Genomic DNA, 129,331 nt, shown 5'->3' on the forward strand with positions numbered 1-129,331 from the left:
AGCATATATTAATTATATGCATGATGAAGAAATATGCGGCTGGTGAAAAAAACACCCATTTAAAGCAGTAAGGAATCATGTTGTCCAGACAAAAAAAAAGGATTTTACTTAGACGCTAAGTTAGTGGTCCTATATAATAATACAAGCATTCATTCAAACCAAAATACTAACTTTACTTGAACCACAAGCAAATGCACCTACATTAAGCATACATATATAGGAATTAATAGGATTAAAAAAGGGAAGAAAGCATGGACCGACCGCAAAGATAGCAAGGTAGAATTGTTAAGCGGAGTTTGGCAAAGCTTTCAATTACAGATTATGCAATCCTGTTTATGGATCCTAGTAGCTGCTACGTGCTTCATCTTTAATTCAGCTTACCCAACTGTCACCAATATTGACAATGACTGCTTTATAAGCCCCAAGGTGACTACTGTTTTCAATTGATAATGGGAATGTGGGTCCATGAATGATATTGGACTGTCGTTCACACAATGCTAGATTAGTGTATTTAACGTAATGGATGTGAGGGAATAAAAGGACAAAGGCAACCGTAGAATGGAGATGTAGTAATGTAGAAACTTGAAACTGACTCGACTCAAATTAGTATTCTATCCCCCAGTATTTACCATCTCTATCGAACACGGCAAGCCATCGGACCACAGGGATTTAACTTGCCTACAAGCAGAGAAAAATAGAAAGATCAATTTATCTTAATTTTTAACATATCAGAAAACATCTGAACTCGAAGTGTTTTTAGAAAAACAAAAGAGAAGAACGGTTAAAGGCAAAGACAGGGTGTGTTCCCTGTGTTTGCACTCTAATATGTAAGTTAAAAAGAATAAGATTAAAAAAAAGTAAGTAAGAAAGAACGGAAGTTGAATTGAACTTGTCTTAATGGTGTCTGGGCTTTCACATTTATAAATAAACTGTAAGGGACTATCAGGGGACAAAGAACAGTGCCAAGTTAATGTGGCACTGAACATATCAAATAGACCTAATATGTCAGGTTAACACAAAAGACAGAAATACTCGTGATTGTTTGTTGAAAACTTCTAAGAGAGAAAAAAGCATTATATCATTTTGACCATTAAATGCCACTAACACTTTCCTTGCCTGATATCCTAACCTTTCAATTTAATGGTCTGAAAATGCCAACCGCTTTAGCCTCATGTCTAGGGCTAAGAAGTGGTTAGTGAAGTTTTGGACTTAAAATTTACATATGCCCCGTCCCTTTATTTCACTAAGCTAAAGCAATGTCCAAGATGCTTGGAAAATTGAAACAAGTTATTGTTTTAAACTTTATTAATCCACTAGATAATTAAGATTCTAACAAGGAAGCCTCTGCTTTTTTTGTGGTCCTTTTTGGTGGTCCAAAAAAAATTGAGCATTATGGCAGATATGGACCCAATAGCATCTTAACACTTCCAACCAAAACAAGAACTTATCCAACTTTTTGGTATAATCCAACGGGGGCTCTAGAATTCTGGAGACGAGGACATCGCAGCTCTAAGGCTCCTCTGGCTTCATCTAAGGGACCAATACGCCCTTCTAAGACCCGTTATAGCCTTATACGAGTGCCACAACATGCACTAATTGGTTGAAGAACATAAGCATGCAGTAACTTTTGAGTCATGGATTGTAAAATCTTCAGTAGTGAGTAAAAGCCAAGGAGAGAAGTTCAATGTGATGGACTTCGTGAGAAATAGAAACTACATAGGACATCATTGAGGCACGACCATTTTGAAAATGATGCATGTAAGAAAACCCTGCCAGAGAATTTAACCTTGGGCTTAGACGGTAGTCACAGCTCCATTTATCACACCCTTAATAATTCCTCAAAATCTGTGGATAATATAGCCAGAAGCTGGTGGCTTTAACCTTTAACCTTTGAGGCAGGATGGAAAGGATACAAACACCATGAGAGTGTGGCACTTATGTAGAACTGCAACTTGAAATTCAAGCATATTGGATAAACTTCAAGCAAATTTCCCACTCGGCCATGCGATGTAATTAGAAACTGGAAAGCAGAAAGATCTCTGTGGGCATTTCTCTTTTCCAATTCCTTAAGTGCCCTTTCTGCCTTCTCAAGCAAGCCAGCATCAACATAAACTAACGCTATATTACTATAGGTTGTCTAATCATCAGCATCTTTGGCATCTCTCTTCATTTCCTCATAAACTCTTTCAACCCCAGAAATATCATTCATAGCAGCCAAAGCCCTCCTCCAAACGTTGTATGTATATGAATCTGGCATGAGACCACACGATTTCAGTTTCTGTATAATGTCTTGTACCCTTTCTGGCTTCCAAATCTTTGTGTAGAGAGTCGTGAGACCGTAATAAGAAATGAAGCCTAAAGGAAGGTTAAGTTTGTTCACCTTTTCCATTAGAGCTTCTGCTTTTTCAGTCATCAATTCCTTAAAAGTAGCAGTTGAGAAGGACACCATAAATGAGATGGTCCTTTGATGCTTCAGGAAGATCAATGAAGTAATTTTCTGCAGCAGGTATACCTCAAGCTTCGGCAACCAAATCAAGATGGAAAGCCTGATCGCTAACTGTATTATTCATGCCCCGCGTGGTCACCTTCGTTTCAGAGAGTTGTACATACATTCATAAACAATCTGGACCAAGTACTGGCAACAATTGTATGCATACTGTACACCGGTTTCCACACGCTTGGACATGTTTACTTCTAAAACCGAGCAGCTATAGCTAATGAAACGAGGAACAAAAACACTATCATACTAACAGGAAGAAAACCAAAAGCAAAATAACGATATGAGATCACGTGAAAAAGCTTCAGTACTTTTGACTTCTTTTTACATTTAAAAGTTCAAATTACTTTCTAAAAATCAACCAATTCTAATTTCTAACATATCACTAACGATACCAGGTTACCGAAAGTCAAATGAATAAAATGGATGAAATAAAAAAAGCCAAGATTCGCATTACTTCATAAGGCCAAAATTAACCAAGATTCATATACATTAGCATGCATAAAACCCCAAGCTTTTATCTAATATGGGAATTCGAACATTAAGAGCGGGGTAATAGAGCTTACAGTCGCGAAGCATCTTGAGAGTGTCATCAACTTCTAGACGCGGTTGGAGCGCTTGAGGAACTGATTCAACTGCTGCCACTATCCTCTCTTTAAAAAGCATTTGTAAAGCGCTTCTTCTAAGTACTTCTTTGACCTTCTCCTCGCATTCTTGGTCCGTCTCGACGGCTGCATTAATCTCATTACTTTGCTTCTGTTTAAAAAGGTATTAAGGTTTTAGATTTTTTTCTTTTGGATTTGAGAAAATCTTTCGAAATGGAAGAAATCCTGAACAAACGCCAATGAAGTAGCTGAAGCAGCTCGCTTTGGTTTTTTGTTTGGGCTGCATAAACTTAGTAAATTTGAGCTTTAGATTTTTAGCCTGGTCTGTGATCTGTGTTCGGCCAGCCGAATTTATAAACCCTTCGCCTACCAAATATTGAAAAATAAAATGGGCCTTCATTAATGAAGCTGATCGGCTGGTCATGAGTTGCAACTTCAAAATCAAGCAGAGTTAGAATAGGCTTTTTGACACCCAAAAAACAAAAAAAAAAAAAAAGAAAGAAAATATCATGCATGCCTAAAACCTGTTGTCGTCCTTACCAATGAGCCTCAACTTTCAACTTATGCTTTGGATATGGCCTTCTTGTATTTCGTTTCCGGTTTCTAGTCACAGGCTGCCCATCCTGGTATCTAATGCTGGATAAAAAGCCCATAAACAACGGAAAACGACAGCACAAAGGATATACTAATAAATGCTGGGAGCGAAACGATTTAGAATCACACAAGCTATTAAAAAAAGTCGAAATGCTTGATGGAGAGAGTAGAAATCACATGAAGAAGGCATTGCAATTATATACTATGCCCTCTACCACCTCTCAAGAACTTAGCCATAATTGTCCTTCGTGTTAACTTCTGTTTTGAATCTCCTGCAATTGCTGAGTTGTGAAATTCTTTCTTCAATGCCAAATGCTTAACAAATGTGTTGTTTTCGTTTCTTTCCACGGTTATAATCATGAAGCTGCCAATACGGTTCTACCCCCAAAATATATGGTTGAGTATTAGAGTGTGACTAGGGTTAACCCATGTCCCCATTGGTAATGGTACCTGTCAGGTCTCCCCAACTGGAGAAAGTTTTAATGAGTCACATTCCCATTATTAATAATAGGTTTATATTTAATATAAATATCAGTTAACTATATAATGATATTTTATAAAATAATTGATTTTAAAATTTTAAAATGTAATTATATGTAATTTTAAAAATATATTTAAAATTAATTTTTACGAGATGTCAGATTATGATTCAATGACAATGTCTAGCATTTATAAATTGATAGTAAACCTTACAATTCGTATTTTCGTATAGTATCTTGTGTTGCATTTGATATATGTTACAACAAGAACTATTAAAATGCGAACACGACACAAATTATAAAATATGTTTAAATTTTAAATAAAAATACAATACATTTATTATATGTATTACATGCGACACGACATAATTTAAACATATATAATTAATCCATTTAAATGTGACATTAATAAACAAACTTGAATAATATGAATATATATGAATAGACATGACTAATATGAATATATACGAAAATACTACTAAAATAATAAAGAATTGCAAACCATCCATAATCCATTATTTACAACTTACACTAAACACTAAACAATAGTAAGTAAATTATGGCTTGTTACACATTTACATAGTATAAATTACACAACATCAGATCCAACTAAATACTCGTTAATATATATATATATATATTTAAAATAACAAAATAATTCACAAATATGCAAGTCAATATCTAGTAGATAGTAGACACCAACATATCATCAACCATTATACCTAATTCAACAAAACTTACCTACCTAGTGTATTCAAAAAATAACAATAATTCAAAAAACTATTTAATATGAGCCAACACAACTTAACAAGATTAATTAACTTGAGATGAAATAAAGCACTTTATTGGAAAAAAAAAAAAAAACCTTCTTTGTTAATATCTAAGTTGATGATACCGTCTATCTTCTCATCTAAGCTCTCTTTAACATTTTTTTTCAAATAACCAGTACTTGTAACAAACAATACCTTCCATAATTTTTGGCTTCAGTAAGCTAGATATTAGTCGAGAACCTTACCAACCACACTAAAAGCATATTCATATTATACTACAGAAATAAGAATGCTCAAGATATCTCACACCATGGCAATAAGCTCAAGGTAACAAATTTGGTTTTGCTTCCAAAATTGCAAAATATCTAACTCTTGTATCATATCATTCCTTTGTTCTTCCAAATCTAGCTCTATTTAAGATTTTCATTAGTAGCACCATTCTTAATATCAAAAGTGACAAACTTTTAATTTAAAAATTCAAATGTATCATAATACAAAATAAAATTTATAATAAAACATTATAAAAAATTAAAAGGTAATAAAAAAATAAAACTTTAAAATAAGCAAATTACCTTTCAAACATCCTTTTTACTTGAACTTGTAGCTATGTTAGATCCCTTATCAACATTTTGGTCATTAGAAATATTAGAAACAACCAAGGATGAACTACAAATAAAAGCCTTGACAGTATTGACATCATCAATTTATTCATCATAAAGAGAAAATAAATTATCCCTAACTATTATGAACTCTATTGAATCATTCCTATAAAACTTCTTACAATTCTAATACACAAACTGTAGCTTGTAACGAGGATCCAATATCATAGTTACAGCTAAAATCAAGCTAAATTTAAACTAATACTTTTCAAACTTATCAAACATCATTATAGCAATCCTATTTAACTACACATCATTTCTATTCATTATTCATTTAAGGTCAAACATGCCCAAAAAACTAAAGAAAAGAATAAGTTGGCAATAAGGTACTTTGTTCCAAAAAAAAAAAAAAACACAAGTAATGTCATAAAAAACACTTAAGATCTAGCTCAATTTCTCAATTTTATCCCACTCAATTTTAGATGGACAGTTCTTATAATTTGAATCACTGATTCCCAAGTACAAGAAAACCATGTGAAAATAAAGAGCATTTTTAAACATAAAATGTATAGAGTTCCACCTAGTTGGAACGTTTTTTTCTTAATCCTCTATTTGCGTTTAAACTAACCAAGTTCACCCATTCCAAAATTTTTTGTTTTCTAACTTGAGACACTTTTACATACTTAATACTTTCATTGACTTTTTTTTATAGACTCATCAAACTTTTTCAAGCCTTATTGGGCTTTCAAATTAAGAATATGAGCACAACATCTTAGATAAAAAAACTGACCATTTTCTAAAGTGTTTTTCATACATTCAATTGTAATTCTAAAAAATAAAAAAAAAATTATCATTAGTAGAAGCATTATCTAATGTTATATAGAACAATTTATTATCTATATAGAAAGTGGCTCATGGTCAACACTTAGTCAAAAGCTGGTTAAGTGGTTCAGTCGATCGATTCAACAGTTCCCTTGTGGTTCAACTATCTAGATCTAGTTTAAGTGAATCGGTGAAAGTCAACAGCAAGCTGGGTCGGGTGAGCAAACCTTCAGTCGAGTCTTCGGTTGACGCGCAGATCCTCTAGGTCTTAACCGACATCGTTTTGGTTTTGGCAACAACTATAAAAGTTTAATTTTTTTTAATTTATTTTCATTTTTCCCTTTCATTCTACCTCTCTCTCTCTCTCAAACTCTATCTTTAACTCCAACTGACCATCGTTGTTCCTAGAGTCTGACATCAGTGCATCGTGCTATTCGTCGATCACTGTCATCGTTCATCGACCGTCGATTGTTGAAATGAACCAAAGTCACCAAAAACCTTCCCTTCAACATTTTAAACATAGATCCAAGCTTAGTTTTGCAAGAAATGACCTCGAATTGCATAAATCGAGACCCAAAGTTATGGCCAAAAATATTTTTTTATTTTTTTTAAAGGCACTGAGGTCCCCATTTCCAAGGGCTACAGATTTATGTTTAGTTATGGTTTTAGGTTTTTCTTTAGGGTTTTTCATATATAACTTTTTTTTGGTTTTTTTTTAGGTTTGGCAAAGCTTTTTTTTTTTGGATTTTTCATTTTTGCTGTTTTTTTTTTTCGATTCTCCCTTGTTTTCTTGCAAGAAATAAGCTCTATTTATAGAGCTTTTTGGGATTCAAATCTCAGATTTTTTAGGATCCAAATCTCAGATTTTCAACTAGCCTGAACTTTTGGTGGTTGAAATCCACACTGACAAGTTAGGCAAGGATGTCAAGCGGTTGCTAGTGGCTAGCGGTGGTTGAGATTTTAGACTTTATGGAGGATGCATTTAATGCACCAAGATTTTTGTCAATCAGATCAAAAAAAAGAAAAATATAATAATAATGATAATAATAATAATGATAATAATAATAATAATAATTGATATATGACAAAATGGATTTCTACAGTTGCCCCTTTTTGTCTATTTCTAAGAATCAAGAATAAGGCAAAGACAAACAGACAACCATTTTGTTCGAAAAGAAGAAACGTTGGGCACAAAAATAAATAAATAAAAAGCTTCTCTAATTAGAGGTTCAATAATTTTTTTTTTAAATTTAAAAAGGCTCCTCTAAATAGAGGCTCGACGACTTTTAAAATTTTAAAAATGCTCATTTAAGCAAAGGCTTGATGACTTTTGAAATTTTAAAATGGCTTCTCCAAGTAGAGGCTCAACGACTTTAAATTTTTCACCTTGCTCCTCTAAGCAGAAGCTTAACAACTTAAAACTTAAAAATTTCATCTCGAAAAAGTTCATCTAAGCAAATGCTCAACGACTTTAAAAATTTCATCTTGGAAAAACTCCTTTAAGTAAAGACTTAAGAACTTTAAAGATTTCATTTTGAAAAAGCTCCTTTAAGTAGAGGTTCAACAACTTTAAAAATTTTATCTTTTCTCGAAACTAAATTCTCATCTTTGAGCAAGTAAATTTCTCTTTTTTGAAATCTCTTATTTGATTATTATTTTTACTCAAATATTAAAATCTTGTTTTTCATTAGGGAACGAAAAGTCATTGTCCTTGTTATAACAGCTCATAGATGCATGTACTGAGTGCTCTAGATGCAATGCATACAATGCAATCAAAATCATTCATTTTCAATAGTGGTAAAAGGCTCTTGAAATATCTCGCCTTTTTACTTTTTTTATCAGAATTCTTAACAATTGCTATATAACAAATTTTTTCTCAACATCTGACCATTGTATTCTTTCTCAACAATATTTTTCTTTTTCAGAAGTTTGTAACATCGATATCTTGTCATGCTTTTCTTGTCATTTTCATCTACTTTTATTAACTTTTAAAAAGTAATGTTAAGATCTTCTATATTATTGTTTTCATCATTTTAATTTCAAGACAAACAAAATACAATCATACATTTCTCCTATTTATTCTAAGGTGAATAAAGATGATGAATTGAGATAAAAGAATAGACATGCATTATTCCTAAAAGAAAGAAAGTATATTTCATTGAACTGATAATAAGTGCATGGCAACAAAAGTGTTTGGGTAGGAACCAAGGTACCTAAGTAATGATTTCAAGATAATCATGAACAAAATATTCTTGGTTTCTTTCTCCAAAACTCAACCAAATAACTTTCTTGATCCTTCAAAGCTCATCAAACCATGTTTGTCCCTGTGTTGTGAAGTCATCTCATGACGCTGCCTTTCTTTTATATCTAAGTCACCTTGTCAGATTTTCAACTTAGATATTTCTTATTTTTCTCATTTTTTAAGCAAAGTATTTTTTTACAAAATCTGAATTTATTGGATTAGGCAAATCATTTTCGTCCATCTCTACTAAAATCAATGCCCCACCAAAAAAAGCTTTCTTTATCACATACAGACATTTTTAATTTGGTGTCCATTTTCTTCTATTATCATGTTAATTTAGAATGATCATTTTTAGCACTAAGTCTCTTATTTGAAAGCGACAAAGGTGAATTTTCTTATCATGTACTTTCATCATCCTTTTTTGATATAATTGACCATGACAAAATGCTGTAAGCTTTTTCTCTTCAATGAAGTTTAATTGTTTATAGCAATTAGGGACCCATTAAGCTTATTCTAACTTGACTTTTCTCATAATTGTTAGTGAAGGGATTTTTATTTCAACTAGTAGCATAACTTCCATCCCATAAGTCAAAGAGAATGGAATAGCCCTAGTAGATATTTGAACTGATGTTCTATAAGCATACAAGGCAAAAGGTAACTTTTCTTGCCAATCTTTGTAAGTATCGGCCATTTTTTTCAAAATCTTTTTGATATTCTTGTTTATGATTTCTACCACCCTATTCATTTTCTAATGATATGATGCAGAATTATGATAACGGATCTTGAACTGAGTACACACTTTATTCATTATTTTGCTATTCAAGTTTTTAGCATTATTAAAAATAATCATCTCTAGAAGCCTATATCTGTATATTATCTCTTTTTTTATGATCTTACATGCCACAGATTAGGTCATACTAGCATATGATGTAGCTTCTACCCATTTTGTGAAATAATCGATTATCACAAAGATGAATCTATGTCCATTCGAAGCTTTAGTAGTAATGGAACCAATAACATCCATGCCCCACATAGAGAATGGCCATAGAGGAGCCAAAACATACAAAGCTAATGAAGAAGCATGAATCTTGTCAGTATAAATCTGACACTTATGACATCTCCTAGCATAATCAATACAATCACCCTCTATTGTTAACCAATAATAGTCAATTCCCATAATTTGTCTAGCCATCATATGACTATTTGCATGTGCTCCATAAACTCTTTCATGTACTTCTTCAATAATCTTTTTTGCTTTAATAGCACTCACATATCTTAAGAGTACTTGATCTCGACTTTTTTTATAAAAGACATCTACATAAAAAAAAAAAAACTCATAGCCAACCTTTGGATAGTCTTTTTATCATTTTTTGTTGCATGTTATGGGTATTGTTGATTTTTTATGTATTGCATAATGTCATGGTATCATGGCTTTCCATCAACTTCTTCAATACTTGAGCAATGTGCTAGTACATCCTTTACATCCAGCTTGATAGGTTGGATCTCGGTATTTGCATTTATTTTAATCATTGTAGCTAGAATAGCTAATGTATAAGTAATTTGGTTCTTCTTTCTAGACAAATGCTTAAATTGAATTTTTTTTCAAATTGTTTGACTAACTCAGAGATGTATATGTGGTACCAGATCAACTTAGAATCTTTTGTTTCCCATTGACCTCGTAATTGATATATAACCATAGCTGAATCTCTAAACACATCCAACACTTTGATTTTTTTTTTAATTGTTGCTTGCAAACCCATAACACAAGCCTCGTATTCAACCACATTGTTTGTGTAATTAAAATTCAATCTAGCTATGATAAGACAATGAGGGATATCAAAATTGCCCCATACTATGACCCAAAGCATTAGTAGCTCTATCAAAATTCATCTTTCAAGACTTTTCAATAGGTTCATTTTCTTCAATGACTATCACATCTTCATCAGAAAAATCAAGTTTCATTGGCTCATAATTTCCAATTGCACGATCGGTAAAGAACTCGGCTATTGCACTTCATTTAATAGCCTTTTGAGTCACATAAACAATATCATATTTTTAAAGCATAACTTGTCATCGCACTATTCTTTCTGTCAATGAAGGCTTCTCGAAGATATACTTAATATGATCTAACTTTGCTATGAACTAAGTAGTATGATAAAGCATGTATTGTTTAAGCCTTCAAATTGTTCAGGCCAATACACAACATATCTTCTCTAATAATGAATACTTGGACTCATACTCAGTGAACTTCTTGCTCATGTAATAAATTGCTTATTCATTCCTATTAGTTTCATCTCTTTGCCCTAGCACACATTTCAGTGAATTTTCATATACCATTAAGTACAAAATCAAATGCTTTCTAGGAATTGACAGCACCAACATAGGTAGATTTAACAAGTATTCTTTGATTTTGTCAAAAGCTACATAGCATTCATCATTCCATTCTCTTGGATCATGTTTTTTAAAAAGCTTGAAAATGAGATCATACTTGTAGGTGAGTTGAGAGATGAAGCGAGCAATATAATTCAATCTTTTCATAAAGCCTCGTACTTTTTTTGAGGTATGAGGAGGTGATAATTTTTGAATAGCACATATTTTGTCTGGATCCACTTCTATTCCCTTTTCACTAACCACAAAGCTTAACAATTTTCTTGATTTAGCAGTAAATATACGTTTGGTAAGGTTCAACTTTAGTTGAAATTTGTTCAACCTATCGAATAACTTTCTGAGATTAATTACATGATATTCTCTTTCATGAGATTTTACAATCATATCATCCACGTACATTTCTATCTCTTTATGTATCATGTTATGAAAAAGAGTTATCATTGCTCTTTGATAAGTAGCACCAGCATTTTTTAATCCAAAAGGTATGACTTTGTAACAGAATATCTCCTACACATGACAAATATTGTTTTCTCCATATCCTCTCTAGCTATATTAATCTAATTATAGCCTAAAAAGCCATCCATAAAGGAAAACATGAAATGCCTAGCAGCTTGTTATCTACTAGGATATCGATATGGGGTAAAGAAAAATTATCCTTGAGACTTACCCTATTCAAATCTCGATAATTGATACATAGTTTTACATTTTCTTCCTTCTTAAGAATAGGCATTATATTGGCTACCCATTTAGGATATTTTGCTACCTTAAAAATCTAGCATCAAATTACTTTTTCACCTCCTCTTTAATTTTCAACAACATCTCTAGCTTTGTGCATCTTAGTTTTTGTTATACTAGCTTACAATTTGATTTCAAAGGTAATTTGTGTTCTATAATATTAGTACTGAGCCCTGACATATCCTAGTAAGACCATGCGAATATGTTCATGTATTCTCAAAGTAGTTATTCTAGCCTTTACCTATCAACTAATGAAAGAGACATACCAATTTTAACCTTTCTTTTACTTTCATCATCCCTCAAATTTACTATTTCAATAATTTCTTGGTAGGGGTCAATTGACTTATCTTTATATTCTATTAATTTTAGTAAATCAAGAGGCAATGTGTAATTATCTAAATCTTTTTTATTATCAAGTTCGTCAACATAAATTAGGTTTTCAAAATTGAATATGAGATTATTTTTATGATTATCTTCGTGTTCATTATTTAGGACCCTACAAGTGGGGTAGGATGGAAAGAATATTGGCACATAACAATGGAATGGCAAGAAAATGATAATGGAAAAATGAAAAGAAAAATGAAAATGAAAATAATAAAAGAAATGCGAATGCATCTTCTTAGTCTTTTATTAAAATTACAAATTTGAAATATAACATAAAAGATCTCCTGATGCTTATGGAATATGCAATTAAAGTTTCACAACATATTACTTTTCAAAAGTTGACAAGATAACCGGCAACTCTATGACTTTTTAATTATTCAACTCAAAATTCAAAAGATATGGGTGCATGAATAGTTCTTCATTTTAGCTCTTCTTTTCTTTTTTATCTATCATATGAATGGCTAGCTCAAAAAAAATTTCCATCAATTCCGCACTTGGGGCTTCAAGCAAATCTAGGTAAATATATCCTCCTAAACTGAATGAATCTTAAAGGTATAGAATGACCATTGGCTCTGACTCTGGCTCATATCCTTTGAGGTTAACCATTTTTTTTCTTTTTTTTTGTTCACCATTTTCATTCTGTCCCTTCTTATTGGCTTATATCCCAAGTTGAATCTATCTTTCTTATCATATAATACTAGTGGCTCTATGATTTCTTGCAGGTTTTTTCCCAGTCTAGTTCCAGGTTGCCATCTCATTATCGTAAGTTGCTTAACAGTCATTTTAGTAGTCATAGATAAGTACGAAGAATATAATTTAGATCCTTCAGCTACATATATTGCATTGACAATCTTGAAAGATTTATAAAAGCACTTTAGGGCTTTATTTGCTGTTTTATATAAAAAATATTTACTGGATGGGTTACCAATAAATCTTTTTCTCTTACCACACATGTAAGCTTTCCATCAATAATGAATTTGATTTTTTGATGCAATAAGGATGGAATGACACTTACCATATGAATCCATGGCATATCTAATAAGTAACTGTATGAGGGAGAGATATCCATAACTTGAAATTTCACATTGAAAGTGTAAGGGCCAATTTGCAATGGCATTTATATATCTTTCAACACCTCTCTTCAGGTCCCATCGAAGTTTTGAACTACCATATGACTAGGCTTCATGTAAAATCCATCAACAGGTAGTTTTGCTAAAGTAGTCATAGGTATAACATTGATTGATGAACCACTGTCAATCAAAACTTTAGCCATTATATGACTTTTACATTTTATAGTAATGTAGAAAGCCTTAGTACTTCATCGCCCCTCAAGATGAATCTCTTCATCACTAAAAAAGATGTAGTTTAAAATTGTCAGATTACCGATAAGCTATTTCACGTACTCAACAGATACATTATTAGACACATATACTTGATTGAGCACTTTTAGTAGAGCATTAGGGTATGACTTTGAGCTTAGCAATAATGATAATAGCAAAATTTTAACTGGCATCTTGTTCAACTATTCTACCACTTTGTACTCGCTATGTTTAATTAGTTTTAAAAATTCACAAGCTTCATTCTCAGAGATCGACTTTTGACATTCTTTATTAGAGACAACTACATGATTACTCTGACTGTCCTCTTTTTCTTTGACCTTTGCTTTTTTTTTTGGGTTTTCCCTAGTGCTTCTAGACTGTAACATCTTTCACTCAGAGTCATACTTTTTATACCCGTTATGTTTGTAGTATCCAGATTAACAATATATCATAATTGTACTTTTAAAGTACTACTTTATCATTCTGGTATAAAAAAAACTAGGAACTCTAATTGTCACTACTGATCAAAAGATGGGCTTTTTTGGCTTTGGGGTTGGCTTCTTATCATAACAGATTGTTATCGATTTATGCACAAACTTATTCTTTGAATCAATGGTAGATACTTTAACTTTCATCAAATCTTTTCATTTTTTATAAAACTCTATCTAACCCATATCCATCAACTTATGTACCTCTTGATGAAATTGGTCAAATTCCCAATAGAATGCCCCAAAGCACCTTTGTAATAGTCGTAACTCTCAGCTGAGTTAATTGCTCTGAAGTAATTCTAAGACTCTATTAACTTTAACATATCAGCCTTAATTAAGGTTTCAAACACTTTAGCCATCAGAGTTTTGACTTTATCTATCTTTCTCTTCACGTTGCTTGCTTGCCCATCAATCAAAGCATTTATTAATGGTTTAGTACAATTTAGTAGAGGGTTCCCATTAATGTTTAGAGTCCGTCGTTGGTTGATATCAAAGTTTAACACCCATTCATTGATTAATCATTGCACTTTACATTTTAAAACAGTGTAATTTTTTGTAGAATGACCCGAGTTTTCATAAGGATAATCACAATGTGTATTGAGATCATACCATTTGAGAAATAGAGGTTTTCAAAAAACTTAGCAACACTTTTAACAAAATTTTAAGAAAATATTTTTTAAAGAATCACCATTGTGATCTTATAAATATTGTTATTATTATTGTTTTATTCTGATGTGATTATTATTATTATTATTATTATTATTATTATTATTATTATTATTATTACTACTACTACTATGATAAATTCTAAAATATTTCCAACACTTTTGGAATATTTTAAAGTTTTTTTTTATGACAAAAATCATAACATGTGATTTTATATTTTTATTAATAATATTTTCTTATTATTTTTTATGCTTGAAGAATTCTAAAATATTTCTAAAACTTTTAGAATATTTTAGAAAATTCCTTTGTGAAAATATTTTTAATAAAATCACCACTTGTGATTTTATTTCTATTTTATCATATTTTATTTTTTTCATTATTTTTAATATTTCTTTATTATTGTTCATTAAATTTTAAATTTTCATTATGTCATTTTATTATTTAAAAAATAAGAGAAAATTAAGATTTTAAATTTTTCTAAATTTATTTTTGAGCCAATTTTTTTAAAACTTATACTTTCTATCATTTATTTTATTTTTCTATCAAAAGTTTATAAAAAAATAAAATAAAAATAACAAAAAAATCATAAATTAAATAATAAAAATATCTAAAAATTTTGAGTTAAAAAAAGATAAAAAGTTATGACAAAAATACCTAAAATACCCCTAATCAACATCTGGTCAAAGGATGGTTCAACGGCTCAATCAATTGATTTAGCAGTTTCCAGGCGATTTGATGTCCAGATCTTATTCAAGTGAACCAGTCAAAGTCAATAGCAAGCCAGGTTGGGTGCGCAGATCATGGGTAAGGTCTTGGGTCGACGCGCAGATCTTCTGGGTCCTAAACAACGTCATTTTGATCTTGACAGTAACTATAAAAGCCTAAATTTTTTTAATTTATTTTCCTTCTCTCTCTACCTTTCTCTCTCTCTCAAACTCTCTCTTTTTAACTCCAATCAATTATTGTTGTTCCCAGAGTCTAACCTTGTGAGTCGTGCTGTCCGTCGGTCATCGTTGTTGTCCGTCGATCGTCGATTGCTGAAAAAAATAAAGTCACAAAAAACCTTCCCTTCAACCCCTTAAAGACAAGTCTGAGCTTAGTTTTGCAAGAAACGACGTTGAACCGCATAGATTTAGGCCCAAAGTTATGACCAAAATGTTTTTTTTATGTTTTTTGTTAAAGGCACTGAGGTCACCATTTCCAAGAGCTGTGGATTTCTGTTTGGTTGTGGTATTTGGTTTCTGTTTAGGGTTTTTACAGATAGAACTCTTTTTTAGGTTTTTTGGGGTTCGACAGAGTTTTTTTTTTTTTTTTGGTTTTTCATTTTTGTTAGGTGTTTTTTTTTTTGGTCAATTCCCCCTTGTTTACTTGTAGGAAACAAGCTCTATTTATAAAGCTTTTTATGATTCAAGCTCCAAATTTTTTGGGATTCAAATCCTAGATTTTCAACCAGTTTTTACTTTTGATGGTTGAAATCCACACTGTCAAGTTAGGCGGAGGTGTCAGGCGATTGCCGACAGCTGACGATGGCTGAGATTTTAGACTTTGAGGATGGTGCATTTAATGCACCAAAATTTTTATCAAACAAATCAGAAAAGAAAAAATATAATAATAATAATAATAATAATAATAATAATAATAATAATAATTGATATAAGACATAATAGATATCTATATTAGGGATTATGTATTTAGTAGCCTTTTTTTTTTCACGTTTAGCAGCATTTATAAATATCATTAAAAGATTCATGATATTTGCCAAAAATACCACTAAGAGTGTCGGCTATACCTGTGTCAGAGAAAATAGCAACATTTTTAGAAAAATGTGGCTAACTTAGTGATGTTTTTAAGAACAAACGTTACTAAATTTAATGGCATTTGTACAAGAAAATGCTGCTTAATTTAGCAGTATTTGTCTAAAAACGTCGCTAAATGCTAAATTAAAAAGTGTTTATAGTAAAAAATGACACTAAATTTAGTGGCGTTTATAGTAAAAAACGCTGCTAAATTTGGCATTTAGCAGCGTTTTTAAATACAAATGCCACTAAATTAAGAAATTTATTTTTTAAAATTTTCTTTTAATATTATTATTATATTAAATAAAAAAATGTTAAAAGAAATAAGAACTAACTTAAATTTATAAAACTGAATATTATAAATACATAATTTGTTCCAATATGGATGGAACACAAAGTTTAATACATGTAATAACATTCAAATTATTGTAGTACATTAACCAAAAATTTAAAATGTATAAAATTGATGATTGCATAGATTTGGTACATTACCATTTAATGAATGATTTTTTCCACCTTGGTCACTGCCGTATTCAAGAACCTACTGAATAAAGTTATACAAGTTTTAACACTTAACAATAAGTAATTTTTTATATTTAAAAATATAAATAGTTATTAAATATAATATCTGAGTTGATGGACCACCTAGATTAGTTCTTGAAAATTATTGTTGCACAAAATTCATAAGAATGTTGAATCAATCATGCAACTACTGAAATCTTACATGCTCTTGGTCTATTGTAATACATTCTTTTTCAACTTTAATATGCTCCGATTCAATTCTAGCACACTTATGTTCTCTTTCTACTTCTATTTGCTCAAAACGTTATTGCATAGTTTGCAATCTCTCTATCAATATGGAGATATGTCATGAAGACTGACTTATTCAAAATGTAAATTGCTAAGAGCTACATCCATAGTAGCTATATGGTGGTAGACTCAATCTAAGTTCTCGAACCCGTCCATGTCTTTCTTTTTCAACAATTTTTGTGAAAGTTTGATTTTTCAATTTTTACATATTGATAAAACCATCAGATACTACTTCAATCTCAACAGTCATTTTCTCTTTTGCTTTTTTTTTTTTTGTAAATTAATTAGATAAAACTATTAAGTTTAATAATCAATTCATAATTTATTTAAAATAGTAAATATTACTTTCTTTATAAAATGAATTCAACAAATTACTACAATTTCTTATGTTTTGACATTTAGGTAAGATTCGTCTTTTTTTGTGTGAGTTAATCGAAAAAGTTTCACACATCTAATTTTTTCATCTATCTCAATCTCTTGCATAAAAACACATTATTGTTAATTGTAACTTATTCATGCATATCAACAGTAGAAATCAAGTTCAATTATTCAGACAAATTTAATATCATGTATTAAAGTTATCCAAATTGTTAAAATAGCACAATAACAGTAATTTTGCATTTTGTCCCTATTAACGGCATAAAAAGTCTTAAACAAACATAAACAATAACTTTTTCACACATTTCAATTGTGAAAACCAAGTTCAATCATTCAAATAAGTTTTATATCATGTATTAAAGCCATCCAAACTGTTAAAACAGAATAATAACAGCAAATTTACATTTTTATCTTTTAACGACATAAAAATTCTTAAACAGAGGTAAACAATAACTTTTTCATATTATTAACTGTGAAAACTAAGTTTAATCATTCGGATAAGTTTAATATCGTATATTGAAGCTATCCAAACTGTTAAAACAGAATAATAATAGCAAATTTATATTTTTACATTTTAACAGCATAAAAAGTCTTAAACAAATGTAAATGGTAGATTTTTCACACATATCAACTGTGAAAATCAAGTTCAATCATTCGGACAAGTTTAATATCATATATTAAAGCTATCTAAACTATTAAAATAGCACAATAACAACAATTTTGCATTTTTGCCTTTTAACAGCACAAAAAGTCTTAAACAGATGTAAACGATACCTTTTTCATACATTTCAACTGTGAAAACCAAGTTCAATCATTCAGACAAGTTTAATATCATGTATTGAAGCCATCCAAACTATTAAAATAGAATAATAATAGCAAAATTATATTTTTACCTTTTAACAACATAAAAAATCTTAAATAAAGGTAAACAATAACTTTTTCACACATATCAATTGTGAAAATCAAGTTCAATCATTTGGGCAAGTTTAATATCATGTATTGAAGCTATCCAAACTATTAAAACAGAACAATAATAGCAAATTTGTATTTTTGCCTTTTAACGGCATAAAAAGTCTTAAACAAACATAAATGACAACTTTTTCACACATATCAATTATGGAAACCAAGTTCAATCATTCGGACAAATTTAATATCATGTATTGAAGTTATCCAAATTGTTAAAATAGAACAATAACAACAAATTTGTACTTTTATCTTTTAAGCATAAAAAATCTTAAATAGACGTAAATGATAACTTTTTTCATACATATTAACCATGGAAAGCAAGTTCAATTATTCAGACAAATTTAATATCATGTATTGAAACTTTCAAAACTATTAAAACAAAACAACAATAGCAAATTTGCATTTTTGCCTTTTAACAATATAAAAAGTCCTAAACATATATAAATAACAACTTTTTCACACATATCAATCATCAAAAACTAAGTTCAATTATTCAAAAAATTTTAATATCATGTATTGAAACTATCAAAACTGTTAAAATAGAACAATAACTGTAAATTTACATTTTTACCTTTTAATGACACAAAAAATCTTAAACAAACATAAATTGTAACTTTTTCACCCATATCAACAACGAAAACCAAGTTCAATCATTCAAATAAGCTTAATATCATAAACTTATTTTTTCTTTTTGCTTTCTTGCAAAACTTTTTGATCCACTTGTGTGGCTATATTTTTGTAGCTTTCTACTACCAATCCCAATCTTTTCTCTTTTCTATCAAAAAAATAATTGTGTATATAGTAGAAATACAAATATTACTAACTAAAATCATAAAAGTTATAAATTAGTACATCTCCTTTTCTTGAGAACTAAAATCTAACTAATTGTTCATATTACTAGCTAATCACATTATGAGATAGATTTTTCATTGTGGCCTCTATAGTACCATTTTTATCGAAGTACTTTTTCTTCAAATTATGCTTATAGTCTTTTCATTTCTTTCCCAATAACTTAAGCACAAATGAAGTAATTATTTGAAGTATAAATCTTGATTGTAATAATACAAAAAGAAAAGTTATAATCAACAAACCAAATTTAAAGTAATTAATTTTTTATATGTAATTAATTATACTAATAACTCAATAGAGTTTAAAGCATCGGCCTTAACTTTTGCTAGAACTTTATGCCATATTTCATAATGAATAGGTAATTTCATTCCATTATGAGCAATCATGCCTAAAAATCCAACCAAAAGTTGAGACTTTTCACCAATTAGTTGCCTATCAAAGTTTGCAGATACTACAATACGCTCATTTGGAGGTACTACAAATAATTCCTTCAAAGTTTTTCAACCTTTAGTCCTACGTTGACCACTGTTATCAACTGCAAAAAATAAAAAGTCAATTAGTAAATTACCAATACTTTAAGGATTATAATCAAAATTTAAATATAAGATTTATGATACATGTATTCAAATTAAAAGCAAAATCAATTGATGGGATACTATCTAAATTTAGACCTCTTGAATTACCAAATCCAATATCAGTTGAAGGGTTAATAGTGACTAAGTTAGAATCGATAGCAAGCACATTCCCCTTTAAAGGATTCAATCCATGGCTAAGATCAACAGGTGCCATAAACGGTTCTGAACTAATATCTCTTATATGTATTTCCTTCAATCTACTCTTTAATATTGTAGCTTAGCTACATCATAAAAGCGAATATATAAAGAATATATATAAAGACATTGAGAAGTTAAGAAATCATAACCAACGATATATAAAGAACATATCGATTTAATTAAATTAAAAAATAATGTATGATTTATAAAACAATAAATATACAAAAACGAATACCATATAAATTACATACAAGCATTTTTTATATTATGTTTTAAATACTCTAATTACAAAATATGAATGATCCATCATGGTTCATAAATGTCTTCATTAACATCTTCATAGACCCACTGAACAGAGGTACTAGAGACATTTTTATCCAAGTTTTGTTAGCAAAAGGAAAACATTTAGTTCCATATTCAACATCATCTCTAGTATTTGACCTCATATTAAATAATTCCCTATGTGTGTTATGAAGAATAACAAACTAACCCAATTTTTTGAGGTCTTCAAAATAGAAAACTTGTTTAACTTGAGAGAAAAAAACATAAGGTTTATCGATGAGTTTTTGTCCGATATGAATTAATTGAGAAAAATTTTTAATTGTAAATCCAAACTGATCTTTTTTAATACTTTTTGCACTATTCACATAAGCCCAATTACACTGAATATGTTTGCGCAACATAACATGGACAAGCATAATGACCTTTTGTGCTTCAACCAAATAAATTCATATAAGCAAAAAAATTATTGATAGTCCATAATAAAGTAACACACATATTGAAGTTATTTTTTTATGCATCATAGATCTCAACTCATTCCCATAATTGCTTTAACTCTTCAATAAAAGGTTACAAGTAGATATCTATATCATTACTCGAACCTTTTTTCCCAAGAAATATTATAGACAAGATAAATGATTGTTGCTTCATGGCAATCTATGATGGTAAATTGTACGGAAGCAATACAACTAGCCAACTACTATAAAAAGTACTCATCATTTTGAATAACTTAAATCCGTCAAATGCTAGTCCAAGTATAACATTTTGAAGATCAATAGCAAAGTCTGAAAACCTAAAATAAAATAATTTCTATGCTAAAGAATCAACAAGATGCCTTAATGATCCATCATCCGTTTACTCATCATGATGTCACCTTATAGAATCTGTAGTTTAAGAAGACATAAAGAGTCATTGAAGTCTTGGTATTAATGAAAAATACCATAAAACCTTTACAAGCTTCTTTTTGACATAGACTTCATCATCATCCTTATTCAACCTTTCATCAAGATTTAAATCCAACCAATGAGTATTACCATACGCATGACAGATTCTTGGTTTTTCCTATCACCCCAATATAACATGCAATCATTGAGACAACTATGAATTTTCTCATATCTAAGACCCAAATCCTTAATCATCTTCTTTGAATCCTTACAAGATTTAGAAATTTTTACAAAAGGAACCATTTTTTCGTCAACTCCAATAATAAAATCAAAGAATTTTTCGTCCATCCACATAAGCATTTAAAGTGAAAAAGACGTATATACAAAGATAACCTCAAATGCTTAGATCCTTCATAAAGTTCTTCATTCATATTCTCAAGCAACTTATAAAACTTTAATGCTTCTTCATTAGGTTATTGGTCACCTACACCAATCTCATGTTCACCAAATTCATTCATTTCAACATTTAACTTATTAAATCATCATTTTAGGGAGATGGATTATGAAAATATTGGTTATGAATGTTAAAAGTAGCTCACAACATGCCTTAAATACCATCTTGTCTAATAGGATCATATTGGTGTTAGGGAGCTCTTGAAGCTGAAGGAACTCTAATTGATGATCTTGATGGTATAGACTTTCCATGAAAATACCAATTAACATATTCTGAGACAAATTCAATACAAATTAAATGTTCCAAAACAACTTCACACATTTGCCAATCGATATTAGCACACCTCAAACATGGGCATAATATCATATTATCTTCACTTGCATTTTCAAATGCAAAATTAAAAAAAAAAAAATTCACCCTATCTCGGTACTCTTGACTTAATCTTGACTTTTGCATCTAATTCTTATCCATTTGGTACTTGCTACATTATTGGACCAAAATTATATAATTAAAATTTATGAAAACGAACTGTAATATACTTGATTATATTAAGTATTAAACCAAAAATAATAACGAGATGATATCAGAGATAACCTATTACAATGCAAAAATTAAAAAAAAAAACTTATTACGTGTCGTGCATTGATATCATGTTTTTTAAACAGTGCAAAAAAAGAATAGAGATAACATCAACAAAAAATTTATACAAATTTTAATAAATATTTATACATCTAGAAACCTATAATGTAATAGAGAAAGATTAAGTATGTGACAAATACTTTACCTTACAGTATTCATAAATGACTATAGATGTCTTTTTTTGGTTCTCTATCTTTTATTGTTGGTGGTTTTCATGCACAATGAATCTTTTCAAGCAAGATTAAATTGTCTCATCAAACACCATAATCTGAAAAAACAAACAAAATAAATGCCAAGATGAGATGAGAAAATTTTAGGTATCAATAAAGTCTAAGCAAAATATATTCATCGAAAAATCAATTCAGATAAACTTATTTATATTGGGATTAGTTATTATAATAACAAAAACTAATAAAAAAATTAAAGAGCTCCACTAAAACATCAAACATCTATAATATGAACATTACACCTTTTATAGATCATTCTAATAATTCTAATAATTCTAATAATTATTAGAATAAGCAATTGAAAAATCATTCTAATAATTTTCATTTGATTCAAAATTAATTATTAAAAAAACAAAGAAGGGCTGGTGAAAAGGAACATTATTATACAAAAATAGAGTGAATGAGAATGAACATTTGATGTTTCCGTCTAATTAATAATGCCAAATACTTTCACAACTTCAGGACAAGATACATAAAATCCATATCAGCAAATTGTAGAATTAGACACAAAAAAAAAAAAAAAAAAAACACAAAAATGTTAGGTTGGCTACAATATATATATATATATATAAATCAATTATTATTTTATTAGTAAAAGTAAAACCTTTACCTCCCTTTCATTCACCAACAAAAAGTAAATCAATTCTAGATCTTCACTACCTAGGAAAAATCGGCAAGGAAAATATATTTAATTAAATGCAACTTCAAGAATAAGTAATAGAAGGAATTTAAGAAAGTAATGAATTTCAAATAATGCTTCTAAAGCCAAGAAACTATCAATAACAAGTTGGTTAGCTACCTAAAATAAGCAAAGAACCCGAGACCATTGGCTAATTCTTCGGTTCCTAATTTGTAGTTTGACAAAAAAACTGGTCATTATCAGCCTCTCACATACAGCATCCAATTCGTCAATGCAAAAAGCAAGCAAATCTAAAAACGAACGCTATAGTTTGATTTTCCACCGCGTGGGATTCCCCTGATCGCAACATCCAAGTCTGCAACAAAACTGGAACAGCTCGAACTTTTTCCACTGTAGATGCTATGGAAGCTCGAAAGCAAAATAAAATGAAAGGATCTGGGTAGAATGGAGGAAGAAGGAAAGAAAAAGAAAGTGGCAATTTCAATGAAAAAGTAGAGCAAAACAATCTAGGTAAAATGAGGGGAATAGAAGGAAAATGAAAGAGAGAGCAACCAAGCTCGATTGATTTGTTGAAATTGGGGAAAATTTAGGGGCGTTTCTGATAATAAACGCCACTAAATTATGTTTAATAGCAGTGTTTCTAATAATAAACTATCACTAAATTATGTTCAAACGTTGTGTGTAGCTTTTTTAGATAAAATTTTCAATTTAATTAACTTTTATAATTTTATTTGCGGTATTTTAATCTACAAACGCCATTAATCTTTACTATTAGCAGCATTTTGAGCTACAAACTCTACTAGCTCAAATTAATTAGTGATGTTTTTAGTTATAAACATCGCTATACGAATATTTAGTGACGATTACTCCATAAACGCTGTTAATTTTGTAAAAACATGAAATTTAGCGACGTTTATTAGTAAAACGCCACTAAAAATTTGCCACTAAATACCTATTTTTTTTCTAGTGTGTATAGGTAACATAAATGAAAAATTCAAGATTCTTTTTTATAAATTTCAATCATGGTCAATAAAATAAGTTGTAACACATATATACCCATCAATATTGATAAAAGTTCATAAATCAGAAGTCAAACAAATCCTACCAGGTATTTCCTTCAATAGTTGTTTCAACTTCATTCACTTTTATGCATTTTCATAATATTAGACTTTGCAGTGTTTTTAGAGATTAAAGACACATCATCATGCAAATAAGAAAACAAATCCTTAATGCCAATATTCTCTACAAATGATAAGGGCAAATTATGTATAACCATTGCAACAACTAATTTTTTACAAAATTTTTTAGAATCAAATTTGGTAGATCTCTATCATAGACCCATGGTCTTTAAAAAATATCATTCGGCATATGTCACATATCTCTCCTAACACAAATGTTCATATGATGTTTGAGATCACCATTCCTATACTTGATATCATAGTTTTTAATTTCTCCGCAATACTTGCACTTTACTAGCTTAATACCATTGATTGCCTTCTCAAGCAATATTTTGAAGACAGTCTAAACATTTAAAGTAAATTTCTTGTTTCTTTTGCGCTTTTCTTTACTTTTTCCTATCTTAATATTCTCTAGTTTTAGTACTTCCATGTACTCATCATCTTCTACCAAAGAATTTAATTGAAATGTGTGTTGATATCATCATATTCCGTATACAAATTATATCAATAAAACATTAAAATTATACATATTATGTGTTAAATATATATTAAAAATGTATACGAGTCAAAACAAAATTTCATTGCAATAACGAAGATAGAGTTACACCAAATATGCAAATACATTCAGATAACCCAACAGCCCACTACATGACAACGGGAAAATAAACAACTTCTTAAAAGACAACAAGCAAACTACAATCACACCTCCTTTAGATCCATTAAAACCAAACTATAAAAATCTCCACTTTATCTATCCCTGCTTTTGTCATAAACACAACAAACCATTGGCTTCACAAAAAACTTTTAGAAAGCTAACCCCCCATTCACAAAGTAATGATCAATTTGGGACAAGTAAGGCCAAAGTTTCCAAGGTCTAGCATTCTTTTTAACACACCAGCTTAGTGCAATAGCAAAACCATATTCAATAATCAGTTGATAATTAACATACCATCCAGACTTCATAAAGATCTCAAGAGTAGTTTTAATCACAAGAAGCTCAGTTTTGACGCTAGAGTAAACTACCACAAAGAGTCTAAAATCTCAAAATCCTCTTTCACCACTTTGATCCTTGACGAAGAACGTAGCTTAACCAGAAATAATAGTTCTTCAACATTTAACTTCTTATTTTCAAATACTACCTCATTTCTTACAACCCACACAGACCAAATAATAGCCGAACAAGTAGCCAACCATCAAGTTCTAAGCATCCAAAAAAAATTCAAAACATTGTAACAAAAATTGATTAATAGAAACACCGAAACTCATTTGTTTGCTAATAACTAGCAGAATAATAAAAAACATTAATCGGTTCTTCAAACAGACTTTAGCAATGAAAGAAATCTTTACTTCAAACACCTAAAAGAAAAAGAAAATTACTATAGTGTTCTGGCAAGAGTGGTGCGATGGAAGGGACACAATGGCTTTATTGATCGACAAATCAACTACGATTGAGAAACAAAGAGTACGAAAGGCAGATAAAGGAAGGAAGAAGGAAAGAATAGCTGAGTGGCAACTGACAGTTAAGAGAGTGATGTTTTGGGTAAGGAAAAGAAAAAGGAAAGAAGGTTGTTGGCTTGTTGCATGTTGTGGCTAAAATGAAAGAGTGAAAGAAAGAAAAGAAATTTTAGGGTTAGCCAGTTAGGCAAGAAATTTTAGTAATTTTTAATCATAAATAAAAATAAGAAAATGAATATATATTAATAATTATGTATTATGATAAAAAAAATTATTGCAAAAGCTATATTTTTTATACTTTTTGCTTTTTCATTTTCCCTATACATAATATTAATATATTACTAGAATTATTTCTTTTCTAATATATAAATATTACTATAAATTTTCAATATTTACTTAATTAGCATGATTTATTTGTAAAATATCCTAATGATTTATTAAATTATTGAAAAATATCAAATTAATATATTTTTAAAGTCAAATTAATATATTTATGTTACTTATAATAATTTTTTATATGTTATAATATAATTAAAATCAATTAATATTTTAACTATCACAAGTATACTCATATACATATAATTTAGAATAAATTATATAATCTCATATAATTATATATGGGTATTATATGATTTGATTTAGATTTTAGAATAAAGTATATAAAACAAATCATTAAGGTAAGTATATATATTATATTATAATAATACCTTATCACATGATAAAGTATATAAAACAAATCATTAAGGTGAGTATATACATTATATTATAAAAATTCCTTATTACATAATAAGGAAATATAAATTATAAAATCTCTTATTATTATAAATATTATTTAGAAGAAATATGTTATGTTTAATTTCAAATGTATAATTTCTTATCATATGATTTAAAATAAAGTATTTAAAATAAATTATCGAGATGTGTATTTACGGTAATAATTTATAAGTTACATTTTAATAATATCACACCATGTAATATAGAATAAATTATATAATTTTTATCATTACACATATTATTTAGAATATGTGTTATTTTTTATTTCAAATGTATAATCTCTTATTTTAACTCTTATGATTTAAAATAATCACTTATCATTATTCATGTTATTAATATGATCATATAGTTTATTATCATTATAAATGTTATTTATTATCAATGTAATCTATTATTATATATTCATATGATTTGGATTTTCGTTACTTGATCAATGATCATAATATTGGATGTTACTTGTTATTAACAATTGATTATATATTGTCCTTCTCAATTCTTTTTTTAATAAAAAATATTTTTTAATCTTATTATAAAAAGTTGTAAAAAACAATATTTATTTAATATGTTAATATTTATATATATTAATATATATACATTATTAATATAAAAAATACTTGCATATTAGAAAGTATTAAAAAATTTGATATTCATATAATATGCGTTTAATATATATATATATATATATATATATATATATAACAATCATAAATGTATACATAATTATATTAGTTTTTAGTAACAAAACTAAAATGATGAACTATTAAAGATTAAAAAAAATAATGATATATTGTATTAATACTATTATTTATATTATATTTATATATTAAATATTAATATAAAAAATAATTTTATAATAATTATTAAATAATTATCATAATTAAATGTTTAAAATAATTTTTATGTGATACATTGAATATTGATTAAGTATCATAATTAAAATATTAAAAATTAAAATAACCTTTATTTGTTTATATTAAATTAAAATAAATATAAAAAATGTGTTAAATATGTTAAATGTGTACTCGTATGACACGATTTAATTAAACATGTTTTTCATATTATGTCACATTTTAAACGTATATTCGTATGATATGTTTTATTTAAACATATTTTTGGTAGCTTTCACGTATTTAAACATGTCAATATATATAAAAATTAAATTGTATCATATCAAAATTCATGTCGATACAAATAAACTTGAAACACATTTTTTAAAACATATATATAATTTTTTTCATATCATGTCATTATATCGTGTTTAAAATTATTAAGTGTAATTAATCATGTACAAAATATAAATCCTTATAAATAATATTTTTCTCTTTTTTGTTTTTTTCATGAATAAAAAAATACTAAAAACAAAACAATAAAAACATTTTTTCTTAATAATAAAAAAATTGAGATTAACTACTGATAATCTTAAAATGGTTGACTCTGCATTAAAAAAGAAAAACCTTTATTTCTCTTAGATTCTTTTAAAGTTCTAGTTCCTTTAATTAATCAAACTTAATTATATAGGTTTTTCTGGAAACTACTTGTAGTCGAAAATTTCCTGCTACTTGTTTTGTTTTTCCTCTCCAAATTGTTTTTTTTTTTTTTGTTAATGTTATCATCTAATGAGTGCGACTCTTGAATCACCATTCCAGACTATTGAATGTTATATTTTCAATCATATATTCTTTTTTTTTTCTCTTGTGAATTGATTTTTCGTGAGTTTTTTATTCTTACCTTTTACAAAGTAGAATTCATACTTTACTATCACTTTAATTTGATATTAACTGAATTGGAAAACTAAAAAAAATGAGATTAAATGAATCATTATTAAATTTAAAGAATGGGTAAATCTTATTTCAAAAAAAAAAAAAGAAAATTTTGAAGTTCAAAACAATTGCTTCATTTTTGTGTTTCATTTTGTAAATTTGAAAAAATAAAGTCCACAGCAAAAATTTCATATTTCTTCTTCTTTACACACAATCTGCCATGGTCACTCAATTTCCTTCAAAACCCAGCTTCCAAAATAACTTTCCGATTTGAAGTTCCAATTTCAAAGTGAATTACAACAGATTTTAACATCAACAATTCATCATAAACTTAGAAATATAATTTTTTTTTTACATTATTAGTGGAGTTTTTTCAACTTCATATGTGAGATTAGAAAAAGTGAAATGTCATATTTTTTTAATTAATTTTTTATTTTTTAATATACATAAAGAACATGTCATTTTATTAATTTCATTTGTAAAATGTTAAAATTTTCATTATTAGTGTATTTAATAAATTTTTTAAAATAATCATAAAATCATTGGATTAATTATCATATAGAAAATACAGAACAGTATATATACTTTTTTTTTTCATTTTAAATTGTTTGGATGCTATTAATTTTCACAAAATAAAAAAAAGTTTTGAGTATAATGTATTTAATATTAAAATTTAAAATTTTTATAAAATTACAGTCTTATAATTTTTTATGTCAAAGAATAAAAAAATCATAAAAATATTTTAAATATAAAAAATAAAAATTTTAAATGTAAAAAAAAAATAATTTTAAAACACAAATAAATAGAAAATGAGTCTAAAAGAATAATAATTTCAGTGTGAAAAAATATTATAAACATGTAGACACAAAATTTTAGGTCTCATCACATGCCATCTTTGCACGTATTATCAGATAATAATAACAACAAACTTCTCAAAATCAAAGCATACAAATGGTATCTAATAATAATAATATTTTTCTTTGCCTTTTTTTTTTTTAAACTATTCTATGCGTTTCTCTCGACAAATAAAAGAATGATTTTTCTTCCATCAGCTGTACCAAAGAAAATCGCTATTAAAGCGACCGTTTGTCTGTGAGAGACCCAATAAGAGATTTAGCAGTGGAGTCAAAAAAACTTTGTTAAATTCAGGAGTGATAATGGTTAAGTTAAGGTTTGGTTCAGATTTTGGTTTTTTGAAAAACAAATTGAAACTGAATAATTTTGAAATTGACCATTTTACTATTTTAAAATTTACATAAAATTTTCATGTGATTGACGCATTCGTTAAAAGGCACCTGGTTGACGACTTTGAATAATCAAATACACAAAGGAAGGAAGAGATGATTTATTAAATTAAAACGGATACCCAAAAAAAAAAAAAAAATTGGATAAGGCTTAAGGGGAGCGAGTTGGGTGTTTCGATTTACGGGGAACTTTCCAGCTCTGTTCCAGCACACCCTTCCTGGATAGAATTGCCTCCAATTATCTTTTACCTAAAAATCAATTTCCGAATTTTTTTTTTAATTTATTTGCTTTTTATTGTTTTTACCAAACCACCAGCTTCCAAATTCCAACCCATTGCCAATAAATAGGCCGTTATTTTTGGGGGGTTTTTAAATTTATCAATGGAATGGATTGATTATATATACTTCCCATAATTTAGTGGGGTCCCCTTACTCCACCCTTGAAAAGCAGATTTTGTACCTATTTGAGAGGGTGGGCGTGGGGGGCAGCTACACATGGCATCAGCCCTAACCAAAATTTTCATTTCAGGTCCACCTCCCTGTTCAAACATACAAATCCAATGAATGACGTAAGGCTTTTCATTGGGCACGACGTCTGTACGTTTGGAAATGAGGAAATTGTGGGAAACCATTTTCAAAGTTACAAACCCAGAATAAGGTAGTAATAACAAAAGAAGATAAAACCAAATATACAAGAAGAATTGGTCTCTTGTTTCATCTGCCCCTTATATGGTAATAGCATATATCATTGAAGGGTTTTAGCCTTTTTCTTTCCCTTTCTTTTTATCATTTTTCTTATGCAGAGGAGAGCCTTCTTTTTTTCTTTTCGTATTTGAAGAAGAAGGAGGAGGAGGAGGAGGCTCTGTGTTAGATTTTTTTTTTTTTTTTTTAGTTTTGAGAAGATGATAAGATGGTGGATATCTGCTTTGCAATTAGCCGAGCTGTTTGTTAGCTCAATGGTGCATGTGCTATATGGGTTTTACATATTTAGCACGGCTGTGGCTGGGGACCTTTCTCAAGCTTTGAGTGAATGGTTTTTTAAGCCTAATGCAAGTATAGAGGTGAAAAGAGAAGATCCCAGTGGGACCAATGTTAATGTTCTGCCTCCTATTGTATTGGTTCATGGCATTTTTGGATTTGGCAAAGGAGTAGGTTTATATTCTCTTCTTCTTCTTCTTCTTCTCTCCTTATATATATATATATATATATATATGGGTTTTTAGTCTTAAGCTGGATTTTGACCTGTTGTTGGCAGAGATTGGGAGGTTTATCATACTTTGCAGGGGCAGAGAAAAAAGATGAGAGGGTTCTTGTGCCTGATTTGGGGTCTCTTACAAGCATATACGATAGGTAGGCTTCTTATAGCATAAATGCTTGCCATGAATTGGTTTTTGTATCTTTATTTGGATTTTTTAATGGGATTGGTTGGTTTCAGGGCGCGTGAGTTGTTCTATTATTTGAAAGGAGGGCAAGTTGATTATGGTGAAGAACATAGCAAGGCTTGCGGGCACTCGCAGTTTGGACGAATTTATGAACAAGGTAAGCAGAAATTTCCCAGCTTTTTGTTGACTATTATTGCTCTTTCTCTGTTTCTCTGTTTTAATGGGACAAAATTGCCCATTTTATCGGCCTAATTATGTGTTTAATTTGTTTACTGTGATATTGGGATGCAGGGCATTTCCCAGAATGGGATGAAGATCACCCTATTCACTTTGTTGGCCATTCAGCTGGTGCTCAGGTTGTGCGTGTCTTGCAGCAGATGCTTGATGATAAGGTTAGTCCATTTCCCGTTCAAGTGAAGAGTCATGTCTTATGGACTTTATTTTCCCGAGTTCTGATTATATGATCATCTTTTCCAGGCATTCAAGGGGTATGAGAATACTTCTGAGAACTGGGTATTAAGTATAACATCCTTATCCGGGGCTTTCAATGGGACTACCAGAACTTATTTAGACGGCATGCAGTACGTTCCCTTTACATTCATCTTCTTTGGCTTGAAAGCTTTAATTGAATTGGAATTCTGCCATCTATATTTAGTAGATTTTGATTGAAATCATTGAATGCTACTGTAGAGTTTAGAATAATAGCAGCTTCCAGGCGATAACTCACCTTGAAATAAAAATTGTATTCCATTTCTATTATGCTTTACCATGATATTCTTACCCTCTTCCTTGGAAATTTCTTGAACTCAGCCATGTAAAGAGTTTCTGATTCTTGGTTGCTATGATTTCAATTGTTTTCAGGCCAGAGGATGGAAGAACGATGAAACCTATTAGTCTGCTGCAGCTATGCCGTATAGGAGTTATAATTTATGATTGGTTGGATATCCCCTGGCTAAAGAAGTACTACAATTTTGGGTTCGATCATTTTAACATGTCATGGAAAAAAGTAGGTCTTTGGGGTCTTGTTGACTGCCTCCTGGGCAATGCAGGGCCGTTTGCTATGGGAGATTGGATCCTTACTGATCTTACAATTGAAGGGTCAATAAGATTGAACTGCCATCTACAAACCTTTCCCAACACATTCTATTTCAGCTACGCTACTAAGCGTACAAGGAAGATCCTGGGTGTCACAGTTCCTTCTGGCGTTCTTGGCATACACCCATTGCTTTTTATACGAGTGCTACAGATGAGCCAGTGGCGTCATCCTCCAGATGTTTCTCCCCCTTATAAAGGCTACAGGTGCACCCTAAACAACATATATTGTTATATCAACTTCTTCATATATAATTTCTCTGGTTGCTTTCATTTGATTGTTCAAGGTTTTTAAAATTTGACAACATCTTAATATATTTGTAGAGGGTCCTGAAAAAATTCCTATTTTGTCAATCATAGGTACTTGGACCAAGCAACCGCTTGCCTTAAAAAATTGTCATGATATTACCAAGAAAACAGTGCAAAATCTCTAAACTTTCAAAATATTGGCTTTCCTTCATGGATTGCATATATATAATCTGTATTTCAAATATTTAGAAATTAGAATTTTCATATTCATTGAAATTATGGTCTTTCAGATAAACTTTTGAAAATTGGTTGAGCATGGAAGTTTTGGGAACTTTTGGTTTGAATATAAAAAAATTATTTGCAGGGATGAGGATTGGCAGGACAACGATGGAGCTCTCAACACGATATCTATGACTCACCCTCGTCTTCCAATTGAACACCCAAGCTGTTTTGTTGTGAATGATTCTGACTGCCAACCCCTGCAGCCAGGCATATGGTTAGTATTCCTCATTTCCACTATCATCAACATGCTGGCGTTACTAATAAAATGCTAATGATGAGTTTGATTTTAAATTTCAATTATAAGATGGTTCTTTTTAACAACTTGCTTTGCTTGGATGAGTGGTTCCCTCCTGATGAGAAAGGGTCCAGCCCATACTGGTGATCGAAAAATTGGTGTTACAATTAGTGGATTAAATTGTAATACCAATTTTTAGTTGACCAGTATGGATTATTATAATGTGGATTTAAATCTGTGAGAATGTTGTATGTTCTTCATTGCTAATTATAAATGTAAAGATTTTGGAACTGCTTTTGGGAGAAGACTAAATTTATTTTCCAAACTTGCCCTGAACCACTTGCATGTCAGGCAGAAGTGTTTGATTCCAGTAATTTCTTTTGACAAAATGTTTAAACAATGAAACGCCTAGTGAACTTATTGTTTGCTATTTTGACTTTGGCTTTTTGTTACCGTCTTGAATTTGGAATGTTTCATTCTCTATTTTTAGTGAATATGCATATCCATAGAAAGGTAGGACAACCTAGTTTATCTTCCTGAATCATTTTGAAGAAACCCATCTGATTAGTTTAGAAATTTAACCAGCAGCATCCAGAAAAATGCAAAAACATTATGATGATAATAAACCTATTGGCAGATATAATGGCATTGCATTTGTACTGAAAATACTAGCTCCCCTACACTATTATTCAGATGCTTCTCAGAGCGGACTTACAATTGCATTGATGGTTGCAGGTATTACAAGATTGTAGAGGCAGATCACATATTGTTCATTGTGAATAGGGAAAGAGCAGGCGTTCAATTTGATCTGGTATATGACAGCATTTTTGAGCGTTGCAGAAAACATGTTTTTAGGAAGACTCCACAAACTTTACCCAATCAAGCTCCCGAATAGTCTCACCTGTTGTTCTCACACATAAACTACACCCCTAAAACTGGTAAAGGAAACTTAACAGCTCTCATTGTGTTCCACCCCCACAAATTCTCTTCTCATCTCATTCATTTTCCCCCCACTTTTTCCACCCTTTTTGACCCTGCTGTAAATGTTATATTTCCTTTTTCATTTATATTTTCCCTTATACCGGTTCACTAGATTGTAGTTATGTGAGGGACATTTGAAACTTAGTCTATATGTCAATGTTTTATCTTACTAAATTTAGATGCATTTTGGAAGAGATATTCATTCTCATATGGTTATGGGATTTTTTTTTTTTTTTTGCGTGTTTTGGATCTTTTCAGTTGGGCCTTTTTTTTTTTTTTTTTTTTCAGTCCAAGCAAGCTTCTGGGCATTGAGTCCTGCGTTCGGCAGGTGGATCTTGATGACCGGATTTTCATCAGAAAAATTTCAGTAGTTTTCTTTTTTTGGGATTAAACAAAATTTCATTGACACAAACATACCTTAAGAGTTATATAGAAAAATGAATACCTAGCCAACAACGGCAAATGATTTTTTCCTTAAAAATATACATAAAAAAAATCCATTATGTATAATCGTTCCGAGTTTTGATTATTCCGGATTCAAATCTATAGGATTAGGTTTAAACTAGTTCATATACTTTTTTTTTTTTTTTCAGGTTTAGGTTCAGAATAGTTCAGATCATTTTTAAATTTTATCTAATATGTAATCATTTTTTTATAATTGAAATATATTTCATTATCAAAAGAAGCAAGATGAACACCTGCCACAAAAGAACATGTTGCAACCAAAGGAGGCTAATAAGAGCTTCAACTTGTAATCATTTTAGTATGCTTTTCGGATTGGAATTCAGGTTTTCTGATTTTGGATCTTTTTAAGATTTCTTAGATCCGAACCTGACTTTTTCTTTCAAAATCGAGTTCAGTCATGTTTATTTTGGGCACATTTTCTGATTCAGAGAAAAATTTATGGGAATAAAGTTCGGTTCAGTAGGTTAAAAAGGAAGATACATTGTGGCAAGCAAATGAGGCAATCTTAGGCCACTCCAAAGATATAGGCCTTGAAGGAGAGGTGTGAGTAAATAATGATCCCAATGTTTCATCTGCTTCCAGACACACAAGGGACCGAGGCTTGCTATCATCCGCAATGGATGCAAATTACCGACTGTCATGATGTTCTAACAAGCCTTTTGCATTAAGTTATCCTAGGACTAGCTTCCACTTCCAAACATTGGCAATGGCAATGCCACTGATGCACGCTACCAGGCAAATAGAATGCAGTGGGTGCTAGCAATACTGGTCAATGGGCAAAACTGCATCAAAAGTCCTTGGGTTGACACATTCAAACAATAAGTCATTGACAAAAAGGCCAAAAAAGAATTTACATTATCCAATTTGTAGTTTGATAAGGTAAAAATGTTCTTGGTGATCATAAACTCTTACACGTTTATTAGATAAAACAATTATAATGAACAGACGGTATAATATGAAGCAGAAATGATTTTTCAAGACAAACCACTCTTTAATGCTCTTCACAGGGATATGTTTATCAACTAGTTTCCTTGTGTACTTGTGTCCCTTCAAACTCATGAAAAACGCTGTGAATTGGAAATCTCAACGTAAAGGAATGGCTATCAAACGAGTCTTAGTTCATACTCGCCAGCTCATACTCGCCAGCCATTGTAATGTACCGTACCCATTGAAGAGCCTGGTAACTACTTTTCTCAATAATCTTAAGATAACGAACCTATAAAACACGAACATGTGCGAGTTAGAAAAATTACCAAAAGAAACAAACGCTGGAAACTCCAGTGGTTTAACAATTGTTTGTTTCCATTAGCAGCATATTCAAACAACAATAATATCATTATAGGCACTGCATAAAGCCAAGAGTGATTCACATAGTGCTGCCAAGTTATCATTCTTGATGTTTACATTGGATTTCATTCGCAGTTTCCATGGCTACTACATTCATGTAGCTGTGTGGTTAGCATGTTTATAATGGATATCTGACCAGCAAGAAAGCAAAACTAGCATGCTAACCAATAGTCCTTTCTCAAAATAATCCTTGAATGAGTTAGGATCTGATCTGCAGTTTATTTATGTATTGCATCATGTTGGATTGCTATCTTCATCCACACACCAATCAACAATTCATCACCACCTTGCATACCCCAAAATCTAGACAACTTAGTGCACTTCTTTATGAATATAGTGCATGATAGATCAACCATTTTGATATTTGACCCAGTTGCAGGCTGGATAAAGTCACTGAACAGCTTCATATATGCTATTTGAAGTATCTTACATGTTACTCTTGTCATAACAGTTTTGGAGGCAGCTCAATGAATTTATAACAGTTTTGGAGATGGTCGATGAATTTAAAAATAATGAGAGTCACTACCAATATTTTTTATTAGGTGCGATTGGTCACCAAAAAATTTATCTTTTTAATAAAACAGTAAAATGAGTTTAAAGTTTATCAAAAAATATTTGATTTTTGAAAATAGAGTTAGGTTCAAAAGTTTAGTTACGCATAGGAAAAAATTAGCATCTTCATAACGCCCGTTTAAAAACAGTATTAATTAATCATGCGTTATCTTTGGTTTTGGATAAAAATGATTTAATTTAAAATTTAATGATAAGTCCCTTCACTTTTAAAAAAGAAAATCAATTTTATTAAAAGTCTCTGTTTACGAATATTATGAAAATCCTTATGTTAAAGAATTATTTTAAAATTCTCTAATATCTAAACAGAATTTAAAGATAACTCTTTTCACCTAAGATTGACTACACCATTCCTTAAAAATGAAAATAACATTCTTTATAGATAATAATTGTTAGTAACTCTCTAACATCTAGGCAAAGTACCAAAAATTATTTTTCTTGGAATGTTATTTTTGTTTTATTGTAAAACTCTATATTTTTGGAACAACATCTTTCACAAAGAATATTTTTATGTAGAGAACCTAAGGATGCTATAATTAACAAATAAATAGTAAAATTAAAAAAATAAATATGTGAGATGAATGCATCCAATTATAAATATATAAATATATACCAATGGATGCAATTTTGAAATCGGACCCTTACAAATAATGAGACCACCCAAACAATCTAACATCTAGGCAAAGTTTAAGTGTGATTATTTATATTTAAATCTCGCTTTTATTTTCATTTTTATTTTATCTTATTATTATTTTAGGTTCATAAATTATATAAAAATTTTAATGAAATAAAATTTTCTAAATACCCCATCATCTAGACGGCATTTTGAAGACATATTGCCTCATAAATATTTTTATATAAATCCTTTAAATGTTGGGATGGTTTTGAGTGTTTTGGATAGATTTAGGGTTTGAATCAAATTTAGGGTTCACAGTTTTAAAATTTCAAGGAAAAATGAAAATTATTGATAATCCGAATATTCTTAATCATCCCCAACATTCAGACGCACTTTTGAAACAAATTTGGTTTTCAATTTTCCTTTTTCCTTAAAAGTTTTTCTTTTTTTTTCTTTTCTTTTTATGCATTATGAGACGAAATAAATGATGCAAATGCAAACAAAAAATAAAAGAAACTACCAATTTAATCTATCTCATATATATTTAATCTTATTTGTTTGCTATCATTTTCCTAAAATTAATATTAAAAATGAAGGAAGAGTGAATTTTTCTTTTTTTTAATTAATTTTTTAAAAATATTTTTAATTTCTCAATATTTAAGCAAAACTAAAATTTTAAAACACGATTTTGAATTCCCTCCAATATTAAGGCAGGTTCTCCAAAATCATTTTAAACAATTATTTTATTTCCCTCAAAAAATTTTAAAATTGATACCTTATTATTTATTATTAATGTACAAAATGCATACATGACAATATCAATATAAAGTAAATAATGCATGTAATTGTGTTTTTTCAAATAGATTTTATTAAAGTGTCAATGACATTTTTCTCGTAAAAATGTTTATTTTATTATTTAGGTAGGGATTCCAAACTCATATTTTCACATGAAAAAATCATTTAATTTATTATTTCTAAAATCTTCTTTTATGAAAGAATCCTTTTAAGCCATAAATTATCATAATTTTTATTTTTATTCCTAAATTTATTTTTATACCTTCAATTATCCACATATATTTATTAAAAAAAAAGCAACACAATGTTAAAATGCAAGTAAATAATATATGAAAAAGGATAAAAAAATATACCAACTAAGTTTTGAACTTGAACCCCAATGAGTTGGACTTATTCCCATCAAATGTTTAAAACTCAAATTGGTTTAGATTCCACTAAGTGGAATCCTAAGCTTGGAATGGCCTACCAATTGTAATTCCCATAACTTCCTATTCCTTTCTTTTCTTTAATAAACAAACCCCAAATTTAGCTTTCCAACATTTCTTTTCAATCTCTCTTTTTAACTTTTCAAAACGCTATTTCTTTTGAATTTTCAAATCATTATTATTAAAAATCCTAAATTACCCGTTTAAAACCCCTTCTCCATTCTTTTTTTTTTTTTAAAAATCAAATCCCTTTGACTTTTCAAACTCTCTCTTGTTTTTTCCTTTCTCTTTCTTCTTTCTTTTTCCCCTTCTCTCTCTTTTTCACGCCGAACAGAGCCTTCTTTTTTTTGGCTCTTCCTCCTTTCGCTTCTTCTTTTCTTTCCCTTCTTCACTTCTCCTTCCATTTCTCTTCCTCTCACCAAAACTACTATCTTTTTTTTTTTTTTACTTTTTTTTTCTCTCCCATCATCTTCTTTCCCTTTTCTCAATTAGCTAACTAATCACAAAATTTTTTTTGTTTTTTCATTGCTGGGTTCCTCACCACTTTCACTTCTCCTTCCCTTTCTCTTCCTCTTCTCAAAACTATTCTTTTTTTTTTTTACTTTTTTTCTCTCCTTTCATCTTCTTTCCCCCTTTTTTCAGTTGGCTAACTAATCACGAATTTTTTTTTATGTTTTTTTGTTGCTAGGCTCCTTACCACTTGGGTTAGAATATGATTTTTTTTTTATGATTTTTAGTTTTAAGAAGGACTTTAGCGATTTTTATTTGACAAGATTTCTTGGGATTTTTAAGATAGACCAAATGCTCTTACAAGAAATCATGGGTTATTTGAGAGTTGGGGATTTGTGGTGTGGGTTCTTGTTCAGGATCTCAACAAAGTTATGTTGGTAATGGCAGTTTTCTTGTAATGATATTGGGTTCAAACTTGTAGAAAAACTCTGAAATTAAAATCTCAGATTTTCTAAGATTGTGACTTGCTTGCAACTTTGCCTTTTATAGACACCTAATTTTGTCTGAATTTTCTGAATTAGGTCTCGAATTCACTGATTGGCTTTGAATCTTTGGGTTCGTTCGGATTCGATTACGTGTGCTAAAATTCGATTCGAGATTATATGGGCTGAGGTTCAATTTTCGATTAAATATAATGTTTGGGTCTAGGGACTAGAATTTTATATCAATTGGACTAAGACGAACAAAATCTTTTAGGCCCAAAATCAAAGCCCAAACCAAAGCCATGTGAAGGCTCATATTTTTCATTTTATGTATTTATTTAGCTTTTGTTTTAATTTTGTTTTAATTTATTAAAATAAAAAAAAATTAAAAAAGTCAACATAGTGGTTGCCTGCCTCATGAGCTTCCATAAGCCTAGCCCCCATATACCCACTGTTAAGCCAACCTACCAGCCGCCCTTGCAACCTCCATTTCCCAAGAATCTAATCCCTTTTGTTAATGGTAGTTCACCCATCCTATAAGGAACTTAATCTAAACTGGAATTGGAAAAAAACCAAAACTGCAAACAAGCTACAATCCCAAGAAATCTGGGATTTTAATCCATAATCCCAGAAAATCTGAGATTTTAATCTCAGAGTTTCCATACAAATTTAAACCCACCACTATAGAGAAGATTTTGCCATTATCAACACAACTTTGCCAAGCACTAGGACACTGAAAAAGAATCACACCACAAATCCTAACTCTTAAACAAACACTAAGACCCTGAAAAAGAACCCACACCACAAATCTACAACTCTTAAATAACCCACAATTCATTGCAAGACTATTTGGCCAGCACTAAAAATCTCAAGAAATCTTTGTCATTTTTTCTTTTAAAAATCACCCAAAAAATCATCCTAATATCTACTAATTCAAGACCCTACCAAAAAAATAAAAGAAAACCCAAACCAAAACCACAAAAATCTTTCTTAAAGTCGCAAATCACCTAAAAAAATCATCAAAATCCTCACCACTTGGTGAGGAACCCAATAGCAAAAAAATACAAAAAAAAATTCATGATTAGTTAGCCAGCCGAAAGGGAAAGAGAAAAAGAATGAGAAGTGAAGAAAGGAAAGAAAAAAAGGTAGGGAAAAAAGGAAAAACCAAACCAAAACCACAAAAATCCCTCTTAAAATCGCAAATCACCAAAAAAAAAATCACAATCTTCACCACTTAGTGAGGAACCTAATAGTGATAAAACACAAAAAAAAAAAAATTTGTAATTAGGTAGCCAACCGAAAAGGAAAGAGTTTGAGAGAATGAGAAGTGAAGAAGGGAAAGAAGAGAATGAAGGGAAAAGAGGAAGAAACAAAAAAAAAAAAACAATAAAAAGAAATGGGAAAAGGGTTTCAAATGGGTAGCTTAGGATTTTTAAGAAATAATGGTTTGAAAAGTCAAAAGAAATTGTGCTTTGAAAAGTCAAAAAGAGAATATTGAAAAGGAATGTTGGAAAACTAAATTTGGAATTAGTTTATTGAAGAAAAGAAAAGGTATAAAAAGTTACACGAATTGCGATTTGTGGGCCATTCCAAACTTGGGATTGCATAATTTAAACCAATTTGGGCCTAAACATTTGCTGAGGCTAAATCTAGCTCATTGGGTTTCAAGTTCAAAGCTAAGTTGATATATTTTCTTACCTTTTTTATATATTATGTTGTTACATGTGCTTGCTTATTTTGACAATTACTTGCATTTTAACATTATTTTTTTTTAATAAATATTTGTGGATGATTGAAGGTGTCAAAATAAATTTAGGAATAAAATTAAAAATTATGATAATTTATGGCAAAAGTATTGTCTTTCATAAAGGAAGGCTTTAGAAATGATAAATTAAATGATTTTTTCATGTGAAAATATAACTTAACAAAAAAGATTGGTTACGAATCCCGTTGTTTTTAAATTTGTCAAGTGGTTCCCAAAATCGTTATAACAATTCTTATAATCTATGATATCTCATAGATGTAACATCATTGTTTTAAAGGGTGTGGCATTCTAATTTTAAGCATAATTTTCACTCGTTGCAAAAATAAATGGTATTAATAATGAAAGTTAATAAAACTTAAAGTTCTCCCAAAATTAGATAGATACTCTAGTTCTTGACTCATGAAAGTATGAGGAAGAGAGAAGAGGGAGAGTGAAAAATTTTACATTTTTTGTATCCTTTTGAGCAAAAGCATGTGGAGGAACAAAAGATTGAAAAAATAGTTAAAATTGACATAATAATAAAAAATAAATCATCGTAAGGCATACCTGTATCCCAAAAATAGTAAAATATGGAATCTTAAACTTTACACGTATAGGAGCTTTTCTCTCTGTTGCCTCTTCATCTGTTATGCTAGGAAGAGTAAACTCAACCCTCAACATATACTCCTAATGTCATGAATTTCAAAATGATAAGCACCAAGGCTAGACAAAACTTTTAATAAGTTTAGAGTTGGCAGATGATACCTTGCCACCAGGAAAAGATCTTATTTTCCACATTAATGCATCATTTCAGGTGCATATACTGCAGATCCCATTGATGTCCAAACATTTGGACTGGAAGCATCAGCAGGCATAGGCACCGCAATCTCAACATTTGTAGCAATGCCGTAAAGAACCATTATGCCTTCATGAGCGCTTAATTATCTAACCATAACATAAGCCCACCTAGAGATCTTTGATATTAAATAAAGAGACTAGGATGTAGGAATAGGGATAAAAACCTAATACCTACGCTCCTTGAACTGACTTCTGGCCTTTACCATAATTTCAACACGGCTTCTTGAATGTTTTTCAACTTGAGCTTCCACCTAGATAAGAGGCTTTACCTTAAAAAAAAAAGCCAAAATAATCACCATCATTAATTGTTAAGAAATATTTGATTGGCAGAAAGAAAAAAAAAAAAGAAAGAAAGAAAGGAGAATGAGAATGAGAATTCAAATGCAAAAAGGTCCACCTAAGTACTAAGTCTATATGTCATGAGATCAAAGGATCCGTCTGGAGGTATGAAGGATATAGTCCTGTCATTTTCAAATCGGGCCAGACGTACACACTTAGACCAAAGCATTAATGGGAGGGAAATTTGCAACATCAGGCTTTAGTAGCTCTTACACCTAAAGCTAAAAAGGGTATAATCAGAACCAAATTTCAAGTAGAAAAGAGTGCTAGGCTACATACTAATGAAACTTTATATCCTCCAAATCAATCGCCTTTCCCTTTGTTGCTCGGCCTTGTGCCTCAAGCAATACTCTATCATTTAGGCCAAGCTTACACTCAGGCATACCATCGAAACAGATAAATTGAACCTAAATAAATTAATAGGTAGCTCAAAAAGAACCTCCAAAATGAAAGGATACTTTTTTATGCCATAAATATCAAGATAAAAATCAATCGTTTGGACCATTTCTATTTGCATGAAGGTTTGAGTTGCCTACTATAACATAGGATAGACACAACAGGCATGGATGAACACATCAAAACTTTCAGAGCTTCAAATATAACACACATGAATGACATGGCAAATAGAATTTTCAAATGAATGGTTTTGTCAACAAGAGTGCAAAATAGAGATGGAAAGACACCAATTCTCACTTCTAAATTAATAGTGCTACATCCAGATTGCAGGAAGTTGTATATTGAAATCCAAGTCTCATCATATCAATCCTCTACCACTTCAATCAGCATTACCTTTTTTCCCCGATGAAATTCACACATGCTAACCTTGTATTTATGACTTGCAAATTACAAGGTATTATCAAACATTCAATCTAAAATGCAATATTTGTTGAAATATGAATTTTGCTACACTATACACAATCTTTTATATTGCCACATTATTAGACATAAAATTAATCTATTTAAAAAAAAAAAGCAAGTACATTCTTAAGTAAAGATAGAGTCATGAGTAAAGCTAAAGCATCCCTTAAGATGAACCATATATTTTCAAACAACCAGAAAACAAACCTCAAAAAAGTTCTCATCTTCAGCGCCCAACAACATCCAACCTAATTATTTGTCCGATACTGTTGACAAGTATGTTCACACTTTCTACCACATCCAAAAAAACTTGAAATGAAGAACAAATCTTCATAGGCTAGAGTCTCAAGACATTGATAAATAACTCAGAAGAAAAACTATAAAAAAAATCCACCTACTTCATTTTTCTTGTAGTTTATCCCTTCACTCCGCTAAGAGACTGCATTTATAATAGCCATAGGAGGCCTCTGTGTAACTTCCATCCAATATGCATCAGTCTTAATAAATTCACTAAGTGTTTTTGCTTCAGTGTATTGAGGGTAGCCAAAATCCATAATCTCGTCAAGTAACTCATATTGACAAAGGCATAACAAATAGCCAATTATAAACTCTTTTAGTAGAAATTACATACCAATACCGTTTAACAACCAATGCTGGAAGAATTTAACCTAAAAGAAAAAAAGTTTGATTTCTACATACCACTACAACAAAGTTATCCATAAGCGATTCCTCTTCTAACTTCTCAAAATAATGCTTACACACATGAAAGATCAATTCAGATCGATATAAAGAATAAAAAATCATATACTTCAATATGAAAAACAACAAAAGTAAACAACCTAACTCAATTGAAAATTTGAAAATAAAAAGGCATGAAACTACAATTACCAAATTGTGCTTACATCAACTACACGGTGCAGGAAGAAAAAAAGACTGGCGGCATTGCAATTCTGCCTCATCGCAATCATCAAATAGATGTTGCTATGTTATATAAACATCTAAGTTACTCCATTATCGTACACCAATGGATCTTGTGACTACGAATTCCCCTGAGAACCAAATCCAAAGGAAGAAATTCAACAATAAGCTAAACACATTGAGCCCCATCAAATTAAAAGCTGATTCAAAGTACAAATATACAAATTCAAACTTTTTTAAAAAAATAATCAAGGCAATTAACAGAATAATATGATTTATCCTAAATCGAAAAACAAATATTAAATCCAAATTCGGAAATTATTAAAAAAAAAAAAAAAGAACATCTTTTTCTACGAGTTTGGTGAAAAAGCGTTCAGCTTGAGTGGCGGATATGTCGCCATGATAGCCACGCCACACCAGAAAGTGGCCCTTTATATCTAGAAGAAATAGTGCCGATGACGCCCGCGCCATTTCTTTTTCTTTCGTTTTTTATTTATTTTGTTGTCCTACGAATCCTTAGTTGCAGATCAGATCGATGTGGTTCACGGTTTTCTTTATGATCTGATTGAATCAGAACCAGAGATTGATGGGAGAGGATATATCTAATGAAGGAAGGGTAAAGTTGGGCGAGGTTGTTGAAGCTAAACCATAATTTGGAGAACAGTCAGAGACCTCGATTTTGCAATTGCCTGCCTTCTTCACCCAATGTTACTTACGATTTCGCCAAACGTCGCTATTTTATAATTTTTTACTTCCTTAAACCTCACCAGTATTTCTTTTCCTTTTTCTTTTACTGTTTTCCCCATTCCATCAAAGTGAAAAATATACGGTAATTTGTATATTTATATTATATAAAATATTAAAATTATATATTTATATTATATTTTATATAAAAATTATGTATTATAATTTATATTAATATAAAAATATAAAATATATTTTTTAATTTTATTAAATTTGTATATAATTATTATTAAATTTTTAAATTATGTCATTTTTATATAAAATTTTTTTATTATATTTATTTTTTGTTATTGTCATATATTTTAAATTATTAGGCACAATCAAAGACAGAGCGCTAGCTAAAAAAACTCTTAAACTTGAGTTTTTCTTTTTTCAATATTTTTTTCTTTCCCTTAACTTTTATAGAAAGAAAAAATTTTGAAGAAAATTTTTAAGTGAAATTTATGAATTTTTTTATTAAAATTATTTAAATAAAAATAAAAATTAAAAATTAAAACTAATAAGTTGAAAGATTTTATTATATAAATCAAGCGTACAAAATTTTAAAAATTTTTAATATATTTAATATATTTTTTATATAGATATTTTTAGTAAAACTTTTTAAAAAAATTTTTATCGTTATATAAATATTTATCAAATTTCAATTATAAACTAGATTTTTAATATTGTTTACATAGTATTGATCTTTATGTTAAATTTTGTTAATCTATCAATTTTAAAAAAAATTTAAAAAAATTTTTATTATATCATAAAAAAAATTTATAAATTTCACTTAGAAAATTTTATCTAAATTTTCAACTTGGGAGATAAAAGAAAAAAAGGAGGATTTGCCATTTTGTGATTTTGTTCAATTAAAGGATTTGTCACTCAAAATTTATACAATTATACTAACTATTTTCTTTGATGTTATAAGTAAAAATTATAATTGTTGTTAAATAAATTTTAATATGAATCAAATACTATATTTATTGAAAAAAAAATTCTCAAGAGAATTAAATAAATAGATGTTAAAGATTAAGAATAGACTAAAAATAAAATATAAAAAAAAATTAAATCACTACAAGAAAATGAAAGATTAGTGGTAGTTTTATAGTGACGTTTCACTTACAAACGTCACTAACTTCTGTATTTTTATAAAACTTAAAGCGTTTATTATCAAAATGCCACTAAATATTCAAAGAGCGACATTTATCGACTAAAACGCCTCACATAATCTTGTCTTTAAAATTTGAGTGAATACTAAAGGCATTTTTTACGAAAAATGACTTGAATAATCCATTTAGAAAAAATTGATAGAAGATTATTAAAGGCATTTTTGGTAAATAACGCCTTGAATAATCCCTTTATAAAAAAATGTATATGATTATTGAAGGCGTTTTCTACAAGAAACGCCTTTAATAATTTCACGAAAAAATTTCATAGGATCATTGAATGTGTTTTTAGTTAAAAACGTCTTCAATAAATATCCTATCAAAATTTCAAGATCATGTGGTTGTTAACCATAAGGTAGTAGGTTTGATCATCCTTTTAACTTTTTTGGGATTTTTGAAGGGATTATTTGTAATAGATTATTCTAGGCATTTTCTGGGCAAAAACGCCTTCACCAATCGATTTTAAAATTTTAGATAGAAAATATTGAAGGCATTTTTGGCTGAAAAATACCCTTAATAATCTATAGAAAAAATATGAAATGGATTCTTGAAAGTGTTTTTGGCCGAAAGTGCCTTCAATAATCCAATCAATAAAATTTCATAAGCAATTATTAAAGGTAGTTTTGGTCAAAAACGCCTTCAATAATCCATACAAAAAAAGTTGAAATGGATTCTTAAAGGTGTTTTTAACCCAAAATACCTTTAATAATCCACACAATAAATTTTTAGATGAGATTATTGAAGTTGGTTTTGGGTTGATTACTAAAAAACTTTGATGACAACACAAATTTATCAACCCCACGAACTCAACCAGGCCTTTCTTTAGCTCCCAATGCTAAAGACAATAGATATTCACCATATTGGGTTACCAGTTTATTGGATTTAACTTTGGCAGCATAATCATCGTGAAATACTAACTTCATTTGTGCTTAAGTCATTGATAAAAAAATGGAAAGACTATAAGCATAATTTGAAGAATAAGTATTTTAATCAAAATACTACTGTAAAGGTGACAATAAAAAATCTACCCCGTAATGTGATTAGGTAGCAATATGAACAATTAGTTAGCTTTTGGTTCTCAAGAAAATGAAAGGTACTAATTTATAACTTTGTATGGTAAAATGAAATAATGAAAGTGTTTTATGCTTTAAGTTGGTAATATTTGTATTTCTACCATATATGTAATTATTTTTTATGACAGAAAAGAGAATATATTATGATTGGTAGCAAAAAGCTATAAATAGAGCCACACAAGTAGATTAAAAAGTTTTGCAAGAAAGCAAAAAAGAAATAGTAAGTTTATGATTTTAAACTTATTCCAATGAATGAACTTTTTATACCGTTAAAAAATAAATATGCAAATTAACAGTTATTGTTCTGTTTTAATAGTTTTGATAGTTTTAATACATGATATTAAACTTATCGAAAGTATTGAACATAGTTACCACGGTCGATATGTATGAAAAAGTTATTGTTTACGTCTATCAAGGTAAAAATACAAATTTGTTGTTATTGTTCTATTTAATAGTTTGGATAGCTTTAATACTTGATATAAAACTTGTCCGATTAATTAAACTTGGTTTCTACGGTTGATATGTGTGAAAAAGTTATCATTTATGTCTATTTAAGATTCTTTTGGCCTTTAAAAGGCAAAAATACAAATTAAACTTTTGGATGATTTCAATCCATGATATTAAACTTGTCCAAATAATTGAATTTGGTTTCCATGATCGATATGTATAAAAAGCTAAAATGCTTTTATTGTTTGCGTCTATTTAAGACTATTGTGTTGTTAAGGGGCTAAAATATAATTTTACAGTTATATTTATATTTTAACAATTTAGATAGATTAAATACATGATATTAAAATTATTCAAAATTTTTGAATTTGATTGACATGCTTGATATGCATGAATAAGTTGCGATTGATATGTATTTAACAATAACATATGTTTTGTATAGGGGATTGAGATGGGTGATAAAATTGGACGTGTGAAACTTTTTCATTTAACACACACAAAAAAATATGAATTGTTAGCCTTAAATTGATCCTTATTTTGAAATGACAAAACATTAAGCTAAATAAGCTTGATCAAGATTTTGAAAAAGATTTATTTAGTACATGTTCTTAAGTTTTATATTTTGGTACTAAATAAATAATATGATTTTCAAAGTTTAAACAAACATTTCTTGGTTTCATATTTCTCAAACCAAATCTATCTTTAAAGATTATTTATTTGAGCTTAAGTGAAAGTCCAATTGTTGTTTATAAAATGAACTTATTCATTTTAAACTTAATACAATTTTGATAATATTGGTTTTGAGAAATGATTAACTTAAGAAAGTTGTTTTACAAGAACAAAGTTTTCCAACATTGAACTTATTTTATTTTTTTGTATTAATTCACAAAGTTTTAATATTTAAATTTTATATGGTTGGAAAGCTCTTTGAGTCTACTTTTCAATGGATCAAACAAAATCAAAATCCAAATTTTTTAAGAAAAAATTTTGAATTTTTATTAGACACTCTGCAGTTATCTAAAAATTGCACAATAGGTAACTTTGAAAATTCACTATAATTCGATCACCCCCTTAACCAATCGATCCCCTACATAAAGGGATCGATATGATAGGCATTTTCAAAGGCAAAATTGGCTTCCAAAAATGAACCAATCCATCTCCTAAGGGAAAAGATCGATTGGGTCTGGGAAAGATCGATTGGGTCTGGGCAAGATCACTCTAATAGCTACTTTTTCATGCTTCCAACCGCTATTTTCTTCTCCTAAACACTTCTAACGGCCATTTTCTCAATTTTTCTATACTCCAACACACCAAGAAAGTTGATGCATCAAGAGAGCAAAAGTCAACAAGCCATAGTTTCATTCTCTCAAATAATCAAGAATTTTTAGAGCTTCAAAGTTTATATCTTTGTATTTATTGTATCCAAATTATATTTATTGTTCATTCATCATTTTCTTGTACTTAAATTTAGCAAACACTTAGCCTTAGAGAGGTTGTTTTATTGTTTGCAAAATTACCTTTGATATATAAGGGTGGAAGAGAACAAGAGGTGAGGTATCTTCTTGAGAGCTTTATAGTGAGATTAGGTAAAATACTACAAAGGGTAAAAGTTTTTATCTTAAGCCTTAAAAAGAAAAAGATAGGTTGTATTTTTAATTCAAGAATAGTGGATTGAAGCCTTGGTATGGACAACCAAGAAGAGAGGACGTAGGTGTCTTGTTGAGAATGATCGAATCTCTATAAATTATTATGTTTGATTTCTCTATCCTTATCTCTTTACAATTTATTGTTATTTATATTTGATTTTAGGTTCATTAATTGTTATTATTTTCATTATATTTTCATTAAAATGCTTATTGTTTTAATTTCCATTCAACTATATTGAAATAATTGTTTAGGAAGAATTTGAAAAAATTTAATTTACCCCCTCTTGGATCACCACCTCACCTAAAAAGCTAATAATTGGTATCAGAGCTTTGGTCTCTTTTTTGTAGGTTTAACCACATTAAGTCAAGATCCTATGGCTCAACTTAGTTTTCAAGATGGTGAGAAAGTCCTCAAAGCTCCTATGTTTGATAAATTTAAATAGAGAAAAAGGATGAAGATATTCATTATGGCTCAAGATTTTGGAGCATGGAATGTGATGGAAAAAAGGCTTAATATTCATTCCAAAGATGCAAAATATATGAAGCAAATAATAGATGATGCAAAGGCTAAGTGTATTCTCTATGGAGCTTTAGATTATTACAGCTTCAACTTGGTCTCAAAATGCTCAACCTCAAATGAGATATGAAAAAAATTGGATGAGCTACATGAAAGATAAATTTTCAACCAACATCCATCATGTCTCATGGCTATTGAGGAACTAAAGGTAACCTCTAACTCTTGTGATTCAAACTCTTATACTTTTAATGAGTTACAAGATGCTTACAATGATTTAGTAATTGAGTTTGAAAATATGCATTTGAAACATAAGAAAATTATTTCAAAATTGAATGTTGAAAATGATCTTTTGATAAATGCAAAAAATATTTTAGAAAAAGAAAATGAAAAGTTGAAAATAGATTTAAAAACCTCTCAAAGTATAAATGAATTTTTAGAAAAAGAAAATTTTGATTTAAAAAAAAATTTGATGAATTGATGAATGAAAAACAAAAGCTTTTAAAGAGTTCATTAAGTACTAAAATGATTAAACGTAATTTTTGTAATTTTCATGGTCATATTAAGCATACTTGTTGTCTTAAAAGAAAAGTTTCATTTAGAATTAGGCAAGTATGGATTCTAAAGGAATAAGAGACTTGATCACTAACTCTCAAAGACCCAAAGTAATTTGGGTACCAAAAATCAAATGAAATTGTTTCTTATAGGTGTGCTAGAGCAAAGAGCTAACAATGTGAGATTGAGGATTGAATACTCTAGACACATAATGGAGATAGGTTACCTCTAAACTTTTATTTTAAAAAAATTTGAATTTGGTTACTTATTCTTGATGAAATTTGAATACTTGATTGATTATGCAAAATTTGGTTGACATTGATTACAAGACATATGTTGCATAATCTTGAAAAAATGAGAGCTTGAGTTAAGTATGCATTTATTTATTTATTTTTGAACATTAATAGCCTTGTTCAAGGAAATATGGGAATTAAAAGTTGATTTTTTTTATTTCCTTGTTTCTAATGCCAAATGACCACTTGAACAACTTTGTTTTGTCATTTGAAACTTGTTGGAATTGTTCAAGTTGGTTAAAAATGAGCTTGATTAGTTATGAGATTTATTAAAATCTTTTTCAAACAAAAATGAACTTTAAAATATCAAAAATAAAAATCTTGAAAATATTAAGCTTTGAATGATTTACCCTATGGTATTTAGCATAGACATATTTACTTAAATGATTTTGGCATGATGGAAATAATTTTGTGATTTTATACATATTGATTTATGATTGTTGAATATGCCTATATGATCATGTTGATTAAAATTACTCAATTTGTTCTTAATGCTTTGATGGTGTGAACTTTTTTTAAAACTTGATTGTTATATTCTAAGTTATTTTAACTCTTGATTTGTACTTTTTTTAAAAAAAATTTGATGATCATCTTGTGCTTACATTGTAAATATTGATGTTTGATTGTTCATCTTTTGATTACTTATGAAATAGTCTTGAAATATGCTTTAATTCTTTATCCTTATTAATTTAAGATTTATTTCTTCTCTTGTGATTGATGAATTGATGAACTTTATGTGCTTAAATCGAATAAATTGATTCTTGGTTCATCTCTATGTTTTTGATCAAGATATGTGCTCATATGATCATTAATCCAATTTGAACTTAATGTTTATGGTTTAAAATGCTTGAATTGTTTATCTCTTGATTGTGAAAGATATTTTACGAAATATACTTATTTTTGTACTTAAATATTTTATTAATTTTGTGAAATATTTTGGATCTTGTGCTTAATTGATATATCTCTTGATTTATGATTTTGAATATGATGAACTAGTTGCTTGTAAATGATATGTGTTATTGGTTCATCTATTGTTCTTGTCAAGTGTGTGTATATATGATAAATGTGATTTTTCTTGACTTGACATGGTTGCAACATGACTTAAGTAAATGAATTTCTTATGATGCTTATTTTTAACTTAAGTCATTGTTGATTATGGCATATAATTTGTGTATATATATTTAAGCTTTTGTGCTAAAATTTTCTTGAATTTTTTTTTTATAAATATGTCTTCTTTGAACTTTTAGTTTTTATATGGCTTAAAATTTATTTTGACATATTCCTTAGTGATTTATTGACTACACATGAATATTAAATATGTCTATTTTATGTTCATGAATGATCTAAAAGGTATGATTTTTGCATATTACATAAGAACTTTTTTTTGGTGTCATTATTATGTTATTTGATGCTTAGATTGATGTATGACATCTAGCTTAAGTATCCCTTGCAATTGGTAATTTATGCTTAGTGAATAAATTTTCTTTTGCTTATAGTGACTTAGAATATGGAATTATTTTCTAACAATTGGTATAATTTTGATCAATTGATTTTCTTTATGCTTCTAATGAAAATCCTTTGTCAAGAAATTTTTTTAAATCTATGCTAGGAGAACTTGAAATGAGCATGGATGAGCCTACCTTTTTGGAATTTCAAGTATAGCAAGCAAAGCATTCATCTTCATCAATCAAGCCTAAGTACATCAAAGACTTAACTCAAATGATGTGAAATAGAGGATTCAAAGCCTCACTCAACTACAATGAACACAACAACATAGCTTGATAAGGATGGAGCTAACTGTATTGAATCTATGCTATGTACCTATAATTTATAATGTTTAATGCATGATTTCATAAATGTTTGCTTTGATATATGCAAAAATGAGATATTATGTTTGAATTAATCACCAAGCTACTTGATAAGATTTGTTTTAACTTTGTTAAATGCTTGAATTGATTAATATTCATGCCTAGTTCTTGATTGCTTTGATTAATAGTTTTCATTGCATGAATATTTGTTTGAATCTTTGGACATAGATATGAGTTGAATATATTGATTTTTTATGTCTTTTAATTACCTTGACTCATGGATTATGAACTTACAATTTTAAAATTTTATATACATGTTCATTGATTGAGATCATTAAGATACCATATACCACATTATGTCCAAATGTTTGTATCTTTATTGGTATATTACTATATGTGATTTGAAATGCTTTGGCATATGCTTGTATGGTTTTGATTGAAAAATATGTTTGAATTGTATTTATGTACTTGCATATATTTAAATTAAGTACATTACTATGCATTGAAATAATTTGGATTATATTTGAATGATTATGCTTTCATTATTTCTTTGCTATAGCATATGTGTTCATCATGTTTGGAAAATGCTTGTATAATCTTTATTAGGACATGATGATTGAACCTCATTGCTCATTAGTACTTATGATTTATTATATACATATGAGCTTTTGGTTCTTGTTTGGATATGATAGCTTATGAAATATTATTAATATCTTTTATGCATGTATTGAATAAGTCTTTCATATGCTTGAAGTATGTGTGCTTTATGAAAGTTGTTAAATAAATTTGCTAACAATTGGTATCAAAATTACTAAAAAATTTTTTTTAACTTTTATAGACACTTGTTTATATGCCTATCCTTGATATAGCTTGTATCTTTCATGCAAAATTGTGTGTGCCTTAAATTGACAATCCATATTTTGAAATGGAGGAAAAATCTTATAATACAATTTTGCTTAATTTGTTTTGTGATAACAATTGGAATTTTTTTTTATGACATATTTTTAACAATTGGTATGAGCTTGTATGCATGTGCTTAACTTTATGCTTAATTACTATTGATATTTTAGGTTCTAAGTACATCTTATCCTAACATGATTTATAAGTAGATTGCATATCATTCATTATCCTTTGCTCATAAATTTCATGTAGTACATTTGATGACTTATGCTAAAATACTAAATTTGGATACATTTATACTTTTGTGCTTTAATACATGTATGTGAATTTCATTGTGCATATTATACCTAATTACATGTATTCAAAATACTCTTGATATTAATGGTATCAAGCATTTTGTCCTATGCCTTAAATTGATTTCTCTTTCTTTTGAAATGACAAAAAGAGGGAGAGAGTTTAGAGATATTTCTTCTTGTATGCTTATAGCAATTAATATAAGAGCTTAAATATTTGGTATAAAGAACATAAACAAAAAGGAGGAAAAATTTTCATGAATATATTTGTTAATGATGCTTTTTTGTGTTTATTTGCTCATTAATATGCTCATGCCTTTTTGCTACGACAAAAAGGGAGAGAAATATCATATGAACAAATTTGCTTGTGCTTGACATGCATATGTTTGATTGTGCTTATTTGATATATTTGACTAACATATGTTTATTGAGTTATGTTGGATTAAGATACATAAATTGATGGGGAGTTTTTTCATGCATTGTTTAAGGGGGAGTTTTTCAAAATGTTTTTTAAAATCCTAAATGTTTCAAAGAAAGTTTTTCATTAAACAAATTTATCTTTAAGTTTTATCATATCAAAAAGGGAGAGATTGTTAGCCTTGAATTGATCATAATTTTGAAATGACAAAACATTAAGCTAAATAAGCTTGATCAAGATTTTGAAAAAGATTTATTTAGAATATGTTCTTAAGTTTTATATTTTGGTACTAAATAAATAATATGATTTTCAAAGTTTAAACAAACTTTTCTTCGTTTCATATTTCTCAAACCAAATCTATCTTTAAAGATTATTTATTTGAGCTTAAAGGAAAGTCCAATTGTTGTTTTTAAAATGAACTTATTCATTTTAGACTTAATACAATTTTGATAATATTGATTTTGAGAAATAGATTAACTTAAGAAAGTTGTTTTACAAGAATAAAGTTTTCTAACATTGAACTTATTTTATTTTTTTGTATTAATTCACAAAGTTTTAATATTTAAATTTTATATGGTTGGAAAGCTCTTTGAGTCTACTTTCCAATGGATTAAACAAAATCAAAATCCAAATTTTCTAAGAAAAGATTTTGAATTTTTACTAGACACTCTGCAGTTATCTAAAAACTACACAATATGTAACTTTGAAAATTCACTATAATTCGATCACCCCCTTAACAATTGATCCCCTACATAAAGGAATCGATCAGGTAGGCATTTTCAAAGGCAAAATTGGCTTCCAAAAATGAACCAATCGATCCCTTAAAGGAAAAGATCGATTGGGTATGGTAAGATCACTCCAACAGCTACTTTTTCAAGCTTCCAACGGCTATTTTCTTCTCCCAAACACTTCCAATGGCCATTTCCTTAATTTCTCTATAAATTAGGCACTCCAACACACCAAGAAAGTTGATGCATCAAAAAAGCAAGAGCCAACAAGCCTTATTTTCATTCTTTCAAATAATCAAGAGTTTTTAGAGCTTCAAAGTCTATATCTTTATATTTATTGTATCCAAATTATATTTGTTGTTCATTCATCATTTTCTTGTACTTAAACTTAGCAAACACTTAGCCTTAGAGAGGTTGTTTTATTGTTTGCAAAATTACATTTGATATATAAGGATGAAAGAGTACAAGAGGTGAGGTATCCTCTTGAGAGCTTTATAGTGAAATTAGGTAAAATATTACAAAGGGTAAAGGTTTTTATCTTAAGCCTTTGAAAGAAAAAGATAGGTTGTATTTTCAATTCAAAAATAGTGGATTGAAGCCTTGGTGTGGACAACCAAGAAGAGAAGATGTAGGTGCCTTGTGAAAAAAGACCGAACCTCTATAAATCATTGTGTTTGATTTCTCTATACCTATCTCCTTGCAATTTATTGTTGTTTATATTTGATTTTAGGTTCATTAATTGTTATTGTTTACATTATATTTTCATAAAAAATGCTTATTGTTTTAATTTTCATTCAACTATATTGAAATCATTGTTTGGAAAGAATTTAAAAAAATCTAATTCACCCTCCTTTTGGATCACCATCTCACCTAAAAAGCTAATATGGATCTTACCTAAATGTTGAAACATAAGAAATTGTAGTAATTTGTAACATCTATTTTAACATAAAGTAAATATTTACTTTTTTTAACATATTATCAATTAATTACTAAACTTGATAGATGTATATGACCAATTTACAGGAGAAAGCAAAAGAGAAAATGGCTGCTGAGATTGAAGTAGTATCTGATGATTCTGTCAACATACAAGAATTGAAAAATCATATATTTATAAAAGTTGCTAGAAAAAAAAAGCATGGACAGATTCGATGCCTTAGATTGGATCCAACACTATTTACCTACTATGGATGTAGCTCTCAGCAATTTACATTCTTAGCAAGTCAGTCTTCGCGAGATATTTCAATATTGAAAATGGAGTTGTAAACTATACAACAATGTTTTCAACAAATGGAAGCAGAAAAAGAACATAAACGTGCCAAAATTGAGGAAGAACGTGCTTAAATGGAGCAAAAGCGTGCAAAATTTCAATGGTTACATGATTAATTCGATCATCTTATGAATTTTGTGCAACAACAATTTTCGTGAACTAATCTCAGTGATCCACCAACTCAAGTATTATATTTAGTAATTACTTATATATTTTAATATAAAAAAAGCTTACTATTAAGTGTTAAAAATTTATGGTATTATTCAGTAGATTCTTGAACATACTAGTGACCAAGGTGAAAAAATTCCGTCATTAATTGACAATCTTTCAAATATATGCAGTCAACAATTTCATACATTTTAAATTTGTTTGTTAATGTATTAAAAAATTTTGAATGTTATTATACTAATTATTAAACTTTGTGTTAATTAGATGCATATTTGAATGTGAATTAAATATTTTATTAATTTCAGTTTCTCAATTTAAGTTCGTTTTTATTTCTTTTAGCATTTCTTGTTAATAAAAATAATAAATATTAACAAAAATTTTTTATTAAAAAAATTAAATTTCTTAACTTTACGGCGTTCACGTTCAAGAATGCAGTTAAATTCTAAATTTAATGGCGTTTGTACCATAAAATGCCACTAAAAGTAACGACATTCTTATAAAAAAATGTTGCTAAATTAGCGGTGCTCCAATAATAAAAACGTTGCTAAATTAAAAATATTTTTTTATACAAAAAATACTGTTAATTTAGCAGCGTCTTATCATATAAATGTCACTATATTAACAGCGTTTTTTTGATATAAACACTACTAAATTAGCGGCGTTCTAAATATATAAATGTCGCTAAAATAGTGACATTTTTTCATATACAAATACCGTTAATATAGCAGTGTTTTATAGAAAATACCGCTATTTTTTCAAATGCATGTATAGTCGATACTCTAACTGACATTTTTTGTAAACATCGTAAATCTTTTAGTGTCATTAACGTTGAAAAAAACGCCACTAAAAATCTAAACCCTTATAGTGAATTGAACATAAATTTTGAATATGAAAATTAAAAGTTTCAAAAACATTTTCTTTGATAATTTCTATTTATAAAAGTCGTAGTATTTGTAACTCGAGCGTATTAGATCATATTAGGCATAGAAATTTAACAATAATAACTAGTTGAAAATAGGTTTTTATTTTCTTAACGTTAAAAAAACAAGGATCAAATCCCTCCTTCGTAAATAATAATTCCCCCCCCCCCCCCCCCTTCTCAAAAAAAAAAAAAAAAAAGAAAAAGAGAAACTGGAATGACCAAATTTCTGGCATGTGGCTCCATCTATTGGCGTATGGAAATAGACACCACCAAAAATAATTGCACAATTTTGTCCCAATGCTCTACGATGAAATTTCTGTCCCAATAATTTTCTCAAAAGCTTATATGGAACATAAAATGAACAACCAGCTACACTTTTGTTTTTCCCTTATGATTAACGTAAATTGCTTCCAAGTACACATAAGATTTTTCTACATTGGACTGCTTTTCATCTTCCTTCGAATATGCCACTGAAAACATGGCGACTCCCTCCAAGTGATGCCTCCCACTCTACCGAGGACATCAGGATTTGAGAAAGTGTTATAACAATTTCTCTCATTTCTGGTCTCTTCACTGGGTCATCACTCAAGCACCACTCAGCCAGCTCAGCCATCTGCAAACGATGCATGCAAATTTTCCAATTTTTTGAAGTCAGGAAAAATGTTATGGCTGATGACACAAGATGACTTTATATGATTGTGGAGGAAATCAGGCTACCTTGTACACATCCTCCATGGGATAGCTGCCTCTAAGATTTCCATCTATGGCTTCTTCTAAAGTTGATTTCGGATCCTTTTCTTCGAATATCTTATTAACCTAACAACGAAATTAAAAGCAATGAACCGGAATTGAATGGAGCAAACATGTTCATGTGCCTGTAAAATGCAGGGTGGAATGAACCGCACATCTTATCATGAAGAAAGAGTGCTGAAAATTATCTCTACAATGCACTTACGCCGGGAAGAAAACGTCTCTATTTGAAAAGAATTGACGTAGCACAGGGAGAAAACGAAGTGGATTTATAAGTGCAATCTAGAAGAGCTTAGCCTAGTCTATGTGAAGAGCTTTTCAATCTTAATAACTCTGTTATTCCACCCAATTAAGTTTCTCAAATATGTGAATCAATTTACTTACAACTGTAATTAGTGATTTCATTTTGTTTGGCTCCCGACTGTCACGAACCAGTGCACGTTGACCTGTTATCAGCTCCGCCAGGACCACCCCGAATGCATACACATCAGTTTTGGGGGTCACTTGGAGGGCCGTCACCGATCTTTCCAGGAAAGCATATCAGAAAAGTCATTCTGGGAAACACAATTACTGTCGTGTGCGTGTGGAAAATTCGCAGTGGAGATTTTCTTCCAATGAAAAGCTCCTTGGATTAAGATTTTGTAAGAAACAAAGCATTGGTGATTATAGTAAGTAGACTTACTCGGGGGGAAGGTAACCTGGTGTTCCAACCAATCGTGTAGCTATGAGGTCTTCTTCATTTGTTCGCTCAACAAGCTTTGCTAATCCAAAATCTGCAACCTAATTGAGTTGAAAATAATTGTTACTGTCAGGAGGATTAAGACTTGAATAAACAATAAAACAGGAATAAGAGTTAACATTTAATTGAAATTTTGTAAAATAATTATTACTGAAATGCTCCATCCCCGTAGAACATATCATCCTGGTGAAGTCAAGAAATTTCAAGGGAGATTAAATTTCATGGCTAGAGAAGATTTACTGAATAAGGGAGATTATCCTTACAGAAGTGATCCATGTGAACAATAAGCCAATAAGAAAAAGTTCAACAAAATGCAAAACTAAGAAGCAGCATGATGAAAACGAATTAATTTTAATACCTTTGCTCGTAGCCTCTTATCGAGTAGAATGTTACTGGTCTTTATATCCCTGTGCACATACCGTGCTTTTGTGTGGTCATGAATGTATTCAATGCCTTTAGCAGCATCGAGTGCAATTTGTGTTCTTGCTGTCCAAGAGAGCGGCTGGTGACCATTCAGTAAGGGATTATGGAGATGATCATTGAGTGATCCATTCTGGACATACTCATAAACCAAGTAGAGGTGGTCATCTCCACTAGTAAATCCCAAGAGCTCAACCTGTGTAAAACATGGATTTTCCTTTCCATTAGCAAACATGATGCTTTTTACTCCTGTCTTGACATCAAAAAAAGTTACTCATTTTTACATGGTAGTTAACTTACCACATTTATGTGATGGATCTTGCACAATACCTTGAGTTCAGCAAAGAACTCTTTGGATTTGTTAGATTTCATCTGCTTTATCGCAACCTCCTGAAGTGCGAAAATGTAAGTGGTTTGTTAAAATGCTACTTTTTTTCCAAAGAGGAGTTGCAGCTGTTGGGTTTCAATGTTTTGGCTAAAGCATTATCAAGGACAAGTAGAAAATTTAGAAAAGAAAGTCGTACCTTCTGTCCTAGTATTCCAAAGTACACACATCCATACCCCCCTGTTCCTATTTTCTTAGTTTCATCAAAATTACTTGTAGCCTCTTCAATCTCCTCGAGACTATATATCACTGGTCTTTCTGATTCCAAAGCCGTTACATCTGTATATCGAAATGCAGCACAGATGAGTTAATATCTTCCTTCCACTCTTAAAGTGGGTTGTTCTAGTCCTTACTGGAAACAAACACAATGCAACTAATCTCGGTATTTTCTGTATTTTTAACAGTCTGCATGACTGTATCCATTTTTTAATCTGACCTTCTATGTTTTCCTTGTATAGAAAGTGGCTCTGCAATGAAAATGCTCTGGTACCCATGGTTTTGGATACAGGTTTTGAGTCTTCCTCGCTCACTTGCTGTGCTTTTTTTCTCCGGATGAGAACGACAAAAAATGCAATCGTTGAAAATAGCGTAACTGCCGATAATAGGACAATAACAAATTTCCATTTATCCTTTGATCTCCCTGATAATCGATCGAAAAAACAAGGAAATGAAAATTAAATTATCACAAAACAATAGATATTTATGGATTTGCTAACAATTAGTAGTATAACGGATAAAATTATCTCAAACTTTACCAAAGCAATACTAGTGGCGCACTTGGTACGGTCAGAAGAGTGCTTGGCAGCATATTATTGGAAAATAATTCTAGTATTTACTTATAAGAATTGAACCAAGTGAAGTGAATGATCAAAGCAGTTCTCATGAAATTTTCTCAGGATGAAGATAGATTTTTTCCAAGGAATTAAAAATAAGGATGCATTGCAAACGTTGAAAGTGCAAAAAGTTATCATTTAGCAAACATCAAAACAACATATTACAGCATTTGTAAGATATTGATTCAAATTCTAGTTGAGAATCTGTTTGAATTTCCGTAAAATTCATTTAGTTGAAGAATTAGTAGTGGTTAAGTTTATTTAAAGGATGAATATACTTTATAAGAGTTTTTAATGAATATTTGGTTAGAAATAGTTGAAAAAACACTTGATTACGTGGGAGAAAGGGTATTTTATGTTTTTAAGCATTGGGCAGCGTGAAAACTAGGTTTGTTTAGGATTAGTGTTTGTTCGTTTTTGATCTTTTGTACTTTTTTTCAATCTCCATAGTTATAGTTATAGTGGATTTTTCTCCGTGGAAAATTTGGATTGAAATCTCTGGCAAAACTACTTAAATTTCAGACAAGCGCAATTGATTGGAAGTACAACAGATTTTCCTCCAACAATAACCTCTATGCAATTTCCTGGTATTTGCTTTGTAAACTATGAAGCTGAAAATGTAAAGCACATGTAATGAAATATGTTGTTGAATTGTGGCACTACTCACTTTTCTTGGGTGGTGGAATTCGACCATTTTCCATGGGCACATACAGCACCCAACCAGCAATTATGTCATCCGGATTTTGAATCAGATTGCTGTTCAAGTTCTGTATATCATTTATGTTTACCGACAACAGAGTAGCAATATCTGATAAAACATCGCCCGGCTGAACTGTATATGTAACTATGGTTTCAGACTGAGTTTCTAGGCATCCGCATAACAGATGCATGGATACTTTGTTTCCTGTAATAAAACTCTTTTCTTCTCCTCCAACTTCAAGTGCTTGTCCACTGTAAATACGAGTTGAAACTTCCGCAAAAGTGTCGTTCTCTTGCACTGTGTAGGATGCAGTGTAGAAGTATGCTTTGGTGCCATTACCGATATCTTCACAAGTACAAGTGACTGGTATAAGGTAATCCTGGTTGTTTCTATGGGAAATATAGCGGAAAGTAGAAAGGTCAACTGAGTAATACGAGGCAATTTGGTTTTTCTGTGGACCAGAGTTGATATGGTACAACAAGGCATCACATTTCTTGATGTCTTGTGAGCACGGAAACATAGAGACACCGGCTGCACAAATCCTAGCAAGTAAAGTTAGCAATAAAGGGAAGACAATGCAGGTTAGGAGATTATGGGCAGCCATGGTTATGAGCTTGGGAATTTTTTTTTTTTTTCCAACGAAAGAGAGAAAGAAGAGTAGATGAAAAATGGAAGAGCCAGAAATGATGCTCTTTGTTCTCTTTGTCTTTACATATTTGCCATTGGGTATAGTTATAGTTTGACAGTTTCCAGGTTGAATGCCTGCTTTTTGAAAACGACAAAAACCTCTTTGTAAGCACACAATTTGAGATATTATCATGTGTTTATCTTGTAGTGGACTCTCGTCGATGCTTACAATTTATATTATTTTGACAAAAACTTCTGGTCATGGCTCATCAGAGGCCGCAGGGAGCAAGCTAATGCAACAGAGAAGATAACTTATGTACGTGGCTTAATTAAACATTGCTCACAGCAATGTGCAGTGGCATTCGTCCATTTGGTTCAATTCCAGTTTTAGATTTTTATAAAACCCCAAATGACTACACGTTAAACTCATATAGCACCCAAATGACTACTAATTACGTATTAGACGTGACTTTTTCTTTTCATCCAACTGTTTGGTTCAATTTTATATTGATGTGCGTTCATATGATTGCATGATCATCCAACAACTAATTAAGCAGGCATGATCTGGAATTAGGTCAAAGTACTGCAAGGAATTAGAGGGCAGGGACAGGAAGGGAAACATCATCATGGTAAAACGAGCGTTACTAAACAACATCTTGTTCTTGGCATATTCCCATCCGTCGTTTATTTGAATTCTATCCACGCCGCCGGCAGAAAATACGAATAACTTTTTTATAATCAAATTACAGTTAAATGCTCAGACAAGTGGCAAGATTTGGACTCTTTTAAGATGTTACAATTTATTTTACTGAAGAATTGTAGGTTTAGTTGGGGTTTTCTATTAGCAATATCCTGAGCAGAATTATTCTCATTTGACTTTTGATTCTGAGAAGGTTTAGAAATTAGAAGTCGGCAGTTAGTAAGGAATGGTGACAATGATTCAAATTTGATTTAATTTTTTTTAATAATGTATGATATTATAAATTTTTAAATTTTAATTTTAATTTAAATTAATATGATCCGAATTAAATTTTATTAATTTATTCGATTAAGTTCATAAGTTTGTGAATTTTATTTTTTATATTATTTTGATATAATTTTAATATATTTAAATAAATTTAAATATAAAATAATTACTTTATTTTATAAAAATATAATATATATAATTAATAAAAATATATAATTTAATTCAATTTAGTTTTTTTAATTTTCATTTTTTGTCTAAAATTTGATTTGAACATAATATTAATGTTTAATATTTATATTTATAAAAAATAATTCAAACAAGATGAAATACTATAATTTTAAATTAATTTTAAATTTTTTTAATTTTTTTCCGCTCCTAAATCAGTCAAGTTGCACTAACTTATCACGTCGTTCTAAGCTAGTCACTACTTTTCACCTCAATCAAACAAAGATTTTTTGCACAAATATTTAAATTTTAAAATAATTATGCAACAGACATACGTTGAAGTAAATAAGATCAAAATAAATCTTTTTTTTTTCACTTCAGAGTGAATTAAACTTGTAAAGTTTGCAACTTTTTCACCAATTCCAGAACAAAAAAAAAAAAAAATTCTTCCTATATTGACGTTTTTCTCTTATTTTTTTGGGTTTTTGTTTTTTCAGCTCTAATATTTTCTCAAATGTCAAATCTATCCAACCCTAATATACAATCAGGATTACATTTGATTCACGGTATTTGATTTTTAAGAGTATTTTAAGATTTTTATTAGTGTACAAATAGTTTGAAATCAGAAACTCATTTTTTTATGATTTTTTAAGATTTTTGGAGAAAAATTAATTTTTTTCATTTTGTCCTTAATAATAAATTTTTTCAATTTATTTTACCATTAAAAATTAACATTATTGCATAATAAATGGAAACTCATTCTACCATGAAAATAGGTATTTATAACCACACAATTGGATAAAGCTACAATCTGAGCCATACGATTAAACACTTGACACATAATTAGAGACGTAGTATATTACATATAATAAAAATAACGTTTTTAAAAGAACAAACGATGTAAATAACTGCAAATTTAGGTTTTTTAATTTTTTTATTTTAGAAGCACTAAGTTTTTTATATGTGAAATGTAGTAGATCAATTAAAATAATAACAAAATAAAACAGATATTTTTAAATCAACAACATTTCTTTGTTTGAAATCATATTGATTGATATAATATTAAAATATAATATTTATGATACTTTTAATTATGTTTCTTATGTCAAAAACATAGTATTTGATAAATAAATAATTTATGTATATTAATGATTGCATTTTTTATTATGGAAACGTAGTCATTGATATAAACATCTTTTAACTATGGTTTTTTAGAGTGTTTTAATTGCATTTTTTTATGTAAGAAATGTAGTGTTTAATATCATTAACTATGTTTCTAACATAAAAAAATGTAGTCTTTGATAAGTTAATAAAAACCATGTTTTTGGCTTTCAAAACGTGGTTGATAAATAACAAAGACCATTTTTTTTTTAGTTTCAAAACATGGTTGATAATCAATAAAAAATAACAAAATATACTTGCATTTAAACATGATATAAACCACTTTCTCTTTTCATACAACATTGTAAAGCTTTAGTCAAATCATTCTTTTATGTTTCACACAACATTAGCTTCTATCTTTGCGATTTCATCTTCGTGCAGTTCATTTTAGCTTATCTTTATCGATATACGGTCAGTCTACTCTTTGTTTTGTATGATCTGTTATGCATTATTTGTTTGCATCAGATGTCTTCTTATTATGTTGGTAGATTTAGATTAGATTTTGATTGAAATGTTATTGATCTATCATATGTGTTCTTACTATCAATTTTTTGTTCTTGATATATAAATGTTTTGTTGTTATTTCTTAGGCTAATCAAATGTTCTCTTGCTATTTTATTTTTTGTTGAATGTGACTTAGATCTTAATCTACTAAATGCACATTATTGCTTTTGACACATGTTTTCAACATTAAAAAAAAATCTTTCTCGTAAACAGTTATGACTCATTTTATCAATAAAAAAGAAGATGCAATTGGTAAAAATGCCTATTTTGCAAATGAACTAGATCGAAAGTATGTTTCAATTACTGCTTATTGTTGCCATGACATAGTTACAACAAAATTTAAAAAGACATAGAATATCTTATGTTGATGAAAATCATGATAGGCTTCAAATTAGGTCATTAAACTTAAACAAAATGGTCTATAAGAGTGATACACAAAATGTAGATAATTGTAAAATAGATAAGAGATAAGCTTTTGCAAAACTATGTTAATTGTTTCAAACACAATGATGATTAAAAGCATCTAGACAAATGTCAATAGAAAAATGGTTATTAACTTTCTTCACATTATTATTTATCATACAAAAAATAAGGTTATAAAGCGTCAAGCAGCCAGATCCAGAGAGACAATTAGTAAACAATTTCATGCTATGCTAAATTATGTTTTGAGACTACATTCTTTATTATTTAAAAAACTAGAACCGATACCAGAGAATTCAATAAATAATATATAAAAATAGTTTAGGGTAATGCATTATTCATTGCTTGCTTTGAATAAATATTAATAAATCTCAATTTTGTATCATGTATTAATTATGTATTAATTAGAGTTGTTGAGTTTAGGATTGTTTAAGTGCCTTAAATGAAACATACATAAAGGTGAATGTAGACTTAGTTGACATGCTTAGGTACAAAACTAGGAAAAATGAAATTGCTACTAATATTCTTCGTGTTTGCACACCAGACATACAATTCACTTATGTTCTACTAGGATGGGAATATTCTATAGTAAATGGCAGAATGCTCAGGGATATCATTACACGTAAAAATGATTTAAGGATCACATAAGGTATTAGCTTTAATATTTTAATTTTTAGTTTTGCATGGAACACATTTTTAAAATGTATATTAATGTTGTGATCATTGGATTAGATTTTTACTATTTATGTGATGTTGGATACATAAATGAGAAAGTTTTTTTGGCACTTTATAGAGGTCAAAGGTATCACTTGAATGCTTAGAGGCTAGGACACCAACCAACGACACCCCAAGAATACTTAAATACAAAACACTTTCAAGTAAGAAATTATATCAAGAGATGTTTTGGTATTAAAAGCTAGATGTGCAATTTTAAAGGATAAATCATTTTTATCCAATTAAAATATAGTGTAGAATCATTTCTACTTACTAGCTTCTTTATAATTTTATTAGGTCTGAGATGTTAATTGACCCTATTAAAGACGATGTTATTGAAGTAAATAATAGCCAAGTAGACAGAGATAATCATCAAGATTTGATTAGGCACGTTGAGTCAAGTGATACTTGGATTGAATTTAGAGACAAATTGGTAGAAGAGATGTTCACGAATTAATTGCAATCCAATGGTTAAGGATAATGTTTTTTTGTATGCTTGCTTACATTGATGTGTGTATGATATGGTTGAGTGTAATATTTGTTTATTACATTTGTTTTATATTTGCTTTTCTTTTTTTTATGTTAAGTGTACAATGTAGTTGATTATTGTTTGTAACAATATTCATTTTCTTATCATGTCTATTAGTTTTCTTCCTACACTAATTATTGGTTCATTTTAATTGATATTTGATTTAATATGCTTTTGTTGCATAATGTCTAACTAAATTATTAGGATAACAAAATGTTGTCATTTGGTGCCAACAAAAGAAATACCTCTAAAAGAAAAAAAAAAATCTCATCAATAGATAATCACACATAGACAAAGGCTAAACATACTTGTCCAATGCCTATATGTTTTGGTTAATGATCCTAGATAAAACCTTCAGAGTTGACTATCTAAGACATCTAAAAAAGATGTTGGAGGATAAAATTTCTCAAGCATAACTGAAAGCAAACCTACACATAGAGTTAATGATAAAGTTACTGAAGAGACAATATCATGTTATTTGTAATATGGTAGCAATGCAAGTAGATTTGGCTAAAACGATAGAAATAAATGTGTAACTGCTAACCATGATATTTTTCATTAGTAGATTGGGGTAAATAGTTAACATGAATATATAAGTTACTTTGATTGTTGATTTCTTATCAAAATATATGATACATATTTTATTTAACTTTTATGTAAACTCATCTCCATGCTAAAGGCTTAAAGAACAAACTTTTCCATCATTATGATGACTTTGTCAAGATTTTTAGATCCAATAAAGCTATTGGTCTAAAAGCTTAAATAGCGACTGATATTGTGAAATCATTTAATATTAATGATGATGCTAACTTTAAATATAATGAGAATAAGGTCAATATTGCTCAAGAAAGGGAGAGATTAAAGATGATGAAGTTAAAAGTTCAGCTTATGCAACAACCTCTACTACAAGTAAAACACTGTCAAACAAGAAGAGTTCTTGGAGCTCGGATGAATTAACGAAATTGGTTGTGTAAATAAACAATATCGAGGCTATATATTGTGAGGCAGCATAAGAAATTAAAGGCATTTTATCGTTTTTCAAGAAAAAAGCTGAGGGCAGTGATAAGCAAATGTCGCTCTTAATTAAAATCATACAACTAGATGGTTTCTCTCAAGATACTCATAAATTTGATTTCTCCTTTATGTTACCACATGAATTTAGAGAAAATTACATATGAAAGTAATTGAATGAATGTAAATGCTTATTAACTATCATTTGACTTTTCACCTTTAAGACCCATATAGCTGATTTGTTTTATTAACATCTTATTTGCTATGTATATCAAACATTTGTTGAATTTAGACATAAGTCACATATACATCACAAAAATTGGACTTGTATAAATGAAAAACTTTGGACATGTATAGATCATAAAATTTGAACATGTTTAAATGAAAATTTTGGACTTGTGTTAATAATAAAGTTTGAATTTGTATAAATGAAAAAAATTTAAATTTCTATACAAATTATTTATATTGCATTTACATTAATATATAAATTTACATAAACTAACCAAAGAAAAAAACTCTTTGTTCTCAATTCTTACTGTATAAATCTGGATATATAGTCACATCATTCATGACATACTTTATTAATTTCTTCTTATGTGAATTCTTCTTTATCAACCCATTGAAAAAAATTGAATAAATGTCAATTAATATGCATTTTATAATTGTGTTTATGGTAGAAACATTTATCTGTAGTTTAAAATTATGCTAATCTTATCTGGTATGTAGTTTAAAATTATGCTAATCTTATCTGGTATACTTATAAAATCATTGCAAACTATTTTTTTTATGAAATAGATGACATAATAATACCCATATTCTTGACTTCCTGGTTGATGAGAAACTTACAAACCATTGTTTGGTTGTTAAGTGCTTTTCACATAGCTCTAAATAATTGAAGAAAATAAAATAAACAAACTTACCAGAAATATAACCCACGTGATTTTCTTCTTTTTATTACGAATAGTCAATCCCTTTAAACAACACAAAGAAAATCGTAAACATAATATTATACTCATAAATAAATCGTAAACATTAGGGGTGAGCATATATCGGTTCTAACCGATTTAACCGACCGAAATTATGAAATATGGTCATTTCGATTCGGTTTAATCGGTTTTCGATTGTAATCAGTTTTAAGATCGGTTAAATTAGTTAAATCGATCGGTTATCAATTTTTAAAATTGATAACCGAATTAATCGATCTTATAATAATTAAGGGTAAATATGTAAATTCTCTTTAAAAAAACCTAAATTTAACTTACCTTTTTTATAACTCATCCACCCAGCCGTTTCCCCTTTCTGCTTTTTGCTCTTCCTCTGTTGCAGCTTACTATGTCTTTGCCCTTTACAGTTTACTCTCCTTCAATCTCCTGCATCTTTGCCTCCCTCTTACTCTCTTGCTTGGCTACTTGCCTCATAATCTGTTGCTCTCTCTAATTTGCTACACAAGATCCACAGTTGTAGAGATCAATCTGCCCAAGACGCCATCGTAAGTTCTTAAATCTTAATAACCTTTATTTTTTCTTTTAGAGTGATGTTTAGAGCTGTATTCTTCCTGTATGTTTTAAGCTAAAGATAACCCAAACAACCAAACCTTAACCCCAAGGTGTGCCCACGATAATGTTTTTTTTGCTGGTATTTTTCAGTAGCTTTTGTTGTTTACTTGTTTAGAGTGATTCGATAGATGGACACTATCTCTAGCCTGGAAGGAATAGGTCTAGGACTTTTAGTGGCTTGTTTACTCCTCCGATTGATTGACTAGGTTCTGGAACAAAAAGATCAAAAGTCAAAACCTTCCACGCCCCACTTTGGATTTACAGTATCTGTAGCAAGTTGTGAAAATACTCTTTTTAGTCAATGAAAGCACTTTAACTTATAAAAATGAAGGGAGCAAGATTTTTAATAACAGTTTCTGCCAGTTTCGACTTACTTCGCTAAATTACCAAAAGAAAGCAACAACTATTCGAACTAAGACGATATGGAAAGTGGACTCAAGAAAAAGTAAAAGAAAATGCTATTTTCTAGCATGGAGGCCGACTGGGGAAACCAATTAACGTGTGGTGAAGCGCACTTTTCTCAGATTGCTGAATTTTATCTGTTGATTTAGTTAAGTCTATTCCCCAAGCATAATTCAAGCTCTGTAATTATAAGGATACTACAAATGCAGCTAGAGACCAGGTAACAAATGCTACTCAATCAGCTCAAGAGTCTGTTCAGCAAAGACAGCAACAGACTACTGGTTTCCTGCAGCAGACTACTGGTTTCCTGCAGCAGACTATTGGTTTCCTACGTCTGCTGGTTTCCTGCAGTAGACTACTGGTTTTCTGCAGCAGACTGCTGGTTTCTTGCAGCAGACTACCGGTTTCTTTCAGTAGGTTTCTTCTTTATCTACCATTTCTTTTCATCAATTCTTTTGCTTTTCAATAATAATAATACCTCATTTTAGGGTACATTAAACAGACAATTGATAAAGTTTACGTTATTTTGAGCTTTGGTTAGGAAACTAATGAAATAGGAATTTGTACTGTTGCAGACTGGAGAGCAAATGAAGGGCATGGCTCAGGGTGCTGTGGAAAGTGTGAAGAACACACTTGGAATGAATGAGAAGAAATGAAATCAAAGGATTGATGAGATCATTTGGTTATGAAATGAGATGCAGCTTTAATAAATACAAATTTTGTTGCTTTTTTTTGGTAATTTAGGGATGACTGATGGTATGGCAACATGGTAATGATGTGGACTAAGACGATTCAAGAATGGTCCCACAACTCACAAGCGAAAGATAGAAATAGTTTAAGTGATTTACACCTTGAAGTAGAGTGTGTAAATACTGGATGTATACATAGAGAAATAAATTTAAAACACAACTATTTGGGAATAAAAAATTTAAAGAAATCTATTGTCAGAGATCTAGCACTTTTAAGTTTTAACTTTCTTACTAGATCTAGCAACTAATTAATCTAAATTATGCTAGATACTTAAATTAAAAGTTAAAATAAATTAGCTTAAACTATGCTAGACACTTACATTGTTTGTTGATAAAATAAGCAACTAATATATAGTTTAATTAACAAACTATTTCATTATTTGAATATCCAATGTGTTCAATAATTGTGTGAATATTACTTTATTATTTTTTCATTATTTGAATATAATTTTATTTTTATTTATTATTTTAATATAATTTAATTATTTATTTTTTATTGTTTGGATATAATTTGATCACTTGCTATTTTTTTTTTTAAGATGTCAAATGAAGTGAATGATATGATTTTGGATTCTACAACTAATCAAACACAATTGGCCTCTAAACTTCCTGCATATGATGAGGTAACAAAAAGTGCAACTGTAAATTCCAAAGTGATGAGACGAGCATCTAAGCCATGGTCAGAGGTATGGGACCACTTTACTAAATTTCTTAATGAGAAAGGTAATCGTAAAGCTAGGTGTAATTATTGTGACAGAGAATTTTTTGCTGATCCTAAAAAGAATGGAACCACCGCTTTAAAGAATCACATGAATTCTTGTAAAAAGGTTCCTCGTGTTAGTGGGGATGATGGTACTCAAACAGAATTGGTGTTGCCGTCAGGAGGAGTGGAATCTTTAGGCACTTAGAAATTTAATCAAGATGCTGTTAGAAAAGTTATAGCTAAAATGATCATTCTGAATGAGTTGCCATTTAGATTTATGGAGTCGAAAGGATTTAGCATTGCATGTTAGTTGCATGTCCTAGATTTCGTGTACCATCACGATGGACAGTTGCTAGGGATTGCTATCAGCTTTATATTGATGAAAAGACTCATTTGAAGCAATTCATGAAATCATCTTTAACAAGAGTATCTCTTACCACTGATACATGGACCTCATTACAAATGATCAATTATATGTGTCTTACGGCTCACTTCATAGACAAAGATTGGAAACTAAATGAAAAGATATTAAATTTTTGTCTCATTTTTAGTCACAAAGGTGAAGCTATTGGTGAGGCGATTGAAAAATGTTTACGTGATTGGGGGATTGATAAGATTTTTACTGTTACAATTGATAATGCTAGTTCTAATGATGTTACAATTGCATATTTGAGGAAAAAATTTAACAATGCTAGAACTAGTATTTTGGGAGGCAAATATCTTCATTTGAGATGCATTGCACATATTGTTAATCTTATTGTTTGTGATGGATTTAAGGAAATGAATGAAACAATTGCTCGTGTTAGAGGGGCAATAAGATATGTGAGACAATCACCTTTCAGGTTAGCTAAGTTTAAAGAGTGTATTGTGAATGAACATATTCAAAGTAAAAGTTTATTGTGTTTGGATGTTAGCACTAGATGGAATTCTACTTATTTGATGTTGGATGCAGCTCATAAGTTTGAAAGGGCATTTGATGCATTTGATGATGTTGATCCTTATTATAGAAGTGAGCTTTTGATGGGAGATGGGGTACCCGATCAAAATGATTGGGCAATTGTTAGAAAGTTTTACCTTTTCTTGCAACAATTTTATGATCTCACCGTGAAAGTTTCAGGTACTTCTTACATCACATCTAATACTTTTCTTGATGATATATGTGATGTTTATTCCACTTTGCGAGAATGGCAATTAAATCCTGATGTTGAGTTGAATGCAATGGCGAAGAGAATGAAGGATAAATATGATAAGTATTGGGGAAATATAGAGAACATGAATATGTTGGTTTATATTGCTTCTTTTCTTGATCCTTCAAAAAAATTTCCTTTTGTTGAATATTGCTTCATGAAAATTTATTCTTCTTATGAAGCTTCATTGATGATTAAAAAAGTACAATAAGCAATAGAAAACTTATTTAATGAATACAAAAGAATGTTTGAACCTCAGTCTGAGCAAGTTGGTGAAAGTAGTCAAGTGAGCCAAATGTCACAGCCCACTGATGATGAAAGTGGAAATGGAACGACAAAAAAAAAGGAAAGCTTTAAGTCCAAGTACAAGAGGTATAGGATTGAACATGGCAAAGATGAACATAAATCAGAATTGGCTAAATATTTGAGTGAGGAGCCTGACGATGATGATAGTGATGACTTTGATGTTTTAATTTGGTGGAAACTTAATAGCCATAGGTTTCCTATCCTTTCCCATCTAGCTCGTGATGTGTTAGCAATTCCTATATCCACAGTTGCTTCTGAATCTGCTTTTAACACTGGTGGTCGTGTGCTTGATGCATATAGGAGCTCTTTAACTCCTAAAATTGTGCAAGCCCTTATTTGTGCTCAAGATTGGTTACGTAGATCTTCTAATCTTGATTCATTTCAACCTGAAGATGATTTGATACAGCTTGACAAAATGGATTTAAGTAATATTTTATTTATACTATCATTTATTTTTTAAGGATTATTATTTTTTATTTTTTTATTTGTTTAAAGCTTACTTTTGTTATTTTTGGTTTATATATTTTTAGATTTGTCAAAAATTGCCTTAGATCCAGTAATTGATTAAAACAAAGGTGCATGTACCTTTTGAAATAATTTCATTATTAATTTCTATGAATATTTACATTTAAAAAATATTTATTGTATTAATTGACAACTAATTAAAATTTTAATCTTTTTAACATTTTAGGAAAAAATGAAGAATGTGCACCAAAGTTATGGGGTTCATGTATGAAGAATGCTGTTAGAACTTGGAATATCCTTTAATTAGCTTGTTTTATGTTTTTTTATGAACTTTTATATCAATTTGTCAACTCGGAGTGTTCTTGTCTTGTTTAATGTTTTGTATGAGTTGTTAGCTCAATTTGTCAACTTAAAATGTCTTTTATGTTTTGCACCAAAGTTATGAGATGCATATTTGCTTGATTTGCTTTTTTAAGTTGGCTTGTTGATCCTTGAAAACTTGTTTATGTGTTGAAATGACAATTATTATGTATTGATGGCTTTGTTGGTTATTTGATATATGTTAAAGTAATACTTTTTAAAACTTATTATTTAATTTATTTTGATTAAATAAGTTTAAATGAGTATTTATTTGTCTTTTTTCTTGTAAAATATTGTAGAAATTATTAAATTCTTTAGTGATTTAGTTTAAATGGTATGTCAATTTGAGTTTTATTATATTGAATTTGTAGCTAAATAATTATTCAAAATAAGAGAAAAAATGATGAAAAATCCGGTTATTTAATCGAAATAACTGAATCGAACCGATTTTTGATCGGTTCGGTTAAATCGGTTAGTTAAAATTTTGTTGGTCGGTTTGGTTACTGATAAAATAAAATCAGTTAATTCGGTTATTGATTTTTTCAGACCGAATTAACCAAATTAACCGACTGCACACCCCTAGTAAACATAACAAAAATTATTTGACAAAACTAAGATAAGTACTTTTTTATCATATTTGTTAGTTCTTATGATGGTTTTCGGTTATCTTTTCCTAAGTTGAAAACGTAAATCGTCTAAGTTGCATATTCAATGAAAACCAACTACCTATGACCTTTGAATAAATAGTATCGATTCCATGTAATAATGTAATGCTTTTAAAATTATCAAATATGTATAAACCAATGTAAAGTAATTAACAAAATAAACAATGAACAAATAAACAAGATTATAAGGTACAAGAAACTATTACGACTCTATTTCCATTACACATGCCAAAATAAATGCATGCTTAGGGACATGCCGACAGTAGTAAATATACAACTTGGGTTAATAAATCTATAGATATTAGTCATCTGTCTCTTCTTCACACATTTGTAATGAGGCTACACAATATATGCAAATCAATTATAATATTGATATACATTATATATGAATCAATATATATTATATATATTTAAATGAATATATAAGCTAATCTCATATACACTAATATTTTTGTAACTGATATTTCTACCATCGAACAAAATCTAGTAATCTTCTCCTCCCCAATCCACAAAGTTGATAGATAATTAAATAGTCCACCCTTAATTTCCACATTTATTAGCGATCCACCTACTAATCTTTGTTGCGCATAATTGAAAAGTGCATGCATACTAATTTCCATAGGTAGATTTTGGATAATCTCAATCTTGAAAATTTGTTACATACAAAATTTAAGTGTATTCATATAAAATCAAATCACAATTATCAAATAATTCAATTAATTAGTTCAGAACATGTATTATCGGAAAAGAAGATTAGTGAAAAGCTTTATCCATGAATTTATTTCCTATATTATTGGTAATGGATTGGCTCATTGTGTTAGTTGTCATAGCTAATAATTGTGCTCTAATTTACCAATTCGTTCATCTTGTTGAGCTATTATGGATAAATATTTAGTAGTCTTGGATGTGCGAGGTTTAAGTTTTGTTTTGAAATAATTTGTTGGACAAACAAAGCTCCCAAAACCCCTAACACGCTAAGTTTTTTTTTTTTAACCAAAAGCTAAGGTCAACATATCTACACCAGCACCAATTTCACTTTCACTGGATATGCATCTCATAACTATGTTGTTCTAAAACACAAAATACTTACGTAAATAAATATGATAATTAACATGCATAAAAAAAAATAGCAAACGAGATATAAATACGATATGCACTTACCATCTTTTTAACCATTTCTTCAGCTACTTCATTAGTATAATTTTCAATTTTTTATGCATGTGTTTTTTTTCCAAATATCCCATATTGATATTTTATTGCTTGAGCTGGATGTTTTCTGAAACCATATGAAAATATAAGTTTGCAACTTAAAAGTAATAGAATTTTAAATTCCTAAAATCATGTGTATAACACACAATAAAAAACTTATAAGTTCATATTTCACATTTGCATACCCTTTTCTTAATACTCAATGGTTATACTTTTTTTGGGCTCTTATTTGCTGTTGGACTTCTTTTATTTTTTGCAAAAAATAAATTCAAGAACACATAATAAAATCCCAACTTCAATAATTTTCTAAAAAAAAATTGTTATGCATACACTAAATTCATTTGATAGTTGAATTGAAACAAACTTCATCCATTCTACATCACTAATTATATCTGAATATATTATTAGAGGATGAGCCAACAACAATTTAGAATTGTTAGCATTAGGTAATAGATATTTATGAGTTAATCTGCCTTTAAAGTCTCTGAATTTCTGCCTAACAAATTACAATACAACCTTTTTATACTTTAGTGGGATGTCAAAACATTCTTACAAAGAATAAATTAAAACATTTGAACAAGGCAGTGTAATTACATTCCATAAGCACTAGATATCAATAATCAATAACTTTAATTTGATTAATATAACTTACCACAATCGATTCTCATATATGATCATTTTTCTCTGTTGGAACATTCTTTCAACTATTATAGTTAATGGATATTGTCTCTCAGACAAGACATCCAATATGGCTAACCATCTTCGACACACCGTTTAAGATAGGTTGGCCATAGACATTGAACTTAACATATATTTTCTTCTTGGTTGCTTGAAGCAACTTAGATCATCTCCTAACTTTTTTTTTTCGAACATGTTGTGTCAATCAAATGTTCTTCTTTATGTTCAGTTTAGGTAGACATGTATTTATTTATTTCATAACATAATAACATTTCATCACGACAGTGACAGAATGGAATAAATATGGAATAAATAAGAACATTTCATACAAATAAATATAAAATGGAATAAGAGCATTTCTTAACATAAGAAAATCAATTGACACATCATAACATAACATAAGGTAATGATTTATTACCTGAAATGAGGACGATAGCAATGATGGCTATAAGATGACAATGATGGCAACGAACACGGCAACAATGACGACAAATCGATTTAAAGTTTAAGGAAATCGTTTTGTAAGATACTGGTATTTTGAGTTTGGAAAAAAATAAATTTATAAAGAAAAATAAATACTACATTTATCATTCTATTGACACATCATAACATAACATAAGGTAATAATTTTTTTACTTGAAATGATGGTGATAGCAACAAAGGCAACAACAGTCATGAATTGACACTGTAGGATTTAAGGTTTAAGGAAATCAATTTGTGAGATATTGGTTTTTTGAGTTTGGGAAAAAATAAATTTATAAAGAAAAGTAAATATTTCATATATCATTCCATTGACACATCATAACATAACATAAAGCAATAATTTGTTACCTGAAACGATGATGACACCAGCAATGAAAGCAACAATAATGAATTGATGCCATAAGGTTTAAGGTTTAAGGAAATTGATTTGTGAAAGACTGGCATTCTGAGCTTGGACAAAAAATTTGTAAAGAAAAGTAAATACTATGTTTATCATTCCATAAATGTAATGCTTGTAAATTTTTTTTCAATCAAACACTACATTTTTAAAAGAGGAAATGTTGTCTTTAAAGAAAAGTAAAAACTATGTTTATTGTTCAATAAATGTTGTGCTTGTAAAATTTTTTTTTTCATTCAAACATTACTTTTTAAATATAAGTATACATCATTTTTAAAGAAAAGTAAAACATACTTATTCCATAAACGTAATGCATGTAAAAATTATTTTTTTTCATTCAAACGTTACATGTTTAAAAAAAGACATGTTGTTTTAATCAAAGACCACGTTTGTAAATGTATAAGCATTATGCCTATATAATAAAGTCAAAGACTATGTTTCCTTCTCTAAAAACATCGTCTTTAATTAAGCGACAATGTTTAGTAAACAAAAATGTAGTGTTTGTAACTTTTTTAAAAACCAAGCATAGTGGTTGGTTATTTTTCAAAGATTACATTTATTGTCATAAAAATCTTTGACATATTATACAACAAAAACACAGTCTTTAACTTTATATTTGACTTTTTTTTTTAAATCAAATATTGCATTTATATTTAAAAAATATAGGGGTCGCTTTGTAACGTTTCTATTTTCTGTTTTTTTTTTCGAATTTTTTTTAAATTGAAAACAAAAACATGTTTGGTAGATTGTTTTTGTCTTTTGTTTTTTAAAATTGAAAAAAGTTTTGGAAAGTTTTGGAAATTTTTGAAAACAAAAAAATTGTCTTTTCAGTTTTTTGAAAACAACTTGGCACTATTACCACAAGCATTATTCATAAAAATTACAATTAATCCACTATAGTAACGCTACAATTATTATATTTATAAAATAATATTTGTACTATATAAATAATAATATATTATATTGTTATATTTATTAATATATTATAAATAATATTATATTAATAAATAATATAATATATTAATTAATAAATATTATTATATTATTATATTATTAATAACAACCATAATCTAAAAGTTTTAACTACTTTCTCTTGCATGTTTTTGTTTTCACATTTCTAAAACAAAAACATTCTATCTAAATATGTTTTCAAATTCAATAAATTGAAAATAAAACAAAACAAAATTTTCAAAAGCATAAAATATAAACCAAAAAATAATACCAAACAACCAAGTAGCCTTTGACTTTATTATATATATATATATATATATATTATTCATAATATACCATCTTATTTAACATTAAAAATGAAAAAAAAAATTTATTTTTGTTTTTTAATGGTTGTCATAGGTTTAATTTTAATAACATAATTGGTAGTTGAAATGTTTGTCATGTGTTATTAGATGTCACATAACAATTTTTAAAACCATCCACATGTCAACATTTTAAGCCGTCTACATAAGATTTTTTTTCCATTTTTGCCAAAAGCTTTGGCTTTTATATATTTATATAAGATTGGTAGTTTTAAACCCGTGCAATACACGAAAATATATTTATATATCAATAAATCTTACATAAATATAAATTTTTTTAAATGATAATATAAGCTATGAAGTTTATGAACAACCCATAACTTATATAATCATTTTTATTTAAATTCATATATTTTAATATAATAAAATTAATTAATTATATATTGAATATACTTATGCAATTATCATCAACTCTAAAGAAAACTTAACCTATAATTTATTAAATCCAAATAATCTCTAAATAAAAGATAATAATGTTTTCGATTTTAAAAAATTAAAAATTTCATCTTGAAAATCAATTTCGTATACAAACTTTTTTTTTCATGTGAGATTATTCCATAAGTTGTTGTTAAGGCAAAAATACAACAATTGATTCTCTAGTATTTTTTGCTATATTTGAAGCATGTGTCATTTTACTTGATGAGCTAATAGATTTCACAAATGAAGGTGAAAAGATAGATAAAATAACAATCCGTAATTTGATGACTGTTAAGTTATAATCTAGATTATATAACTTTATAAAAACAGAATCATTATAATAAACTTATACATATCTTTTTCAATAATTTTTGACATTCAAGCTTAGGATCAAAATTATACACTTTATTCACTATAAGTTTGGTACTACTTGTCTTAAGATTATATTTGGTTTTTCTCATATCGAACACACAAATTTTAGCTCTAATATCTTCAAATATCTCTTCGATTTTATAATCTTCATTTTCCTAAATCATAAGTATAAATATATCATTCAATTAATTTGAATATTAAATAATATTAAAATAATTTTTAACTCAATACCTTAATAGATATTTTAAAAAGATCGTCAATATCTCTATTAATTAAATCCTTAGCTTTTGTATTGAACTGTATGAACATTGCTCTTTCAAAATTATCATATGCCTTAATATTCAACTTGTACTTACCAAAAAATGCAAAATTCTACAATTATAAATATAATATAATAATTTAAAATACTTTTATTATCATCATGGAATAATAATTTTTATATGTATCAAATATAAAAAATATAAATACTAATTACTTTAGAGTTGGATTAAAGGACATCAACATTATAGGAATAACATTAACATTTCCTATCAATTTCAGATAGTTTTTTGTTATACCCATATGACATATAATACCAACAAAAAATGGTATTAACTTTCATGATAATGACTCTGGTGAAAGACTTTCCCTGTATATACCCATTTATTTTTAAATAAATAATCAACAAAAAATATTAAAAAAAAAGCTAATATCATAGTTAAATAAATATAAAATATAAGTATAAAAAGAGAATAACATTTGAGCAGCACAGACCAAAAAACGATGCAAAGTAAAAATTATAGAGAAAATTAAAGTAAAGTTGAGTAGTGATCAAAAGATATAAAATTAATGAAAAGTGGTTAAAGATGCATAATGCTTAACCTAGAGCTATTTATACAAAATTTGTGTTTTGAGTTAATTAATAAGATAATTTTAAATTATGAAAGTTAATATTGAAATAATAGAAATTGTGAGTGAATAATGGTCTAAAAATGACAAGTTGATTGATATTAAAACATTTTATTCAGCCATTAACATTTAGAGATTCTTTAATTTAGAACAATAAAACAAATTAAATTGTTTGTATTTAATAATGGCAATAAAATAAAATAAATTTTAATTAAATACACGTGTATTAATATCTAGATTTTAAAATTATAAAATGTTACAAATGAAATTTAAATGCATTAATATTTTATCAAATGAAATCAAACATGCATTAATAGTTTACCAAATGAAATAAAATGAAATCATATTTAATGAAATATGAATCTATCAATCAAATATAAATTAATAAAATATTTTATTCCATTAATTTAATTATGGAGAATTTAATTTGAAATATTTGCTTTCTATATTTACACATGAAATACATCAATTACTCAAATGGATACTAGATTTAATCAAATATAAATGTATCAAATAATTGATTAAAGAGTCAATTATTTTATAATTGTAATTATAGTATTTATTAAATTATTAATTATATATTGATTGATTTAATTTGTCAAATTAAGAAATTTTTAAAATTTTAATACTTTTATTATGAATTGAATTGAGAATGATTTAAAGTTAATAATAAAAACATAAATATAGTCAATTAATAAGATAATTTTAAATTATGAAAGTTAATATCAAAATAATAAAAATTGTGAGTAAATAATGGTTTAACAATGGCAAGTTAATTGATATTAAAATATTTTATTTTGTCATTAACATTTAGAGATCTCTTAATTTAGAACAATAAAACAAATTAAATTTATTGTATTTAATAATGGTAATAAAACAAATTAAATTTTAATTAAATCAATGCACATTAATATTAAATAATAAAATTATAAAACGTTACAATTGATAACAAAATGAAATTAACGTGTTTTAATATTTTATCAAATAAAATCAAATGAAACCATATTTAATGAAATATAAATGTATCAATCAAATATAAATTAATAAAATATTTTATTCCATTAATTTAATTGTGGAGACTTAATTTGATATATTTGCTTTATATATTTACACATGAAATGCATCAATTACTCAAATGGATACCATATTTAATCAAATATAAATGTAACAAATAATTAATTAGAGAATCAATTATTTTATAATCGTAATTGTACTATTTATTAATTTATTAATTATATATTGATTTTAAATTAATAAATTTTTCATATTTTAATATTTATAATATGAATTGAATTGAGAGTGATTTAAAATCAATAATAAAAATATAAATATAATCAATTTAGTTTTTTGAATTATTTTATATATTTGCACATGAAATACATCAATTACTGAATATTATATTTTATCAAATATAAATGTATCAAATAATTGATTAGAGAATTAACTATTTTATAATTGTAATTGTAGTATTTATTAATTTATTAATTATATATTAATTGATTTAATTTGTCAAATTAAAAAATTAAAAAAATTAATACTTTTAATATGAATTGAATTGAGAAGTAAATTAAAACTGTAAATAAAAATAAGTGAAGAGAAGAATAGTCTCTTTCATTACTCATTACAAATCGAATGCTTAATAATCAAATAAAAAATTAATAAAAGTAGACTTTTAATCATTTTTTTGGCAAATTGAATAATGAATTTATCAAAGAGATAGAAACACATAAGTGCCAAATATTAATAATAAATCAAAAAATCATTCAAAGAGGTCTATAAAAAAAATTAAACTTTTGATAAAAAAAATTCATCATCATTCACATTCTTTTTTAACATTATAAATTTTTGTTTTGATATGAAAACCTTGCAACTGCAAAATTGAGAAAAGATTACTTATCAATTAATTTTCATAGTAAAATATTTAAGAATACTAAACCAAAACTAAAATAAAAAGCAAAAAATCAAATAATCATAATTAAGATTAATCTAATAATTCTAACTTGAATAATCAAGGAAAATATATTTGCAAAAATATAATACTAAATAAAAAAAATAAAAGAACATGTAAAAAAAAAATAATAATACTCACAGAGTTATAATCTTATAACACCCTTTTAGAGCTTATTATAAAATGTAGAAAATTGGTGTAAAATATCAAAAAGTCATACCATTATTTAAACCATGAATCAAGGGTAAAAAAGAATAAAAAAATATAAATTAAAATTTTTTGACAACGGTTGTTATATGTATCAACTTATCATATCTCCATTATATATATAGACAATATATATATTAAAAAATGTGAATCTCAATGATTGAGCTATCAATAAATTATATATTATTATGAAAAATTTTTTTATCTCCTTAATTACATATTATTATAGAGTTTAAATTTTAAATATATAATTTGACCTATCAATTTTTTTTTTGTAATCAAATACCCAAAATTAAAGTAATGTAACTATAAAAAGTTTTAGAGAATTCAAAGCAAAATTAAAGATATTGAATGCATGGCCAATAAGACTTTTATTGTAAAAAATAATAAAAAAAAAGAAATATTCATACTTAAAGATTAAAAGAAAAACTAAAATTAAAGCTATTGAACAATATTTTTTGGACGATAATTGAAAAAATATTAAAGATTAAATTAGTTTGTAATTTTAATTTTGAAATTTGAATTGTTGATTATGATCAAAATACGTGACATCATTTGACACTATTTATGTGTACAAAGTTACTTTACATATATAGACTTATTTCGTTTTTTTTTTTCAAGTTAATATATTGAAATTAACTTTTTTGTGTGTGTAAATATACATATACATATACATATATATATATATATATATTAGATTGTTCTAACAAATTAATATGTTTATATAATCATAAATAAAGATTAGTAAATATGCAAAATTATTCATGATTAATTAACTTCTATTTAATTTTTATTTTTTAAATTAAGATTCAAATTAATTATAGTTAATTTATAAGAGGTAAGAATATTGGTATTTAAACATAATTAATTTAGCAATAATAAATTATTTTAAAATTAATTATATAATAAAATTCATTAATTATATAATACATGGCATTTATCTATGATATTTCACATGTCAAAAATATAACTTATCTAAATAAAATTATTTCTTTTTATGCTAAATGTTTTGATTTTTATATATTTATGCAAGATAAGATGAAAGAAATTATAATAAATAGTCTTTATTATATAATCTAAAATTTTACGAAATTAAATACAAAAATATAATATTATCATAATAAAAAAAGTCACCTGTTAGAAATTAATATCTCTCTAAAAATCATATTCCTTTTCAAAATTTAAAATTTCGCAAATCATATGTCTTTAACATTTTCACTTCATACTTATATCAAACATATAATATTTCGCTTCATACATTAAAAATGGGTTTACATCTAATATACAAACGGGCTTACATCTTATATTTTCATTTCATTCTTACATCAAACATTAAAAATGGGCTTACATCTAATACACAAAAGTCCAATTCAAACATAAAATAAATTGGCTACCAAGAAATAAAAACATGTAACTAGCATAAATATAATTGAATTTATAAATTAGCATGTTCAATATAAGCATGCAAATCACTAATTTTTATCAATAAGTGGTTGATCCAATTGGTTAAGATTTATTTTTTTTTATAAAAAAATTTTGGATTCAAATTTTATAAGTAATTATTAGTTGAAATCATCTCGAAGACATAACCTGCAATCACTTATCTTAAGTTGTCAAATACGATAATCTTACTTGAACAGTTTATCTATTCATGCATTTTTCTTAACAAAAAAAACCACACTTTGGAATTTTTTTTTAAATTAAAAAATTAATTTTGATAACTCTAATTGATTTATACAATATTTTTAAAAATTAATTTTAATAAATTTAAATTCCAATCTCAATTTTATTTTTTTATCTATAAATTACAATCTCTTTAAAGCATTTAATTTCATTAATTAATTAATCAATACATAATCCTTTATTCAAGAACAATTTTGGAACCTCCAAATAAAAAAATAAATCACGATAGTTGACGTTAAATTTTTTTTTAATGATTTTCGATTATTCCCTTTATGACTTAAAATAATAATGCCGTCGATGCGCCAGCTAAGCCACCATAAAAGCACAGCTTTCAATTGGGTAACTGAGAAATTTTAAATTCTTTTCAATTCGCCTTACCCTTCTATTTTCCGGTTTTCCCTTTCATAAATCTCCATCGTAGACGGCAACCCCCACTTTTAAGCCATTTTTTTTTTTCATTTGCCCAACCAAAAAAAAAATCTGATAAGGCAAGGGCCATAAATTTCATCAAAAATTCAAAATGCGAGCCCTGCTTACTCCAGAAACTTCTCTTTCTTTCTCTTCAATCAACACCAACTCTCGCAATCCCAATCTATCCCGTACTTCAACTTCGCTTCATTTCTTGAAGAATGATGGTGCCCACCGTTTGATCGGGCGAAAATCGCGTTTCACCGCCACGAGAGCTATGTTGGACTCCGCAACTATAGAGCAGTTAGGGCTTAAAGAATCCGATATTAGAAACCCAGCGATTTCTTCCACGTATCGTAACTCTAAGTTGCTGAAGCCGAACCAGGCGGTGCTGGAAGCTCAAGCTAGGGTTTGCACTGGACCCATGCAGACCAGACCGCTCTCTGAGGAGCAGGCGTTTAAGGTCATGGACACCATTTTAAGATCAGGTCAAATGTTCGTTACTCCATTTCTCTTATAACTATATCCTTTTTTTTTAGAATTATTTTCTCAGAACTTAAATCGTCTCAAAGTTAATACAAATTATTAAGTTTAATTAATTTATTGAATAAGGCTGCTTAGGGATATGCATTTGTCAAATTTTCTTGGACTTGGGAATCTGCTCGAAAGTGATCTATTAGAACTTGAAAGTTTGAAAATAGATGTAGCTTGGTCAAATCTTACAGGCGACGATGATTTGACGTCTGTCTTGAAGGTTGTGAATTACAAAGGAATTAGTTTTATTCTATGGCTGAAGTTAGTTAGGTATTGTTTTGCGTATGTTGACAGTTAGGGGAGAACTAAAAGATGAAGAACAAGTCTCCAAAGCACAGCTTGGAGCATTCTTCGCTGGAATGACAATCCGTGCAAATGCCTTCCCTGAAGCGACTCAATGGAGTGAAGGAGAAAGGCATGCAATGAACATATTTTGGCCGCTTCTGGTACGAGCACTACCACCTGATGTGATCTTCATTGCTGATCCTGAAGGATCTATAATGGGACTAGGAAGTTCGATAGGGCCACAGTTTGTTGGGAATGGCACAAGTGAAATGAGATTGGTTGGTGCACTTAGAGAAATTTTGGCAGGAGGTCACCTTGGATATGAGGAAGTTCAAGGTGTTCTCAGAGATGTTCTTCCATTGAAATTGGAAGATGGCAAATCCACTGGAGTAAGTGAATCATTGCTTTCAGCATTCTTAATTGGGCAACGCATGAACAGGGAAACAGATCGGGAACTTAAAGCATACTGCCTTGCATTTGATGATGAACTTGGTATGTGATTTACATTTTTAGTTTATTTTTTTAGAACTTGTCAGAATGATGTATTGCAAGCGATTGAGTAATATCAGCCAAATGAAATTTATTATCTTCTGATTAATCTATTGAGCAATCAACAGGTCCTGCTCCAGTTGCTGAGGTTAGATCGTTAACCCATTATGGTGAACCTTATGATGGAAACACACGTTACTTTAGGAGCACATTGTTTGTTGCTGCAGTTAGATCCTGTTACGGTGAATCTTCCTTGCTTCATGGTGTGGAATGGATGCCACCTAAGGTAAGTTCTCGGTTTGCTTATGGCACGTGAATCATTTTCTTTATTATGATTAATCCTGGGAAACGAAAAAGAAGCTGTTAATGTTACAACTGCTGCGATTCATCTTCTAAATAGCCAAAATTGTTCTGAATTTCAAAATACTAAATTGCCAATGCTTGTAATGTTTTGCACTCTCATTGCTCCTAATGTTTCATCGAACATAAGGAATTGTTCCTTTCCTCAGGGGGGTGTAACTGAAGAACAAATGCTTAAGTTTATGGGAGCAAACACAAACTTATCCTTACATCAAACAAGAGACCTCATTGAGGTTGGCTCACACTTACTCTTCTTCCTCTCTCCCTGCCCCCTCCCTCCTTCCTTTTTCTCTTTCCTTGTTGAAACTTTTAAAATTGATATTACAGGATGAGGAGGTTGGTTTTGCTTACGTAAGTCAACGTGAAGCTCGCCCATCTCTGTATGGAATCTAACCGAATATATCTGTTGTATTTCTTTTTCTTTCTCATTTTTTGTTCCCTGTTGCCCTTAAAAAAGGGGAAAAAAAGGAAAAAGAAGTTGGAAATAAAAATGGATACGGGTTCAAAATACTTACTCTTAACATTTGAATCCAATTTCAAGTCCAAAGTGTTTCACCTGAAAATCAGACTAAAAACTAGTCTGTACTTCTAACCAATATTTTAAGCGTCCATCAATGTCAACTGCCAAGTAAATTTTATTTCAGATAATATCTTCTCCTTTCATGGTTTATGATGATGCATACTGTGTTCAGAAACTTGGTGCCTTTTATATTATGCTATCTAGGCTCCTTTGAATGAAGTCCTATAGTTATGATCTTACTCCAGTTGAAACCCCTAGCACCTAAGACAAAGATCTCATTAACATTGATTATACTTGGGTCATAATTCCACATTTTTTTTCTTCTTTGGTCTCATAATTTTAGACGTAATTATACACTTAATTTAAGAACTGTATTAATTAATGGTCTATTTGTTTGAAATTGGTTTTCTTATTCTGAAACATAAACATTATCGAATTGGAAAAAAAATGGTCTGTTTCTTATTCCACATTAATAAATGTTCATTTTTGCTTTCCTTTCATGTGTGTAATGTGTCTAGGAACTTGGTACCTCTTATGTTATGCTACTGTGGCTCCTTTGAATGAAGTCCTTTATAATATTGTACTCTGGTTGAAAGCCTGAGCACCTAAGACATTGATCTTATTAAGGTTGATTGTTCTTGGTTTATAATTCCATGTCTTTTTTCTTCTCCGTCTCTAAATTTTAGATGTAATTGTATACTTAATTTAACAACTGTGTTAATTAATGGTCTATTTGGTCGAAGTTGGTTTTCTTATTCTGAAGCATAACATAATTGAATTGGAAACTGTAATATTTTGGGTTTTCAGTGAAAGGGTTGGACTTGATTTTATATTCTAGTGTATCATGGGTGTAACCATTTATGTTTATTTCCTACAAATAAAATGAAGCAGGTAAGAATCTTTTATGCTTTTCACAGATATTCATTGATTGGATTGAGGGAGCAAATAAAGAAACGCCCACCACTGGCAACAACTGAAAAGGTTCAGCAATTTATTAGGGTGAGCATTTATGTGGATAGCAATGTTAGTTGTGTTAGTTTAATATTGTACATATTATGTATATATGCATGGATGGATGTATATGTTGTGGTTGCTTTTTAAGGATGCTTAATCTAGCTAAAAGTTTGCTTAGCATCTTGTGCAAAGAAATCATATTCTATACTACTTATATTCTATGCAAGTTTAAAGTATTCCTAAATTAGACTGGTGTGCTTATTTCAACAAGGATGTTTCTCTAACAGGCAAAGGGAAGGGAATCAATTGTTGCTGGATTTTATCATGAAGCTTATGAGGAGCCCTTGTTAATGCTTATGAAAAGAAGAGGTGTGCATTCTGGTTTGGTAGTGAAGGTTAGAGCTTTACCTTTATGCAACAACAACAAAACAAGCAGAGCCCTTTTCAACTACTTGGCGTTGGCTTTGTTGACAACTTCACCTTTAGAATATAAGTTATCTTTGAAATTGTTTTGGTTAAGGGGTAATAAAATAACATAGGATTTACATTTTACAATATTCAAGATACTTTTTAATTCAGTTTAAATTCAGAAAAATCAACAAGTAATCTGAAGAAAACATTTAATGTTAGACTGCTCTTGTTGAAGGGTGAAGAAGGTGCCCTCTCAATGACAACTAGGTTGCGATCAGCAAACGCATCAAAAGGACTTCCTGTGAACTATTGTTCAGGTTTTCGTTCAGTAGGCATGGAATCAGCTTTTGAAGTGGATGGTTCGTATTTAACTGCATCTTCTCTAATCCACTCTAACAGTTATAAATTCCTATTTTCGGTGTATTGAAAAGTTCTGTGATATTTACAGAATGAAGATTGTTCCCGGAATTTTTATGCATCCAATATCCTAACATTGCAGGTGTATCACGTCAGAGTTTCAGGCTTGAGGTTAATGCTACAGACTATGGTTTTGAACCAACTGATACTCCAAGAACTGATAGATCGGTAAAATTTAGAAAATCCTTTGCTATATGGTCTTGGTCATTCTCTGCCTGTCTAGTTGTTCCGGCGCTATTGAGTGATGCACTTGCAGGATGCTTCCCAATTCCTTACCTATTAGCTTGCTGCTTTATTTAGTAGTAAAGTTGTTGGTGGACTATTGAATTATATACTTTGTACTTCCAAACTGACACCCTAAGAAAGTTATAATTCCTGATTTTCTGGAAGAAAAAAAATTCAGCCTCCCCCGTTTGCAACCACCGGTAAGGTGGAGAAGAAAAGACTCTTTTCTTTTGTCTCTGTTTGTTATTTTGAAACCCATGGTCATTTGACTATGTTTGCTGCAATACCAGGTATCAAAGAATATAGAGTTGGGTTTGGCAGCTCTTCACGGCCAAAAAGGGGCGGCATATGATCGAATTGTTTTCAATGCTGGAATTGTGGATCATTTACTAGGATGTGAAGGTGCAGAGGACGTATCCTTAGCTCTGGATAGAGCCAGAGAAGCCATTGACACTGGTAAGGCTCTTAAGAGGCTTCTAAATTACATAAAGATGTCGCACAAGTTCAAATGAGCCGGTATGAAGCAGTGCTTGCTGCTTTTTTATTTTTGTAGATCAGTGTTGTAAAATTAGTAAAAGTTGTTAAAAGAGGAAAAGAGAGAAAGTTTGGTCTAACAGATTTTCTTTTCATCTGTTTTTCATAGCATTAACGTTTTGTTCTGTGTAAAACTAGTTCAAAATCCAGTGTCATTGATTAATTCTTTGCATCTGACATTAGTGTTTTTTTTACCGTGCAAAGACATTGACATTGGTTTGGCACTTAAAAAAGCATGGATTGATGGAGTTACATTTACAGGTTTAGCATGAACCATCATAAAATAGTCTTGAAAAACAGCATTTATTCCACCAAACAAAGCAAAAGTTGCTAAAACTGTAAATATGAAAAACCTCGCTAGAAAAATTCTGCTTACGAAAGAGGTTCTGATCGCATTATTTTTCTATAAACAAATGACTTAAAATCACTCGATGCAATGAATGATTTGTTAGTGGCTTTTGAAGTGTTCTCATATCTGAAGGGCAGCTGCTATCGAACCAGCAAGGCTAAGAATTTCAAATGGAGGTTTGCCCATCACCTCTTTCACTGTCTGAGGGCAAGAATCAGTAATCCAGAAGTAGGTTAACCCAGTCTCAGGATGCCCTACATAATTTGAGAATATCAGCCAGTAGAATTGATTAAACTAAATTCAGAAACTGCAGAAAGCTGCCAACCACAGTAACAATTCTGTAGCTCACTGTACCATGAATGACGTCTTGTAAATGGTAATTCTAGGAGATACTAGGATTATCACATGTTAATAAGTAATAATTCAAGTTGAGTCATTTTAGTTTATGGAAATTCATTTTTCTGAACACTATACCTCCGTAAAAATTTGGGGCTCAAGCTTTCCTAAAGGCAATGTGTTTGAAAGAGGAAGTCATCACCAAAAGGAAATGCGTTTCTTGTCCTTTTTTATATAAAAAATTTGCAGGAAATGAGACTTCCAAAATGCCACAGAGCATATAGGTGCATGGGGTACCTCCATTATCATGTTCAAAGCGTTGCCACGATCTGTTGGGGAAAATTCCATGTGTCACATAGGCACTTATTTTTGCTGCCCCATTGGCTGCTAATACTCTCTGAAAGACGAGGACATAGTGGAATGTTAAGAACAGAATTGCAGACTTTACAATCCACAAAGAAGAATTCATTTTGCCTCTTGCAGAGACAAGGATTTAAACAAGAGGTAGGATGTTGGTACAATAACTCGAAAGAATGAGTTAATAGGAAATCTTATTTAGGAGTTACATACCTGGCATTCAATTAGAGTGCCACCTGATTGAACCAAATCATCAACAATGACAACATGCCGTCCTGCAGCTTCTCCCTCCTTGATACGTACAATTCGTTGGTCTCCTATCCGAACTTTATTACAAACAATCTGGTAACCGAATCAAGAAAGTTATGCCAGCATCCATATGCAATAACAAGTTTTTGAGCAGTACGAATGCAAGAGATATGCACAGTGAAGAAGAAAGACCTAGGTCACATCCATAAAAGGAAGAAGAAATCGTAGTCGCATATAATCCCTCTATACATGTGGTGTCACTTATATAGGATTCTTCTTCTCCCATCAATTGAAAGAAAACTTCCAGATAATATCCATCCATTTATAAAGTCCACTGAAACACGTAAGAACATCAGAGAACAAATGGTAATGGAATACTACCTCCTTCAATAACCTGCTGTTTGTATATCAAAATGAGCTACAAACCAGATATCATGAAGAACAACATAGGACAGAAAACTGAACCACAACATTCAAACTTATGTACTTATATCCTCATCACTATAACGTTGGGCCAGGAACTTAAAATCTTGGGTCACTCAAACAAATTATTTAGATTGTGCATTTACCACTAGCCTGATACTCTAGACAGAAGCACAGCACGGTTGTACCATTTTAGAGTGGACAGGATACATTCCAAGTAAGAAACATGAACCACTCTCCTCTTTGACAAGATCAATGCTTGCCCACAGAGGCCCGACTGCATAGGTTTCAAATGTATTAAAAAAGACCCCTTGGGCCTTTTCTTCCATCTCCGGCATGATTCTCCCTAAATGTAAGTATGCTGTTACTCAATGTGCCATTCGAAGTGGTCAAATCAATTAGTTCATGTTTACAACCTAAATCACTAACTTTTAGCTTATTTGCGAAAAATGCTTTATAGTTAAAATTAAGTATAAAAAGTGTAAGAAATGCAAAATGATTCACTAGTGAAAACACACAATGAAATTCAACATTGAGGGCTAATTACTTGATGAATGAATCAATATTGTATGATAAGCACAACTACAAGTGATGTAGAGCGTCCTTGTTTGTTAGGCAGATGTTATATACCGTTGGAAAATGTTGCAGCTGCTTATGAAATCTTTTCCACGCACCATCATCAGGGAAAGCAATGGATATCTGAAAATTGAAGAAAATTATAGCAGATTATTAGAAATTAAAAATAGTTTGAACTTTTAAGTAATTTCTCTTTTCAACATACAGATTAACCAATACAATAATCCAAATTAATTTTAATGAAGAACAAAAATCTCTAAAAGGATTGATTTTGGATCGACTAGCTGAAATATGACTGAAAGACTCAATAACCTTTTCCCAATATGAGAACTTTCAAAAGTGCAGAAATAATCATACCAGATAACCACAAAAATTACTGTTTCTTCATTCCCGAGAAATCTTAATTTGAGGTTTCATTACGACATCATTCAATCAACAAATAAAAAATTTCACAAACAATGACTATCATTTGCCCCTAAAAGAAGACATAAACACACAAAAAGGGTATAATCTTACATTGTCAGAGTCAGGGAGCTGTTGGAGCCTACTCTTAAGCAAAGGTATCCCACTCTCAAAGCAAGGCAATATATTATCACCAAAGTAGAATCTCTCCTGAGGAAACACAAAAACAAGTCAAAACCTTTTCAAGAAACCATTACAAAAATAATAAACAAAATTATAATTATAATTATATATATATATATATGAAAAAAACTGAACCTGCAAAGCATGGATATCGAATGTCACTAAGCTGGTAGGCCCCCCTCTGGAAGTCGGTATATTAGACAATATCCTAGCAAGAGTAAAAGCCGTCGCCACATCTCCTTCGTCCTCCATTCGCTCGGAAGTTCCGGTAGGGAAAAACGGGAGAACTAGCGTGAAGGAGGAAACGAACAGTTTCGGCAATGCATAGATTATCGATAACTGCTCGAAAATCAGTCCCGGCGAACTAAATGAGGCTAAAAAGGCTACATTTTTTCCTCGAATTCCGTGTGCATTTGGTATAAATAAGTTAGGAAATCCATCTTCAAATGTCCTAAAACAAAATATACTTGATTAAAACTTAATTAGTCATGCATAATCCCAAAAACGTTGACATTAACTTAACATTTGAATAGATTAATTACCGCCAGTTGATGGCGCGGAGCTCAATGGCATCTGACTCAGCAGCAATTCTCTCGGCGAGCGCTTTGGTTTCGGCGCAGTAAAAGAGGCAGACATTTTTGACGGTTTTAAGGGCGGAATCGGAGGCCATTGAGATCGAAGAAGAAGGAGAATTCTGGATCAAATGGATCGGTTGCGTTCCGGGGAGGAACTCAACGTTCCAATTCGGAGGTTGATTTTCAAAACTCTTAATCTGACACCGAAAACGACTGCATTTCTTGTCGTTTAACAAAATCGAAAATTGTTTAAAGAAAGTGAAACGGGAGAGGATCTTTTTTCGGGTTAGGAAAGAGGAAGGAAATGGTGTCGGCCTGGTCGCCATAGCAGTGGTCACAGCGTTATGTAGGAATCTGGGAGGGGTGACTCTGATTTTTCTCGTTCTCTGTCGCTGAAGCCTGAATGATAGTACCTTACTATCGTGGAATTTGTTTTGAGCGTCGTTTTGAGTTGTTGGGGTTGTTAGATTTCTGTCGGTTAAAAGAATAAAGGGGTGGGTGAGTTGACTGCTGGTTCGATGGATGATTTTTTTGGATTTCCATAAATGCCCCCACGCCGTTAAAATGGCACGTTTTGGGTGCGTGTAAATGTAACCCATGGAAAATTTAGTTAAAATCTTTTTTTTTTTTGAGAAATTATTGTGATTTTATTTATCCAAAAGTACAGGTGACACTAGATTGTATAGTAAATGTTAGCTTTTTTTTTTTATAAATTTTATTTTGATTTTGATATTGAAAATTGAAACAATCGAAATGAAATTTAAACTTTTTTTTGGAGAAAATAACAATTGACGTATTCATGTGTATAAATTTCGTGCTAAAATCATAAGCTCAAACATTTATAAATTAAAAAGTACATATATAAATTTTTTTTTAAATTTATAATTACTTTTGATGCTTTTTTCTTTCATTTTTTTGGAATCGTGATTGTACTTATCCAATTTTCGTTAACACTAATGAAGTTCGGCTAAATTATGATGAAAATTGAAAGATTTGAGTAAATTTTAATTATTTATTTTTTGTGATGAGGGGAAATAAAGAGACATGAATCACATGGAAATAATATGGAAACCTGTAGTTTGGAGAAATATAGCAAATGCATATCTAGATACACGAAGTAACCATCTTAGCTTGAAATATTTCATCTATAATTATTTTACCCTAATTTTATAATTATTTTAAGAATTATGTAAGAATCTATTGTCATATATAAATATGAATTTTATATAAAATTTTGAAAAATTTTACATAATTTTAAAATTATAATAAATTAATTATAAAATAATAATTATAAATCATCAAAATTGCATTATCTATAGTCTATAGACATGCCTAATGCGACAAAAGTAACCAAATTGTTGTGCTTGACATTTACTTTGGGAGTAAAGTAAGCCCTCAACTCAACTATAGTTGATAGGCTTACATCTCTCGCTCTTGAAGGGCTGATAGTTGATCTAGCTTGGTGTTTACTGTAATAAACATCTTTTTTATTTACCCATATACCCTTTTCCAATTTTGATGATTTATTGATCGGATCCATTAAACGTAGCTCTGAATCTAATTAGTTGATATATATATGGTCTTGATTCGTAAAGTATTTTCACTCTCTCTGGCCTTTACCCTAGGGTTCTTGGCAGAAGTTAGTAAGAAATTGAAAATGCAAAAGTTTTTTATAAGGAAAACTCAACCTTTATGGTTTTTATTAAACTTGACTTGACTTACATCAAATGTTAAATATTTGTATATAGATTCAAATTGTGAAGGAGAAATATTTATCCTTAAGTCAATTATTAATAAGTGAAGAGATTTAATTTGAATGTAAGATTATAAATAATATCCAAAACTTAATAAATATAAGATAATATCATTAAACAAACCTTATCACATACAAATAAAAAATACAAAAGTTTACCAATGACAAACTATCACATAGAGATAAAAAACTTAGGAGTTTATTATATGATAACACCACTGAGCAAACTTTATTACGTAAATCTACCATATGATAAACTCAAAAGGGATAACATGCAAAAATAAGATAATAGAACTAGTTTCTCATAGCATATTAAATATCTAACTTAAAATAAATTAGCAATAATTGAAAAGCTCAACTTAAATATAAGTGCACAAATTGAAGAAGAAGAAAATGATGAAAACTTTATTGTAATATGAGATAACACCACTTTAATAGACTCACATCACGTATAGGCAGAGATGGAAGAAGTTTATCACGTGACAGATTTGAAAAAAATAACAAAAGAAAATCCTAGCTCTGATACTATATTCAGTATGCAACTTAAAACCAATTGGCACAAGTGAAGGGACCCAACTTGAATATAAAAGTACAGAAATTATATATTTATTAGATGTGAGATAACACTACTTTAATAGGCCCTTATCATGTATAGGTGGAGATGAAAGAAACCTATTACATAACAAATTTGAAAAGGGTAATAGAAAAAAAAATCTTGGCTTTGATACAAGCAACTCAAAATTAAATAATAAATGTGGAATAACATTATTTAACACATATCTCTTAACTATAAAATATGATCTCGATCCTAAAGATTAAATATCCAATGGTAAACTTTAAATAATAAAATCACAACTAGATAAAATACTAGCTTAAAGAATAAATGAAAAAATTACTAGAAAAATATTAAATAATCTAATAAATCAAGTTAGTAACCGATTTGCATGCTACCATCCTTCCCTTATCATGCTTGGCTACCAGATCCATATAAAAAAGCAAACAAATTGATCAAGAATAATGGACATGGTCATATATATTTTTATCCAAAAGTTGTCATTTTTTTTTGTCAAATATACATCATGTACAAAGATGAAAGAGAATTAACAAAGTGTTTGGTTGGAGATCCGAGATGCAAAATGATAAAGCTTTAGGTGTTTAATTATATGGTAATGGTAGGGGTGTTGGTGAATATTCATGCTTTGCAAAATGAATCCTTGAAGAGCTTAGTTCAAGAATGTGATGGTGGCTTTGATATATACTTTGGTTGCTTTTAGGATTCGTTTTGAAACAAATTTCCTCTCCTTGCCATTGTATTTTTAAATCAACTGATGAGAAGCAGCTTTCTCATTAATCATCCTTGCTCACAATTGGAACCTAACTGATATGTTCTAACTTTCGTATAGCTTCTGAACCTACTTTCGAATGAATGAAAAATGACAAAGAATACTACTTATTATTATTATTATTATTATTATTATTATTTTGGCCAATAATAATACTACTTAATTAGAGATAGTTTTAAAACAGTGCTTAGTATCTTAATACACTACTTTTTATTTAGAAACTTTAATTAACTAGCAGGAAAATTTGTAGCAGAAATGGATGGAATTTTAAATCTATAAAATAAATTAAAGCTATTCCTAGCTTCTTAACCTTATAATTTACAGGCCACATCATTATTATATTTAAAAATAATTGTAGAGGTAATTTAGTAATATACAAATAATCTATACTAAGAATACATAAATTATATGTTTATTAGATGTAAGATAACACTACTTTAATAGGCTCTTATCACGTGTAAGTGGAGATGAAAGAAACTTATTACATAATAGATTTGAAAAGGGTAATAGAAAAAAAAATCTTGACTTTGATACAAGCAACTCAAAATTAAATAATAAATACGAAATAATATTATTTAACATATGTCTCTTAACTATGAAATATGATCTCGATCCTAAATATTAAATATCTAATGGTAAATTTTAAATAATAAAATCATAACTAGATAAAATGCTAGTTTAAAGAATAAATGAAACAATTACTAGAAAAATATTAAGTAATCCAATAAATCGAGTTAGTAACCAATTTGCATGCTACCATCATTCCCTTATCATGGTCGGCTACCTGGATCCATATAAAAAAGCAAACAAATTGATCAAGAATAATGGAAATGGTCATATATATTTTTATCCAAAAGTTGTCATGTTTTCTTTTTTTTTTTTTTTTTGTCAAATATGCATTATGTACAAAGATGAAGGAGAATTAACAAAGTGTTTGGTTGAGGATTCGAGATGCAAAATGATAAAACTCTAGGTGTTTAATTATATGGTAATGGTAGGGGTGTTGGTGAATATTCATGTTTTGCAAAATGAATCCTTGAAGAGCTTAATTCGGGAATGTGATGGTGGCTTTGATATATACTTTGGTTGCTTTTAGGATTCAATTTTGAAACAAATTCCTTTCCTTGCCGTTGCATTCTCAAATCAACTAATGAAAAGCAGCTTTCTCATTAATCATCCCTGCTCACAATTGGAACCTAACTGATATGGTCTAACTTCCGCATAGCTTCAGAACCTACTTTCGAATGAATGAAAAATGACAAAGAATACTACTTATTATTATTATTATTATTATTATTATTATTTGGCCAATAACAATACTACTTAATTAGAGACAATTCTAAAACAGTGCTTAGTATCTTAAATACACTACTTTTTATTTAGAAACTTTAATTAACTAGTAAGAAAATTTGTAGTAGAAATGGATAAAATGTTAAATCTATAAAATAAATTAAAGCTATCCTTAGCTTCTTAACCTTATAATTTATTGGCCACATCATTATTATATTTAAAAATAATTGTAGAGGTAATTTAGTAATATACAAATAATCTATACTAATCTATACCTATATATTAAAGTTGTCCCTAATTCTCAATTTATTGCCAAGTCAAAAATTTTACTGTTTATTTAAATGCCAAATCACAAAATAATTGCCACATCACCTTAATTAATTAGCTACTTTATTGCCATATAAGCTTTGTTAATTAGCTATCTTATTATAACATCAAATTAAAATCCAATTAAATTAATATATTATCTCCTAAAAAGAAAATAATAATAATAATAAAAAAGGTCCAAACCTATGGCTATCGACACCAATGCCGACACTCGTAGTGGCCTGACTATAATGAAAAGAGAAAAAGAATGTAAAAATTCTCCACTTTGCTAATTTAATGAGAAAAAATCATTCCATTTTTTGAGAAAAAAATCATTCGGGCAAAAGAGAAAGCCTAAAAAAAAAACAACCTTAATTTTTAATCCACATCAATTCAACCTCAATTAAACACAAATTCAAACTCAATCTAACATAATTAGCAAATGAGAACCAATAATTACCTTTTTTTTTAATTTTTGTAATTTTATGTTAAACCTTAAATGAGTTTGAGAACTAACTTAGGTGATGAAGGCTTCTCTCGATCATCCAACTTTTATGGCTGCATGGGTGGGTGGGATGAGCTTTTAATCAAATCGCTAGTAAGGCCAAGAAAGGTAGAAAAGGAAGGCCAACAAGTTCCTTCAAATGAGGGGGAAAGTGATATTTTGGACTTTTGAAAGTTGAGTTTGTGAGTTGAGAAAGAGTATGCAAAGAACTGAGTTTGAGAAAGATGAGGCATGAAAGATAGATGATAGTGTGAAAGAGAAGAGAAGAGAATAACATGGTTTAGACTCGAGATTGGGAAGGGCAAAAGGGGACTAAAGGTCTGTAGGCTATTTGACCAATGAAAACACGTATAGGGTAAGGAAGTATTTTATTATTATGCAAATTCTTTTAATTTAGAGAATAATTTATTAATTGTAGAAAATTTTAAAAATTTTAATAAGAAAAAAATTAAGGGTAAAACTTTATTAGAGAAAGTTTAAAATTATAAATATAATAATTAGTATATAATAAATAGAGAAATTTTAGAAAATTTTGATGAAAATTGAAGGGATAAATTTTTTGTATAAGTTATATGAAAAATAATTAAAATTAAATGATTATATAACAATTTTATTATTTATTAATTTATTATTTTGTATTTGAATTTTAGTATTTTATTTGTTATGGCATTTATATTGTTGTTAATTTTTTTAGTATATTAGAATTGTTCTTCTTATTATTTTTTTACAATTAAATAACAATTGAAAATGCCATTCAATATATAATAATTTAAAAGTAATTTATAATAAAAATTTTAAATCAATTAATGTGCCTAAAATTTAAATTATTTAATAGATTAAATATTTTAAAATCTACTACTCTTAAGATTAAAAACTACTTTTATCTTAAATAAATAAAAGACATGAAGTAGCTCAAGCAAAAAAAAAAAACCCAAATAATGGGAGTGTCATATTAGAAACTATCATATTAGAAAAGTGACTAAGCTTACTTTTTTCATATTAGAAGATAAAAGTTTCTTAAACCATCTAATTAGTGTTTTTTTTTTTTTAATCTTCAATCTTTTTACAAAAAAAAAAAAAAAAAAAACTATTTTTTAATAGTATTGCTAAACTTTTACACATATCCATAACCTATATGTATAGAATTTTCATAACATCTCTTTATAGATATAGATGTGAGTTATGCTTAAATATGTGTTGGATGTTTGCTTTGGAAATAAAATTTGAGTTGTCAATACATTTGATTGTACAAAGTTTTTGCTTTTAACTTTTTTGGTTGTGACAATGTAATTAAGCTAACAATTTCATATTTTATTGCTTTTTTTTACTATATATATTATTAAGTTAAAATTTTAAATAATTTATATTTCATCAAAATAAAAAAAAATTATGGGCTAAGCATATTCAGGTTAATTGTCTAGTATAGATAAAAAGGATCTCTTAAAGATCCTGTGTTGGACACTTGTCTTTTTTTCTCTTTTCTTTTTTCTATTTTTGGGTCTGTTGCACTTAAACAACTCATTTGATGAGGAAAAGTGATGAATTTGGGCTTTGAGATTTTGCATTATTGATTTTGGATTTTTGTTGACAAGGCTGATTTGGGTGGGTTATATAATCTTTTATATCTTTTCTATTAAAAGAATACTAAAGGTTTATATTTTTCATAACTATATTTTTTTTTGTCAAAGTTATCTTTTACTTTAATTTAGTAAGTTTATGAAATTATTTGGTTGAGAGATAATTATCACATTTCATGTAATATAACAAGGAGTATGTGGCATTGCATAAAAATGTGGTAATGCATAAAGAATAAAAAGATACATGTGACATGTTATTGCAAAAGAAAAAAAAGAGTAAAAGGTTCAAGAAAAAGCATATAGGCAAAATTTTGGAATAAATCAAGGAAAGAAGGGAGGCCATAATGGGAAGAAAATAGAAAGAAAAGGGTAGACAAAGAAATCTATAGAGAAAAAAAATTTGAAAAAATTTTTCATTCCATTCTTTAAGTTTTTTTTTTCATATATTTTCTTCTTTTTCCTTTTACTTTATTTTCCTATTTCTTACCCTATGCCTTTTTTTTTCTATAGATCATTGGATTTTTATTGATAAAGCATAACAATATAAAGAGTGAGGTGCACCGACGTTCATACAAGAAAACTACCCCTCACCCACTTTGTTACCATTAATGATGTTGATATTTCAGTATTTAATTCCATTTTAATGGTATTTTAAATAATTTAAATTTTTATGTTATATTTTTTATTATTTAGTTGAGATTTTATTTTATTTTATTTCATTTCATTGTTGTATTTGTACAAGGCATTGGATTCAATTATAATTTTTTAGGTATTTAATTTTTTAGCTCTTTCTATTTTCTTATTTCATGCTATTTCTTTTTATTTGAGATTTTATTGTTTATTTCTTTATTTGATGATTTATTTTATTTTATTTTTTTATGGTATTTTGAATTAATTGTTTGAGAACTTGAAGAATTACCTTACCATTAATATTGCCATGATGTTTATATTTTAAATTCGCATAATCAATGGTTTTGTTACTTCTTCTTAAAGATGTCCCATGAATGCTGAAACCATGCATTTGAGCTTATGCTCAACAAAAAGGCATGGGAAAAAGGAATTGTAAAAGGAAAAGATGATTATAATTCAAAAGAAATATGGGTAGGCGAGATTCCAAGGTAAGAAATTACAATTTGCATGTGTGAATTTGTATTGATTTGCAGTTGAAAAACATTAATATATCTTCAATTAGTGATTTTACTATTTGATGCAGGGTATGGGGTGATCCTTGGAGTTATTTATAGCCTACAATAGAGATAAATGGGAGTTTAATTACTTTCACCATAAAATGGATCAAAGTTGGTGAAGAGCATAAGTACCATTTGTTGGTTTCCTTTCTAACATGAAGTTTTTGAAGCATTGATATAAGAAAAGTACATATAAATATATACTCACAAACTTATGCCTTATTTTATATGAGAATCCCATACTGTATAGATTATCAAATGGTTATTGTTTGAGTAACTAGAATACCATTGATTTTTCATAAGTTATTCACTATCTAATGAGATTTTAAATAGAGTACACTTTTGGCTTATTGAACATTGCTCGCCATGCTACATTTGGAAAAAAAAGCTGCCAAAATGGTTCTTACAAGTATTAATAGATAGTGGGTTTGTTCATCTAAGTTTGAGTCTTTTGGTATTTAACTTTTACCTATGTAATTAACACTAAGTTAGAGAATCTTCATACCTCAAGGTTGATGTTATTTCATCAATCTTTACATTCATGCCTGTGTTTACTGGACATGAAAGTACTTGACTATTTGAATGAATAAAAGGGATAAGTTCTTCGTTCATGCTCACATAAATCTTAACTATTTATTTCTTTAAAGAAATAACTACTATCATGCACACTGAACTCAATTCTCATTTTGAGACTATTACTCATGAAAGCTTTTATAACAAATGATTGTGAACTAGTCAAAGTTAGATATTAAAGAATTAGTGCGATCAAATCACAAACCTTGTGTTCCTAAACCATTGCTAAATATGCATGTAAGAATGGGAGACAAGGCTTATGAAATGAAAGTGGTCAAATACAAAAAAAATATGGAACTTCCTGACCAAATTCGAAAGCACTTTCCAAATCTTAAAAACATTTAGCTCTTCACTAAAATGCAAGTTAGCATTCTAACATTTTTACTCATAGAAAAAAATATTAAAATTATAAAATTAAAAAAAAAAAGGATAAATGTGTTACTGTCATGCATTGATCTAATATCATGAATAATTTAACTAAATTTCAGGAAGTGATCAATAAAACAAAATCGTACCCTTAAGGAAACTTCTACTACACAAATGTGACACGTCAAATAGTAAACAAATTGATGGCCAGATATGAGGCGATCCTTGGAAAAAAAAACCAATATGAACTATCTTTTTGTTAATTTTTTTATAGTTGTAGAATCAAACTTTTTTATTAGTGCATTAGGATCCACATTGGAGGAAAAGTAATGGTCGGATATTTAAGTGTCAATAAAGATAGGCTTTAGTAGTGAAATCTAAGAATTAGAGATTTTGGGAAAGCATGTACCTATCTTTAGATTTTGGGATAATATTGTGATATTTCTTTTAAAGGTATAGTTAGAGAGCTTTTCATGTTATCTTTTTTTTTTTTTTTAGTTTAAAAGTTATGTAGTTTAAGATTTGGTTGTCTACATGATGGTTAGAGTTGTTTTTGTAGAAGTTGTTGAATGTTGTTTACTAATTAGGTTTAAGGTGAGTGGAAAGTTTAGTGTTTTATTTTGGTTAAGTTTTTGTGAAAATATTGTGACATTTATTTTTAAAAAAATTAAAAAAAATTAAATTGGTAGAAAGATCACTTTTTGTTAAGTTAAAGTCATGTTGATGTATTTAAAGTTTTGTGTACCAACCAAAACTGGTAAGACAAACATAGCCATGATATCTATTCTACATGAGGTATGTTCTTTAGCTAGGTCTCTATGATCTTCTTTTTTAAGTTTTTACATTTCATAATTTGGTGTAGAAATGCAAATGAACTATTATATTTGGATGGCTCTTAATGCATTGGATGTAGTTTTTTGTTGATTTTGATATATGGAAAGATAACATGATATGTATGAACAATAACAATTATACTCAATTATGCTACTATCTTTGTTGATTTCTCTTATGTGTGGTAGCTAAAATACTTACACTTTGCATTCAAGTGGGAAAGGCTATAGTTGCTAAAGAGCTACAAACAATATGTTTAGTAGTGTGTAGATATATCTTAAGTCACATCATAGTCTTTTTTCTTTCTCAAACTCTATGACTAGACTAAAAAGAATATAAATTATGGTTGCTTATGATAGTTTGTGCATCTGAAATGCAATTTATAATATGAAATTTATGTTGTCACTTATCAATGGGATTTTTTTGTAGATTGGGTAGCACTTCAAGGATGGCTACTTTGCATAAAAATGAATTTAAGATAGTTTATGTTGCCCTAATGAAAGTTGAACCCTCCATATATTTTTCTATCCCTTCATTGGAAGGATTGGTTGGTGACTTACTTCTTATTTTTGGTTATATTTTATAGACATTAAAGCCTTTTTTGGAAGTTAGCACTAATTGCACTAAAATTTTAGTATTTTCATACTCATTTTAATGTAATTTTTCTTATATTTTGGCTTGTTCCTTATAAATTATGGCAAAAATACTCCTTAACGCATATTTTTCTCATGTATAGGTAAAAATAAAGAAAATGAAGAATTTGGGACAATTTGAATATATTCTGGAGGATTTTTTGTAGTGAAAGCTAACAAAAGCCATAACTAGTGCCATTAAGCTACTTTGTCTTTTGAGGGAGTTTTGCTTTATCCTTTTTCTTATGATCTCTTGAGTTTAATTGAACTTCATGAAACTTTATTTCAAGTCTTATTTTTCGTAATTTTCATTTAGAATGATTTTCCTTAGCTCAAGCTTGCATTAATATGTTTTTAATATCTTTGTACATGCTTGAAAGATAAAATGCATTATGAAGATGGAAATGATTTTTAGTAGATTAGATTTCAGAATTTTGCCAAGATTATAATGTCAAAATTGTTCATCCAATGGCTAGAATTGTGGCAGCAAAATGAAGAAAAATTTATTTGCATTAGGCACCGAAATGAAGGAATAAAATGCAACTTGAGCCTTTGGATGCATGGCTACGTGATGGATATAATTGGCGCCACTTCTTGGATATTCAAAGAAGACTTTAAGGAGCTGTTGACTTGGCATTTTGGAGAGCTCTTATTGACCATAATGTGGACTTTTTGGATTGGCAAAATGCATGTGAATAGAAGCATGTAACCAATGAAGAGTGGAGGTGCCAAAACAGTTTTGTAGCAAGTGAGGCAGCAAAGAGAAGGATGGATCTAGAAGACCCCTCATCCATAGATATTTTAGAGAGATTTTTTGCGGTTTAAGACACCACTCACCTGCCTACAAATAGGAGGGAGCCGGCCATTTTGGGAGACTTTAGATTAGGATTTTAATTTTTTGTTCTTTATTTTTTTGCATTTTCCTTTCCTACAATTTTATTTTCTTTCTTGCCAAATGACCTTAGATTTCAATTTTCTTTATTGAATTTAATTGTAAATTTACCTTTCCTAAAGTGTTTTCCAATGTTATTTAATATTTTTGCAATGAAACTTGCAAATTCTTACATTTTCTTACTTAAATTCCTTTGATTTCTCGTTGATCTCAAATCTAGATTTGAATTCATGCACCTAACCTAGCTTCAATGATTTGACCGAAACTCCTTGATTTCTAGCTGGTTTTTGCTCCAATTTTTTTTTGTAGTTTCATAACTCATTAGGTTACAATCTTGTAAAATTTTACCCTTAAATTCAATCCCAATCATTCCAGTCAATTTTTGCAAGTTATGGTTCAAATCATAGAGGCTATGCAGTCTAGACAGGAAAACCAGTTTGATGCTTGGATCTTCTCTCCTCTAGGCGATTTGTTTGCTTCCTTTTCACTCCAAATTATTAGTTTTACTTGTTTATTTGTTAAATGTTGCTTGATCTTGTTCATTTTCTTGAGTTTAATTGCTGTTTAGATTGAATTTCTTGAACATAGTCTGTTTATTGCGTTTTTGTGTGCTGTTTAGTTTGTTAGTTTGTTGAGCTATTTTTTTCCTATTTTTCTGTGATTTTCTTGTTGGATTTTATAGTAAACTTTTGTTTGATCTTGCTTTACCTCAGTTTAAGCTTATGTTCATTAGAAATTTCCAGATCTAATTGTTTCCACATTGAATCAGTAGTTATTAAGCTGAAATCAGGTTCTGTTTTGCACTTTTACTTGTTAATTTTTGTAGTTCCTTTCAATTCTTGATCTTTTAATTCATGTTTTCTTATGATATTTTCAATGTTCTTCCAACTTACAGTTCATGTTTGATTGATTTTGCACAATTTAAATTAATATTTTTAGCTTAAAATGTCAATTTCCAGATTTGATCAAATTTTCTGTTTTCAAGTTTTAGTTCAACTCTTGTAAATTTTTTTTTCCATTAATTGTTCTACAATGTGGTTCTTACCTTAGTTCATTCACTGTTTTTGTTCTTTACAGTTCAATTTCATATCAGTTAAAGAATATTAGATTACATTTCTTACTTGAATTTCAGTTTTTCCCATATTAGCTATCCATAAACTTACGTTTCCCACTTTTAAATTCTTGCTGCAAATTTATTTTTACTTAGATTAGAGTTACATTTTAATTCATGATTCATGTCATTGCATTCTAATTTAGCTATTATTTTGACACATTTTTTTATTTTACTTAGTTTATATACTGCATGACTTTGTTTGATTTTATTTTTTTAAATTAGCTTAATTTTTATGTTAATTTCTTAATTGAGCAACTACGGGTAGGGTAATAATAAATACTTAATTTAAAATTTTCTTTATTTAATTTATGTGAAATGATATTTTGATCGAAAGATCACTATTATGATTTATATAACCTATGCATTTATATAATGACTCAATTAGTCGTGAATACATAATTGACAATAATCTAAACCCAAACAATCATTGCATTTTCATAAAAATTGATCTAAAAAAAATTTAAAATTATTGCATACAATGATAATTGCTAATTGCCTAGAACAATTTCTTATTACAATAATTTTTTAGCTTATAAATACTAAATATTTCAAAATACTTTCTTTTTATCATCGATCAATTTTCATAGTTTTTTACCTTCAAAATATTTAATCAACATTCTCTACTTACTTTCACAAGTCATCTAAGTTGGTGTTTCTATAACTTTTATTTGCAATTTTTCTAATTAAATTACTATTAAATTATTAATTTATGTTAACTGTATATATTATTTTAAGTTCAAAATCAATTATTCTATCATCAAATCAGACAAAGTTGGGCCACCCACACCGAGAAGTAAAAGTAAGTCTGCTCCAAATGAACATTTGCCTGACGCCTATCCATAAATAATTGTTTAACATTTTATTTAATTTTAATTAAAAAAATCGAGGGGAGAAGCTTCTAGAGAAACAGAACCGGAAAAAGAAATAGGGGAATGCCACCGATAGTCGAAACAACTATAGCGTTTCGATACTTGAGTTAAGACTAAGCCACGTCGTCCAGCTTTTCAAATTCAAAACCGGTAACTTACAATTATAAGTAGCCTTTCTTCATTTAAAAATAAAATAAAATTTTTAATTTTGAGAATAAAAGGACAAAAGACGTTTTTGTAACCTTTCAAGTTAGGATCCTGCCTTGTACCAATCCCCCAACCTACAGATAAAAAAAAAAAATTACTGATTGCTTCCAACAACTTCTATTTAACAAGGTTTGGTCTCGATTAAAATGTTTCGTACAAAAATAGACGAATTAAAATGCTTAAATAATATATATTACTATTTATTAATTATATATTAATAAATTTATTATTAAATTTTTAATTTAAAATTTTAATTAAATAAAATATTATATTTATATATAATAAAAATATAATTTATATTAAAAAATAATATTCATTCTCCTTTCTACATTTATATTTAATAAAAGATATGTGTTTATATAAGTTAAATTCAATTTCCCAAGCTTGAAATTTTTTTTAATTTCTTTAGATTGTAGATTTTTTTCTAAAAAAATGACAACATTTATTTACAATTATTTTTATAATAATTTTACAATTATATAATTACTAGAAAAATTATATAAATTTCCATCATATTATAGAAGAATTTTCATATATTATTTCCATAGGTCATAGATAATCCAATTCATGATTATACGTGATTGATAAATATAAATGATATGTTTTTTATAATAATTGAAAATTCTTTTATATTTTTAATGAAAACATATTTCTTGAGTGATTGATTAAATAAAAGTAATAAATTTTTATTATAATTTTTAAATGAAAAATAATTAATATTCATACATTTTGGTTGAGTTCTTGTTTTAAATATCATAAACTTTCTATTCCAATCCCTTGTTGCAAAATTTAATTAAAGAATTATTTATCATAAGTTATTTTAAAGAATATAATTTAAGAGTAAAATGATTGTTTATTTTTCTTTTTATTTTTGTAAAATAAGTTTGTTTTAATATTGTACTAATATTTTTTCTATTATTTGATTCATTTGTTGTTTACATTTTAAGTGAGGTATTGTTTGATAAATTAAAAAAATCAAGAATTAAATTTATAGTTTGAAATTTTTTAAGTACAAAATTTAAGATAGTTTGTAGGTGTTCTTTAGTTTTTTTAAGTTTCACTTTCATGGTTTTGTTGAATTTATAGATTATTGAATGTTTGATTAAAAAAAAGATTTTTTAGTGAATAAAAAATATCTTGAATGAGAAAATATCAACAATATTATATATAGCTTTTTATGTAATAAAAAAGTTCTTTAAATGATTGAGTTGCAATTTTATTAAAAAAAAATGTTAAAATAAAACTAATCATGATAAGATAAAAGTTTTTGGGTTAAAAAAATATGGCCAACAATAAGGGCATTTTAGTCTTTATACAAAACTTTGAGGAGTAAAGCAATAAAACCAACATCCGGTGACAAGTTTTGAGCTTAAAAATCTAAATAACGTGGTTTCTTCTATGCTCGTGTGTCAAAAGGCGATAGTTCAAACAAGTGTTCCTAGTATTCCTCAAAGAAATAAGAAAGGGATGAGAGAATAGGGAGAAAATGAAAGAAGCTTCCAGATATTTGATACACCAATAGATAAACAATCAATCCGAAAAAGAAAGAAAATAAAGGAAAGGGAAGGAAGAACAAAAATCTATAAAACTGGAAAGGCATCAGGCATGGGTTGTTACATCGGCAGACATACTATTGATCAAGGAGGAAGAAGGAGAAAGGAAGGAAGAAAAAGAATAAAAGAAAATAGTCAGGCTCCTCTCTTCCTCTTCTATTTCCTTCTTTATAAAAGAATTTTAACTTCTAATTTGCTTTTGAATACATTAGAACTTTTGCAGGCAACAAAGCAGTAAAATTGTTTTAGTTATGGCCATATTTTAGATGGACAAATTTCAATTTCAATATAAAAAATTTTGGTTGACATATTTTATGTTAGTATAATTTTGATATCAAAATTGTTTAATTGATAGGTTTCATGATTTCCACTTTGCCAAGCTTGGTCTAAAGATATCAATACGTCGAATGCCAATTTGGTTCTTCAATTTTGTACATTTCCTTAATTTTTACAACTTAATTACTAATCATGCTCACTTTTCTCATCTTTGTAGCTTGATGCTTTTCACTTTTTTCCAAATTTTCAAAGCATCGTTTCTGTCTAGTTAAAAATTAGGGTTAACTTCATAAATATACGTTGCGGTTAAAGTCAAAATAAAAATGCTCTCTAAAATTTAAAACGTGACACTTAGCTATCTTATGATTTATTGATTTGTTTTTTTCTTCAAAACCACTACTTTTTTTGTTACTTTTTATTTTTTTTATAATTTTCTTTCTCCTTCATCTCAATTCATATTCTCTTTTTAAAAATTCATATTCTTTCTCAAAAAAAATTTTTCTTTCTAAAATCAAACAATTCTCTCTCTAATTTCTTTCCAACTTCTCTCTCTAACCAAACCAAATCCTATGAACATTATTTAACTTCTCTCTACCAACTTTAAACTCAATAACACAACTCATAAATCAGTTAAAAAACCACCACTTGCTTTCTCTTTTGTGTTGCATCGTTTCTCTATTTTCTTATCTACCTAATACCCAACAAGAGCTTAATATCTGATAAAATATACTACTACCTTCTTATCTATTTGAGCTATTCATGACAGACCAAAACCCAAAACTTTTCAAATTGCCCCTGTCACTATTCACCACTCAGAACCCTAAAACAATATTTTTTATTCTATTTCAAAACCCTAAAGAAAAGAGTACTATAACAAAAAAAAAATGAAAAAACAAAAACTCTTATAATGAAAGCTTTTTAATTTGTTTTCGATTTTTCTATGGGTGTTTTGCTACTAATTTGTATGTTTATGATTGCTTGCCCATGGTTGATTGTTGATTTTACATTACGGAAAGAGTTTTTACTAGGTTTGGTTAAATACCAATTATGGGTTCACTGATTGTTGATCTGTGTTGAGGCTTTATTGATAGATTCTTTGCTATTTGTTTTATGGATTTTCGCTTTGAATTACTTGTTGGTTTTTTTTTTTTTGTTGAATTCATATGAGTATTGGCTACTACATTGCTTGAGATTACTCACTACTAAAATTTCTTTTCTTTTGGTTTTATACTTGTCTGTGTTTTGCCCATGTTGCTCAATTGTTTGGGTTTTGCTGAATCAAAAATATTGTTTGCTCGGAATGGCTTTGATTGAGTTTCTAGATTGACAAATTCATTCTCTCTCTAACCAAACCAATTCTCTAAAACCCAACCAAACCAAACCATTAGAGAAAGAATTGATTTGGTTTTAAAGAAAGAGAATGAATTTTTAGAGAGAGAATATGAATTAAGATGAAAAAGAAAAAAAATAAAAAAATGAAAAAAGTAACAGTTTTGAAGAAAAAAATAAATCAACAAATCATAAGGTAGTTAAGTGTCATGTTTTAAACCTTATGGGGCACTTTCATTTTGGCCTTAATCATAGGGTATATTTTTTAAGTTAACCCTAGAAATTATGGTTTATTTGTTTTAGTTATAGAATTTTTTTAATTTTTAATTTTAATTAATAATGTAATTTTTCTTTAATTTATGTAATCTTTGTTATCATGATTGCCTTTGATTTCTATTTTTGGTGATTTTTTTTTAATAATTTTGATTTTGGTTTTATTTGTCTAATGCTTAATGTTTGAGATCATAGAAAACCAAAATTTATTTAAAAAAGTAATTGAGTGAAAATCTTTTATTTGCCTTTGATTAATATTGGTTTTAACTTGACCATGTTAATTTTGAAGTTTATATACTCCATTAACTTTATAGTAGTTTTTGTAGTGCTTTTTGTTAGGTTGATGAGATATTATGGGATTTATAGTGTTTGGAACTTGAGAAAAATGAAGGTTAACTATTTGACATTTATGAGATTCCTTTTGACTTTAATATTCAATTCAATCAGGTTGACAATGTTATTTCAAAGTTTTAAGTAGATAAATATTTATTCCCATCTTTTTCTTAGCAACCAAACATGAAATTATGGGATTTTTTTCAGTGTTTGACATCTATTAGAATATTGACATTACTTACTTTCAATTTTAAATGTACAATAACTATTTGACTTTAAATAAGATTCTTTTTAGCTTTAATTATCTAAGTTGTAGATGTGTTTATGTATATGTGTGTAGTGTTTTCTCAATGATTAATCATTTATATGAAAAATTTAATAATAAAAAATATGGAATGGAATTTTATTTTTTACATTTTAGGTATAGAATTTTACATGGCAGCATTACTTCAATATATGTTGGAGGCTTAGGTGAACTAAATGTGGTTTCGATCCCTATGTAGGTAAAAAGTGATGGGTGTGCTAGCTTTTATGTGAAGGTACTATTTCTAGCTATATGTTGATATCATATTTTTGCAGGCTTGTCATTTGTAGTTCTGTTCATATCTGATTAAATTTTTGTCATGTTACTTTACAATTGCAGACTTGCACTCTTGCAGTTATCGTCTTCTATTATATAGTTTAAGGCTTATTTCATTCTTCATCTCTGCTTTAAATGAGGACTAGGCCTTATTTGGCAACAACAATGCAAATCATTGGCAACCTAGCTATTGCGATTATTCCTAGCATTGAAAGAGGCATTATTTCTTTTTTCTTACACTCTTCTTATTTTTCTCCCACTACCCTTACCATAAGGCCCCTAACTTTTTATTTATCTTTTTTAAAGACATTTTATTGATGACTAATGACTTCTTAATCTTATTCTTTATAATTTTCGATGGCTTTTTCAAAAAACAACAAAACAAAACATGGTGGTATACCTTATACTTTTGCTTTTGGAAATCTAAATTTTTTTATCATTTCATGAAATCCATGGGGTTAATTAAACTGTATTATCTTTTTTTTCTTTTTAATTCTTTCAGATTGATGCAAAAGTAATTTCTTATTGGCAGATCAGAGAATGGACTTGTCTATCAACTCCATGTGCTCAAATGTCAGTATTAAAATGTTCATCTTGAATGTAATGAGTATATAATAATATGCAGAAATGGAACACCTAAATGGGTGATATGTTAGTCAACCTAGAGTGTAAACTTAAGGAAGCACTGAGACAATCTAGGTGGTAAGATTGAGTGCTATGGCTTAGTCCAAAAGCGCACTGAAAATGTAAAGTTGTCTGACCCAAATGAGGTGTTGATAGGACTTACTGACACGGAGAAGTGAATGTGGGACTTGATCAGAACTCATAATTGAACGGAAGAGATTGTTGGGATATAATTCACATGAGTAAAGATTCTCACATTATTAAAAAATCTATATGAGATGTCCTATATATGCATAAAGAACCCAAGAATCTAATAGCTTAAGCTTTTGAGTTTAAGTGATGTCTAACATATATGTTTGGACTCTCTGATATGCTCTCATGGGCTTCAAATGTGGTTTATATCCATACTTTTTTTGTGAAATAAAAATTTCATCTTTGTTTTGCTTCACCTCAAGCCTCAAAAATAATGCAACAAACCCATATCTAACATTTCAAATTCTTTTATCATGTTAGCTTTAAATTCGGCAACAAGAGAATCACATGAGCTCATATAAATAATATCATCAACATAAAGGCAAATAATTATAAGATCATTTTTTTCTTTCTTCTTCATATAAAGAGTAGGCTCATTCTCACTCTTTGTGAAGTCATTGTGATTAAAATAGCTATCAATCTTACTATACCATGCTTGTGACTCTTACTTTAACCTATAAAATGCCTTCTTTAGCTTATATACCTTTGTCTCCTTACCTTTGATCACAAACCCTTTAGGTTGATTGATATAAACCTCTTTTTTCAAGTCTCTATTTAAAAAGGTAGACTTAACATCAAATTGATAAACAGGCCAATGAAGTTGTATAGCCAAAGATAAAATAATTCTCATAGTTTCAAATTAAGCAACTAGAGAAAAAGTTTCTTCAAAATTAATATCTTGTTGCTACGAGTATCCTTTCGCCACTAATTAGGTTTGTGCTTTTGTATGATTCCATCAACATGGTTTTTTGTTTTGAACACCCATTTCAAGCCAATTGCATGTCTTTAGGTAGATCTACCATTTACCATCTCCCATGTTTCATTTTTTTGGATTGCCATCATCTTTTCTTGCATTGCATTCTGTCATTCTTCTTGGTTTGCTGCTTATTCAAAAGTTATAAGATTTGAAATAAAGAGAGCAAATTGATAAGTTTCATAAATATCCTTCAAAGATCTGAACTTTTTTGGAAGTGTTTCATCTAATAATTTTTTCAATAAAGGTGAACTATTGTGTCGTGAGGTTGGAGGTGAGGAGTGAAATGAGAAAGCTAATGAATAAGAATAGTCTGAAGAGTTCGTGGGGCTTGATTCAACATTTTCATTTGTTGCATTCTCACTTGGATTCTCACTTTCACTTGTAATCATAATTTGAGTTATCTCGTTTATGTCACGTCCCGAAATCGAGACATAACACGATCATATTACTTTGAAGTAAAATCTTAAAGTAATATGAAGTCTAATCCATAACCATTGAAAAATTCTCAAATAAAATAAAGTTCTTAATAAGTAAAATAACTAAATAACAAGTCTCCAAAGGTTTAATATCGAGTATTACCACAAAAAAAAAAATACTTCATAAAATCCTATTCTCTAAGTAGTTCTCTAATGTTCACTTTTTCTAGCTCCTTATAAGACTAATCGTTATTATCATTCATATCATCTATAAAAAAAAAAATAAACAAACCATAGCTCAACAAGTATAGGCTCACACACCTTGCTGGATCAAACATCATTTTCATACATACTATATAGATCATTCTAAAAACATTCATCAAATCATAATGTAAAAAATAATTCAAAAATTAGCATTTTATCAAGTATTAAATTAATATCAAACAAGTCACCAAATCATGGATCAATTTGTAAAAATCATTCATCATAAATCATCATTATCATTCATTTATCGTTAGCTACGGTCACTGCTATAAGCCGTGACAGTAGCCTTATCGATAATTTCATACTTATAATCATTACTAACTATTATAATCCACTAGCAAGGGCCTTACACTAACTACTATAACCCGTTATCAAAGTCATATGATCATGTCTATGCTAACTACTATTACCTATTAGCCATGACCGTAAAACTAGTTTTGGTGTCGATGATCTCACTTCTCAGAAATATAAAAACGTAGCTATCATAAAATCATTCCTTAAGCATAAATCATTTTCTCATTTCATTCATAAGCATGATCCGTCATTTACATAGCAAAAACATAAAATAATCATATGCTTGATCCTATTTTCATATATCAAAAGTAAAGAAATAAAACATTTACTCATTTAGAAACATACATATATATAGGTTCAAAAATAAGTAAAGTGTGAGATTCTACTTACCTCCTTTCGATTCCACCACCTAGTTTTTTTCCCTAAATAATTAACGACTTATTCAAGATAATTTCAACATAACAATAATTAATTAACCCATTTAAGACCACTTATACCAAAATAATTAAGTTAAACAAGAATTAACTCAAGTAACTAATTCTAATAGCCTGCACTATTTTCACTAAAATGATAATATCTCAAGATATCCAATTCAAAATTAAAATATTTTTAATGCGTTAGAAACTAGACTCAATAAGCTTTCTAACCAGATATGGCCCATCTCGTGATTCCTTGTGGATTAATTATAATAATTTTTGCAATCCACATCAGATGCTGCTGCCAGACAGCCTATATGCCTTCTAGTAAAAATTATATGTTTATTCATAGAAAACTCCAAATTCAATTTTGCTTATTTCATTAGAAAGTAAACTCAATAAACTTTTCAAAAATATATGGCTTAATCTACAAATCCTTGTATAAAAATTAAAAGGAATTTTGAAATTTCTCATTGCTGCTACTACTAGGCAGCTTGCACATCCTTAAATAAACATTAAACTACTTTTCATAGAAAATTCAGAATTGACTTCCATTTATTTCATTGGAAAGTAATTCAGCAAGCTTTCCAATGACATATAATAATCATAGTAGTATTTAATCCTTTAATACAGAATATAACCTTAATCCATCACTGTAAACACCAAAGTTCATACGAAACAAAAATTTTCCTTTCTATTCCCATCAAATTTCTATTTTCTATTTTTTATAGTAATAAAATCACATTACCAACTTTTTCAACACTTAATTAGACCATAACTAAAATCTAAATTATTTGCCCAAACTAATCTTGAAGAGAGATAATGAAAACCCTAAAATTTTAGGATTTTTCGATTACAAATTACACCTCAAAACTTAACAATTAACGCTCTAAAATTGAAGAAAATTATTTACTCACCTCTAACAGATAATTCTCCTTGCAGATTTTGTTGTTACCCTTCACTTGGAATTCTTGGATGTTTTTTCTGTATTAAAAAAAAAAACTAAGCTTTTATTTTTTTCTTCAATTTATTATCGACCGAAAACAAAATAAGTTAACCTTATTAAAAAAATTAGGTTATTTATTAATAGGTCCTTTGTATTTCTCATTCTTAATTAAAGAGTCTCTCCACTTATAAAAATACTTAAAATAATCTTTTTTTTTGTATTACATTCTTTTCAACTTATAAAAAGTTTCATCCTTGAAACTTGATTTAACTTTATTTTTGAATAACTGAGGATGTCGTTTCTTCATATCATTTTTCATTTCCCAAGTTACTTCTCTTGGTATATGATTGCTCTATTGAACTTTTATAAGAGAAATAGTTTTGTGCCTCAAGATTTGTTCTTTTCGATCAACTATTCGAATAGGATATTCCAAGTATGCTAAATCTTTTTAAACTTCTAAAGGTTCATACTCTATCACATGGCTTAGGTCAGAGACATATTTTCTCAACATGGACACATGAAAAATATTGTGCACACCAAATAGTTGAGGTGGAAGGCTATCATATATGCAACTTTTCCCATCTTATCAAGAATTTTAAACGGTCATATATAGCGTGCGCTTAACTTTCCTCACTTTCCAAACCGTATAATACCTTTTATGGGTGACACATTTAAAAAAACATAGTCCCCTTGTCAAAATTTTAACTTTTTTCTCTTTTTTTTTGCCTAACTCTTTTGATGATCTTGTGCTACTTTAAGTATCTCTCTAATCACCTTGATTTTTTTCACAGTCAATTGCACCATTTTTTACCTCAAATGGTTTCTCTCCCTACCATCATCCCATTATAAAAAGGATCTACATTTTTTACCATACAAGTCTTCAAAATGAGCCATCCTAATGCTGGATTGATAATTGTTATTATAAGCGAACTCTACTAAAGGTAAGTAATCATCCCAACTACCTTTTAGATTAATCATACATGCTTGAAACATATCTTTTAGAATCTAATTCGTTCTTTTAGTTTGCTCATCTATCTGAGGGTGAAAGGTTGTACTCAATTTCAAATTTATCCCCATAGCTCATTGCAAGCTTATCCAAAATTTAGAGATAAATCTAAAATCTCTATCTAATACAATATCACTGAAACTTCATACAATCAGATAATTTTATCTAGGTACAATTATGCTAGTTTATCAAGTAAATTATTCGATTTGATAGGTAAAAAATGAGCTGATTTTGTGAATCTATCAACAACTACCCACACTGCATTATTCCATTTTAATGACCTAGGCAATCCCATCATAAAATCTATAGAGATGTGCTCCCACTTCCATTCCAATATCTTCAAAGGTTGCAATAACCCTGATGGTGTTTAGCCTTAACTTGTTGACACACTAGATAATGAGACACAAACTGAGCTATTTCATGTTTCATGTTATTCCATTAAAAACTTACTTTCAAATCCTATACATTTTAGTGCCTTCATGATGTATAGTGAATCGAAACCCATGTGCTTCCTCCAAGATCTTTTGTTTCAGCTCAAAATCATTTGGTACACATAATCTGTTCCCAAAACGTAATATGCCATCCTCATGAAGCTTAAAATATCTAGTCGCAAACCATTCTGCACATCTTTCTTGATTTTTTCCAACTCATTATCTTTTTTTTGTTCCAATTTTATCTTTTCGATCAAAGTTGGTTGAACCAATAAACTAGCCATAACAACACCATTTCCCTTTATAGTTACTTTGATTTGTTGTGCATCAAGTTCTTCCAACAATTTTGGTTGCGAAGTAATCAAACTAGCCATACTCTCAATGGACTTTCTACTAAAAATTTAAGGAGATAAACCACATTTATCTTAATTTGGCACATAGTTTGTTGAGTGTTGGACAACTAATGGCAAGTGGATGTGCAATTATATTTGAAAATGGAGTATGCGTGATTAAAGTTAAATTTGGGCAACCTATGGTGATGTGCATATGACAAAAAATAAAATGTTTTCACTTAAAATTTTTAACGTGAAAAAGCAAGCTCTTATTGTTAGCAAGAAGGATAAATCAAAATTGTGAGATCTATAATATAAAAACCTCAATATCAAAGGCTTGCAGTTACTAAGTAAGAAATGTATGATTTTTAAATTGCCTCAAATTAAATCTCTTGATTTATGTGAAGGATGTATTTATGGAAAATAAGCAAGAAAGTTGTTTCTAAGTGGACAGTCATGGAAAGCTTTTAAATGCCTTGAATTGATACATGTCGATCTATGTTGACTTATAAGAATTGCATCACTTGGTATGAGTAAGTATTTTTTGCTCTTTACTGATGATTGTAGTCAAATGAGTTGGATTTATTTTCTAACCAATAAGTCAGAGACTTTTGAGAGTTTCAAAAAATTCAAGGCTCTTGTGAAAAAATAAAGTGAAGCTTTCATAAAGACTCTTCATACTGATCAAGAAGGAAAATTTTTGTCTAATGATTTTAACCTTTTTGTGAGAAAAATGACATTCACAGGAAATTGACTACACCTTCCACTCTATAACAAAATGGTGTAGCTGAAAGAAAGAATCGTACTATTGTAGAAATGGCCAAAACTTTGTTGCAAGCAAAAGGACTATCGAATCATTTTTGGATTGAAGCTATGGCAACTACTGTTTAATTGCTGAATCTTTTTCCTATAAAAATAGTCTTCAATTAGACACCTTATAAAGCTTGAAAAGGTACAAGGTCAACGGTAAACCACTTGAGAATTTTTGGTTATGTTACTTATACTTTGGTTAATTTTCAAGTTCATCACAAACTTGAAGAAAAATCTAAAAAATGCATTTTTGTGGGATATTATACTCAATCCAAAGTATATCATTTATATAATCCTCTTAATGGTAAGGTGATTATTAGCAAAAATATGGTTTTTGATGAAAATAAAAGTTGGGAATGAAATGGCATAAATGAAACAACTCAAATTATGATTCCAAGTAAAAGTGAGAATACAACAAATAAAGATGTTGAATCAAGGCCCACGAACTCTACAAGCAGTTCTTATTCACCGACTTCCTCATCTCACTCCCCACCTTTAGCTTCATGACACAATAGTTCACTTTTCTTGTAAGAATTATCAGATGAACACCTTCAAAAAAATTTAGATCTTTGAAGGATATTTATTAAACTTGTCAATTTGTTCTCCTTGTTTTAGATCTTGCAACTTTTAAAAAAACAACAAACCAAGAAGAATAGCAAAATGTAATGCAAGAAGAGATGATGACAATCCAAAACAATTGAAACATAGGAGATGGTAGATCTACCTATAGACAAGAATGCAATTGGCATCAAATGGATGTTCGAAATGAAATACCACGCTAAGGGAACTATACAAAAGCACAAAGCCTGATTGGTGGTGAAAGGATATTTGCAGCAACAAGGTATTGATTTTGAAGAAATTTTTTCTCTAGTTGCTCGATTTGAAACTGTGAGATTTATTTTAACTTTGGCTGCACAACTTCATTGGCATGTTTATCAATTTGATGTTAAGTCTACCTTTTTAAATGGAGACTTGAAAGAAGAAGTGTATGTCAATCAACCTGAAGGATTTGTGATAAAAGGCAATGAGACAAAGGTGTACAAGCTAAAGAAGCACTTTACGGGCTGAAACAAGTGCAACAGGCATGGCATAGTAAGATTGATAGCTATTTTTGTCACAATAGCTTCGCAAAGAGTGAAAATGAGCCTACTCTTTATGTGAAGAATAAAGGAAAAGATGATCATATAATTATATGCCTTTATGTTGATAATATTATTTATATGGGCTCATGTGATTCTCTTGTTGCTGAATTTAAAGCTAACATGATGAAGGAATTTGAAATATCAGACATGGGTGGCAGATGTCACAACATTTCTCATTGGCTTGGAATTTCTCAAGATGATCTAATGCCTATTCCTCGACACAACTTCACTTTCTTATCGTACCAATAGCTCAATGATAGAATGAACAAAGACAAATACATGACAGGTAAGTACAAATTTGTGTCCCCTCTAAGTTAAAACAAAAAAATCCAACATAAATATTGGAACTTTAAAAATGTGATTGCTTGGAACTTTTTATTGAAGAATTTATGAGTGTAGATAGTTCAAGGTATCTATAATATTTAAGATGCTTTTAGTTGCAATAATAAATTATCATGTTTAAATTTAAAGGTTTATGCACTTTTTTTCAATTTGATCTAAAATTTTTGTTAAATATCAAAGATTTGTTCCTTTGCTATTTACAACATTTTGAGAGTTTAGATTGTTAACTACAACTTCTTAAAGAAATATCATATTGTCATTATTTGTTTTGCTTGACTCTCTCACTTTTTTCTATTAGAAACTAAAAGTTTCTTAAACCATCTAATTAGTGTTTTTTTTATGATTTTATTTTCAATCCTTTAAAAAAATCTATTTTATTAATAAGTATTGCTAAACTTCTACTCATATCCACAACCCACATGTATAGAATTTTTATAATATCTCTTTATAGATATAGATGTGAGTTGTTAATTAAATATGTGTTAAATGTTTGCTATGGAAATAAAATTTGAGTTGTCAATACATTTAACTGTACAAAGCTTTTTTGACGAAGAGCGGAGTCTCTTCGAACCCTTGGGTTGTGTAAGAGGAGTTTTTAGAGTCTTATTAGTATGCAAGAGTTCCCAGTCTTAGTTTTAGTAGTGTAGAGTTTGTTTTTAGTGGGAAGAGTCCAGTGGAAACGGTGGGGAGTGCAACCTAGGAATGGCAGAACAGTTAGAAAGAAACTGGTCAAAACTAAAACTCACTGACGAATAAAAGGATGGCATTGGCGTGGAGGATCTGATAGAAGAACACAATCCTTTGGAGGCTTTCTAGCTCGTGTGGAAACTCTTGACCACACAGGTGTTCAACAGAGATGCAATGATAAACACATTTTGGATGATATCGAAGCTGTCGAAGGAAATGACTTTGATGATTGTGGAACCAAAGTTATTTATATTTAAGTTTGGATCAAAGCATGATAAGAGGAGAGTTCTTGAGGGATCGCCTTGGTCACTTGAAAAAAAACCTATTGGTGTTTAAGGAATATAATGGCGATCTTTGGCCAACAGATTATATTTTTGATAAAGCTGATTTTTGGATCAAGGCCTATGGATTGGCACTTAGAATGGTAACCAAAGAAATGGCAGAAAAGATTGGATCAAAGTAGGGAGTCCTGAAGGGAGTGGGTATTAACAATTTATGTTCAACAGAGGAATCTATCTCAGAATTCGAGTGGAAATTGACATAACAAAACCGTTGAGAAGATGCATCTTCATTGTAGGAATGGATGGGCAAGAAGGCTTGTGGGGGCAGTTAAAGTATAAATGCCTACCTAATTTTTGTTATGTGTGTGGGAAGTTGGGACATACAGAAGTATAGTGTGGACTGAAAGGGGAGTCAGGGGGGAGAACGAGGAAAGGTAATACCGTGAATGGCTTAGAGCCTCACTAATTAGAAGAGGAAGTATGGTCAACATGACCAAGCACCAACAAAAAGTTCAACACCAGAATGTTGAAGATGCTGGTAAGGATGGAAGGACTATTAACAGCCACCAGGGTAAGGCGGTGGAAAATAGTACATTGAGTGTATCACCTCCGATGATGGGAAAATAGGCGGTGAACACGGTGAAAAAGGTGGAACCGACAAACAAAGTGGCAACAATAGGAAAGAGCAAAAGTTTGTGGATTGAAAAGCATGGAGGAAGGGATTCAGGGAAAGAAGGCGAGAATCATAGGCAGGAGGAAAATCAGGAAACGGATGATTTACTGGGGTCAACGGATAACAATGGGGAAAAGTTACCACTGAATGAATTAATGCAATGCAAGGAACATGACGCGAATGAAGGAAGTTTGCATGGGAAAAAGATGGGGCACAAAAAATTGGGGAATAAGGTGATAGACTTAGGTGCGTAGGAAATGACTTGGAAACCATGTATAAGGATGAACCGACAAAGAAGAAAACTGGAAGGAATACCTGAAAGAAAAAAGCACAAACACAGGCTGTTGGATCTGCTGATGGAGATAGTACCATAACAGGAAAGAGGAAGTTTCATGACACGGGGAAGGATTCGATGGAAATTGATCAAGTAGCAAAGAAAAATAGAGAGGAGGAATGTGGAGGAACAAAAGGACTTTATTCAACGACGGTGACTGACACACAGGCCCGTCAAGAAAAATAAGGTGTGTCGCATGGAACTGCCATGGGCTTGGGAACCCACGTGCAGTTCGAGCTCTTTGCGAGCTAGTGAAAAACCAAGATCCCCATATAGTGTTTTTGATGGAAACAAAACTACATGTAAGAAAACTGGACAGAATAAAAAATAAATGCCGAATGCATGGATGTTTTAGGGTGGATTCGGTGGGGAGCAGTGGAGGCTTGGCAATTTTCTGGAAGGATGATATAGATCTCAAGATTCTTAGTTACTCAAGGAACCACATTAATACAAAAATGAAGGAAGAAACAGGAGAGAACCCATGGCGACTGACAGGATTTTATGGTGAACCAGATGTTAGGCTTCGACATGAATCATGGACGTTGTTACAAAGATTAGTTGGGCAGGATGATGGGCCATGGCTTTGCATAGGAGATTTTAATGAACTGCTGTGGAACCATGAAAAGTCAGGAAGAAACATGCGCAACGGGAAACAGATGGCGGCGTTTAGAGAGGCACTAGAAGCTTGTGGGTTGGATGATCTAGGATATATTGGCCGATGGTACACATGGAAGAGGGGGAGGACACAGGAAATAATATTCGAGAAAGACTGGATCATAGGTTAGGAAACAAGCTATGGTATAACCGATTCCCAAATCATGAAATATAACATTTGCAAGCATTGGTATCTGATCATATCCCTATTATGGCATGCACAAAGAAGAAAATAAGGCCAGGGACTAACAGAGTGAATAAGAGAAGGACGAGGTTCAAAGCTATGTGGATGAAAAAAGAAGATTGCGAGGAAAGGGTGAAAACAGCATGAGACAATACAAGTTCACTCCATCTAACTGAAAAATTGGCAAGGGTTGGTGAGGCTGTCAGACAGTGGAATGGGTCCACCTATAGAGATGTAAAAAAGAGGATTGCACATCTAAAACCGGACTAAAGCAACTAAGTGTGGACCCCCTAACTACAGTAAATCTGGATCGGGCAAATAGTGCAAGGGAAGACCTTAATAGTTGGCTTGAAAAGGAAGAGGCTTATTGGAGACAAAGGTCAAGGATACAATGGCTTAAAGAAGAGGATATGAATACAGGTTTCTTACATGCCAGTGCTTCTGCCAGGAAAAGGACAAATTTGATCACGGGGTTAATGGATGAAAATGACGATTGGTGTGACGAAGAAGACCGCATTGTTCGGATAGCTACTGGATATTTTGAGGGGCTCTTCAAGTCTAATAATGCACCAAATTTTGATGATGTACTGGGAACTGTGGAATCTTGCATCACTGATGAGATGAATAATCTCTTTATAGCAGAACTCAACGAAGAGGAGATACACAGAACGGTCAAACAGATGAGTCCATAAAAATCGCCTGGTCCTGACGGTATGCCTGTTTTATTTTTTCACAAATATTGGCATATTGTAATAAGAGATGTAACCAATTTTTGTTTATCTTGCCTTAGGGGAGAAAGGCACTTAGCCGAGATCAACAGAACTAATATTGTCTTAATTCTCAAGATTAAGGAACCCAAATGCATAGCCCAATTTAGGCCTATTAGTTTATGTAATGTGATCTATAAAATCATTTCAAAAGTTTTAGTCAATATGATTAAAATTATTCTCCCGCATTGTATTAGTGAAACACAGAGTACTTTTATTTTGGGTAGATTAATTTTTGATAAGATTTTAGTTGTCTATGAACTTATGCACCATTTGAAGAACAAAAAACATGGGAGAAAGGGTTTCTTTGCTTTAAAACTCGACATGAGCGAGGCTTATGATGAGGTGGAGTGGAGTTTCTTAGAGGCAAAAAAGGATAGGATGGGGTTTCATTATAGGTGGATCTCTAGGGTAATGAACTATGTAAGATCTGTCTCATATTCGATTGTGGAAAATGGAGGGCTCACTAATGAAATATTTCCTGAGAAGAGTCTCCGTCAAGGAGATCCACTATCACCATATTTATTTCTTTTGTGTACTGAAGGTCTCTTCGTCTTATTAAAGAAGTGCCAAGATCAAGGTTTGCTACATGGATTACGGGCGAGCCGAAATGGACCTCTTGTTAATCACTTATTCTTTGCAGATGACAGCCTCTTATTTGCAATGGCTAATAGAGGTGTGAGCGAGAAAGTGATGGATGTTAAAGCGATACGAAGAGAGCTCGGGTCAAAAAAATAAATCTTGACAAATTGGCTCTTTTCTTTAATAGCAACACCGGATGAGGACAAAGGGGGGAGATAAGGAGCAGGTTTGGTGTGAATGAGACAACAAATGTAGAGAAGTACTTGGGTTTGCCAGCAATGGTGAGGAGAGACAAGAGAAGGGCTTTTAGAGACCTAAAGGATCGAATAAGGGCAAGGATGAATGAAAGATGTCAGAGATTGTTATCTTGGGCGGGAAATGAGGTCTTTATAAAATTCATTCTTCAATCAATTCCTACTTATGCAATGAGCTGCTTTCTTCTTCCTAAAACACTGTGTGAAGATATCAATAGATTGCTCAACAATTATTGGTGGATATACAATAAGGGGTCAAGAGGAATACACGGGCAAAATTGGAAAGAATTGGCTAAGGCAAAAAAAGATGGAGTTATGGGGTTTAGAGAGATGGGAGAGTTCAACAAGGCTCTTTTAGCAAAACAAGGGTGGACGATTCTGACGAATCCTGACACTCTAGCTTAGAGACTCTCGAAAGAGAAATATTTTTCATATGTTTCTTACCTTGATTCCGATGTAGGATCACACCCTTCACTCACGTGGACTAGTTATAGGCAACTAAGGCAGTTCTACAGCAAGGCCTAAGGTGGCTGGTGGGGAATGGTCAGTCAATCAGAGTTTGAACTGATAAGTGGATTCTAGCCTTTCTTCTGTTACCGCCTCAATCACCAAGGAACCACAACAATGAGACAACACTGGTGGCAGATTTAATTGAGGAGCATACTCAGATGTGGAAATGGGATATGATGCATGAGATGTTTTCAAGGGAGGAAGTAGAAGCAAAATGTGCGATCCCCCTTAGCAAACTTGATAGGCCGAACACTTTAGTGTGGCATTTTGATAACAAGGCGGAGTATACAGTGCGAAGTGGTTACAAGCTGTTATGTAAACTGTCACAAAAGGATAGATCAACTGAGGAAAACAGCGAAGACATAAGGGGAAGACAGAAAGTATGGACAAGGATATGGGACGCACAAGTGCCAACAAAAATTAAGGTGTTAACATGGAAAGCGGGGAAAGGTTTTCTCCCTGTAATGGCAAATCTGGCAAAGAGGAGAATACCGGTGGAGGTTATGTGCCAGAGATGTAATCAAAACCCTAAAACAGTACTACATGAGTAAAAGAGTGTCGTTGGGCAAAGGGAGTCTGGGAAAAATTAAGTTTCTAGTGGAGCGAGGAAGAAAACGGGAATTGTTGGCACTGTTTTTCTGAGGTAATCACTAATGCCACGAAAGAGAAACTATGAATACCACGGGGAAAAGATGAGGGAAATAGAAAATGCAGCTGCGTTTACAAGGAACTATGTGGAGGAAATCAATAAGGTATACCAGAAACAAATGGGAATTAGTACTGCGGAAACAGGGGGATGGAGACCTCCTAGAAGAGGCACCATCAAGGTGAATTTTGATGGAGCCGTGGATAAGGAAAAAAGAAAAGGAGGGATAGGAGTGATCATTAGGGATGAGAAAGGCAGAGTATTGGGAGCCTATAGTGATAGGTTACCTTGGATGACTAACCCTTTGGCAGTGGAAGTTGTAGCAGCAGTTCGTGCTGTGGACTTTGCAAGGGATCTGGGGATAAGGAGATGGATTAACGATCATCAACAAGCTCCGATCATGGGCTAAAGATATGTCTCCTATGGGTCTAATAATTGAAGAAGCAAGACAGAAAATGAGAGAACTGCATGGATGCAAAGCACATCATATTAGAAGAACGGGGAATGTTGCTGCACAAAGATTGGCAGTACATGGATTAGAGTTAGAAGAAGAACTGTACTGGGTGGAAGACTACTCTGCTTTCGTGCATGAAATTATTGTAACTGATTCAAACGCAAATTTTGAGTAAATGAATATGCATTATATTCTTAAAAAAAAAAAACTGTACAAAGCTTTTGCTTTAAACTTTCTTTGTTGTGGCAATGTAATTAAGCTAATAGTTTCAAATTTGATTTTTTCCTGCTGTATACATGTTATTAAATTAAAATTTTAAATGATTTATATTTCATCAAAATTTTAAAAAAAAATTATGGCCTTAGCGTAGCCGTACTAATTTTCTAGTAATTATAACAGTAAGAGCTGACTTTGGAGTTATTATGTCCTAATCATTAGTGAATTAAGGCAATTGTTAATACCACTTTGGAATTATTGGGCTCACAGACTCACAATTGCAGGCGATCCAATGGGATTTCTATGGGTTGGTACAAACAGATAGGGCGCATTTTACAACTAAATTATGGACTGAAACCTCAAACCTACCAGACAGAGAGAGAGAGAGAGAGAGAGAGATTGCTAAGGCCGGTCTTTAATTTAATTGACCCTCTGTAACTTGAAGTCCTTTATATATAGAGTTTTTTTTGTTTTTTTGTTATTAGAAGCTTTTTTAGGATTCCATTCATATCAGTTTTATAAGGAATTAATTAATATGATGATGCTCTCATATAATAGTATTTTTCATTGAAAATTGAAACACAACTTGGATTTGATTAAAACCCAACCGAAGGGTATTAGGTTTTGATTTTATATATATATATATATATATATATATACTAGTTTTAGGTACGTGTATAATGCACGTATAATTTTTATCTCTAAAAATTTATTTCAATAAATAATTTTTTTAATATTGTGATAATAATGATAAATACTAATAATTTAATTTTGATGTAATATAAGTAAAATTTGATAATTTTTTATATAATTTTGATTTTGATAACTTTTGATAAAATTTTGATAACCATTGATACAATTTTGATAATTTTTTATAAAATTTTAATAACCTCTTCATGTATTTTTAGTAATTTTGATAATTTATAATATATTTTTAGTAATTATTGATAAAATTTGTGTCATCATATATTTAACAATAAATTCTTGTAGGAAAGCTTAGGTTCAGTTCTAGAAGTATAAGATAATATTTTTTATACAATAACATTATTATTTTATTTTAATTTAGAATTTTTATTCACTAAATTTTTTTATTGAATAGGTTTACGGTAGGTTTATCAAGTATCTCAAGATAAAACTTTTAGCTTTATTTTTTCTACTAATCAAGATTCAATTCCTAACAACTTTAAGTGTAAAAAAATTTATCAATTATTGATAATTAAATTATTATTGATTTGCTATTATGTTATTAGTGATTTATTACTAAGTTATTAATATTATATTGTTAAATTATCAATGATTTATTATTAAATTAACATTGATTTACTACTATTTTATAAATGATTTACTATTTACTACTAAATTGTTGATAATTTACTACTAAGTTACTGATAATTTATTATAAAGTTATAATTAATTTACTATTAATTATTGATGATTTATTTTAATGATTAACTAATTTGCTACTAAATTATCACTTATTTATGACTAAATTATTAGTGATTTATTGCTAAGTGATCAATAATTTACATTTACATTATTAATGATTTACTATTATGTTATTATGTATTTACTATCATTGATTTACTACTTAGTTTTCGATTATTTATTACAAAACCATTACGATTTATCCAAAAATTAACCATAATTCACTATTAAGTTATCATTCATTTATGTTAAATTATTCATGATTTATTATTAAGTTATCATTGATTAACTATTAAATTATTGATGATTAACTACTATTAAGTTATATTAATTTACTTGTAAGTTTCCAAAGATTAACTGTTAAATTATCATTTATTTACTATTAAGTTATTTATGATTTATTATTAAATTTATCAATTAATTACTATTAAATTGAAACTGATTTGCTATTAAATTATCACTAATTTATCATTAAGTTATTATTAATTTATTATTAATTATTAATTATTAACTACTAAGTTGTCACTTATTTTTCGTTAATCTATCATTAATTTACTAATATGTTCTTATGTATTTAAAATTAGGAAACATGAAATTTAAAAGTCCACTAATAATATACGAGATAATTTTTTTATATATAATAATATTATTATTTTATTCCAATTTATAATTTTTTCACTAATTTTTTATTGAATATGTTCATAGTAGTTTTATTCTAATCTTTAAAATGAAAATTTTGACTTTATTTCTACTAGTACCCGGGGTTCAATCTCTAACAACTTTAAATATAATAAAAATTATCAACGATTAACAATTAAGTTATCAATTATTTAGTACTAAGTTATCAATTATTTATTACTAAATTATGAATAATTTGTTATTAAGTTATGAATGACTTACCAATCATTGTTAGTGATTTACCATAAGTTATTGATGATTTATTATAAAATTATAACTAATTTGCTACTCATTTACCGGTAATTTATTAAAAAATTATTATTAATTAACTAATTTGTTACTAAATATCTCTAATTTACAACTAAATTATTAGTAATTTACTATTACATTATTAGAAATTTACTACTAAGTTATCAATCTACTATTAAATTATCAATAATTTACTATTATATTCTTATATATTTATTATTATGTTATTATTAATTTACAACTAATTTTTAATTATTTATCACAAAATTATCACTAATTTACCACTAAATTATTTATGATTCACTATTAAGTTTTTACTATTTTATATTAAATTACGTATGATTTATATCAATGATTTACTATTAAGTTATATTGATTTACTTTTAAATTTTCAATGAATAACTACTAAATTATTAATTATTTACTACTAATTTATAATTGATTTACTATTAAGTTGTTTATTATTTACTATTGTCAATTGATTACTATTAAATTGAAACTGATTTATTATTAGATTATCACTCATTTGCTATTAAGTTATCATTGATTTATTATTAAATTATCGATAATTAACTACTAAGTTATCATTTATTTTTGTTATCTTTGATTTATTACTATGCTAATAAACATTTATAATTATATTATAATTAATTTACCATTAAAATATTATACATTTATTATTGTATTATTCTAGATTTACTAAAAAGTTATCAATTATTAACTATTAAATTATCATTCATTTACTATTTAATTATTACTAATTTATTACTAAATTATCGATTATTATTAAGTTATATTGATTATATTTAAGTTTTCAATGATTACTTATTAAGTTATTACTTATTAGCTACTATGTTATTATTGATTTATATATGTATATATATATATATATATATATCCAAAAAAATAATCATAATGTATGCTAGATGATATAATTTGTAAGGTAGACAAAGAAAGAAGAAAAGTTCAAGTGTAAATGAATTAAAAAGTATGAGTAAATACTTTTAATTTATTATTAGTAGTTTAAAACATAATAATAAGTTAAAATAATAACTTTTTATACTAGTGCAAAAATTAAAACTAATTTAAATAAATATATACAATCTACATTAAGTCAACATTTCTTATATATTCTTCAAATTTTTTTAGTTCATAATAAAATAGTACATATTAAGATAAGCTTTATTAATGATTTAATTGACTTATTAGTGTACATGTTTTCATACCTGTTAGCAAAGTATAATTGCATATAAAAAATTAAAAAATTTGAAATACTCTGTTACCAATGGAAGTAACAAATTTTGCCTTATATTTCTATTTTTAAGTATATAATTTTGGGTAACAATTTTATTATATATGTAATAAAACTAATGAAAACAATTTTACTAAATAAAATTTATAAAAATTAAACAAGCCACAATTTTAAAAATATTAAATTCACAATAATTACCTTTACATTATGCATAAAAATTTTCTTTTGCTAAACAAAAGGATTGTATATTTTTTAATTATTGTTTTATTATGATTACCATCATTCAAAATGATTTTTTTAATATTTTAATGCCAATTAATTTCTCCATTTAAAAAAAGTAAAAAATATTATAGAGTCATAAGAACTAAAATAATGTTTAATTTTATATTATCTTCCTAAATGAGTATAAACTATGATATTCATGTTAAATAAAATATTTGAATTGATTCTCGTAACTCATATAACAACAACTTGATCAATAAATGAACAATTATAAACTTATTAATCTAAAGTAATATTTTTGCAATACGAATTTTAAAATTCTCAAAAGAGGATTTATCCTTTAATATCTGTAAGACTTGGATATAAGGATTTTCTTTATAATTATTATTAGTATCTCCACCATTTTTACACTTAAATTTTTATTGTATTATGTTCTCATCTATTTTAAAATTTATTATTGGTGTCATAAAAATATATCTAAAATAACATGGATTAATCAACTCAAATTTCAAACAATTCAAAAGTCAAATTGAGTATAAATAAAATTTTTACTCATTTTAAATTTTAATTTAATTAAACATAATATAATACATATAATTATAAATATGAACTAGCTTGACTTGATTTCAATTTATTTTAAAAGCAAACTACTTAATAGTTATTTAAAATCCAAAATAATTGAACATACCAAAATCTAAATCGAAATAGTAACCCAATCAAAATTTAATATTTTTTATTCATCTTCCCTAACAATTTAAAAGTTTCTTTTTTAAGCTTTTTTTTTCTACATCTTCAATGCCTTAATTTTATTATCTTTATGATTGAATTAGTTCATTTAATTGTTAAAAATATTTTTAAAATAAAATTATAATTATAAGTAATTGAATATATTCTTTTATTTGGATTTAGGACAATTTGAATCCAGTTTTTTAAATAAAGAAAAACATGAATTAATTATTGAATAAATTTTCTCATTTGCATAAGTAAATAATTGTGTACACTATGAATAAAAGTAGATGATAAAACTTTACTAAACCTAATTGGTCATTGATCATAAGTTTAAAATCCAACTCGAATATATGAAAAGTCAAAATTCAAAATGATTAAAATACTAAACATACAAGTAAATAAAGATTTATCAAATAAATTTTGTTAATAAATACATTTAAATCACTTTTAATTTTAGTTAAATTACAACTTATAATAATATTTTTATATTAACTGTAATAGTGATAATTAATTTAATAAATTTCAAATCTTTTGAACAAATATTACCTAATATGACAACTTTTAAAAATTTTGATACAATTGTGAATATTTTTAAACTGATATAAAAGAGAAATTAAACGAGTATATAATATATTTCCAAATAAAAGAGTTTTATATTAATCCTTAAAAAAGTTTGAAATCAATACATTTGTAGATTTTTCATTGAACATCACATAGTGTTAACCTTCTTTGTCATATAGAAAAGATGGAGTTATGCATAAGTAGTCAATTTTTCATCTCATTTTTTGCTTAGGATAATCTTTCATTGATACTTTCATCAATTGAATGTAATTATACGTTCTATCAATTGAAAGCTTAATTGTTCTTTTATTTAAAAATTTTTAGTAGACATAAATTTTATTATATAAAATATTAAAATACATAATTTAAAAAAATAAAATAATATAAAACCCTAACCTTGGTACTCGTCATGTTTTATTAAGAAATTTTCAGTTTTAAAAATAACAAACTTGTTATGTAATACTTATACAATTTATAATAATTTTATTTTCAGCATTAACAATATAAATTTTTATAAATGAATGTGACTTTGGTATAACGCATTCAAAAGATAGTTTCAATAAATTTTATCACACCTTAAAAGAATTCATCAAAAACAATTAATTTTACTTCACTTGATAATTTTTTACTTAAAAAAAATTCACGTTAGTTTGTTCAACCACCTAGATGAAAAAAAAAAAAAAAAGCAACAATTTAATATAATTGAGAAATATTAAATAATCTTGAGATATAAATTAATCATATATAAACATATTAAGATCAAAGTTGATAGAAAATTAAATCAATTATTATTTCAATCAAGGTGAATAATTCTTATGATAATTTAATAGGACCGCCACCATCTCCTAAATTATTTAATTCGATAGGTAGAAAGTGTAATTAAAATGTTCAATAAATCAAATAGTGCTAATTGTTGGCGAAGGGGTCTAATTGATTTACATTT

The 129,331-nt window shown here is 29.0% G+C and overlaps 4 protein-coding genes and 4 pseudogenes across 12 annotated transcripts; 4 read left to right on the forward strand and 4 right to left on the reverse strand.

Annotated features, from left to right (window-relative positions):
- Positions 1-1,030: 1,030 nt before the first annotated feature.
- Positions 1,031-4,217, reverse strand: LOC111317432 (large ribosomal subunit protein mL101 (rPPR4) pseudogene; annotated as a pseudogene). The gene is made up of 2 exons (XR_016327274.1): positions 3,064-4,217; positions 1,031-2,714 (listed from the first exon to the last, which is right to left on the reverse strand). The product of XR_016327274.1 is annotated as a large ribosomal subunit protein mL101 (rPPR4) pseudogene (transcript).
- Positions 4,218-30,130: 25,913 nt separating this feature from the next.
- On the forward strand, positions 30,131-34,136 carry LOC111317897 (uncharacterized). Its single transcript, XM_022920404.2, has 8 exons — positions 30,131-30,842; positions 30,950-31,044; positions 31,130-31,233; positions 31,368-31,468; positions 31,554-31,657; positions 31,938-32,375; positions 32,782-32,913; positions 33,670-34,136. Exons 1-8 carry the CDS (start codon positions 30,597-30,599, stop codon positions 33,827-33,829), a joined length of 1,380 nt encoding a protein of 459 aa, XP_022776139.1. The 5' UTR covers positions 30,131-30,596; the 3' UTR covers positions 33,830-34,136.
- A 598-nt stretch (positions 34,137-34,734) lies between these two features.
- LOC111317898 (AP-1 complex subunit mu-2-like) lies at positions 34,735-44,533 on the reverse strand (annotated as a pseudogene). The gene is made up of 5 exons (XR_016332371.1): positions 43,767-44,533; positions 43,072-43,617; positions 41,575-41,936; positions 41,377-41,496; positions 34,735-35,596 (listed from the first exon to the last, which is right to left on the reverse strand). The product of XR_016332371.1 is annotated as an AP-1 complex subunit mu-2-like (transcript).
- A 12,463-nt stretch (positions 44,534-56,996) lies between these two features.
- Positions 56,997-61,447, reverse strand: LOC111317674 (lysM domain receptor-like kinase 3; annotated as a pseudogene). Its single transcript, XR_016327275.1, has 9 exons — positions 60,497-61,447; positions 59,440-59,639; positions 59,143-59,282; positions 58,919-59,008; positions 58,557-58,814; positions 58,142-58,239; positions 57,844-57,982; positions 57,427-57,525; positions 56,997-57,322 (listed from the first exon to the last, which is right to left on the reverse strand). The product of XR_016327275.1 is annotated as a lysM domain receptor-like kinase 3 (transcript).
- A 21,520-nt stretch (positions 61,448-82,967) lies between these two features.
- On the forward strand, positions 82,968-87,936 carry LOC111317899 (anthranilate phosphoribosyltransferase). Of its 6 annotated transcripts, none has more exons than XR_016332383.1 (11): positions 82,968-83,518; positions 83,859-84,341; positions 84,467-84,624; positions 84,848-84,931; positions 85,026-85,078; positions 86,136-86,217; positions 86,460-86,567; positions 86,819-86,942; positions 87,083-87,168; positions 87,257-87,430; positions 87,516-87,936. XR_016332383.1 is itself a non-coding variant. In XM_089752205.1 (11 exons), the coding sequence occupies exons 1-11, from the start codon at positions 83,143-83,145 to the stop codon at positions 87,735-87,737; spliced, it is 1,716 nt and encodes a 571-aa protein (XP_089608331.1). In that variant the 5' UTR covers positions 82,968-83,142; the 3' UTR covers positions 87,738-87,936. The 6 variants fall into 6 exon arrangements, 4 of the variants coding, with proteins under 4 accessions (XP_089608331.1, XP_022776140.1, XP_022776142.1 ...); XM_089752205.1 differs by lacking the exon at positions 87,257-87,430 and having other exon boundaries at positions 84,467-84,486; positions 84,566-84,624; positions 84,829-84,931; XR_002693541.2 differs by having other exon boundaries at positions 87,083-87,425.
- A 107-nt stretch (positions 87,937-88,043) lies between these two features.
- LOC111317900 (ribose-phosphate pyrophosphokinase 4-like) lies at positions 88,044-91,678 on the reverse strand. The gene is made up of 7 exons (XM_022920410.2): positions 91,177-91,678; positions 90,770-91,085; positions 90,566-90,661; positions 90,104-90,172; positions 89,015-89,143; positions 88,742-88,841; positions 88,044-88,362 (listed from the first exon to the last, which is right to left on the reverse strand). Exons 1-7 carry the CDS (start codon positions 91,533-91,535, stop codon positions 88,229-88,231), a joined length of 1,203 nt encoding a protein of 400 aa, XP_022776145.1. The 5' UTR covers positions 91,536-91,678; the 3' UTR covers positions 88,044-88,228.
- Positions 91,679-99,080: 7,402 nt separating this feature from the next.
- Positions 99,081-100,466, forward strand: LOC149520140 (uncharacterized; annotated as a pseudogene).
- An 18,877-nt stretch (positions 100,467-119,343) lies between these two features.
- LOC149520141 (uncharacterized) lies at positions 119,344-120,535 on the forward strand. Its single transcript, XM_089753363.1, has 2 exons — positions 119,344-119,785; positions 120,144-120,535. Exons 1-2 carry the CDS (start codon positions 119,344-119,346, stop codon positions 120,533-120,535), a joined length of 834 nt encoding a protein of 277 aa, XP_089609489.1.
- Positions 120,536-129,331: the final 8,796 nt, after the last annotated feature.

The sequence above is a fragment of the Durio zibethinus genome, chromosome 2, assembly GCF_047325235.1.
Source record: "Durio zibethinus cultivar Kanyao isolate XHJ-2024 chromosome 2, ASM4732523v1, whole genome shotgun sequence".
Classification (NCBI taxonomy): Eukaryota; Viridiplantae; Streptophyta; class Magnoliopsida; order Malvales; family Malvaceae; genus Durio; species Durio zibethinus.

What these genes read in the sequence shown, in the direction of transcription:
- LOC111317897 (XM_022920404.2), top strand. Translation starts at nt 30,597, where the DNA reads ATGATAAGATGGTGGATATCTGCTTTGCAATTAGCCGAGCTGTTTGTT. An exon ending in CCCCCTTATAAAGGCTACAG is followed by an intron (nt 32,376 to 32,781) that starts GTGCACCCTAAA and finishes AATTATTTGCAG; the next exon opens with GGATGAGGATTGGCAGGACA. An exon ending in CCCCTGCAGCCAGGCATATG is followed by an intron (nt 32,914 to 33,669) that starts GTTAGTATTCCT and finishes TGATGGTTGCAG; the next exon opens with GTATTACAAGATTGTAGAGG.
- LOC111317899 (XM_022920405.2), top strand. Translation starts at nt 83,143, where the DNA reads ATGCGAGCCCTGCTTACTCCAGAAACTTCTCTTTCTTTCTCTTCAATC. An exon ending in TGGAATGGATGCCACCTAAG is followed by an intron (nt 84,625 to 84,847) that starts GTAAGTTCTCGG and finishes TCCTTTCCTCAG; the next exon opens with GGGGGTGTAACTGAAGAACA. An exon ending in AGGTTCAGCAATTTATTAGG is followed by an intron (nt 86,218 to 86,459) that starts GTGAGCATTTAT and finishes TTTCTCTAACAG; the next exon opens with GCAAAGGGAAGGGAATCAAT.
- LOC111317900 (XM_022920410.2), bottom strand. Translation starts at nt 91,535, where the DNA reads ATGGCGACCAGGCCGACACCATTTCCTTCCTCTTTCCTAACCCGAAAA. An exon ending in TCGATATCCATGCTTTGCAG is followed by an intron (nt 90,662 to 90,769) that starts GTTCAGTTTTTT and finishes GTGTTTCCTCAG; the next exon opens with GAGAGATTCTACTTTGGTGA. An exon ending in GCACTCTAATTGAATGCCAG is followed by an intron (nt 88,842 to 89,014) that starts GTATGTAACTCC and finishes CTCGTCTTTCAG; the next exon opens with AGAGTATTAGCAGCCAATGG.
- LOC149520141 (XM_089753363.1), top strand. Translation starts at nt 119,344, where the DNA reads ATGCATGGATGTTTTAGGGTGGATTCGGTGGGGAGCAGTGGAGGCTTG. An exon ending in CGAGAAAGACTGGATCATAG is followed by an intron (nt 119,786 to 120,143) that starts GTTAGGAAACAA and finishes CCCTAACTACAG; the next exon opens with TAAATCTGGATCGGGCAAAT.